The sequence below is a fragment of the Hoplias malabaricus genome, chromosome 1 (genome assembly GCF_029633855.1).
Source record: "Hoplias malabaricus isolate fHopMal1 chromosome 1, fHopMal1.hap1, whole genome shotgun sequence".
Classification (NCBI taxonomy): Eukaryota; Metazoa; Chordata; class Actinopteri; order Characiformes; family Erythrinidae; genus Hoplias; species Hoplias malabaricus.
Window position 1 is genome coordinate 20,623,224 of NC_089800.1, and position 108,718 is coordinate 20,731,941.

Consider the following 108,718-nt stretch of genomic DNA (forward strand, 5'->3'; position numbering starts at 1 on the left):
CTACACTCGAAAATAAAGCTGCTACAAAAGGTTCTCTGAGGGTTGCCATAGAAAAAAACACTGTTGGTTCTATAAAGAACTATTTTGCTGATGTGTTTAAACGGGTAAAGGACCTTTAGACCAAGTGATGGATTTTTAAACCTGTTAAACCTTCACACACACATTTCTTAAACAAACACGGTTCTTTATGGAACCAAAAGTGGTTCGCTCCAAGAACCCTTTGTAGGACTTTTTTTTAAAGAATGCAGATCAAATCAGTTCCGTTTTGTTTTCTTTATCTACTTGATTTAAACGACATAATGATTGTGTTTCTCGCAGTTGTACAACAAACTGCTGGTTATAATAGTAAAATAATGATTATTGATCCCCTTCAACATACACACACACACTCACACACACTGAAACGTTACGTGTTCTGTTAAGGATCTTGTATCAATCTGTGACTAAGTCGGTTAGACATAGTTGGAGTTTATTTTCCATTTATTTTGGTGGACATAATAAATTCCGTAAACTCATATTAGTCTGTTTCCTGCCCAGAATTGAAGCTCGAACAAACAAGACAGGAGTTTAAGACCTTTGGGCTGTAAAAGCTAAAAAGAATGTGCTGTAATTAACAAATTTACACAGAAAAGTGTTCTTTGTTTCACTAAAACATCTACCTACGCGAGAGAAAGTTAAAAAGTGAAAGAGCGGTCGCCATTTCCCTGCATTTACAGGCATTATCGCTAACTGTCCAAATCCACCTTAAATATTTCGACTAGACAATGGTGGTGTTACTTCTCGATTTTCCTTTCCACCATAAATGTCCTTTAGAAGGCATATCGTTACATACTCACAATTTTCGTAGTCAAACATTTGGTTCGACATTAAAAGTGTCCGTTTACGAGTCTTGTTGCCGTTATTCGCCGGCTTCTTGAATTCTCTATTCCACCTTAAGGACTGAAGCTAGCGCTAGTTTTGAACCTTTTTCAAACAACTGTTGTTACACTTTATCCGTTTAAAACATGTCTCTAAACATCTATCACTACCTACTTAAGTGAAAAATTTAATACGCCGCCGCCGTTTTCACTGCATTTACTGTCTCCACCTTAGCATTTCAGACAAGCCAAGGCCGGTGTTATTTTCCTTTCAAACATAAATGTCATTTTAGGAGGCAGATCCTTGCTTCCTGTTCATAATTTATGTATTCAAGAATTTAGCTGCACTTAAATTTGTCAGTTTGAGATTTTTTTGTGCGCCATTCTTTAGCGTCTTATTGAATACTCATTTCCACCTTAAATAGCTATGCGAAGCTAAAGCTAGTGCTAGGTTTTATAAACAAAGCTCGTTTTGAAACGTCCATGTCACTAAATCATCTACCTACTAGAGAAACACCTATACTTGCTGTGTACTACCAAGTTTGATTTCTCCGTTCCACCTTAAATAGGTGGATATGCGAGGCTTTTCAAAGTTATTATTCCTTAATTTATTTAAAAACACACGAATCTGCATCAATTTGTTTAAAACAAGCAATGGTATTTACACCTTTCAATCATGTTATTCATATTCTTGGTATAAAACACACAAAACACAGTCCTGACACCTTTTAAACCTCACTTTCTTCATATAAAACGCAACCTATGGCATTTACTCTTTTAATCTGTTGCTAGGTGTCTGTACTTCTGTATTTTTTTCAGAAATTATTTGCTGCTGCTGCTTGTTCAGGAGGAAATTAGCTCTGGCTCTGTTCTGTAGTGTTGCTGCCTATAAACTGCCTCCACTTCACATACAAGGCCAATATTCCTTTCATTTTTTACTTGTCCCTGGTCATGGAGATCTCTTAGAAGAGCAATGGTGCTTTTTGGGTCAGGTAAAATATAACATTATCTCAATTCACTTGGTATTTTCATGGTTACAATACACTATGTTTGTAGACTGTAATGTGATTGGACAGAGAGCGGGATCTGAGGCTGATGTTCCAGTAGAGCTCCGCTCCGGACTGGGCAGTTCTCAAAGAGAATATACTGCTCTAGCACTGCTCTCGGGGATGACAGTGCTTCAGTCTAGCATTCCGTAATCCATGAGCACACACCCTGGACATTTTATGACCAAGTACAGTAAACCTATTACAGATTGCTCCTTAAATAAGACTGAGCCGACCATGCAGTCAGACTGACAGTGCTGTGTGAGAGGTGTTCACAATAATAGAAGTAAATAAATTAAATCTGCATGCTGATTAACTGTCGTTCACACTTTGTGTCGCTCGCAGGATCATAGTCACACTCATCTTTCACTATCAACACTCACTGAGGTCGGAGGTAGAAAGGGAGTCAGAGAGTGTAAGATCCATATTTGCGTGTGACACAATCCGAAAAGAACGATACAGTGCCTTCACATAGCGGTGGGTGTTGATGTGAACACAGAATAGTGACTTGTCAGTGTCCTGTCTTGTGTTGTTCATTCTCCCTGAATCCATACATTTGTTGTGAAATTGTACACAAGGCAGTAAGGCGACAAATCTGAACTCTCCCACAGTCACATCTCCAGAATAATGTTTATTGCTTTTGAAGATATTATTCTCAGCTCTTTTTTCTTCCATCCTTTTCATTTCACATTTTAAAATTTTACATTAAAACAAACAAACAAACCCCCAAAAACCTTACTGCAAAGAAAATGCTATTCTTTGTTTTCGATGTGTACACACAAATACACAAAGTAAAGTCTATGTACACTGGTAGTTTCATATCATACACTGATGTGAAGTAGGAACTGAAGGTCGACAAGCACTTTTTTTCCCCAAATCATGGATTGATCACTGTGTCTACTTTTCAGATAAGCCGTGTGACCCAGTGGCCTTGCCAGACCCTGCTTCTGCTGATCAGTTTTGTGTCATTTTACCCAAATGTTCTGTTCTGTCTGTCGTGAGACTTAAAGGGGAATTCAAGTCAAACAGGATCATTGTGAAATTTCTACATTGATCTTAAAAATATATATTTTTTAAAATCCTGGTTTGATGTGAAACGCTTTGTTTTAGAGAAACCTACCAGCTCTGATTGGTCTGATTGGCCAACATGTCTTCTGAGTTTTAATGCGTATTAAAAGAACACTTAGATGGTATTTTTGCTCCTGGACTCCCCCTACAGCGGCAGAGTATAATTCACTATCACAACTTCGCTTTCCTACTCTCCTCCAAAAATGACATAGTGCAGTTTCTGCAGTGCTGAGCCACCCAATTACAGGTCATAGAAGCATCACAATGATTTTGAAGTAATTATAAGGTGAAACCTACTGTGGCTTTAAGTCCCAAAAATAGATAAGATTTTGTTTTTTCTTGAGGTGGTATTTTGCCATAACCGTAAACTACATGCACCTCTTCATCATTAAACATGTTTTAGGACATAAATGTGCTTTAAAGTAATCCTACAAAAGGTTCCAGGCCTCAGAGAACACATTACTTTGCAAGGAAAACATTTAGAGATTTAAACACGTTGGATATTTGGTTCCTATCCTCACTACTGTTCTCTAGAATGATGCATTTCACACCAAACTCCCATCTATTTATTTATTTATTGAAGATTTCATTGTACAGAAAGGTGTAGTAATGTGAAAACTGATCCCCGTTTGTTACGGTTGTGAATCTGTAATTTCACGAATTTACTGGGTGAAATGTATTTGCCATTTTTTTTAACCCCAGACCCCAGGGTGAATAAATGGTAACTGTTATTTGGTCACAACCTTGTCCACAGAAATACCTCAAGAAACAAGTGCTCTCCCTTTTCTTTTTCTATTTTTTTTTCTCATAACTCTGAGTCACTACAGCCGTCCATCATCTCACCAGTGTCTGTTTTCTTTTAAATACAGAATGAAATCACACCAATACATCAATCTCTTATAATAGCAATAATAGTAATCCAACATAATATACACAATAATAAAATATATACAATGAAATATAGATGCAAATGTAAGCACTTCCTCGCTCCGTCTCTCATTCTCTGTGTCTCAGTGAACATTAATATAGCTGCTTTAAATAAGACGTTTTTACACTGAATGAACTGAATTAGAACTGTACAAGAGGAACAGAGAAGTCAAAGCAGATAGATGCATTCTTTAGCCCAGCACTAGAAACACATTATGTATCTATGTGCGAGGGGGTGGGGGGGGGGGGGGGGGTGGTGACACGTTTGAGAAAGTTACATTCATACACAGTCATTCTAGCTGCAGGAGGCATGTCACCACTAGGTGGCAATGTTTGACAGTGTTTCCCACACTGCCGGCCATTAAACCCCAATGCGAGTAAGTGCTTTATTGCAACACAACTGAATTGCTATAAAAACAGCTTCACAATTTTGCTGTTATTGCAGCTGGCTTTGCATTAATATGCTGCTCTATCACAGAGCCTAACGTGTGAACACATGAGCTGTAACATTTGTGCAATATACCCCACTCAAACCACTGCTTCCAGTAGGAATGAAGTCAGATTTCCCTGTAGGAGACGTAGGTAGAGCTCAGTGAATTAGGAAAACAACTGCAGAAGTCGTAAATGAAACAAAAATATGTCACTTCTTATGGGAGACCCCTGTTTCATGTTGAGCCGGGGTGTTTTAATTGTGCTAGCAACACTGACTCTGACTACAACTGCTTTAATATAAAGGGGCCGTGATTGTGCTCAATCTATGGGAACACTTTTATTTTATTTTATTTTTTACAAAGTTGCAGACGTTAAAACTGTTCTTGTTACTGAAAGTCCACCCCAGCATTTTATAAATGTTTTTATTTTTAACAGAGTATCCTCCACATGTTTAATTATTACGCATACAAATACATTTTAAAGTTTGTTTGTTTGTGTAACATCATTGTAATTCTAGAAAAAGTAGATCTTAAAGAACACTGATTTATGCACCTTAGTTGTTTATTTATTTAGATGTAATGACAACTGGTATTTTTAATACTACACAACAGTTACCACAAAAGAGCATGAAAATGCCTGAATTTTGCAATATTTTATAAAATATGATTAATAATATTTATAATATTTTTTATTTAATAATAACACAAACATTTAAATTGTATTTTTACAGCTGCATTTACTTAAGTTATGCTAATAATTTCGTAAAACATTTTTGTGACTATTTTTTGCTTTTTTTTTTAAAGGCACTACAAATTGTTCTTAAAATACAGTCAGTGTGAAAGATCTGTAAGTGTTTGCAAAGTAGGGCTTATGTGACGGACAAGACACTCGTTCTGATGCTGTGTTTGTGAATGCAGACCCAAATTGTTAATTATAATAATTACAAATAATTCGGGGCATTTATCTGTAAATGCTGGAGTGGACATTTAGCCTAAGTTTGCACACAACTTCTGGGTTTTTTTTGCTTCTGGGGCTCCCCTTAGGAAACCAGTGTGGAGGGGGATGGAGGAGAGGTGCTTTCCTACCCGCCTCCAAAAGTTACATAGTGCAGTTTCTGCTGTGCTGAACCCAGAGTAGCAAAGACAGAGGCTCTTTTCTCTGTTACAATTAAGTAGAGCATCACAATCGTTTTTAAGGTAAAACTTTTACATGGTGTTCCTTTAATAAAACTAAAGCAGCAAAACTCTAATACAACGCAGAAATGAAAAAAGTGGAGGCAGATAAGGATCAGACAGAAGTTTGGAGAAAAGCAAAACTAGAATAAAGCCAGATTTTACAAGACGGAAATACAAGGACAAAGAGAAAGAGGCAGAGAGTGCTAGACTTAGCCGAATGGGAACCCAGTGTAGAGCAACTTTTAACTATGAGCAACTTTAAGAGAGTCTGTTTCTCTGTGCCGCTCCACCACAGTGAGGGACGGAGAGATGGAAGGAGGGAGGGAAGGAGGCGGAGGAGTGAGGGGCACCAGGCTTTTGAGAGGATGTGGGGACACAGGAGGAGGAAGAGAAGAGAGCGGAGGTAGGGTCCCAGCCAGGCCCCCAGTCTTGACCTCCAGCACGTGAGGCCGTCCACCCAGCCTGGGCTCTTTGGCCAGAGGGAAGTCCGGCTCGTTCTCGTTGTCGGAGCTGCAGTCACTCAGATCGGTGATCTCCAGCTCGGAGTCTGATTCCGGGTCCTGTTTTACGCCCCCGCGCCGCTCAGATGGGCTCTGACGGCCCCCTGCTCCGGCACCAAGGCCCAGTCCTCCAAGGCCGAGGCTCAATCCCAATCCCATCCCGATCCCTCCCCCTGCTCCCGGGACGATGCTGTTGTTGTTGGTCTCCCCCCTCTCTCTCTCGCCCACGCCCGGGCCCATGCTGCCGAGCTCGGTCCGGCCTTGCAGGAGGTTACCTGGGTAGGGTGGGATGCACAGTCGAGGGGCTTGACCCCCTGCTGAGCCATTGGTGCTTCCTCCAGTTTGACCCCGCTCTGCTGCGGTCGCGTCCCCAGGGGGCAGCAGCGAAGAGAAGGGATGGGGCAGCTGGGAAAGGCCAGACTGCAGTGGGTTGGGGTAGAAGTGAGAGGGGTACAGAGAGCCCGGGGGCAGTTTGGGGCAGTTGTTTAGTGAGAAAGCCCCAGGGAGATAAGGGTTGAAGCCCCAGGAGTAGTCGAATGCAGGGTTACGGGGGTAAGGACCCAACATGGATGGCGGTTTGGAGTAACAAGGGGTCCCTGTTGGGGAAAGCGGGGGAGTTAGAGGTTACAAAAGCTACAAACAATAATGTCCTGTATACAATCACATGCAAAAGTTTGGACATCTAAACACTGGGTAAAATCAGGCTCCCCCTAGAGGTGCAGAAGAGTTCCAACACTGTCATTAAAGTGGGGAGGGGTTTCCTACCCTCCTCCAAAAGTTACATAGTGCAGATTCTGCAGTGCTGAGTCCAGAATAGCAATGACAGAGACTGCATTCTCTTCTTACAGCTCAGTGAAGCACCACAGTGATTTTGAAGCTGTAATTTTAAGGTAAAAAATTACTTATTGTTTCTTTAAAAAGGTGCTTCACAGTCACATTTCATTTACAAAATAAAAATTATTGAAATGTATACTCAAAGGAAGCCAAGTCTTTCTTCTCTGACACTATTTGAGAAATGGCATAAAGCAATGTAACAAATATATCAAACTTCTTATGGGGGACCCCCCTTTAAAACCGAGCCCCCAAATCCTTTTGTAATCATTTTATTTTATGTGTATAGACTTCTTGGGGATAAATGGAAGGAGACAAAATGACTGAATTCAGTCATTAAATCAAAGCTTGGTTGCCATGTTGGGATAAATCCTTTTTCTTGTTTCTGCTTCGTTCCTCACACTCTTCTTGATTCCTTCTCTTTCTCTCACTCTCTTCCTCTCTCTCCTCTTTTCACATCCTTAACCCCCCCCCCCTCTCTCTCTCGCTCTCTCTGTTATTTGCGATGCAGGGCTAATTTGACAGTGCTCCAGTCTCTCTGTGTGTTGGGCCAGGAGTAGCTAGCAGACACATGAATATTGAATCAGTCAGGCAGGCCTCACTTGCTTATGAAAACACAGTAATGGGCGCCCACAGGCCACAAACTGAAGCCTGCACCCTCAATTAGGGCCTTCCTGCCTGGGAAGGGATTAGGACAGGGGGGACACATGGGAGCCAGATCAGGGTAAAGAGGGGAGGAGGGAGGAATAGGACCCGAGGACAAACAAAGTAAGGGGGGCATGTTGGGGGGGTGGGGAGGTATAGACACACACACACACACACACACAGAAAAACAAACACATATGTGCACACACATTTTATTCCACTGTAAAACAGAGGAAAGACAAAGGAGTGTGAGTCAAAGAGCTTTGCTGAACTTTATCCGTCAATATGCAAATGAGCAACTATTTCTGATGCAATATGCAAATGAAGACCAACTAATTCACAAATATAAAGTAATTGCAGTGGTCTGATCATCACATGTTACTAAATGAACGTAATGCTTTGCCTTTCATTGTACATATTTACTCCAAAATGAGTCATGTGCCAAAAGTATGGGTACATCTGGACCTGTGTAGCTACGTTTTTTAATGACAACAAACACACGTTCTGTACAGAGCTTTTAAAAACAAGGCAAACGAGGTCTGTTCAAAAGCGATGGCACATTTTATTATAGATTTTAATTCTGATGCTGGAAATTGTGCCCTAAAATGTGCAAACCATCAAATTAACAAGTGAAAAAATGTAATAAACCTTGATCTCTGTAAAAAATGTGATAAATTAGTTTAAATTTAAAAATCACTCAAAAAATGTCAATTGACTAAATGAGTTCAAACGTTTGCATTTTGAGATGCTAAATGTTTATTCCTCTGACCTGTGTCTCCAGACAGCACCCCACAGCCCAGTTACAACAAAGTAACCCACCGCCCCTGTCCCTTCCTTTTCAAACCTTTCAAAATAAAACAGTGCTCAGCTCTGAACCACCCTCCTGTCTTTTATTTTGTTCGACTCTCACCTGAACCGAGGAAAGGGAAAGTGTCCAGCCTCAGCTTATCCCCTTCTGGCCCCGGGGCCCCTGTGCTGCGGTCAAACAGAGACGTCCCTCGACCAGACTCTGGCAAACGGGGGAATAAAGACTGCAGGGCCTAAGAGGTTAAGAGTGTGCAAAAGGGAGAAGGAGGGATGAAAAGGAAGTGTGAAGGCAGGTGAAGAAAAGCAAGGAGAGGGAGAGAGAAAGCAAAGGGGAATATAGAGAGGAGTTCAGATATTGATGCGTGCAGTTCATGCACAGCTCTCAACACAATAACCAGTGTCTTTTTAAACTTAATGCGCAATCGGGCTGGACGACAACATTTATATCGTGATATATTTCTTAAATTTGGTCGATATAATTCCGACAACGATATGAACAATATAAAAGCCACAGAAAAAACTGCCAAGAACAAACAAGAAACATGACGTCACCCTCAAACAGAAGCCTGTGGTTTTTTCCATTAATATTTTTAAACTACATTTAAAACTGTGAAAGGAATGAATGAACTACTGATGTTTTATATTGGGATATATATCGATATTGAACTGTTGGGCAGTCCTAACGCTCAAACGTTCATCTTGAGGGGTTAGAAACAGTAGCTGGTCGAACGAAGAAACAGTTCAGAATAAATACATTTCAGTGGTTGGACAGAACGAGTGACTGGATCGAAATGAAAAACACAATGTTCAAAGCATAGTAGCTGTAATAACTGTTATATCAAATATCAGCAGACAATAAGACCCAACAGATGATAATATTTTGTGGCTGATACCAACAGGGTCTGATATGAATACGTATTTAAAAATTTGATTTTAATTTTACAGTCAGAACACTGCTTTGAAACTCCGAGTAGTTCTTACTGACTGATATGGCACTGTCACTCTTCAATACTCGCATACAATAAAATCACATATAAAAGCACCAGTGGGAGTGGAGCTGTGCTTCTGATTTCCGATTTTTATAAAGGTATTGTTTTTCCGTGACATTGTGACAGTTTTCTACAAAACTGCAGAAAATGATTTTTTAATATCTTTCTTAAACAAAATTGAATGCATGCCCTGCTCTATTTTTGCAAAATGATGTGTATATGGAGAAATAATAGTACACAAAAAATGAAAAATATATGTTTTATAGGTACTATGTTCTACAGCATTAGAAAGATTAACGAAGCAGGGCATGAGGTGAAACAATAATTTAAAAAAAACAACGCAAGTCTTTCCTGTGACACTCAGAAATTCCCCTTTTCTTTATTAACATCATCATACACTGATCGAGAATTTGTCACCTCTCGCTCTGAGTGACTAAGCCTCCAATCTCACCCTAATCTTGGTTCCTTAACGTCCTGTATTAATTATGGTGGGCCGAGCTGATATTCTCTTTCTCCTTTAATTTCTTTCATTTTCAATCGATGCCAGGAATGAATGCAGCAGCCAAGGTGAGGATGAGAGGGAGGGGATAATGTCTTCTTTTGTTTTAAGGCCCTTTAACACCTACTTTGACATTTCTCTCTTCTTTCTCCTTCACCTTGTCTTCTACCGAGCCCCAGCTCACCCCCTCCCTCTCCCTTCTCTCTCAGCAGCACTAACTTTCTCCCACTCTGACTACTTCAAGTTGTTCCAAAAGACTGGGAACAACCAAAAAAGGTGATTGGTGGATTACAAACTATGAATTGTATTATTTTATTTAATCTATAAAATTATAAAAAGCTGCAGATACACTGAAAAATTACTGGATTAGGAAGCCCTACCTTTTATCTGCACTCACTGTCTATTTTATCAGCTCCACTGACCACACAGGAGCACTTTGTTGTTCTATGATTACAGACTGTAGTCCATCTGTAGCTCTGCATACTTTATTATCCTTATCTCCCCTGTTCTTCAGCGCTCAGGACCCCCACAGAGCAGATGTGATGTGGTGGTGGATCATTCTCAGTGCTGCAGTGACACTGACGTGGTGGTGGTGTGTTAGTGTGTGTTGTGCTGGTGCGAGTGGATCAGACACAGCAGTGCTGCTGGAGTTTTTAAACCCTGTGTCCACTCACTGTCCACTCTGTGAGACACTCCTCCCTCGTTGGTCCACCTTGTAGACGTAAAGTCAGAGACAGTGTGTGTCGGTCGTCCTCTAGTCCTTCATCAGTGACACAGGACGCTGTCGGCTGGATGTTTTTGGTCGGTGGACTGTTCTCAGTCCAGACACTGAGGGGTTTAAAAACTCCAGCAGCACTGCTGTGTCTGATCCACTCGCACCAGCACAACACACACTAACACACCACCACCACATCACACCTGCTCTGTGGGGGTCCTGGGCATTAAAGAACATGACAGTGAATAGGGGATAGTTGCGGTCAGTGGACTGTAATTAATCCTCTATAATTACACAAGCATTCTCAAACTGTATTAAGGTTATAATAGAAATGGAAATATATTTGGCGGCACGGTGGCGCAGCAGGTAGTGTCGCAGTCACACAGCTCCAGGGGCCTGGAGGTTGTGGGTTCAATTCCCACTCCGGGTGACTGTCTGTGAGGAGTTGGTGTGTTCTCCCCGTGTCTGTGTGGGTTTCCTCCGGGTGCTCCGGTTTCCTCCCACAGTCCCAAAACACACGTTGCAGGTGGATTGGCGACTCGAAAGTGTCCGTAGGTGTGAGTGTGTGAGTGAATGTGTGTGTATCTGTGTTGCCCTGTGAAGGACTGGCGTCCCCTCCAGGGTGTATTCCCGCCTTGCGCCCAATGATTCCAGGTAGGCTCTGGACCCCCCGTGACCCTAAATTGGATAAGCGGTTGCAGATAATGGATGGATGGAAATATATTTGATTTCATATTGTGAAAACTAAGTATAGACGGTCAAATGTTTGTGGACACCTCCACATTCTCTTCATAAATGAAGGGTACAGTCGCAGTAACATCTTGTAACTCTTCTGACCACAGGCTATAGACAAGATGCTGGAACATTTGAGGACTGGGAGAGGCCTAACGTGAGGTCAGGTATTGATGGTGGACAGTGCCTGATGCATGGCATTGGGGCGTGATGATGTTAAGCTCATGTGCAGCTGCTCAAAAACAACTCAGTGACACTCTGTCGCTTGAGAGAGGTGTATTTTACCCACCCACTCATTCCCTCGTACCTCGGGTGTGACAGGGCTGCAGTCTGGGGTGGCTGCCCCTCCGTTGAAGTGGTTCTGGGCCAGCAGGAATGGAGAGCTGGCCATGTCCAATAGCGGGTAGTTGACAAGAACCACTTTACTGAAGTTAAATTTATAGGTGAATCGCTTTCCTTTAGTTTTGTGCAGAATGCGCTTGTTGTAATAGTACCTGGAGAAAAGTACACCAGTATAACAGAGGGCAAGGAGAGACAGAGAGAGAAGAAAGACAGAAAGGCAGTAAAAAAGGAGAGAAAAGGGGGAGAGGTTAGTAAGTTAGTGAAAGCAGATTTGATTTTTTTTTTGTTAAAAAGAGGCTGGTTAGTGAAAGCAGATCATTTGTTTACATCCCCTTTTATAAAGGACACTTAAAGCTGATTTTATTAAGGAAACTAAGCCAAAGTACATTTCCCCAGTATAATTTATGTAGTAAGTATACTAATGTCAGTGTACTAGTAGCATACTTGTGAGTGCACTACTTTAATATACCTTGGGACTACACTGGCCAACTTTGTTTATAAGTATATTACATGTGTTAGAGCAGTAAACCTTGACTACACAGCTACTTTACATCTAAGTTTTATTTCGTAATGTATCTATAGTTAAAATAAAACTCTATAGTATTATATAAATATAATACTATAGTTTTATATACTTATTATAGTATTACTTACTACTTACTATAGTATTACTTACTATAGTATTATATACTTATTATAATACTTATAATTGTAATGGATTGTTATATGATTAAAGCCTGTTACAATACTCTCAAACACAAACTGGTATCATGGTACATATTTTACTAAAAGGCCATTCCCAGTGTTTGTAAAGTGTGTATAAAATAGATGTGAATATCTGGCAACCCTGAGTGAGAAAGCAGATGAAAAAAAACCCTTTGCCTAAATCTAAGCCTAAACTTGAAAGAAAAATGCTTTTAATGAAAGAATATTTTTTAAAGGAAGGTGAGGTGAATTGGCTTCTCTCAAAACTGTCCTGGTGTGTGAGTGAATGAGTGTGTGTGTGTGAGCCCAGATAGGGATTGGCGCTCTGTCCTGGGTGAAACCCTAGTGCCTGATGCAGTTCTCCAGGTGGACGGTCGTTCCTGGTCGAGAGTATGCTGTGTGCGTTTGGCTGGCGCTTCTCATCAGTGTGTGTGTGTGTGTGTGTGGATTGAATGTTGAGTGTTGATTGTAAAGAGTCCGTGGGTTTCTAGAAAGGTGCTATATAAGTATAAAAAAAAGGACTCCACCCTGGAAGGGGATGTCTCCCTAGAGCTCCCTGAACATCTCTCTGCCTCTCAGAGTGATGGGGAGATAGGTGATAAATCCAGACTTATTTGATACTGTGCTTTCAGCTAGAGCCAAAAATCTTAAGGAGATCTGAGAAACCCACACTCTGGAAAATCAAAAACAGTTCACGCTTGGGTTCCGTTTGCTCAGCTCAGCAGCCTCCACGGCTTCACCTAACGCACCCTGCCACGCTGATGACCTGCATGCTTTTGTTTGCATGGCAATTGTGCACGGCCCCTTAATTGAGCAATTAAGAAAGGCTAATCAACGAGGCCAATTACGGCCTGCACCAATTCATAACAATTAGCAGAGAGCGACGGCATCTATTAAAGTTGGACGGGTGGGGGGTGGTTGGAGGGGAGTGATGAGGGGGAGGCTAAAAGATGGAATTGTTCAGGAAATTATTTGCATAAAGAAGAAGAAGAAGAAGATGATTGGTGAGAACGGTCATCAAGCTAAAGCCTTTTCCTCGGCCAGGGTCTGGAGAAAGTTTCATGTTCTACTTTAAGGATTTTCCAGAGCAGAGCTGATGTATGTTTGATGATGTAATGATCAATTGGAGACTTCATTTCAAGCACTCTATTGACTTTTTATATATATATATATATATATATATATATATATATATATATATATATATAAGCGTTACTCTGACATTCACTGATCTCACACTGAACTCTAGTATTGAGCAGATTTTAAAATGTCCACAAACAAATACATGTCTTAACTGTGAACAACAGGTACATATATATATATACATAAGGAAGGCTGTCCCAGTGGTGAGAAAAACACCATATATATAATATAAATTATACATACCCCATAAACACTCTCTATATTCAATAATACAGTAATAATGTTTAACTCAGTACATATGGAAGCATACCAGAATCAGAATCACTTTATTGGCCACTGTGCTGCACACAGAGGAATTGGTTCTCCACATTTAACCCAATCCCTGCAGTGAAACACACATTTACACACACACTAGTGAACACTAGGGGGCAGTGAGCACATGCCCAGAGGGGTGTTAGTAGAAAAATTAAAATAGAAACCTAGTATGCAAAATAGTAAGTTTGAATTTAAATTTTCTAACATTTTGTCTTTTACATTTACAATTAGGGTGACTCCTATTCATAATTCATTTACATAAATTATTATTTATTTATGATTTGCTTTATGAGTATCTTTATTTAAATGAAAATCTATTTCCCAATTTGAATTAACGAGTTTGATCATGCAACAACAATGTGTCAAAATGATTATTAAAACATTATTCATCTAAGAAGCATGTGCACTTTGAAATGTAATTTCACCACCGCACTCCAAAGATGACAAAACACCAATGTTCAAGGGGAAACAGCGCCTCTCAGGTTCAGTAACATTGATAAGAAAAATGCTTGTGAAAATGCAAACCAAAAAAAAGTCAGGAAACAAACCGTCAGCCAATCAGAGCGGGACCAGCAGCCTCAATATATTTCTATATTTTTCAGTGTGCTCTCACCTACATTACACTAGTGTTGTCTTCAGTGTTTCAGATGTGTGTCAGATTCATCTAAAAAACAAACCCATTCTGAAATAAACTGTGATTAATATTATATTTAGTGCATAATTCAAGCAATAGCCTATAATACCTGAAAGATTATTTATATGTTAGTGTTTATTAATTCCAAGTCAAACAGGTCGGAATAACCATGGTCTAAAATGGTTTAATTTTTCCTAGACTTTGGGCAGTGGAGTAGAGTTAGTGACTGAAATAAACGCTGAGGAATGCCATCATATGATGTGAACACATATGAACATGTTTGAACTGTGGACAATCACATAGTAAATAACACTGAAGCAGAAGAAATGGTTATTGTTCTTATGTTAAGATCCCAGTGGGATTTTGTTGTTGATGATTGTGTGATGATGGTTAATTTTAAAACTACTGCTCACTATAAATGGGCACCTGGTTGAGGGAGATGAGCGAGTGAGCCAATTATTGAAGAGAAAATCGATCACAATGTTCCATACGTGATATAACACCTCACACTTGTTCTATGGAGCCTTTGTCCTAGGTTCTTCCATGACACTAACTAGTGTTGGAGAAGAATTTTTAATTGATTTTCAAAAGTCAGTTTGAACAGTTTTGGGTTAACTAAATGTGAAGCAGAATAAACAATTATGACTTCAGTTTCTACACACACACACACACACACACACACACACACACACTAGCATTAAACCGGAGTGCTTAATAAGCTCACCTTAGCGCACGGCTGAGCTTGTCATAGTTCATGTGAGGCTTGCATTTCCGAATGCCCCACAGCCTCGCCACTTCATCCGGGTCTTTGATCACAAATTCGCCATAGTCTCCCTGCCAGGCAATCACCCCCTGGTACTCCTCCTTCTGCAGCAGCTCCAGGATGAAATGCCACAGCTGGATCTGCCTGGAGCCAGGGCTAGACTCCGGCTTATAGGCCCAGTCCGGGAAGGCGAAGCCTGAGGGGAAGAGAGTGAGGAAAGTTAGAGGACGTGTTTGAGACCTGTTGGTTTTTGAGCGCTCGCTGAGAGGCACGGCTGTGTAAACAGTCTGCTACACTGAGGGGCTGGGTGTGTTTAAGCCAAAACTGCACTGAAAGTGAGCCCTAATATTAACAGAGGGCAGAATAACACAGAAATCACATAGAAACTGATTAAAGGCTAAGCACCAGCGATATAAAAGTGTCAAACAAATAAATACAGTGGAATTTGAATTCCTAACTTGTGTTTATTGATAGTCAGAAAACATTTTATTTCTTACTAATTCAAGGAATAAGGTTTAAAAGACTGTTGGTGTCCCCCCAAACGGTGTTTGGAAACTCTAATAGGCGTCTTGCATGTGACGTAGATGGTGGACAACAACTCTAGAAGTTGAACTTAATTTAATGCAAAATGACGAAAAGGTGTGTTGTTTTTGCCTGCAATAATTCAATGTACAGTGGGACATCTGTGCACAAATGGCCCAAAGATCCCAAGACATCCAGAAAATTGACTAAATTTGTCAACTTTAAAGGGGCACTTTGGAAAGGACCATCCGCTCACTCCGTTATCTGTAGTGCTCATTTCACTGGCGCTTTTCCAACAATATGGGCATGTAAGGAAACCAACAAAAGGTGTTCAAGAGCCTCTGTAACATGGAGGTAAACAGGGTAAGGACACTTACTTCGCCTGTTTTAGTTGCTGTTAGTTAACGTTAGCTTGACTTGCTAAACTCGGTGGCTCAGATTATACTCGGCTACGTAGCTGCATTACGGAGGTTTATAGTGTCGGATGAATTCGAGTTCGACTTCGATCACATTTACAAGAATAACGGTACCTCTAAATTTGAGTTTAGCTTATTGCTAGGCTATTGTCATGAATAATGTTGGTTATTTAGCTAGATACTGTCATAACAGTCAGTCATAACGGTGTTTTACCGCGGCGTTGTTCAGCTGTTGTCCACCAGTGACGTCACGATTGCGCTCAAGAATTTCTCTGGCGAGCTCTGATTTTTCCATCAATTTAATGAAATTGTCAGGTTTAAAGCAAATTAAGCTGCTATTTTCATTTTAATTCATACTTATATATGTCAGTAACTAAAATAATGTGAAATATTCATGGAGGTCCATTAAGTGGTGCTTAGCCTTTAAAGTGGTGGCTGTTGTCTATAACCAAACCTTGGCCTTTATCTGCTCTCAGTAATAAATGTGCCGAGGATGGATCTTTGGAGCAATGTCACAGAAGTGTCACAAGAACTTTTCAATGGTTCTTTTCAAAAGTTTATAAATCATCTGTGAGTGTGAAGAACGTTTTAAAAGTTCTAATAGACAAAGGTAAAGGGTCTATAGCTCACTTCTAGAGTCCAACCGTTTGAGGAAGCCCAGTGAAGGAGTTTTGCAAGTCACCTTAGGGACGTGGCTTATAACTCATTCACGCACTCACTCACTCGTGTTTAGAAGGCTACAGATTGCCCAAAAGAGGGAGCTGTTAGCACTTACAGAACAGTTGATTCTTCACATCAAAATCAGAGGTGTTGTCTCAAGTCACATGACGTATGGCTCTTAGCTACTGCATGGAACCTACTCAGCTCTACTCACTTTTTGGTCCCTGGTACCTGGTTGGTTGGAAGCCGCTGGCTTCTGAAACCACAACAACTCCAGCAGTAACGTTAAACATTGTTTACGGATTATGTATTCGTGTGTTGTTTTTGTTGTCATTCCTTGTTGCATTGTCCATCTCTTGCTGCCACGGATCCAAGGAGATTTGAACCTCTTCAAAAGTCAGTGGCATAATGTTGCGAGTCACCGTTGTGAGTTGGATAAAAACCTATGTGATCTCTGCTGCAGCTGGAGATTTTATGAACGCATAGTTTGTGCTGGATTTCTGCATTTTATTGTGATTAACAAGTCTCTCTGGCTTTACACATCATGGTCTTGATTGGAACTTGGAGCGAGCAGGTACTAAGAAAAGTACCCACTTGCAGGTACCAGGTAGTACATTTGCCTAATGGAAAAGCAGTGGAAAAGCTCCGTTACACTGGAGTCAGACTAAATTGAGACTTGAGAATCAACTCAATAAAAGACTGATGACTCAACTTTGACTTAAGCCTTAATAAATGTGGAGGTTCTAACTGTGGTGGGACTGTGTGGAGTCTCTGGGAGTCTGAACTGAACTAAACTGTGCAGTATTTACATCCAGGTGCCTATGTATCTGCTGGCCTGTTTAAGGTGGAATGAAAACCTGGAATAAAAGGTCACCTTCAGCTTGGTATGTCGATACTGACTGAGGACCCAAGCCCTTTAACTTGAAGCTTGATTGCTGTGTGGATGAAGAATATGAATAACTCATAATTTATTTATAGACGATGTCTTTACTGCTTACCTGGTGTCCAGAGGGCTGGGACAGGTGGAGTGAGCAGCAGGTCACTAACACAGTTACAGTCCATGCTTCCACTGCACCTGTGTGCACACACACACACAAACACACACAAACATAATTCAGATATTAAAATGTTTTTTTAAACAGTCATGCTTCTTGTTTCTTTTAACTATAACAATGAAACATAAACATTTTTTGTTTTAACAATATAAATTTAATTTTATAAATATTATAATTATTGCAGCATGGTAGAACAGCAGGTAGTGTCTCTGTCACAGCTCCAGGGTCCTGGAGGTTGTGGGTTCGAGTCCCGCTCCAGGTGACTGTCTGTGAGGAGTGTGGTGTGTTGTCCCTGTGTCTGCGTGGGTTTCCTCCGGGTGACTGTCTGTGAGGAGTGTGGTGTGTTGTCCCTGTGTCTGCATGGGTTTCCTCCGGGTGACTGTCTGTGAGGAGTGTGGTGTGTTCTCCCTGTGTCTGCGTGGGTTTCCTCCGGGTGACTGTCTGTGAGGAGTGTGGTGTGTTCTCCCTGTGTCTGCGTGGGTTTCCTCCGCGTGACTGTCTGTGAGGAATGTGGTGTGTTCTCCCTGTGTCTGCGTGGGTTTCCTCCGGGTGACTGTCTGTGAGGAGTGTGGCGTGTTCTCCTTGTGTCTGCGTGGGTTTCCTCCGGGTGCTCCGGTTTCCTCCCACGCTCCAAAAACACACGTTGGTAGGTGGATTGGAGACTCAAAAGTGTCTGTAGGTGTGAGTGTGTGAGTGAGTGTGTCGCCCCTCCAGAGTGTATTCCTGCTTTAAAACCAAAGGTGCAAGGGACTTTATTTTAGAAAATATTTCAGCCATGTGTCGGTCGTGCTGCGGTCACTCTATGGTCACTCCACCTGAGGCTGTACGATATTTAAAACTGTATTGTAAATGTATAATTATATAAAAACCCCCTTAGAAACTGAATAGTAGAATAACACACAAATAAACATTGAGCACCAAATTCTATCCTGTAAAAAGCCCTGTATTTCCACAATAGTACATGAAAACAATATTCTCAGCAGTTTTGGACACTTAATATCAGTAGATTATCCTACGGTTTTGAAACAAACAGCACAGCTGGTATTTACCAAAAGAAAAAGAAAGAAAGAAGGTAAAAATGTAGTTTTGACGACGTGAAATTGAGCCAGTTTCACATGATCTCTTTATAAACATGCATTTTTCTGAGCTATCACACTAGAGTGTCAGTGCATACAGTTGAAAATCATGAAATGCCGTTCCAGTGGCCTCAGAAAAGCCGCTCCTCATTTGAAGGCTGACTTTAAATACGGTTGCCGAAGGCCGGCCCAATAGCCAAGTGTAAGATCACTGAGCATTTTTCACAAAGAGAAATAGTCCAAAGAGCCTCTCTCAGGTCCAGTGGCTATGAAGGAGCAGCGCTGCTCTGTGAGGATTTTCAGCCCATTATGCATGAGGTTTTCCAGAGGTATTTGTTTAATGTATATGCGCAGGTCATTCAGAGGAACACACTGAGTTTTCTGCAAAAACATTAAAAAAATGTTGAAGTTAAGTTTAAATGGAATCTGACTTTTAAAGTCATTCCTCACAACCACGAGTGAAAAAATTGGGAAAATAAACACAAATATTCATCCCACACTCACACTCCAGCTCCAGTGTCATTACGAGCAACACATTTCAAGGCAGGATATTAAAAATCATTAAAGGCATCAGGAGATGCAGGTAACTCAGTAAATATCCCTCTCTCTCTGCGCAACAATCCACAAAACTGGAGAAATCCAATCTTACTTTGTACATCACAATTTCATAAAGGTTGTTTTACAAAGCTTGGGTGGAAGAAAAAACCGTCAGTACACGGGTATCTTTAATGCTGCTCTCTCCCTCGCTCCCTCTCTCCTCACTCCCTCTCTCCTCCTCTCTTCTCCTACTCTATTTAATTATGCTCTGTGAATTTTGGATCTTCCCTCCAGCATTGAATTGGAACTTGAATTATTAAGGTGTGTTTGTATAAATTATTATTACTAACTCCAGGCACTTCTCTCTTTCACTCACTAACGTACACACACACCACACACACACACACACACACCATGTACTCTCTCTCTCTCTCTCTCTCTCTCTCGCCTTTAGTCTTTGGACTGTCCACTTACTCACTCCCTCTTTTCTCACTCTCTTTGTTTCTTGGAATTCATCTCCCATTCCCTCTTTATTTCTTTTGACACTGATTCTTTCCTTCTGCTGACAGCCAACCGAAGCTAATTAACTCCAGGTGAACCGAGAGAGGGTGGAGGGAGAAAAGTATTCAGAAAAGGTGCTGTCCACACTCACAGTTATCGCTGCGTATCACAACGTTTGAAGAAGGTGATACAGTTTATGGCGTGATGGACCATAAATACCTTTGCTTCCATTAGAAACTCAAAATTCTATTCTTGAAAAAATGATCAAATTTGTGAATGTATAAATAAGTTTGAAAGCAGTTTTTCTGTAAAGTTTAATTGTAACTCACAAATCAAACATTCTCTTGCTTTTTGTTTATTTTGTTCAACAAAAAAACTAGGAATGGAGTCTTTGGAAAACGACAGGAAGAATTTATTCATCACTGCGTTCATTATGAGCTCCATCAGGAAAAAGAGCTGCAGAGGACTGTGATGGGTTTGTTCTGTGTCCTAAAGTAAGTGTGAGCTGGGTTTAGACCATTTACAGATGGGGTTTTGATGGTACACTTTGTGAATGTAGACTATTAACACACAACAATTTTCTGAAATAAAATGACAATTGTCTTTTTTAATTCTAGGCAGATTTTACCCTACAACTGCAAAAGAGCAGGAGAATTACACCCACCCGTCTGACCATCTCTAACATTATTACATTTTTCATACAGTACAGAAGTCTGAGACCCCTAAGATAATGAACTATATTTAAACTAATGCCTTCTCAGTGAGTGTGGGGCTGGTATAAAGTTATATATAATCACAGTAAACACAAACAAATAATAATATAAAACACATGAGAAATATAAGATAATGTTTTTTTATAAAGTAGTAGGTGAGAGTGAGTTTGAAGAACAATGTTTTGTTCAGATTCTCCTTGATTCGGATGAATTTGTTAAATCCACAGCACACATTATTTAAAATCATTATTTATTCACCACTAAAACTAGGTACTGGATGATCACCTCAAATAATACAGACTCCACGAGGAGAGATTTGGACAAAGTTAAACAACACGTTCACACACAGAGGATCACACTGGAATAATGTGATTGGGTTTATTCTAATGAGGGGTGTTGCTTGTTGTTTGTTTTTTGCAAATAAATAGCTTTTTAAATCTTTTAATCTCCGGAGCCTAACACTTTTGCACAGCACTGTATTCATCTTTCAGCTCTTTCTCTGTTCCAAATTATTGCCACAGTCTCTTCACGGACGGCTTGCTACTTGTTCTCTTTGCTCTTAACTCTTGCCTCTCACTCTTCTGACCGACTTCACACTGCTACGGCCAAACCTCAGGACCCTGACCAAGGCCGGACGCCACAGGAGACGGACTGAAAGCAGGCTGAGACTGAGAGACCAATTGTAATTCATTTACCAACATCAAGACAAGGTCGAGGGACGTGAAAACGGTCCAGAAGCACCGGCACGGTTTGTAGTGTTTCACTCATCGGAATAGAAACAAATCACGAACCATTACTACTCTGAGAACCAGAAGTGGTTCTTCTGTGGGGTCCTTCCAGGAAACCCATGTGTGTGTTTATCTAAAGTGACTGAACTGTACGGGAAACACAGTGGAATAAATCAATCTGAGAACGCAGAGCTCCTGCAGTCCTTTACTTCTGATGACTGCTTTGTCTCCGAATCCCAGACAACACAGACACTAGGAGTGTTCCCAGGTGATGCACTGCTGGGTCTTTAAGTCAGACATTCACCATGAGAAATTAATAGTTTAAAGAAACACTAGGTAAAATTTGGTTTTGTTTTGGTTTTTTTTCCTGGTCTCCCCCAGTAGTTACAAAGTGTTATTCACTTTTACAGCACTCCCCTGAAATCAACAGGGAAGGTGAAGGAAGTGGAGTGGTTTCCTAGCCTCCTCCAAAAGTTACAAAGTGCAGTTTCTGCAGTGCTGAGCACAGGAGCAGCAACCAACAGAGGCTCTGTTCTCCCCGTTACAGCACAGTGGAGCATCACGATGATTCTGAGGCTGTAATTTAACGGCAAATATCTTACCTAGTGCTTTTTTAACTTTCACATTCATATCAACATTAAAGACATTCCATACCGCTGCGTCTCAGGGAAGTCTGGATTACGAAAGAGCACATATAAATAAATCTTCACATCTGGAGATGATTTTTTTATTGTGTGGTGAACTATCCGAGGTCATTCTGGAGTCATCTCTTCATTGTGGATGTTCTTTATCTGTTGGTGTTATTTTTCTCTTCTCCATCTAAAGGCCACGTTTGGGGTCTTCTGCAGCCTGTCCAGTTCTAACATCTTCAATGTGTTAATATCTTTATTGTGGTACTAATGTGGTCCAACTGAAAGACAACAGCAGCTGGTGGTGGTTGGAAAATCCACATTGCGGTGGTAACCTTCCTGACGTGGCACGCCAGAGAACATCGGAAAATGCACTACATTCATTGAAAAGGGAAATACTAAATAACTGTAAATTTACAGTTTTCATGTGTAAATCTGTTTCATGTGTCTGTTTCAGGGTTTTCATAATTCACTTTAATCAAATTTATTTGGGTTTTACATTAAAAAAATGACCTATAACTTTGATAACGGGTGGTATTTGGTCTAAAAACATTGGTCTAATCAAACCCAAATGGTGGCCTAGTTTTTTTTTAATCCACTATAATGAGGGCGTTAGGCATAAAATGGGTGATTCCTGTTATTGTAGTAGTTGTCTTATATTATTACAGATTTAGTTTCATTTCATATCATAAAAGTTGTCACTTTCTGACCGACTTCACTTTATCGCTCCAAATCATTGCAGTTTAATAGCTATATGTTATTCTTTCTTATAAATGTCCAAGACCTTATCCACACTGGGCTCCAGCTGAAGATCAAGATCCAAGCCGGATGTTTTTTACGGATCAAGACTCCCGCCTGTACACCTACATTCTCTCTCTCTCTCTCTCTCTCTCTCTCTCTCTCTCTCTCTTCTCTCTCTCTCCCACTCAGTAATTTTCCGTTTGATTTCGGAGGTAATGCATTTTTTACAAATCAAAGAGGAAGCCAGTCCACCCCCCCTCCTCCCCTCCCCTCCACCACCTCTCTCCTCTTGCCCGATCTCCCTCTCTCACCCCCCTCCACTTCCCCCCAGGCAGGTGAAGAGATAAAGGAGCCCCCATCATTTCCTTGTTAGTTTTGATTTGGGCAGCACGGGGCTTTCAAGTTCCTCCCATCACCCCCAGAAACATTATAACTAGCAGCCCAGGGAATACATCTCCTCACACACTCCTAGATATGGAGACACACACACTCACTCACACACTCACTGATGTAGGGAGTGTACACCGCATGCTCTCACACACACATCCAAACACACGCACACAGACGTGCACAGTAGTTATGATGGAGAAACCACATTAATATATACACTGCTCCGTAAGAGTGGAGGCCTAATTACACCTTGGGAGGATGAGGATGGGGCAGAGGCACAGCGCACAGAGAGAAACGAGAGGGCCACGGAGCGACTGGGATAGTGACAAAAGTAATAATATAAAAGACAAGACCTCACAGACATGCTATCTAAGTCTGCGCTTCTGGGGCATTAGGGAAGATTGAATCCTGGGAATCACAGGAGATGAATCGCAATAGATTTCTATGTGTCCTATTACTTTTACAGCCGACTGCGAACATCAGTTTAGAAACGAAGGAAAAACATGAGAAAAGACATCAGTGTGATACTGAAAACAACAAAGCTACATGTACTTTTTAATTATTGTTTGAAACATCCCTTTTTCACCAAAATAGAAGGTGCACACTTTGATGCTTTATATACGTCCACCTTTTCTAAATATATCTGTGACAAGGTTGTTTCTTCGATGCAGACTTTAAGACTTAAAGGAACACTAGGTAGTATTTTTTACAGCTTCAAAACGATCGTGCTGCTTCCCTGAGCAGTAACACACAGAGGAGAGACACTGCTGCTGCTACTCCAGGCTCAGCACTGCAGAAATGTATTTATCTATTTTTTAATTGTATGATAAAACAGTGGCATTGGCCAAAATGTGCAGTGTAACGGCTGCATGAAAAATGGCAGAGGCTATTAGAATTCAATATGAGAATTGACTGGGATGGCCCACTAATGTATTGAAGAGTTCTGACCATTAGTTCAGTTGTCACAGCTCCATTATGGTGAGTGATCCACAGCTGAAGTTTGGCCGTATGATTAACTGAAATGAATTGATTCATATCTGCACTGAAAAAAAGAAAGTGTTCACAGATTTTACAGTGAGTAACTGTAAAACAACGGTAAAAGACTGTAAAAAGTTTAAATGCAGGCTCGGGAACAGAGAATACAATATCAGGAAAAACATTTGTCTGGAAAATATTCCACAGTTAAAGACACTTGAAATGTGATTATAATGGAAATACGCTGTGATATTCATAGAACAGCCAACACTGTAATTATTGCTTTTACATATCGTCACTGTAATATACACAAACCATTATGACGAGTACAAGTGGCCAAGAGCGGGGGAGCTCCCAGCATGCCCAGGGGCTCTCCCTTTTGTTTGGGCTTTTTGACTGTGTTTGTGTTGCGTGATGAATTGTTGTATTTGTGTGAGTTTGTGTGATTCTTTGGGGTTGGTGTGTGATGAGACGTGACCATTTCCTTGCTACTTTTCACACTACGCCATTTTAAGGGCTGTATAAAAACTGCAAATTCACACTATCCCCATCCCTGCATTCATCACAGTAGTTATTTATTTATTTATTTTTTACGGCAAATAGTCTGTTTTTTTAAGGTTTATAGCTATTTTTTCCACAGTAATATACTGTAAATAAAACCGTTATGTTATTGAATATGAGATTTATGGTTCACAAAAATTGGTTTTCCATACTTCAGTATCTTACACATTGTGATTATTTTTTTTTTCTATAGATATTTTTTTACTTTTATTATTTTATTTATTTTTTTTATTTTTTACAGTGTGTGTGGTCTGCATCCTCTTTGAGTAAAAAACACAGAGGAGATAGATTTGTTGAAAACAGTGAAACAAAAATAATACAAAGAAAAGGAATGTGAAGGCGGTGGAGCAGCTGAAAAAAAAAGTGGAAAGCAGGAAGGAGACCGGGGGCAAAAGTGTGACACACGGGTGACACTTTGTCTCCAGCAGCGTGTTGAGATGGATGGGGAGCTGAGTTCTGAGTGAAAACATAAAAACTAGAAGAGTGTGATGACTCTGGCTCCTCTCACCCTCTCCTCCCAGCACATGAAACACACTCTCAATATCTGTCTCATCTTTATGTTTTTGGGCTGCCACTGAAAAGGGACCGAACACACTCTACACACTAGCCTTTCTATCCGCAATCCATCAAAAAACTCTCTCTCTCTCTCTCTCTCTCTCTCTCTCTCTCTCTCTCTCTCTCTGTATACCCCTTTCCCTCTCTTGTCTGTTCTGACACTCCTCTGCACAGCCCCAGGGTCAAAGAACAGAGGGACTGGCTGGTGTGCTGTTTGTGAGGAGGGGATGGAGGATGGAGGATGGAGGGAAGGAGCAGGAGGGAGCGAGGCTTTGTGGAGAAAAGGGTCGAGGACACGTCTGACAAACAAGTGAAATCAGAGCGCACACTTTGACAAAACAGAGCGCTGCATCAACACGAGGCTGAAGCTAAACAAAGGCTCTTAAATGGTTTGGTGGTTTTCACACTTAGCAGATTGGGCTCTGCATACGGCCGGAGTGAGCAGCAGCAGGCTCTGGTTTTACAGGCTGCTCCTCTAAAAAAAAAAAATAATAAAACAAATAAAAATAATCTAAATTGGAACTTTATAGAAATATTTCCAAAAATGACGCTTCCTCACGTCACAGCCTTAAAGATCCAAACACGACGTCCTGATGTGTAAAGCCTCGTATGGTACACTCTTAAAAATGAGGGTTCTACAAAGGTTCTTTAGTAAAGAAAATGGCGCTGTATAGAACCCTAAACACTCGAAGAATTAAAGAGTTCTTCGCATCATGAAGGGGTTATCCAGACTGATGGAGAATGCACTGTAGATGGTTCTAGATACAGCACCTTTTAGAAAAGCTGTTACAATGTCATCAGAAGAATCCCTTTAAGTGTTCAGGGTTCTATACAGAACCATTTCCTGTACTGAAGAACCCTTGTAGAACCCTGTTACATTGTGTTATTGTTAATGTAGAACACAGAGCTCGGGGCGAATGCTGAATGCTGTGTGTGTGGAGTGATCTATTACCTTCCTCAGATACAGATCATTCAGGATTCACACTGGAGCCCTTACAGATCTCTCTGGGGGCAGTGTGTGTTCTGTAAAGTACATAGTTTTCTCTTCTGTAAATAACTAATGCCTTTCAGATGGCAGTAACTAACAATATTCACTTCAGTGAGAAAAGATAGCACTTAAATTGATCCCAAAGAAACTGCACTTAAGAAAAAGTTACAGGAGCCTTATCACGTCTACAATTAAGTGCTTTTATTTATGAATTATTTTAAGTAACGTATAATTGTAACTCAAAATTAAAACATTTTCCCGCTCTATTTTCATCACACACTGAGTGCCGCGCAGTATTATAATGATAAGTGTCATTTCATCTTTGTAAAATAATACCCTAAAACAAAGTATTATTGTGCTACGTTCTCAGTGGTGAATATCGATAGCACCACGTTTAAAGGAACACTATGTAGTATTTGTTTACAGCTTCAGAATCACACTGATGCTCCACTGAGCTGTGACAGAGAGAACAGAGCCTCTGTCGCTGCTACTCTGGGCTCAGCACTGCAGAATCTGCACTATGTATATTTGTTTGGAGTAGAGTAGGAAAACACTCTCTTCACATCGATTTCAGTAGAGTGCAGTAAATATGATTTACACCAGGGGGAGCCCCAGAAGCAAAATAAAAAACAAATCTTGCCTAGTGTTTCTTTAGATCATTTACAGCTAAACGTGTGTGTGTGTGTGTGTGTGTGTGTGTGTTTGATGCATTCTATTATGTTCCTTATGCCAATCAGTAAGGGTTTTATTGGTGTGCTGCTCTGTGATTGGCCTGTGTATTGTAGACTAAAAGAACTCAAAAACCATCCAATAGAAACTTCTGCTGATAGATGCTGGATGCTCTGAGACATTCCACTGCAGTTTTAAAAGTTACATAGTTTTTTTTTCTATTTTTGGAGCTGCTCACCTTTTACTTTTCTCAAGTAGATTTTGGAAGATGTTTAGAGTTTTACCTGAATCTTGAATCAATATTTTGGCCAAAGTTACATGACTTCTGGTTGAGTATGGATTTGTGGGTAAAGCACCCGCGCCCTTATGAAAGACACTCTGAAACATTGTTACGGTGCTGAAATCATACGAATCCTTTAAGTTCTGTAGAGGTTCTTTAAACCAAGTTCCTCTCTTTAAAAGAGTTCTGTAGGAATGTGAAAAAGTTCTTCTCTAATGATATCATCCCAAACCTTTTCCAAAAACACACTGAACTCCGTCTCGTCCTTTGAACTAGAGCTGTTTGGACGAGTCAAACACGAGATGGAAAGTTTCTCCCGAGTGCAATAGTGGATATTAATAACCAGGGAAAACTGTATCAAAACTATAAGCTCATTCTCCCCGGGGCACAGCAACGCCTCCAGCGCAATCCACCCAAACACACCGATACAGTCGATGGACTGCACCTCATGCAACACATTTGTATGTGCTGCAAGCTGTTCTACACTATGGAGCCCGAAGTCTGACGGCACCTGCTCCTCCAGGTCTCCAGTGTCCGGTAGCAAGTGTGCCTCCTCCTCGCCTCAGCGACATTCTGTATTCCCCAGAGACGGCATTACGATGGGGGGTGAGGTTTAAGTTCTGGTTCAGCTTCAGTTCTGCTCAGCGCGCTTAAAGTGACAGTATTCAAATCTGAACTCACGCATGAATAGGGCTGGACAATACGGTCAACATTTATATCACGATATATTTCTTAATTCTGAACGATACGATATAACTCCGATATCAAAATGAACAGCGTAAAATCCACTGAAAAGCTTCCAAGAACAAACAAGAAACATGACATCGCCCTCAAACATAAACATCTTGGCTTTGTCAATATTAATATCTTTAAACTAACTTAAAAATCCAGTGCTGAACTAACGGCGGCGCCCCCTAATGACCGTCAGTCAGTGACAGACACTGTAAATAATTTATACTGGAACATTTTATATTGCGATTATATTGATATTGAATTATTGCCCAGCCCTGTGAGGCAACTTTATTTGTAGCATTTGATGGATAGTAATAAGGGAGTAATGACATGTTAATGAGCTGTATATACCCCTTAAATATATGGAAATATTTCAGTGTGGTAACCGAGTACTTACAGGGTTATTCAGGCTCTGTATTATTATTGTTGTTATCGCAAAAAAATGGAGACTTTATGCTGAAATAATGTGGGATTAATGCTGTAAAATACTCACTCACTGCTACAGGTCTCTGACCTGTGATGCCACTGATCTGTGCTTTACCCGAGCAGGGACTCGAACCCTGCTCATTATTTCTCACTGATCTGTGCTTTACCCGAGCAGGGACTCGAACCCTGCTCATTATTTCTCACTGATCTGTGCTTTACCCGAGCAGGGACTCGAACCCTGCTCATTATTTCTCACTGATCTGTGCTTTACCCGAACAGGGACTCAAACCCTGCTCATTATTTCTCAGAGATCTGTGCTTTACCCGAGCAGGGACTCGAACCCTGCTCATTATTTCTCACTGATCTGTGCTTTACCCGAGCAGGGACTCAAACCCTGCTCATTATTTCTCACTGATCTGTGCTTTACCCGAGCAGGGACTTGAACCCTGCTCATTATTTCTCACTGACCTGTGCTTTACCCGAGCAGGGACTCGAACCCTGCTCATTATTTCTCACTGACCTGTGCTTTACCCGAGCAGGGACTCGAACCCTGCTCATTATTTCTCACTGACCTGTGCTTTCCCCGAGCAGGGACTCAAACCCTGCTCATTATTTCTCACTGATCTGTGCTTTACCCGAGCAAGGGCTCGAACCCTGCTCATTATTTCTCACTGATCTGTGCTTTACCCAAGCAGAGACTCGAACCCTGCTCATTATTTCTCACTGATCTGTGCTTTACCCGAGCAGGGACTGGAACCCTGCTCATTATTTTTCACTGATCTGTGCTTTACCCGAGCAAGGGCTCGAACCCTGCTCATTATTTCTCACTGATCTGTGCTTTACCCGAGCAGGGACTCGAACCCTGCTCATTATTTCTCACTGATCTGTGCTTTACCCAAGCAGGGACTCGAACCCTGCTCATTATTTCTCACTGATCTGTGCTGTACCCAAACAGGGACTCGAACCCTGCTCATTATTTCTCACTGATCTGTGCTTTACCCGAGCAGGGACTCAAACCCTGCTCATTATTTTTCACTGATCTGTGCTTTACCCGAGCAGGGACTCGAACCCTGCTCATTATTTCTCACTGATGTGTGCTTTACCCGAGCAGGGACTCGAACCCTGGTCATAATTTTTCACTGATCTGTGCTTTACCCGAGCAGGGACTCGAACCCCGGTCATAATTTTTCACTGATCTGTGCTTTACCCGAGCAGGGACTCGAACCCCGGTCATTATTTTTCACTGATCTGTGCTTTACCCGAGCAGGGACTCGAACCCTGCTCATTATTTCTCACTGATCTGTGCTTTACCCGAGCAGGGACTTGAACCCTGCTCATTATTTCTCACTGATCTGTGCTTTACCCGAGCAAGGGCTCGAACCCTGCTCATTATTTCTCACTGATCTGTGCTTTTCCCAAGCAGGGACTCGAACCCTGCTCATTATTTCTCACTGATCTGTGCTTTACCCGAGCAGGGACTGGAACCCTGCTCATTATTTCTCACTGATCTGTGCTTTACCCAAGCAGGGACTCCAACCCTGCTCATTATTTCTCACTGATCTGTGCTTTACTCAAGCAGGGACTCGAACCCTGCTCATTATTTCTCACTGATCTGTGCTTTACCAGAGCAGGGACTCGAACCCTGTTCATTATTTCTCACTGATCTGTGCTTTACCCGAGCAGGGACTCGAACCCCGGTCATAATTTTTCACTGATCTGTGCTTTACCCGAGCAGGGACTCGAACCCCGGTCATAATTTTTCACTGATCTGTGCTTTACCCGAGCAGGGACTCGAACCCCGGTCATTATTTATCACTGATCTGTGCTTTACCCGAGCAGGGACTCGAACCCTGCTCATTATTTCTCACTGATCTGTGCTTTACCCGAGCAGGGACTTGAACCCTGCTCATTATTTCTCACTGATCTGTGCTTTACCCGAGCAAGGGCTCGAACCCTGCTCATTATTTCTCACTGATCTGTGCTTTACCCGAGCAGGGACTGGAACCCTGCTCATTATTTCTCAATGATCTGTGCTTTACCCGAGCAAGGGCTCGAACCCTGCTTATTATTTCTCACTGATCTGTGCTTTACCCAAGCAGGGACTCGAACCCTGCTCATTATTTCTCACAGATCTGTGCTTTACTCAAGCAGGGACTCGAACCCTGCTCATTATTTCTCACTGATCTGTGCTTTACCAGAGCAGGGACTCGAACCCTGTTCATTATTTCTCAGAGATCTGTGCTTTACCCGAGCAGGGACTCGAACCCTGGTCATAATTGTTCACTGATCTGTGCTTTACCCGAGCAGGGACTCGAACCCAGGTCATAATTTTTCACTGATCTGTGCTTTACCCGAGCAGGGACTCGAACCCCGGTCATTATTTTTCACTGATCTGTGCTTTACCCGAGCAGGGACTCGAACCCTGCTCATTATTTCTCACTGATCTGTGCTCTACCCGAGCAGCGACTGGAACCCTGCTCATTATTTCTCAATGATCTGTGCTTTACCCGAGCAAGGGCTCGAACCCTGCTCATTATTTCTCACTGATCTGTGCTTTACCCGAGCAAGGGCTCGAACCCTGCTCATTATTTCTCACTGATCTGTGCTTTACCCGAGCAGGGACTCCAACCCTGCTCATTATTTCTCACTGATCTGTGCTTTACTCAAGCAGGGACTCGAACCCTGCTCATTATTTCTCATTGATCTGTGCTTTACCAGGGCAGGGACTCGAACCCTGTTCATTATTTCTCACTGATCTGTGCTTTACCCGAGCAGGGACTCGAACCCCGGTCCTTATTTTTCACTGATCTGTGCTTTACCCGAGCAGGGACTTGAACCCTGCTCATTATTTCTTACTAATTATAATGTAATTACATGGCAGTAGATACATACATTAGTAGATCTACATTATGGCACTTGGGTAATAAAACCAAAGCTATTATATGTGATTACTGGGTAATGGTCTATCAACAGCTAGGGCACTCATTTGACTTAGGGGTGAATAGAGGTTGTTACCATTTAATTACATTGTTAGAACACACTTATTACTAATCCTTAAAGTGGAATGCAACCAGTCCAACCCCACCCTGTCCTCCAAGGGCTGCCCGCGCCTCAAATTTAAAGCAGTCGGACGGACCGCGAAGTTGTGGAGGTGAAGGCGGCTGATTAACGACGAGGCTGAGAGGGCGAGGGAGGGCGAAGTTTGCCGAGGAAACTTGGCGAAGAGCGGGAGCCGAGCTGGAGTTAAAGAGGCGGCGGTGGGAGCGGGAGAGCGCGCGGAATCAGTGGGCCATCTTACAGAACATCGGCCTTAAGATATAAGGAAAGAGAGGGAGGGAGGGAGGGAGAAAAAAGTATCAATCGATAGGGTTAAATTATTCATCGTCATTAATTATCGATCGCTCTCCGCTGCCGGCTCGTCCGCCTCGCGCCAGAGTTGAAAGCGGGGAAAGCGCGCTTTATTAAAACCGGCTCGAGCCTCATTGTTTCATGTCCCGCGGCAAAGAAAAAGCTCGAGCTTGGTTCTACTAGCAGCGCCGGAGAAAAACACACACGGGCGAGCGAGCGAACCGGCGAGGGTGCGCGCGCGCGCACACACACACACCCGCACACACACACACACACCACGACTAACCCAACACTCTCTCTCTCTCTCTCTCTCTCTCTCTCTTTGGGGAGCCTCGTTCGGCGTTGGCGGGGCGGCTGTGTGTCTCGCGCGGATCGATGTGGGATCAATGGCTCGCGCTGACTAATAGCCAGAGAGCGCCTTTGATCTCGCGACTGAGAGATCAAAACCCCGCGCAAGAGAGAGAGAGAGAGAGAGAGAGAGAGAGAGAGAGAGATGAGGAGCAGAAACAGAAAAGGAACGGACCTTAAACTTCACACTCTCTCTCTTTCTCTCTCTCTCACACACACACACACATACACACACACACATACACACACACACTCACACATGCACACGGTTTGACATTACAGTATTTGTGACGACCCCAGGTTGTTTGTTTGGGCCGATCCTCGCAGTGTTCAGGACGATTTAGGGACTTTTAATTTCTAATTTTGGTTCTTGCGTTCCATGAAATGAATCAGGCGGCGGTGCCAGTGGTCAGTGGCTACAGAGGAGGTGGATGGCTGATGAAGAAGAACCTCCTTTAATTTGTGTACTTTTCAGGTCTCTGAGAGAAACTTTGTGAAGATTAAAGGTGATGTTAATGACTGTAGTCAAAAACACTTTATAAAATTCAGAAGATGTTTCCTCACCATTCACCAGCTCTGCAGTCTGTGTGTGTGTGTGTGCACGCAAAACCAGTCTGATGTGTTTACAAAGTCTGTACAGGAATTAAAAACAAACAGGCTCGGTCTGGTATGCTAGTCTCTCTGACATTGAAAAGCACAAACCGAGTTGAGGATGTTGCTCAGATTTTTACTGTTTCGGATCACTTAAAGTGGAAATGTCTCCAAATTCAGGAGACGGCTAACTGCATTAGCGACAGTGCTACAAAACTAAACAACTCGAATTACACATGAGTTTCTGCAGGAAATCAAACAGTGAATAAACACTTACAGACAATTTAAATTTCAGACACCAACAAACAACAATCGTTTTTCTCCCTGAAATGCACCATTCCACCTTAAAATACATGGAGCTTAGAGCTGCGTTTTCCCACAATTGTAGATGCTCCCTTTAAAGAACACCCAGATGATGTATTGGGTCTATGTTATTCCTAAAACTAAATCCAAGCTAAGAACAATGAGGATATTTTTAAGGGTGCAACGACAGCTTAGTGAAGAAAACTGCCAAAAACCTACCACCGCCTCCGTGGTGGTCACCGTTCACTGCCTCTGTGATGCCTCTGTGACCCTCCATGGCGCGTCCTTTAATTCAGAAACATAATTGAACCTTATTTGGTTTTAGTTGTAAATTTGGTTCTAATTTGGTTCTAATAAAAGTTCTAATTTGGTTGTAGTTTTTTTAAAACAGTTATATAATGAAAACACACACAGATAACCAGCTTTCCTTGGACAAAGGAATGAAATTGAACTAAAAGGTCCACAGCAGGGTTTTAAAACCCATGAAGGGAGATTTAAGCTGACTGTACCTTCAGTGAACAACAGGATTTTTTTTCTGACAGTGTAGCACGGGTCAAACACAGCAGAATGAGGGATTATAGCCAAAAAGCACTAGAAAAAGACCTTGGGCAACACTCCTAATGCTGCTTTCGCCAGACAGCAGTGGTCGGGGGCCATTTTGACAAAAATAAAGCACTGTTTACTGGCAAACATGTGGCCAGCAAATTAACCCATGAGAGCCGAGACCCAGTTCATGATGAAGCCAAATTATTAGAAAAATAAAACAGGCCAAAGAAACAACATAGACTTTTTTTCACATTTCTTGCCGTATTTTGTAATTATTTTCGAGTTAAAATCCCAGTGTAACATAAATATCACAATAACTGTTTTTTAAACTTCTTAAACTTGTATTTCCACATTTTGTCCTTGAAAAAGCATCGGAGCGGAGGGATCAGAAGTATTTGAGCTGTTAAAAAGTCTCTAACACACCTTTTTAAAACAAAACTATGTTTTTAAAATAAACAAACAAAACATTGCAAAACAATACAAAAAAAAAATAATTATAACAAGTGTCCTCCATGTGTAAATCACTACATTTTAGTTGGTATGGTCTATGGGGAGAGTATTTATGTTTTAGATGTAGATATATACCAGGTTAGCTTGACTCAAACATCCAATAAATCTGGAAACTGCAAAACAATTAAGGTGGTTTCTGATTCTTTTTTTGTAGATTATTAGTGTTTTTTACCATACTCCACAATCAAAGCCTTAAAACTGGCTCTGTTCTGGAAAACAATTATTCACAACTTGTATTTTTCTCTCCAGTGAAGCTTCTTAAACTTTAGTTCACAGCATAGAGCGATGCAACCATAGAGAACACCTTAAACTAATAATATTTGCTACGGTGTCACTTTGTTTCCAGACCTTTTATTTAAATACACGTGAACATAAACATATCTGAATTACAATTACGGCTGCAGAAGGAGAGCAATGTAATGGCGTATTATTCTAAAGGACATCTGTGGCACCAGTTGCTCTTCATCCATTCCTCCTCTTTATCCCCCTTTCTCTTCATCCCTCCTCCCTCTGGCCAGTGAGTTACTCTCTCTATCGCTCTCACTTCCCGAATTAACCACTCAAGAAGTCACCACCGACTCAATCAATAACTCATACATAAACCCTGCTATAATCGCTCCACATGCCTGTCTGTCTGCCCTTTCCCCCGTCCCCCTCCGCCTCCTTCGTTACCCTGCACCCTCTCTCCCTCCGTCCTTAATCTTCCCTACACCAGCCACACGTCTGAAGTGCAAACTATTCATCCACATGCAGATTCCGCTTTAGCCTTTGTATTGTTTTTCCTTTTTCTTTTTTAGATCACAAGGTTCCTCTCTTCGCTGCTCACTTTTAAAATACAGCCTCAGTGAATAAATGCTTTTGGAGATACTCCCTAGGTTCCTTCAAGGACTTCTCAGCATTCGTAAACCAATAAAAGTCCTTACGTACACACTTAAAAAAAGAGGGTCCTTCCACTGCACTTAGATAAAAAAAGTGTACGTTTTGTGGTGAAAAACTAAAACTAAGACAGTAAAAGACTGTAAACTCTAAAAAGATTTAAAACAGTTTCTGTAGCAGTGAACTACTGTAAATATTTATATCAAAACACTCACTTTTACATCTCTTCACTGGAAAAAAAAAACATTATTTTAAAGTTAAATTCACATGCAATGAGCTGATAACGGAAATATTCTGTAATATTAATATAACAGACAACACTAATTTTTGCTTTTATTGTTTTGTAAAAAATACATTTTATCACGTTTAATACACATATTATTTTGGGCGGTACAGGTGGCCAAGGACTGGGAAGAGGTGAGACTCGTGGGAAGCTCCCAGAATGCCTAGCAGCTGCATATTCTCTGTGATATTTAGAGTTTCTTGGTTTTTCTATTTCTTTGAGGCTTTTTGATTTTGGTTGCATTGGGGTCATTATTTTGTGTGTGTGTGTGTGTGTGTGTGTGTGTGTGTGTGTCTGTGTGTGTGTGTGTGTGATCGGTGTTACATAGAACCATATTAACACCTTTTTCACCATTTCAGAATGGAAATAATTCCATAAAGAACACTATATATCAGCTTAACTATAGAACCCTAGAAGAATATTCTTTTCTAAGAGTGTAGAACTGCTGCTTATCCGAGAATTTAAGAGCAGATATGTTTGTAGTTGTAACACATTCCTCCAGAATACACACTCTCTGAAAGCTGACTGTGGTGGTACCCTTCGCTCTCACTGTGGTGGGACACTCAGTACTCTTTAAAAAAAAAGGGCCACAAAGGGTTCTCTGAGCGATGCCATGAAAGAACTACTTTTGTTTCCATAAAGGACTGTGATTGTTAGAGATGTCTGAAGAAGCTTTTAAATAAAAAAAAATAATCATTTGACTTCATGTAAAGATTCTTTACCAATTCAAAAATGGCATCACTCAAAAACCCCTAATAGCACCTCGAAAAGTGCACTGTACCTTTAATCAGGAGCATCATAAATGTCATTGTGCCCCACTAAAATCACAGCTGTAAAAGATCAATGTTATTCTGGACTGTTGGATTCTGGACATCCCACGCAAAGGCACTGCAGACACTACATTTCCCATAATGCCCCAGCATCTCTCCCAAAGCTTCAACTAAGGCTTTCAGTCAGAGGCAGTTTACTTCATATGTCACACTGCTCCAGGGTCCTGGAGGTTGTGGGTTCAAGTCCTGCTCCAGGTGACTGACTGTGAGGAGTGTGGTGTGTTCTCCCTGTGTCTGCATGGGTTTCCTCCGGGTGACTGTCTGTGAGGAGAGTGGTGTGTTCTCCCTGTGTCTGCGTGGGTTTCCTCCGGGTGACTGTCTGTGAGGAGTGTGGTGTGTTCTCCCTGTGTCTGCGTGGGTTTCCTCCGGGTGACTGTCTGTGAGGAGTGTGGTGTGTTCTCCCTGTGTCTGCGTGGGTTTCCTCCGGGTGACTGTCTGTGAGGAGTGTGGTGTGTTCTCCCTGTGTCTGTGTGGGTTTCCTCCGGGTGACTGTCTGTGAGGAGTGTGGTGTGTTCTCCCTGTGTCTGCGTGGGTTTCCCCCGGGTGACTGTCTGTGAGGAGTGTGGTGTGTTCTCCCTGTGTCTGCGTGGGTTTCCTCCGGGTGACTGTCTGTGAGGAGTGTGGTGTGTTCTCCCTGTGTCTGTGTGGGTTTCCCCCGGGTGACTGTCTGTGAGGAGTGTGGTGTGTTCTCCCTGTGTCTGTGTGGGTTTCCTCCAGGTGACTGACTGTGAGGAGTGTGGTGTGTTCTCCCTGTGTCTGCGTGGGTTTCCTCCGGGTGACTGTCTGTGAGGAGTGTGGTGTGTTCTCCCTGTGTCTGTGTGGGTTTCCTCCGGGTGACTGTCTGTGAGGAGTGTGGTGTGTTCTCCCTGTGTCTGCATGGGTTTCCTCTGGGTGACTGTCTGTGAGGAGTGTGGTGTGTTCTCCCTGTGTCTGCGTGGGTTTCCTCCGGGTGATCTGGTTTCCTCCCATGCTCCAAAAACACACGTTGGTAGGTGGATTGGTGACTCAAAAGTGTCTGTAGGTGTGAGTGTGTGAGTGAATGTGTGTGTGTGTGTGTGTGTGTGTCGCACTGTGAAGGACTGGCGCCCCCTACAGGGTGTGTCTTGTGTTGTGTCCAGTCACTGTATAACTAACCCTAACCCTAGCATTATATATCCTTGCTGAACTAGCTAGTGATTTTTTACTTTAAAGTAAAAATACTACATAGTGTTGCTTTAAAACCATTGTGAAGAAGTCCACTTGTGTGTGCTATAACACACTGGGTTAGTTACAAATGTGGACAGTGTCCAGTTACTTCCTGACTGTTTATGGCCTTTACATCATTAGGTTTGACTGCTGTTTGGTCCTTCTCACTAAAAAGTGTCCAGTGCATCATCAACACCAGACTTTGGATTTCTCATCTCCACCTCTCTCTCCCTCTCTCTGTTTCTCTCTCTCCCTGTCCCTCTGTTTCTCTGTCTTTCCCTCTCCCTTTGTTTCTCTGTCTCTCCCTCTCCTCTATTTCTGTCTATCTCTCTCCCTCTGTTTCTCTTTCTCTGCTTCTCTGTCTCTTCCTCTCCATCTCTTTCTCCCTCTCCTTCTATTTCTCTCTGTTTCTCTCTCCCTCTACCTCTCTCTGTGTTTCTCTCTCTCTCCCTCTCTCTCTGTTTCTCTCTTCCTCTCCCTATCTCTATGTTTCTCTCTCTCTCTCTCTCTCTCTCTCTCTCTCTCTCTCCCTTCTGCCACACCGTCGTCTGAAGCTTAGTGCCGGGAAATGTCGATTTTAGACGTTGCCACAGCCAGCCGTGGCTTTCTCCTTCCCAGCCATCCTCTGTTACATTCTATTTCGTCAACTCATGTGAAGGGGAAGCCGGGGTTCTTATTGGCGTTAGACTTTGTGCGCTGTCCGCGCACCCATCATTGCATTGCAGCAGAGCCGCTCATTAAACGTCCCTCTCTTACTTGCTCTCTACTCCCACCATCAACCCCCTCCCCAACCCCTCCTTCACCCTCTGCTCCTCTCTCTCTCTCTCTTTCTCTCTCCCTCCTTTTCTCCACGCTCCTCTCTCCCCTTGCCCATGGCTATATGATCGTGAAAAATGTGTTTACAAAACTCACTCTCGCTCAGATCAAACCGCTGCTCTGAATCAAAGAGTTTGAAAGAGAGACAGAGGGAGAGAGGGAGAGAAGGCCGGAGAGAAGAGAGTGCAAGGAAGGGTCTGTAATCTTCAAATTCTCTCTCTCTCTCTCTCTCTCTCTCTCTCTCTCTGCTGTGTGTGTATTCTGTGCATGTGTGTGTTACTGTATGTTTGCATATGGGAAAAGAAAACGAATGATACAATTTCATGATTATTCAAAAATCTGAATATAAATCCATGCCGGCACATCTCCCAGCGCCTGATGCACTCTCCTTTTAAAGAAGGACGCTCATGTTCTCGATGACCTCCCTCTAAAAAAATGAGGTCTGAACAGGAAAGCTGATGGCTGACATAGCACTGGGTCATCCTCTGTGGCTGGAATGCTTTTATTTTATGAACTGAAGTCCTCAGAGCCATGAATTAGATCAGACTTATCATCTACTGCTGAGTCACGGCTACAGCTAACGTTACAGAGCCAGGCACAGGCCAGAGAACAGTTTTTTATTTAATGTCCCAGCAATGTGGCAATTAACCACAATTTAAAAAAAATCTGTAAAATCTACAATTCCTTTACAATCACAGGAATATCACAGCACATGCCTGTCACACCCAGTTCATCACTGTAAAACTGACCCAGCTCAGAGTAGTATACTCCCAACACTTATATATACATTAAAGGAACAGTAGGTAGTATTTTCCCCTTAGAATTACAGCTTTAAAGTCACTGTGATGCTTCATTTCACCTGTGATAAGGAGAACAGCAACTCTTTGTTGCTACTCTGGGCTCAGCACTACATAAACCACACTATGTAACTTTTGGAGGAGGGTAGGACAGTGTTAATTTGTTAATGAAAACTATAATGAAAACTATTTGTTGATGCCCTATTTGTCACAAAGAAAATGACACCAGAACTAAATATAAATAATCAATAATAATTTGAAGAGATCTGCAATTAAATGTTTTGTCATTTTCAACATCAACGACTAAAAACTTACTGAACGTGAAACTATTTCTGATTTGAAAGCAGAAAATCTGAAAACGGGAAGCTGTAAACAGGAAGATGCTCTGTCCATTTGCTGTTGTCAGGAAAACGAGGGCAGCAGAAAGGAATCGACTCCCAAACAATCGTTTATTTGAGTTTAAATTCCTGGAGTCGACTCAGCCTCGGTTTACAGCGCACTCTAGACTTACAGTGTTAATGTTAAATAAGTGGAAAATGTATTTGAACAATAAAACTGACTGAATTCCTTCCCTAATTTTGGATGTTAACATGTTTTTAAATGTATTCATTCATTCATTCATTCATTCATTATCTGTAACCGCTTATCCAGTCCAGGGTCACGGTTTTTTTAAATGTAACAATTTTTTAACATGTGGTTTTTGAATGTTTTGAAAATTATACTTATAAAACAGACACAGTGGTTCACAGTGGGTCAGGAGCCTACCTGAAATCACTGGGTGCAAGACGGGAACACACCCTGGAGGGGGCGCCAGTCATTCACAGGGTGACACACACACACACACACACACACACACATTCACTCACACACTCACCTACGGACACTTTTGAGTCTCCAATCCACCTACCAGATTGTGTTTTTGGAGCGTGGGAGGACACCGGAGAATTTTTTTTAAATTTATAGTTATGTTTTAAATATATAGTGATGTTGAAACACACTGGTGCTAATAAACATGGCTGAAACAGATTTTTGTCTGTGTTTACTTTTGACTTCTTTATGTTCAGTGTCATCTTCGAGTCAAAACATAAACTAAGCAGACTGTTTGGTACGAGCTGCTGGAGTCGCTCAGTCCGCCTCTGTGTTTAGGTTCTCCTTCACATTGCTTCCAAGTGGCAGAATCACATGACTACATGCGTAGTAGTGTGATTTTAAAGAAACAGTACATGGACACAGTGGGAGACATATTAGCAGAGCTACCAATATAAAAGGATATCCAATCCTGGCTCTGGAGCAAAAATACCAACTCCTACCTAGTGTTCCTTTAAAGACAATGAGACTACCCTTCTTCAGAGCAACTAGGCACTCATCTGAACAGCAAAACTGTAACAGGGGTCAGAGCTGAGTCGAGATGGGGGATGTCTGGGGCCTGCTGCTGTTGTCTTTCAACATGAAGAGGGAGCGGAGAAAGTGTTTAGAGCCGAGCAGATTATACAGCGGGAGCAAATAAAGAGAACAGCGGCGGAGAACAGATTTGCTGCGAGCTGAAACTAATAAATGCGCACGCTCTGAATCTTCCCTCACTTTCTTCTCTCCACAGCAGCGTCCAGGCTCCTAATTCATTTAGGTTCGATTGGTGGAGCAGTAATGGGGGCTAACCCGCCGCCTCCATCGCCTCCTCTCTGCGGGACGCGCCCGACACAAGACCTTTTCCAGCGCCTCTGATAGTGAGAAGGAGACGATGAGCTCTAGGCCATTATCAAACACAGGCCCTGTTCTCTCCTCTCTCCTCACTTCTGTTACTCCCCCTCTCCTCTCTTCACCTGTCCTACATCTCCTTTCCTCTTCTACATCTCCTCTTCTCTCCTGTCCTCCTCACCTACATCTCCTCTCCTCTCCTCCTCTCTTACATCTCCTCTCCTCTCCTGTCCTACATCTCCTCTCCTCTCCTGTCCTACATCTCCTCTCCTCTCCTACATCTCCTCTCCTGTCCTACATCTCCTCTCCTGTCCTACACCCCCTTTCCTCTCCTACATCTCCTCTCCTCTCCTACATCTCCTCTCCTCTCCTACATCTCCTTTCCTCTCCTACATCTCCTCTCCTCTCCTACATCTCCTTTCCTCTCCTACATCTCCTCTCCTCTCCTACATCCCCTCTCCTACATCTCCTCTCCTACATCTTCTCTACTCTTCTGTCCTCCTCTCCTGTCCTACATCTCCTCTCCTCCCATGTCCTACACCTCCTCTCCTTTCCTACATCCCCTCTCCTACATCTCCTCTCCTCTCCTACATCCCCTCTCCTACATCTCCTCTCCTACATCTTCTCTCCTCTTCTGTCCTCCTCTCCTGTCCTACATCTCCTCTCCTCCCCTGTCCTACACCTCCTTTCCTCTCCTACATCTCTTCTCCTCTCCTGTCCTACATCTCCTCTCCTCTCCTACATGTCCTCTCCTACATCTCCTCTCCTACGTCTCCTCTCCTCTCCTACGTCTCTCCTCTCCTGTCCTACATCTCTCCTCTCCTGTCCTACATCTCCTCTCCTGTCCTCCTCTCCTACATCTCCTCTCCTCTCCTATATCTCTCCTCTCCTGTCCTACATCTCCTCTCCTCTCCTCTCCTACATCTCCTCTCCTCCTCTCCTCTTCATCCTCTGCAACAACCACAGGGAATCGGTTTTGTTAACGAACTTTACTACTGCTCTTCTACTATTAATACTAGCACTTGTAATATTACTACTTCTAATTCTACTACTAATACTATTGTTAATTCCATTACGATTCCTCCTGCTACTCCTTTCTACCACTACTACTGCTACTACTACTGCTGCTACTGTTACTACTACTGCTGCTACTGTTACTACTACTGCTGCTACTACTACTACTACTACTACTACTGCTGCTACTACTGTTACTAGTGCTGCTACTACTGTTACTACTACTGCTGTTACTACTACTGTTACACTGCTGATACTACTGTTACTACTACTGCTGTTACTACTACTGTTACACTGCTGATACTACTGTTACTACTATTGCTACTACTACTGTTGCTACTACTGTTACTACTGCTGCTACTACTGTTACTACTACTGCTGTTACTACTGTTACTACTACTGCTAATACTACTGCTGTTACTACTACTGCTAATAGTACTGCTGCTACTACTACTACTACTACTGCTAATACTACTGCTGCTGCTGCTACTACTACTACTACTACTGTTACTACTACCACCACTAATACTACTGCTAATACTGTTACTACTACTGCTGCTACTACTACTGATAATACTACTGCTACTGCTGCTACTACTACTACTACTGATAATACTACTCCTACTACGGCTGCTAATACTACTGCTGCTTCTTCTACTACTACTACTACTGCTAATACTACTACTTCTACTACTGCTACTACTACTACTACTGCTGCTACTACTACTGCTACTACTACTGCTACTACTGTGACTACTACTACTGCTACCGCTACTACTGCCAATACTACTACTACTACTGCTAATACTACCGCTACTACTGCCAATACTACTACTACTACTACTACTGTTACTACTGCTGCTACTACTACTACTATTGTTACTACTACTGCTACTACTGTTACTACTACTACTGCTAGTAGCTAATACTACTGCTACTACTGTTACTACTACTACTATTGCTGCTACTAATACTGCTACTACTACTACTACTGCTACTACTGTTGCTTCTACTGCTCCTACTACTACTGCTAATACAGCTAATACTACTGTTACTACTACTACTGCTCCTCCTACTACTGCTAATACTACTACTACTGTTACTTCTACTGCTACTACTACTACTGTTACTACTACTGCTACTTCTGTTACTTCTACTGCTACTACTGCTGTTGCTGCTACTACTCTGCCAATTCTACAGCTACTACTACTACTGGTGTTACTATTACTGCTGTTACTACTACTGCTACTACTACTGCTAATTCTAATGCTACTGCTATGTAGTGTACTACTGCTACTACTAATGTTACTACTACTACTAATGCTACTGCTGTTACTACTGCTGCTACTACTACTACTACTACTACTACTGTTACTACTACTGCTACTAATGCTACTTTTTATTATTAACTGTTATTACTACTTCTCATATTACTATCACATCTAACTCTAATACTACACCTACTGTTTCTACTACTAATACTACTAGTACTTAAACTACCTCCACTCCTAACAGAAAGTAGAAGAAGAAAAAGAAGAGGAAAAAGAAAATTAAAGAAGGTGAAGGAAGGGTGTGTTTGGGGGGAATGTAAATGGCTCTGTTTTGAAGCTGTGTGTGATGTGGTTGTGGTGCTGTCCTGAGGAGGGACAGTGGGACTTCGCTCCTACGACTCTGTTTTTCAGCCTTTGAGCCTCAGACTGTGGTGCAGCGATGGAGCTGCTCTTGTAAGGCGCATGGATTTTATGATAAAATAAGGCTAATAAATAAGTAAGTAAATAAATAAATAAATACACAAAGATCCCAAATTCCTGCTCTCGCAGACTCTCGCGGACCCCGGGCAGAAACAGCAGCGCATTCTTTTAATCTCCCGTTTACGCGCTCCTTTTAATTCCTTCTAACTCGCTGCTGCTCTCTGCTTTGGGAAGACGGATCGCTGGAAGCTGAGAGAGAGAGAGAGAGAGAGAGAGAGAGAGAGAGAGAGAGAGAGAGAGAGAGAGAGGGTGTTCTCTTTTTTCTTCTTCTTCTTTTCCATTCTATCCTCCTCTGTTGTCCGGGGAATTGTTCTCAACGTTCACAAACACATTGCAAATACCCGCCGGCCTCGCGCTATCGATTTCTAATTAGATGGGAGGATAATCGTTGGGGAGAGAGAGATGAAAAAGGAAAGAGGGATGGCCAGATGAGGTAAAGAAATAAATAAATTAACACAGTGGACCAGAGCAAACGAAAACAGAAACATAAGGGAAAAAAACACATGAGCAATAATAATAATAATGTAATTACAAACATAGTCAAAAAATAGTTACACTGAACGTCGTCAGTTAGCTTCAGGATTAGTGCAAATCAAGTAAAATACGTGCACTGTCCCACTGAACCCAGAACCGAAACCCTAACCCTGAAACTCAACCCTATCCATCACCCCAAACTTAACCATGACCCTGACTCTACACTGAACTCTAACTAACCCTAAAAATCGTCCTCAAAACCACACACTGTCCCCTAACAATTCACCTAACTCCAGCTCATTTCCTGGTGTTTAAAGTAACATTAGGTAAGATTGGTTTTTATTTATTTATTATTATTATATTTGTATTATTTTTATTATTATTATTTTGCTACTGGTTCTCCCCCCAGTTTAAGTCATTTTTACAGCAGTGTAAAACTAATGTGGAGTGGGAATGGGAATTCTTCCTGGTTTCCCACCTTCCTACCCTCCTCCAAAAGTTACACAGTGCGATTTCTGCAGTGCTGAGTCCGGAGTAGCCACGAGGTTCTGTTCTCCATAATTACATGACAGTGGAGCATCACAATTATTATGAAGCAGTAAAAAAAATATTACGTAGTGTTCCTTTAAAGACACTCTGACCCAACAATACAACAACATGAGCCCACCCCCTCCCGCATTTAAACAGGCTGCACGCGCCGTTTAACACAGGCTAAGCCGGCCGCCGTCTCCTGGCAGTGAAGCCTCAGAGCCACCCCCTCCGCCCCGCCCCCCGCCGCACTCAGATCGGTTCGATTAAAAACTCGTCACGGGATTGAATTATCCTCGCAGGGTCCGGGTTTTATTGAGACAGCGGCCTCGTTACTAACGCTAAGTACAAAGAGCACGCGCCAGACTCCCGGTAGTAACTCAGCACGTGTACAGTCTGTAAAATAAATTAAACTAATTTTAAATGCATGATTTAATGTGTGTGTGTGTGTGTGTGTGTGTGTGTGTGTGTGTGTAGCCTATAACTGCGTGATTATTTTTAGAAAAAAGAAATAAACAAAGGCAGAGAAGAGAAAATCCCCAACATTAAAATAAATACAGATATTATTAATATTATTATTTATGCACAACATATTAAACATCAAAGAAACACTTAACGCAAGTCAAGTTTATTTCTGAGTTATTGGGAAAGAAGTGGCTGCTGTGAAATGATCGTGATTTTACTCTCAAACTCTCACTGAACTGATCAATAGTTTCAAAGTGTTTCAAACTAAATGCTTCACACTTCAAAATCTGGAGAGGGTTCTTTTATTTGTTAAAGGCTTTAACGGTAAAACGGCTCTATCTAGAACCACACTTTTAAAGCTAAAGCTGCTACTAAAGGCTCTTTAAACGGTGCTATAAAAGAAGCAAGTTTGGTTCCATAGAGAACACGTTTAAAAGGATCCTTATCCCCTTTAAAAAAACACATGGTTCTTTACGGAACTCAGAGTGGTTCTAAGCCCTTTGTAGCACCACCCCCTACACACACACACACACACTCACACACACTTCCCCTCTCTGAGTCTTTGACAGTGGGTTCTAGGGTGAGTCCAGGCTTCAGCTAACTCATTTACTCTAATCAAGCCTTCATCAGGCAGTCAGTCAGAGCGACGCCCCTCACACACACACACACACACACACACCTCCCTGACATTCCTTAACCCATCCACTTCCCTGCGTTCATCTCTCTCTCTCTCTCTCTCTCTCTCTCCTCAAGCATACGCTAATAACTCTACAAATCTACATCCACTTAACCCTCCTCTGTCTCTCTCTCTCTCTCTCTCTCTCTCTCTCTGCCATAATGATGGTGATTAAGTGTGGAATTACTCCGCGAGGCTAAAACAGTGACTGCCCTGACCCAAACTCAGCGCGCGCTATCAATCTTGTGCCGCCGACTCTCCGCGCGCCGCTGCCTGTGTCGCCCCCTGTCTCGAGCGTTATCTCGCCTGATATCTCCGTCCATCGCCCTCATCCTCTCCATCCTCTAATCCCTCCACCCCCTCCCCCCACAGCCTTCACTCCCAGCACGCGCTGTTTTATCTCAAGCCACCTGTTCCACCGTTCTCTCTCTCTCTCCGTCTCTGTCTCTGTCTGTCTCTGTCTCTCTCTCTATTGGAGATCCATAAGGAGATCTTTCTCCGTGTGTTTGAAGTTCTCGGTGTGTTTCATTCCCGAACCCCTCCGCGCTCCCGATAACGGAAACGGCGGCTCTCCCTTCCCTTTTCCTCTCAATCAACACTTAACCGCGCTTTAGGATCCGCTTCCACCTTCCGTTTCCCCCTCTGTCTCCCGCTTCACCGAGTAATGATCATAACTCCTAATAACCGCTTTAACAGCGACTCCTTCCTCCGAGGGACGAGCCCGGACTCGTTTCTCCTTCTAGGTTTGAGCTCTGATTGGATTGTGTTGTGTATTGCACTTCTACTATGTCTTGTTCTTATCAGGTATCAGCACTGGCCCTTGTTCTGACTGCGTCTGAGCTCAGAGGGAGTCTGGACCCTAACCTGTTTGTACGAGCGAGGACACACACTCTGTCTGAACACTGAGCTACTGTGAGTCGCTCTGGAGAAGAGTGTCTGATAAACGCTGGAAATGTTAATGTAATAATAATAATAATAATAATAATAATAATAATTAAATCATGTATTCATTTGATTGCAATATAATTGTATTAACATATTATCATCATATTTTTATAAACTTATTTCAACTATAATTTAATAGCGTTATTACATTAAGAGTAAGATTTAAATCTTTATCACATCTATATTATATAATGATAGTTCAAAATGCATTGTGTAAAATGAACAAAAACCACCACTTGTTTTACAGGGAGAGCTGTATTAGTGTTAGTATATATGTATATACCTTTAATAAAACATTTATAAATACTGCAATAGCATCAGAAACAAAACTACTACTAATAATAATAACAGTGGAGGTATAGATTATAAGGATGTTTATATGATGGTTATTATTATTATTATTATATGGCACACTGCTGTACCCTGTGACACTGAGAGAAGGCCTGGTGTTATACTGAAAGTAACGGCACACACTGATTTTAATGTCGTAGTTAACAGCACTATGTACGAAGTTCATTTCCACGAGCTGCTCGCCGCTGAATCTTTCATTTCGCCGCGTGAAACAAATCTGTCCGTTTTTTCCGCTTCACCGTTTCTCCTCGCGAGCGTCTCGGTCTTCCTAAATTAATCAGCGCATCAATCATGACGCAACTCCAAGGAAACCTCCTCTAACACACACACACGCACGCGCGCGCGCATTCGTTTAAAACTTCCCGAGCGAGCGAGCCATTTCCTGCGTGTCGTTTCTGAGCTGGAAACAAAGCGCCCAGCGCCGGGGTTGATTCTGTGTTCTCGATTCGGATTAAGGCAGGTTTCTCGAGGTCCACACTATAAAGACTGACCGGAACAAGTCCGTGAACGAGCCTCTAAAACGAGCCTGTAATCACAGGGCGTCACGAGTCCTCTCTGTTCTGAGGGGAAAGGAAACACACACCGCCTCACGGCTGCAGACTCACTCACACCACGCTCTAATCAAACCCAAGCTGCACGCGGCCTAAAGCTAAACCGCGCCCGAGCTAAACCGCGAGGCTCTCGAGCTCTGCTGATGCCGCGTCCTCCTGCCGGACCGGTAGGAACCATTTAAAACACTTTGTAGCAGTAACCGGATTGAGAGTCTTGAGCACTGTAAACCCCCCAGATCCCGTTAGGAGCCCAGAGACCTGAGGGGTTCCATACAAATTACCACTGACAAAGCGAGGGAGGGAAAGGAAATAACCCTCACTAACTCCACATCCACTGCAAACTAACCCTTTAACAAGAGTCCGATATCCAGCAGAGGGCCCAAAGGAGAGTGTGTTCACACTGAAGAGAAAACTCCGCTTTTGTGTTCACACTCACTCTCAGGAGCCCGGGCCAGCACTCATTCAGCGTCATTTAGTCACGCAGTGACCCGTACTTTGTGAGGTCCAGTTATAAGGTGGTGTTATGGTACTATGCACCAAAAAAGCAGTCCTGGTTTATGCAAATTACCTATGTTCCGATTGGCCCTCTGAGACGGTGGGTTGTGTAAACAAGTCCAGCCTTAAACATCAGAATACCAAATTCAAACGGTGTTACCTTCTATGGCATATATTTACCAGCAGGGTTTGGACTATGGACTTCTCATAAGACATGAGCCCATATCATGTTTTAAATAAACAACCTATGTATTAATTGCGGTAGTAAGTGTGACTTGAGATTGACCGCACCCTCTCCCCATTGATTTCAGTACAGTGCTGTAAATATTAATTATACCATGGGAAGCCCCAGGAGCGTATCAAAAAATGTACCCAATGTTCCTTTAATATCCACCAAAAGGACCATCCTCACCGGGAGTGCCCAAACTTTTGCACATGACTGTATATCTGCCACTGAGTCCAGCGCTGCTCAACTCCAACCCTTCTTTTTTAAATATCTCTCTGTCTCCAGCCGAGCTCAGAACCTGATTTCCACTGGAGCACCCCTCGGCCCCTCCGACACGAGCCCACCCCTGCGCGTGTCAGATCGAATCTGCTGCCGCGCGCCTACTACACGCGCTGTGCCCGCGCATACGGCGCCGCGATGACGGATTACTGCATTAGACGAATAATGACACCTGACACTTCTGTTAGCGCTGCCCCGGCCACCGCGACCAGCGCCGGTAAATAAAGAGCAGAGACGGGGAAATATACAGAGACAGACCAGAGAGAGAGAGAGAGAGAGAGAGAGAGAGAGAGAGAGAGAGAGGAGGTTGGGGGCTGAATGAAGACAGAGAAGGGCTGCACGGGTGTAGAGAGATTGGGAGAAAGGAAATCCAAGACGTAGAGGGGGGGGGGAGAAGTGTGAGTCATGGAGTCAGGTTGATGCAAGGAGACGGTTCCCTCTGCTCTCTGTTGATTTTTCAAAATCTTGAAGAATGGCTTACCTCTGGCTTTCAAAACAATCCAGATGTTGGTCAAATCAAAGGGAATTTTAAAGGACTTTCAGTGAGCCATGAGCAGCTGACCACCTGTCACAATGATCTGATCACCTCTGCTACATCTGATTCAGTCATTCCGAGTGACTGTCTGTGAGGAGTGTGGTGTGTTCTCCCTGTGTCTGTGTGGGTTTCCTCCGGGTGACTGTCTGTGAGGAGTGTGGTGTGTTCTCCCTGTGTCTATGTGGGTTTCCTCCGGGTGACTGTCTGTGAGGAGTGTGGTGTGTTCTCCCTGTGTCTGCGTGGGTTTCCTCCGGGTGACTGTCTCTGAGGAGCGTGGTGTGTTCTCCCTGTGTCTGCATGGGTTTCCTCCGTGTGACTGTCTGTGAGGAGCGTGGTGTGTTCTCCCTGTGTCTGTTTGGGTTTCCTCCAGGTGACTGTCTGTGAGGAGTGTGGTGTGTTCTCCCTGTGTCTGTGTGGGTTTCCTCCAGGTGACTGTCTGTGAGGAGTGTGGTGTGTTCTCCCTGTGTCTGCGTGGGTTTCCTCCGGGTGACTGTCTGTGAGAAGTGTGGTGTGTTCTCCCTGTGTCTGCGTGGGTTTCCTCCGGGTGACTGTGAGGAGCGTGGTGTGTTCTCCCTGTGTCTGTATGGGTTTCCTCTGTTTGACTGTCTGTGAGGAGTGTGGTGTGTTCTCCCTGTGTCTGCGTGGGTTTCCTCCGGGTGACTGTCTGTGAGGAGTGTGGTGTGTTCTCCCTGTGTCTGTATGGATTTCCTCCGGGTGACTGTGTGTGAGGAGTGTGGTGTGTTCTCCCTGTGTCTGTGTGTGTTTCCTCCTGGTGACTGTCTGTGAGGAGTGTGGTGTGTTCTCCCTGTGTCTGTGTGGGTTTCCTCCGGGTGACTGTCTGTGAGGAGTGTGGTGTGTGTTCTCCCTGTGTCTGCGTGGGTTTCCTCCGGGTGACTGTCTGTGAGGAGTGTGGTGTGTGTTCTCCCTGTGTCTGCGTGGGTTTCCTCCGGGTGACTGTCTGTGAGGAGTGTGGTGTGTGTTCTCCCTGTGTCTGCGTGGGTTTCCTCCGGGTGACTGTCTGTGAGGAGTGTGGTGTGTGTTCTCCCTGTGTCTGCATGGGTTTCCTCCTGGTGACTGTCTGTGAGGAGTGTGGTGTGTGTTCTCCCTGTGTCTGTGTGGGTTTCCTCCGGGTGACTGTCTGTGAGGAGTGTGGTGTGTTCTCCTTGTGTCTGCGTGGGTTTCCTCCGGGTGCTCCGGTTTCCTCCCACGCTCCAAAAACACACATTGGTAGGTGGATTGGAGACTCAAAAGTGTCCATAGGTGTGAGTAAATGTGTGTTGCCTTGTGAAGGACTGGCGCCCCCTCCAGGGTGTATTCCCGCCTTGCGCCTACTGATTCTGGGTAGGCTCCAGACCCAACGCCGCCCTGAACTGGATAAGGGTTACAGACAATGGATGAATGAGTGAATGGATTTAGAGAAACTGAGGATCAACTCACCACAGCCAACTCCAAAAGAAAATTGAGAGTTTCTGTGGACGTATGTGAAGACCACAGAAGCTACATGTAGAAAAGAGTGCAGGTTATGTTGAATGTTATTTGTTTGCTTCATAAGTAATGACAACACCTATAGTTAACCTCAGGCAGGGCAGGGAGCTCCCTCTGGGGTAGGATTCTGGGTAGGCTCCGGACCCACCGCCGCCCTCAACTGGATAAGTGCTTACAGTCAATGAATGAATTCATTTTAACTATTTTTCTTTTTGTATTTGTAAGTTGTGAAAGGAACCTGGAGCACCCAGAGGAAACCCAACCAGACATGGGGAGAACAGACCAAAGTCCTCACAGGAAGCCATAAAATCCTAACAGAAATATGCTTCCAACTGGTGTAACCTGGTGTATAGCCTTCTTAGAAGAGTAGAAGCTGTAACTGCTGCAAAGGGGGATTAACTACCTATAAATAATCTCCTTTTTTGATAAGCAGATGTCCACAAACTCCTATTCCTAGAACAACCAACTGGAGGGTATCCAAGGCATTCACAGAATTCCATTATACACCACAGTAAGTGGTGAAGGGGTTTCGTGTTCTCACCACTAGTAAAGTTAATTTCTAATACTCATGTCGGCACGTACAGAGATACCAACATCTAAAGTTAAAAGACCTGAAAGATGTTCCTGATGATGTGACCCACACCCGTGGACGCATCAGCATTGTGTTCCAGTTCTTGAAAAGAACTGCACTCCCAGACTTCCACTCCAATCTGGTCCTTAAGGGAATCGTGAGGAGCTCTGAGGTTCTCAAAAAAGGTCAAGGGAAGTTTCTACCTGCAGCCCTCCAACCCTTGATATGACTTGAGGGAGTCTACAACACTTCACACTTCTGATAGTGCCACAATCCCAAGACGCATTTCAATTTTTCATCATAAGCCCACACTGATCTATCTTATCTCGCTCTAACATTTGTGGGGTTTTTGGTTGAGCAGAACATCAATAATGCATAGTGAGGTTTGTTAGTAAATCTAACAACTCAAGCCCAGCATGCCGAGAGAACACATTTCAGTACACAGCCGTCAACAGCTGTCTGTCTCAAAGGTTTAAATCCACATTTAAAGAGGTTTCTCTAATGAGTGATGGAGCGTAATTACTGTTAAAGAATGGTAATGTACAGAATTAGAACCTGGATCATTAATTTTGCTTAGTCTTCCTAAAGAAATGGTGTTTCAGCAGTCAAATTCAGTTCCACTTCTGAACAACCCAGTCAGAGTGGGCTTTAAACTTTTCTAGCTTATACTTGGCTTTGGGCATGGTGATTTTTAGCTAGGGTCATGTTATGCTCTACAGACTGTGTGTGCAGAATTAAACCCCTGTATCAACAACGGGTGCACATTAAGGCAACATAATAGGCCAATTGCAATGAATGTCTACAGACATTGGGACATACTGTACATAACCATAATGAATACAGATTGACAATTAAAGAGACACTAGGCAGTATTTTTGCATAAAATTTACAGCTTCAGAATCACTGTGACATTTCACTGACCTAACAGGGAAATCAGAACCTCTGTTCTTGCTGCTCTAGGCTCAGCACTGCAGAAAATGCACTATGTACCTTTTAGTGGAGGGTAAGGATAGCACCTGCCCTAGGACTGTGTGGTCAGAATGAATTAACCTCTTCAACTGTAGGGGGAGCCTAGGAGCAAAAATATAAAACCTTACTTAGTGTTCTTTATGTCTAGTTTATGTCCAGTGTCATGACAGAGCCTGTAGTTATCATTCCATCTCCACCCTAAAGCAAATCTTCTAATTTTTGGTCATATATCGTTTATGTTTAGTAAAATATAAATAAACAAACAGCCAGACTTTTATAATACACTTGTGTTGGAATTTTCAGAAGCTCTGTAGGTCCTTTCCAATCACATGCCCAGAGGTCGTCAAATCCAGGTTCCAGGCCAGGAGTTAAAATGGCCACCTGGTATGACCCTACAGCTACAACTGCTTATGCACCAAGGGTGTAGTGTCATACAGGCGGCTTTTGCAAAATCCAGGCCTGGAATCTGGATCAAACGTCCAGACTTGAATACCTCAGCCCTACACATTCAAACACATTATGTACAAAGGCAGCTGAAAGCATTCTGCATTGCTTTACCCTTGCCTTGCCGTTCACTGTAGTACACTTGTAATTCTTGCCACCACAGCCGCATGTGACTGGGAGTTCAGATGATGCAAGCACAGCCTGCCAACTAATACACTTTCCAAAAGTGCTTACTGTTACATCCTCCAAACCCAACAAAGAACACAATCCACGTTGCTGATACAGAAATAGAAGATCAGATTTTCAGATATGCTAAAAGCATTACAGGCTCTTGTTCATTTGTTGTTTTTAACATGAATGATTTGACAAGATGTCCTAAAATCATTAGTAATATACTAAAAGCTCTGGTTTGTGCAAATACTGAAACATCTGCAATCATTAAATCCTGTCGATAAATAATAACGCTCACCCACCCAAAGCAACTTTAAAGCTAGTTGAGATTCTACACAGGCAAGAAACTAGGATAAAAACGTATGTTCTCAGGATATCTTGGTTGTTGCTTATTGCTGCCGCACAATTCCATGGTCCTCTGAGTTTGTTGTGATCTCCCTGTGTCTGCATAGGTTTCCTCAGGGTGTTTCCTCCCACCGTCCAAAAATTGACATGTTTGAAGGTGGATTGGCTATTCAAAAGTGTCCATAGGTGCTTCAAAACAGTTCAGCAGATCTCAGAACTAACCTATGTTCCTCAAGCAAGGATGTGAGATGCTAGTAAGCTAGCTGTGAGATTAGCTTTATTTATTTAATTGAACCTCCCTCAGTATTGCAGCCACTTGTAGCCCAACTAAATGAACTGTTGATTTAAGTGCAGAACAGTTCCTGAAGTGGAGTGTTGAGGTATTCAAAGGTCCTAGAGAAAGAGCTTTTAGTGTGACAGCCCACATGTACCAGCAAACTAGCTTCAGTCCATAACACTCACCTCCATTTGACCTCCATCCTTTTTGCAGGAACACAATTTTTGTATCCTGATCACACCACCTGTGTAATAGACCTGTCATGAAATGTCTTAAACCAGTGTCTAGAGTCCTGGTCCTACAGAACCACTGCAGAGGGTAGTTGCAGGAAGAGTTTGACTAGAGTTAGAGATGTTGGAAAAGGATCTGAAAATTATGTGGTCTTTTTATTTTCAGATTTTCAAAACAGCAGCTTTCCAAAACAATTTAAGTTTCTGCACTAAGATCTCTCCCAGGTGATTTTAGATCATTTCCACTGGTCTGTTCATTGTATAATATCAATGCATTGCAAAGATAATGGCTCAGGAAAAATACACTATATGGACAAAAGTATTGGGACAGACCACCTGATCATTGAATTCAGGTGTTTCATTCAGTCCCATTGATGCAGGCATTAAATATCAAGCACCTATTCATGCAACCTCACTTAACAAACATTTTTAAAAGAATGGCTCTTTCGAAAGACGTTTTTTAAATGCACTACTGTAAGTCAGTTTGTGAATTCTATCCCTCCTGGCTATTACAAAATCTAATGAGGATCCAGACGTTAATGCCTCATATCACCTGCTTTAGTTTGGTTTTACCACTACTTTACTATAATTAGCAGTCCATATAAGAACCCACAAAACATGTAGATTCATAGGTCATTTTGGATAGTAAATAAAATGGGCATTATAAAACTGGGCTCATTTTGGACATTATAACACCTAGTTATGTATATCACTACTAATATAAGTCTCTCAAAATGATAATATATTGTATTCTTAGTCATATGAAACAGGGGTCATTACATCCAAATTGTAAGTGTGGACATTTAATGCACTCTCCAAACTGACCACTCTGAATGACAGTTTACATCTAAAATCATCTAACATCTAAAAAAGTATCAGTGGTGTTTCCTTTCAACTATGACACACAAGCATCATGCCTAGGACACCCTATCAAAGCCATGTAGACTCTGTTAGAAGCATTTCAACAGCATTTAGGAAAACAGACTCCATGCTCCTGAGCAGTAGAGATACGGTGTGGAAATCCTGATAAAGAAGAGCTGATAAAGAAGTAGTTTGGATGGCATCCTCACATATCACACTGGAGGGAGATTCGCAACTCCAGAAAAAGTTGTGGCAAGCGGTTTTACATCCAGCATTGGGCATGATGAGGTTAAGCACATGTGCAGCTGCTCCAGACAGAAGTTTATGGAACTTAACTGAGCACCTGTGGAGTACCTGAATTCACTGATAAAGAGGAGGACCTAAATATCTTGGCTATAGCGTACGTAAGGGGAAATAAAACCTATACGTTTAAGAGATAAGGATGTTTTGGCTGTGATTAAGAAAGAATTTTTTTGCTGCATTATTTTGGACGTATCGGGAAACTAACTTATCTCACACCTTGCTTTTCAGAATCCTAATTGTGTTTGTATTTAACTGAAACACTGCCGACGAAACACCAGGGACCTTTCCCCTCTCTTTAATCAAAGCCTTAATTGATTTGCTACAGTTTTAAGCGCTCTTCTTCTCTTCTTTTGTTATGATAGTTCCTGTTCTCTTACGTCATGTCACACAGAGGACGAGAACTGTAATTGAAAGATGGTTGTGTGATGAGATTTTAGATGAAAGAAAATAAAACGTTCTGCTGCATAATTCAATAAATCCCAATCACAACCATTTATTCGGAGGCAAATTGTATTAAATATTATTATAGTATTGGACAAAAATCATTATGTTGCAGCTGAGTTAATACTCTGTCTGTAATTGATAATCATTTGTAACCACACCAGCAGAAGATTTTCCAGACCAGACGTGAACACACTTTTTGTCTTGAGGGCCAAAGTATTAATACGATCTTTGTGTACGGGCTGAGGGCCACATGCGGACCAATCAGGAATCTTAACAACTGTGAAAAAAAAGATGCTGGAAGACCACAAAACTGGCCATGGCTAAAGCTTTCATCTTTAAGAGATGTGAGAACATCAGATTTGTCCAAAGGAATGACGTGGGTCTGAAAGGACGTGGAACAAAAACCTATTGCTGAGAAAAAAAGTGTGTATGTAAATATGTTCCATACAAACAGGATGTCTCAGATGGACATGACTTTTTAGAGTTTAAAGATGTTCACAATTTTAATTTTAATTAAAAGTCAATTATTATTTTTATAAAATTCAGAGAATATTTCCTCACCATTTGCTAGCTCTCCAGTCTTTTTGCTCGCTGGAAAAAGGTCCAGTGTTTATACACAGCCCTGACTCAGGATATGGTAAACAAACTAAGCGTCTCTGTCCAAACTGTGGAGACATTTGGACAATGGAGAAAACTCTGAAAAAGAGAGTGTTGAAAAGAACAAAAAGAGATGAGGATGTTGGGTAACACTGGCGTATATCTACTGTTACAGTTACGTTAGTTAAGGAGGAACTCACTCTAAATTTGGCAGTCTGTTAAATCCATGAAAGTGAAGACAGAATGAATGTGTCACAAAACTAACCAGCTCTAAATGAGTTTCTAGGGTAAATCATCAGTGGATAAAAAAAGACTAACTTTGACTACAGTCAACTTCTTACACACACCATTGCACCTCAAAAGATGAGGAGCTTCTGAATGAACACCAACAGTGGGGGAGTTTGTTTTGCTGTGAAAACAGTAGCTCTGCAGAATCATCTACATTGCCTTTAACCATTCTATACTATAATATCGATTATACGGATTTTGAATAGCAGGGACACCAAACTAATTCTAAGACTGGACTTTGGGGATGTTTAAAAGAAGTATAGGAAAATAACTGTAAGCTGTGTGCAATTTGCTGAAAAGAATGGGAGCTATGATAGAATTAATATAATGCTTAGTACTGGAAATATTTATATAATATTTATTTAAAATATGTTTGTCAAATTGTGCAGCACTGTATATATTTTAAAAATAAGTTTTTATTTCTCTCTTATTGATTTAAGACGTGGGGTTTAGGGAAACTCACAAGTAATACCTCAAGGGTCATGCCTTGCACCACTATTTTCCAAGCTGTAAAAAATCATTCTGATCATAGCCAATATGTACGAAACACCATTTGAATTCTGATGAACTGAATGGAAATTTTAAGGCAATCTTATCACCCAACAAGGATAGAAAAACAGGTTTGTGTGAGTGTGTGGGAGGGAGAGAGAGAGAGAGAGAGAGAGAGAGTCCCACAGCAGGAGACAGAAAGAAATATTGACTAACCCTAGATATACACATAAGTCATCCACTGTGGCCTGCCTGGCTCTCGTATTTTATAGCTACACTCTTCGCTGGCGGAACAAGGTGACAGCCACTTTCCTTCAACAGAAAATATGGCCCTTCTTGGGCTCTCTTCCTCTCCCCTGTCGCTCCTGTTTTCTGTCTATCCCTCCTTGCTATTCTCCTCTTTTTTTCCCCTCTCTGTACCCCGCTGTTTTTTTCTCTTTTCTTTTCCCTTTCATTGTTCTCTTCTGTTTTCTTGGCATGTCTCGTGTCTTCTGCTGTTTGTCTTTGTGTCGCTTGCCCTTAATCCCTCTTCGTTTTCTTTTCTGGATCTTCATCCCTCACTTTCCCCTCCTTAGCCTTCCATCCTTCTTTCTCTAAGCACGCCATTTCCCACATTTTGTCCTTAATCTGTCCCATGTTCTGTCTTTCTGTTCCTCGTTCATTTATCTCCTCACAGAGGCTTCATCTCCCTCCTTTTCTCTCTCTTTCCTAACATTTGTCCTTATTTTTCTCGCTCTGTATGTACGTGATAGCTTCTTTTGACCTCTCCGCCAACGTTTCACACAGGTTTCTTCCAGGTCTTCATTCCCCAAATGGATGATAAATATAAAACCCAGTATATTTTGTGGAGTTCTTAGAGGAAGTATTCATCATAAAATCAAATCTACACACTCACTCTGGGAGATTTTGGGTGTCCAGAGTTTAGTTTTGCAATGGACCTACACAGCTAATGTAGCTAACACATAATATACATCAATGGAACAAGTATTTCCATCAGACCAGGACAGCGCTTTCAACACTAAACAGGTAAAGCTCTACACCACACATGTCTTGTGATGCCAGTTTGAATGCCAAAGTTAAGTTGCCTCTTTTGTTGTTCTTCTAAATGGAAATGAATATCGGAACACACCCCTGTGTCCTTTCAATTTCTGTATAATTTTTACCAATATGTTCTACTCAGCAAATGAATAGAAACTGTGAACGATGAGTGGAAGAAAAACATATTTAGACTAAGTGTGTTAGCATGTCATAGTTGTATCCTTTAAAACGATCAACAGAACATTTGACTTCAAATCTCTCTACAGCCTCTTTTACACATGCACAGTACCCCAGGGATTTTCCAGACTTTACCCAAAGAAGTCTGTATACTATACTGAAAAAGCTTGTCTGCCTTCACACGCATATGAACTTGAGTGACATCCCATTCTTAATCCACAGTGTTTAATATGATGTCGGCCCACCCTTTGCAGCTGTAACAGCTTCGGCTCTTCTGGGGAGGCTTTCCACAAGGTTTAGGAGTGTGTTTATGGGACTGTTAGACCATTCTTCGAGAAGCACATTAGTGAGGTCAGACACATCCCAAAGGTGTTTTCTATCAGATTGAGGTCAACCTGAGTCAAGTTCTTCCACGCCAAACTTGCTCATCCAAGTCTCCTTGCTTTGTGCACTGGGGCACAGTCATGTTGGAACAGACATTAGTTGGTAGGGGGTTAATCGAAGACCTGAAGGGAAAAGAACCCAAATCTGTCTATTCAGTGGCATCCAAACAACATTTTTTCCACCAAAAAAAATCCATTGGCTTTCTGAGGAATGCTTCTTAAAAATAAAATATGATAAAATAGAAAAAAAGATGAATAATTATAAAGCTGAAAGTGAATGGCTACAGTGATGGCCTCCTGCTCGCAGGGATCTTTGCTCCTTTCTCATTTCTCGGCCGTTCTCTCTCGCGCTCATCTGCCTGGTCCTCCCCATTTCCCTCTCTATATTCCAGCCAGCCCTCCCGCCTCCTTCCGCAAGCCGAGCACAGAGCCCCGAGTGTCGGAATCAATTAAGAGTGAGCGTCGGCGTGCCTGTTCCTCCATGGAGGTAAATATTAAACTGCACGGAGCGAGAGAGAGAGAAAGAGAGAGAGAGAGGACCCTCCGTCCCTAATCCACCGCATCGATCAGCCGGGGATGAGGGTAATATATTATTTTGACAAGATACGATCCTCCGACGCGCACCACTGTCCCTGGCGATCGATTTCTTTTTTTCTCTCCCTTTTTTCCCTTTTTTTCCCCCCTCAGCAAGAGGGACACCGCGCGCGCACCTCGTTTGGCTGTTAGGAGCAGTGTGTATGTGTTTGTACCATGAATGCATCACGTTGTGAGGACTAAAACTTGTTTACACACTCATATTGTAGGGACTTCTCTTCATTCCCTGCATTTTGGGGACCACAAGGAGGCCCCCACAACATCAGTAAAGACATTTTAATGTAAAGACATGCATTAAGGTTAGTGTGAGGTTAGGCTTAGACTAAGTGTCAGGGTTAAGGGAGAATTACTTTCAGAAAAGCTAAAGGTAAGTATCCAACAAATGAATGGAAATGAATGGGAGTATACAAATAGAGTCCCCAGAATGCATGTAAACAAATGTGGTATGTGTGTGTGTGTGTATATATGTGTGGGTGTGTATATATGAGGCCATTCAGTTCAGTGCATTGAGATTTGACCCCATTCCTTATGTTTCTATAACAGATGTATGAGAAAATTATTCATGGATAAACACAAAGCGTTGTCTTGAATATATATGCAACATATATACATCTGGAACAAATGCTATGTTTTATCTAAGAGATATAGTGTGTATGTATTTAAATGTCAGATTCCTGAATCTTTTCATATTATTCATCCATGTTTTGTGCTGCTTTTGATATAATCTATAAATCATACTATTTACATAAGTCTAATTTCAGCAAAATAATTTAAAAGAAATTCATATCTGTACCAAAAATGCTTCTTACATGATGCCATAGGTGACTTTAATCCACACTTCAGACGCACAACTTTCATCAAGGAGCCTTTGTGCAACAGTATAGATAATTTATAGCAGGTCTTCTCCAAGCATCGTGTGTGGATGTATGGGCCAGTAACTGTATGAACCATCAGAGCTTGGAAAAATAGCATACATTTATCTATTTAAGCTCTATAAATAAAATATACTTTCATTGTTGAAAATACTACAGTATTCGTTTATTTTACAAGCGAATTAAACAATAAACAACATTGACCTTACATTTATATAAATGTAATTTCCATTAATACACTCATTGTGTAATATAGTATAGTACACTGTTTAGAACAGAATTGGGCCCAGTACTTAGACCTGTGGTACACCACTATATTATTCCTAACCACAGTGTCATTCTCCTCTAAGTATTGTGCGTGGACATATGGAAAAGTAATTTGAAATGTGAAAAATATTTTGAGCTCTATATATTATATTTGCACAGCTGTAAACCTACAGTTATTAAAATTTAGCATGTAGACAAAAAAAAAATACACAACAGTGTAATACAAATATAAATGTGATATCCATTACATGTTGTTGTTGTTTTTTTAGTGTAGTATAGTACAAAGTATATTGTTTAGAACAGAATAGGGACCAGAACATAGACCTGGGGTACACCACTATATCATTCCTTACTACAAAATCATTTTTCTCCAAGCATTGTGTATGGACATATGGACCAGTAAGCTGGAAAAATATACGTTTCCCTATGTAAGCTCTATAATATATACTAGCTTAGCTGTAAAACTCATTTATTTATTAAGAATTTGTTTATTTTGCATGTAGACCAAACAATACACAAAAGTGTAATAAGTATATAAATGTACATTCCATTACTACACTCATTTTCTAGTATAGAATAAAATATATTTTTTAAAACAGAATAGGGCCTAGAACTTAGACCTGTGGTACACCACTGTGTTATACCTAATCTTTAAGATTTCCCAGTGTTTTTTTACTTAAAAATGCTGTTCAAATTAATACTATAAACTAATAAAATAATTTGACAATCTAATATTATAGTCATGTTGTCACCATAGTAGCCTATAAAGCTAAGAGAGGCATCATTTTACCACAGAGATGGGTGATTTAGACAGGGCACAATTTCAAATTTCACACAGCTCGCCCATTTCATAATTCGTCTCTTCACAACTGAATGTTTCCATAAAGTAACAGTGTCCTTGCTAAAGAATCTCCACACTTTCATTCTCCATTCCCAAACTGCACACGGCAAAGGCAACAAAACTGAACTGTATTTTCAGAGCAAATAAAAAACGCACCCAAATCCAACTTCATGTCTTATTTTAGTGGCATATGTTCTCCATGTGTCCACACTCCCTTCTCCGTCTCACTCTTTCTTTCACCGTCCTCTTTTTATTCTGCCATTTTCTGCCACTTTGGTCACAGAGAGGGAAACAGTAATGCAGTCGCTCCCTCTATGCAGCCCCCTGCTGCGTGTGCGAGTGGCTTGGCCTGTGAGGCAGGACCAGGAGAGGGGGGAGACACGGGGTCAAGGTGAGCTCTAATACACTATTGATCCGCCCCAATTGAAAACCTGATGGAAATTGTACCCCCCTCACATCCACCCCACCAGCACACTAGTGTTTGCTGCCCCCTCCTTCACTCCTGGTCTGTGTCTTTGCCTTTTTCATATGTCTCTCTTATGTCTCCCCTGTGTGAAGTGTCCTCAGTGTATCCTTTTGTTTTTTGCAAATTTTATCCTACTTAGAGGCAGCCTTTGAGGTATCTCTCTTTCTCCTCTGTCTGTCTGTCCCTCTCTCTCTCTCCCTCTCTCTCTCCCTCTCTCTCCCTCTCTCTCTCTCTCTCTCTCTCTCTCTCTCTCTCTCCTAGCAGTCCTGCATTTTTCTTTCCTCATGTCTTTGCTTCCTTCTTCATTCCTGATGTTCTTTTCCACTCAGAGCCATTTCATATTGATCTAGGCGGATACAGCTCAAGAGCGTGAGTGTACTCGAGAGTCAGTGTGTGTAAGTGTGTGTTTGTGCACACACACACACACACATACACACACACACACACACAGTATGTGAAGCAGCCACTAGGGCAGTGTATTAAATGCCACTGTGGGTTTGGCCTCAGGACTGCACAGTTATCCCCCGGCAGGAGGAGCCAGTCAATAGCGCTTCATCCTGGTCAACAATAAGTAACACTACACTCAGTCTATGGCAACACTTATGTATTCCTTCACAGTCGGCTACACCGTCAGAAAAAAGGGTACTGTACAGATACATCTATGTCCCCCACAGTGCAAACCACTATAAATATATCCTCAAAGGTACAACATGGTCCTAAAAGTCAAACTGTGCACCTTAAAGGAATGTTAAACGAGTGTAACATGAACATTAATTCAGAATTAAAAAAAACTGCAATGAAATGTGATACCTTTATGTTCCCTAACTGAAGGAGTACAGAAGAAGGACCCCCACTAGTAAAACATACCACCACAATCACAGTTTAATGTCTCTATTGTTTACACTTCTTTACTCTCCAACTTCATCCACTTGCTAGGTCTCTCCAAACAATGCTACAAAGCTGGGAGTGTGAGGTCTAGTACATGCTTCTAGCACTGAACAGCTCAACACACTTTGAGGAGCTATGAAATGGTGGAATTGGCGACAATCGTTTTGAATAATGACGCTTCTCAAGAGTCTGCTAGTCCGTCAGTTAAAGGAGCAGTACGTAGTATTATTACATCATTCATAGGGCTGTAACACAGAGAATAGAGCCTCTGACGTTGCTGCTCCTGGCTCAGCACTGCAGAAACTGCACTACGTAACTTTTGTTGGAGAGTAGGAAACCACACCAATCCCTCCATTCCCCTCCCCCTTGATTTCAGGACAGTGCGGCATAAGATAGTTATACTCCGTAACTGTAGGGGGAGCTAAGGAGATATAATTAAGCAAAAGATGCTAATTTATATTATATATATATACATATATACTTAACTTAGCCTTCTTTAGATTTTAATTTGGCATGTTATTAGATATTATAAAAAATGATATTTAGTTTGGTGTTAAAAAAACATATACATATATATATATATAATTATATATATATAATTGCACCTTGTTCTATTATAATTGTGTTGGTTTTGTATGCCCCATTTTATGTAAAGGACATATGTTCTTTTATATTTCCCATTTCTATAATGTAATATTGTAATATTTTACACACACACACACACACACACACACACATATATATATATATATGAAATGACTCAGATGTCTGTGGTTTTGTGGAGTTGGTAAAGAAGAGCACAATTCTATTTAATTTGACTGTAACATAAATGCAAACATTTTTCTATCAATATATAAAATTATTGATGTAATTTTTGACTGATTCTGGGTTGGCTCTGGACCCACCGCAACCATGAACTGGAGAAGGGTTACAGACAATGAATGAATGAATGAATGCAAAATGACTGTAATCTGTGAATATTTCTACCAGTGTAAAGACTTAAAATGTTTTATATCTTTTACACTGGTGGAATTATTAACAGAAAAATCTCTTTATTCGTATTACACTGTAATTAAACCAAATTAGGAGAGGATTCATTGAACAGATTTATGGTCCTCTTCATTACCTCCACCACAAACTCGGTGTATAAAGACGAAGCACTGTGTGTGTGTGTGTGTGTTTTGTGTTGTGTTTGATTTATGTTTCTGTTGTGTACATGTCAATCAGCGCAGTTATCATTACCACAATCTCCCAGTAAACACTGAAGCAGTACACACTCAAAGGCCCCGGTGACGACCTGTGGCTTGAGATACACATCTAAAACACATACAACCAAACAGAAGAATAATGAGAGTGGAAGGTGGGAAGAGCAGAGAGAAAGAGACAGAGAGAGAGAGTGTGTAAATGTAGCACAGCAGATAAAAGAAAACACAAGGCTACATTTTATTTCTGTGTATTTCTCCTTTTCAGATTGAACTCATTTATATGACATCTAGCCTATCTAAAAATAAACATTAGTACATATTAAATATTCAAAATAAAAGCCTCTGTTTAATATTTCTATATTTCACTGATAGCCTTGTGTTACCACGGTCTATTTAATCATTTCTTTGGGCAACAATAATAATGTTGCTTTTCCTAAATGTGATATTGTCAGGTCTCCAATAAAAAACATGTTTGTGGGTGTGTAGTTTACACAGCAGCTGTCCTTCACACTGTGTGTAAATTTCATGATGAATGACCAATAAAAATGCTCCAAAATTACTCTGAATGCAATCTTTGTTCATTGACTTTCACTGAAAGTTAAGGTTTGTTCGTTCTCCTGTGAAGTTACTGCTTTAGAGTTTTTCTTTGTACAGCAACAATATGTAAACAAGGGCATAGATTCATTCTGAGAAACATGGAAGATAAAAGAATAAAATAACAACACATTTTTGTAGGAGGTTCGGGGCCATTACCCACGTCCACCTCTCTGTCTCACTTTCCTTCTCTCTCTCTCTCTCTCTCTCTCTCTCTCTCTCTCTCTCTCTATCTCTCTCTCTGTGTGTGTGTGTGTGTCTGTCTCTCTCTTCTCATGCCCACCTCTCTCTCTCTCTCTCTCTCTCTCTCTCTCGCTTCTTGTGCCCACCTCTCTCTCGCTCTCTCTCTCTCTCTCTTCTCATGCCCACCTCTTTCTCTCCGTCTCTCTCTCTCTCTCTCTCGCTTCTTGTGCCCACCTCTCTCTCTCTCTCTCTGTCTGTCTGTCTCTCTCTCTCTTCTCATGCCCACCTATCTCTATCTCTCTCTTTCTCTCTCTCGCTTCTCATGCCCACCTCTCTCTCTATCTCTCCCTCTCTCTCTGTGGGGAAAGGATCAGTCTTACCTTAATTGCTCTTAAATCGGATTAATGACTGACCGGGGACATGTTGACTTAATCTCTGATCTTGTAAAGATTCTCTACGTCCTGACTGCGCCATTTTCTTTCAAACTTGCCTCCATCTATCTTCTCCAAGCACTTACTCTTTCCCTCTCTCCCACGTTCTTTCCATCAATCTCTCCTTTCTTTCTCTATCACTCTCCTCTCTACCATTTCCTCCATTTTCCTCCTTATGTCACCCCTCTGGCCTCTCGCCTGTGTCTCACTCTCTCTGTCTGTCTGTCTTACCTCAGGCCCTGTCCAGCCTTTATTTTCTGACTTCACTGTGGTCTTACCACTTCTATGAAACTGCCTGTGTGTGTGTGTGTGTGTGTATGAGTGTGTGCTGCAGCAGTAATGCATGGGCAGCCGTGGAGTGTTGTATTAGCACACGTCGATGGGAGCCTGTCATTGCCTCCTAAGTGCTTTGGCAATACTAGGGACCTCCTGTCATGCCAGTGCAACTAATCTCAATCGAATTACATTGAGCTGGTGTTTAGACGAACAGACAAGACAAGAGCGTCAGTCTTCTTGCTCAGCCAAGCAACTTTCCTGGACTCTCTTTGTTTGTTTGTGTGTGTGTGTGTGTGTGTGTGTGTGTGTGTGTGTGTTATAACTAAAAATAAAAATTTCCAAATGGAAAAAAATATTTTTTTGTCCACTAACAAACCACTTAACTTTGTTGTGTGTAGAATGTTTATAGCATTATTTTCATGAACTTACACTTTAGCCATCTTGCGTTAGTCGACTTACACAAGGTCTCGTAATAGTGCCACATAGTTTACACACCCAAGCTGGGAATTGAACCCCAGTCTGCCAAAGCAACACCAACTATGTTTCTCATTACACCGCACCAACCATCTGGCACACAGTCAAAGGTTTTGAATTATTTTTACCCCTGAGATCCACTTGTACTACTAGGGTGGATTTATAGATCGTCACTGTCCAAAGAAAAACATCATGTATCTCCAAAATAGACACTTTAAATGAGAAAAATCTTTAAAAAGGAATTCTATTGGCCCATTCATCAAGCTGCGGTGTTCAAATGATAAACTAAAAACTGTGACAAAAACGGAGCTACACGTTTTTCTTGGACAGCAACAGTATGAAAAATATTAATCTTTACTCTGCTATTTTCAAACTCCCTCTTGCTTTAGATTTCCACATGCTGTCTCTGCTACTGTGCCTTTAAGACTAATATATGTAACTATGCTTTGTTCTAATTGGCTGCAATACACTGGCCTTCTGTTTGAAAAGTAACCGACACTGAAACTTTGCTTATAATTTCAAACATGGAGCTGGAGGATAGAAAATAAGTAAATAAGTAAATGCATGGTTCCTTTGTGACATCACAATAGGAATACATTAAACCTAGTTGCCTTTTAATCCATATCCAAACATAGACTGAGGAGTAACTGGAAAATATACAGGTTTTTTTAAGCTATATCTTAAATTCTTTATTTTTTAAACAGTTAACAAAACAATTATGAAGGGTCTTAGATGAATTTATATAAATAAATGAAAATACAATTCATATAATTTTTACATTTGGTTCTTTTTTGGATTGTACATTCAAGTTGAAATATTGAAGTAATTATTTTATGGAAGTATATATTCCAAAGTCCCTCCATTTCAAACTAACCCCGAAGCAAAACTATAAGAAGAAGCAAATATAACCAGTACATAACCACACTAATAAGTTCCCTTCATTTCATATACTGGCATAAATTATACTTCTTTCCTTAGGGCAGTGCACTCAAAACGGCCTCGACTGATAAAGCAGACTAATGAAGTACTGCTAGGAATGTTTTCATGATACAGTTTAAGAAACCTTCTAAATCTAAATCTAAATCTGTAAACTGAAGCAGTCCTGTTCTTACAGGTCATTTTCTGTTTCTCCCCAAATCTCCTTCTGCTCCCACGGCTGAAAATACCTGTCCTCCCCCCTGCGTCCTCTCCTTTTCCATTCCCTCTCCCTGCAGTTGCTGTTGGGATTAAACATTATATCAGCATTCCTCTTCCCTACACGATGATAAGAGTCACTGGGATTTGTCAAATTGGGCTGCATCGATTACCTGACCTTTACTACTCTCCACACTGCCGACGAGCCTGATCTAGAGATAGGTATATGTGTGTGTGCTGTTGTTGTGTACAGTGTTGTAGTTCCTAAGTGTGCGAAACAGAGGTTAGAGAGATAGAGGACAGGGTCGTGGAGAGTGAACGAGGGAAAGTGTGAAGGAGGGCGAGGAGTTGATAAGATGCTAAATAGATTTTATATTGTAGTCATTAATGTGTTTGACTTAGTTGGAGTTGAGTTCGGCCTGGGGCTGGACAATAATTCAATACCAACAAACATCGCAATATAAAATGTTTCAAAAACAATTATGTGATTTTTAAACACATTTTCAATATTTCAGTACACATTATTTACAGCGTCTGTCACTGACTGACCGTCATTAGAGGGCGCTGTCCAGTTCACTGCCCTCAATTTTAAAATTTATTTTAAAAAATTATTATTGACAAAGCCCAGAGGTTTATGTTTGAGGGTGATGTCATGTTTCTTGTTTGTTCTTTGCAATTTTTCAGTGGATTTTATACTGTTCAAATTGATATCGGAATGCTATCATATCGATCGAAATTAAGAAATATATCTTGATATAAATTTTGTCCATATCTTCCAGCCCTGGTTCAGCCCAGTTTCATTTATTATGTAGTCGTTTAAAAATAAATACAGAACTTCTCACTTACACTAAAAGATTATGCAGAAGAAACACTGAGAGGAACCAGGATCCAACATAAAGGAATTAGCTAGTACTGATTTACAAGTGAGATTAAAGAGAGGATCAAGAACATGAAAGATCCATTAGAGAAGCCAGTGTGAGATGTCTATAAGAACACTGTCAGAAGAAGAAAAAAAAACTGTTTAGTGGGCTGCCAAATCTTAGGTACAGAGTTGTATCTGAGTGGAAAACAAACCTACAACTTCCAAACGTCTGGGTAATTTAAAATGCAGACCTAAATTTCTAAGATATATATTTAAACATCCTATTTTCCCTCTGGACTGAAGACAGAGGGAATGGGAATCTATAGCTAATTGCCAGGTGAGTTCACTGTTTGTGCTGATGCTTGGCTGTGTTAAGAGTTACAAATGCAATATGAAAAAAAGAAAAGAAAAGAAACATATTTCGAAAAGAACAAGTAAAACATTTGAACTAAAAATCAAATCTGACCCAAATACTTGATTCAGACTGTTTTAATTCACATTAAACAACCTCAGCCTCAGTAACTGTGTGTGTACTTGATTTTACACTTCGGAGTTCGCATCTTGTGCTAGTTGTGTTGCATTTTAGTGTAAACGCTGAGGAAAGCGTGGTTAATAGACGACTCTCCCGAGACTCGTGAGAGGTGTTTGAAGAGAGTTAATCACTCACCCGGGTCCGGAGTGTGGTCGCAGGTCAGACGGAAACCGCGGGCCGAAGCCCGAACCGGAGCCTGAACTCTTCCTGAACCGCACCAAGGGTGGCTGAGTACCGCAGGATCCGATGGGAATGGCAAAAGAAGCTCTACCGCTCCACAACTTGAAGAGGTCTCTGTAAAGAAAAGACAACCGACACGTCAGTTTTTCCCGCCGAAAGTTTTGACCGTGAAAAATGACAGAAAAGCATACTAACAACTCTCTCTCTCTCTCTCTCTCTCTCTCTCTCTCTCTCTCTCACACACACACACACACACACACACACACACACACGGTGCCTGAGAGTCGGCACTGACAGACACACACTGACGTACACTCGATATTTTTATTATCTACATAGCAACCGAACCTAAGCTGTAAACACCAGAATGCTAATAAGCTAATGCGCTAATGTAGCTTTAAACAGGCTGTGCTCATGTGTAGTAACTGTTTTAACGTTTTTTCCTTATTTTCCACGAATTAAATTAATACACCGCTTCAAAACAAAACACTCATAAAATTATACCTTACTTTCGCCTTATATTACGTCATGGTATTAAAGGTTGTGTACGGAAAAAATAAAATAATTTTTAGAAATTATAAAAAAATTAAAAAATAGAAATAAACGGAGAAAATGTAATAAATAACAGGGTAAAGTTTGGAACACACGAACATCTAAAGAACGCCTAAATATGAATACAGCGCGGGAGACACGGACACGATCAGAGGAGGTTGCCAAAGATTGCACGTAAAATGTGTAAAACATAATCATCTGAAAATGTAAATATATTTAAATTCTAATTTATAGGGTACAATTGTAATCCACAACGTTTTATATAGTGCCAGAAAATATGTTTTTTTTTACGTTAATATAAATGATGATATTTTGTGCTATAGAGCCACGCAGATCTGAAAATAGAAGAGAATATTAACACGGTACACAGCAACCCAAGAGAGATGCATGCAATTTCACGGCCTTTAACGAACCCTTACCTTTCTAGTAAAGGACAATATTGGGTTTAATTTATTCGTAATTATGAGATCATATTTATTTGGGTATAAATACTTTTTTTAATACGTCATTCTTTACAACACCGTTTAACGCATTAAAATAAATTTCTGTAAACTACTATTGAATATAAACAAGTGGTGTTGGTGCGTATAAACACCCATGATTAAATAATAACGAATTACTATTATTATTATGATTATTATCATTATCATTATCATTAATAATAATAATAATAGTAATAATAATAATAATGTTGTTGTATGCTCTTCATATGTTCAGCACAGTAGGCAGTTGTGAGTGTGTGTGTGTGTGTGTGTGGCGATGGGTGGGAGTGTGAGAGGAGGGAGGGACGGAGGGAGGGGGGGGGGGCAAAGCTGAGGGACGGAGAGAGTAGAGATTTCCCCAAATGCCATTTAATGTCGGAAATATTTCCACCAAATATTGACAGAGTGAGACGCAGGAGGGAGCCGCGCTGCGCTACAACACAGAGGCTGTGGGTGAGAATTAAAGGACTTTAAGCCACAGTTCCCTGTGTCCACCGCCAGCGAGTGCCTCATCGCCCTCTGAATAACACTGTCACTATCGAACAGCGATGAAAATCTGTAGCGTGAGTCCAGCGAGGGCCAAAATATCTGAGAACACCAACACGCTGAAAATAAATTGAACAAAATTAAATCCCGCCGTATTTTTAACGCGAGTCTTAATTGTCAGTGCATTTTTATTGTGTTAACTGATGGCTGCCTGGAAAAATATCATTTTTAATTAGTAAACATTTTAGATTATTAAAAAATAATAAACATTAAATCCATATTTAATTTTGATTTCTTACATTCGGCATGTGTTAGGCCTGTTTCTCTGTGTGAAAGTAACTAATAATTACTAATGTATTATTATGATTATTATTAATAATAATCCGATAGGCTGATATGAAGATATGGGCTTGAAAATGTATTTAAAATATATTATAGTTATAGAAAATATAAATGGACAAAACAAAATATCAAGTGCTCATTGAGAAATCCATTTAAAAATTCAAATAAATCGGACTTTTAACGTAATAAAATCAAAATATAAAATAAAATAAATACATCGGAGCTGAACTTTGAGGCTTAGACTCGGAACAGATCGGATCTCCTCGAACAGGCTCCCACCTAGAAGTAAAAGTTTGTAGAGAATCCGAGGGAGGACAAAACCACGGAGCCACAGAAAAGCAGAAGTTGAGGGAGCGCGGGCTGTGGTGCGGCGCGGTGAATAATTTAACAAACGCAAACAACTTTCTGCTGCTTTCGATAGGTCTACATCTAGTGGAAGATCAGGACATCTGATGTGCTTAGACCTACATGTCTATATATCGATTTATAAACACCTGTTATCAAAAACAGAGCGGCGCAAATAATTGATGAGACGCTCCCTCCGCGCGCATGGATATGCATTCCGAACGGGCCAATCCGCGCTAAGTAAATAAATCTTTGATTTGACTTTTTTTTCGTTGCTTATCCCCTGGAGGCTGTACGTGGAAATTGGACAAACACACACACTTATGACCAAGTTTTCTGCGGCTTCAAACTCCCCCGGTGAAGCATAGACCTAACGCGTCGGCCCGTGCAAAAACAAAACGTGTGTGTGTGTGTGTGTTTACACCTTTCATAAAAATTCATCAGGATTCAACCGAGCTTACATCACGCGCCCAAGCTTGGTCCAATACTTGTCTATTTTTTTAAACTAAACATATATTGGGCAAGCCTAGCCTGACTCAGGTTAGTCTCTAAAATATAAACGTCGTTGGTCGTCTAGTCGTCTTTCCAACGTCTCTCAAATGGGCTGTGTTTTTTCTGTGACCATAATAATGTGTTTTCACTTGGAAACTTCCACGAAAGTTGTCATAGAATGTAATATATATATATATATATTTACGGGACGTCCCCAAAGTCCACTTCACGTTTAAACGTTTAAAAAGGTCTCTGTTCTATTTTATCCATTTGAATTTTATTTTAAACGCTATTGATATTTACAGGTAAAACGTCGTTTAAAATGTAATGTAAATATGGGAAACAGAAGCATGTGATCCAAGATAATACTCGCCCCTGTGTCCTGTCACCATTAGGAGGGTGAGTAAATGAACTGGATGCTAATGACTGGATAAAGGAAAGTGGAAGAGATGCGCAGAGCTCCGAAACGTCTCCGCGCTGAGTGAGGGACCTCTGTCTAATTGGCTGATTGATAGTGTTCTGATGGCTTAACACACACACACACACACACACCTCAGCCAACGTTTCTCCACTCTCAGTATCCATGTCTTTCAGCGTTTGAAGCGTAGAAATTTGTGCAAAATTTTGCGCTCCCTCTTCAAAAGAAACCTGGATTAAGACGCATTTATTCTTCATTTTGTTGAATGCAACGCATTGGCCTCGGTATAATTTTTGTTATTTTATTTTTATTACATTTGTACTGAAGTAAATAAATAGCAACTACACAATAAATACTTCCCTGTTGCCTTTGAATATTTTCACTTAGAAAATATGTAATTAACATCTAATTAATCAAAGGGGGGTGGGGGGTAAACAAACATTGGCACACGACTGTGTTATGGCTCACTAAACTCTGTTTAACCGTGGTAGCTTTGAAAAAAATAACTACAGACAACGTTGAAATCATAAAAAACCAAGAGACTCTAAAACAACTACAACAAACGCATCATAAAAAACATTTAAAAAATTATACAGCAGTCACCACACACACGGCAACAGTAAAAACCAAATCACCATCACCATCCTCCAAGACAACGGTAAAAATGTGAAACACGAAAGTGAAACCAAAGAGGAAACATTACAGCAGCAAATCCCAACAACAACAAACTGTAAAAAGAAGGGGAAAATCATCACCTAACAATAACCATCGCATATAAGAAAATGACGCATTCATTTTTGTTTATATATCTAAAAAGCCCAAAGCCGGTCTGATGATCAGCTACGACACACGCTCAGAAAACAAGTTCATGAAGTTTTATAGCAATACAAAAACCATATAAAATTACGGAAATACAGAAAAAAACCCATATAGATGATATAAACGCGCCGAATGCTGTCCGCGCGCACTGTGTAGGCTAGCTGCTCTCATACCTGCGCTCTCGCCGCTCCGTGCTCTCTCTCTCTCTCTTTCTCTCTCTCTCTCTCCGCGGGCCGCAAGTCGCGCGCGGCGCTCGAAGACCCGGACCGCGCGCGCGCACCTGAACAGCAGCGAGCACGAGCGCGCGCACTTCTACACTAGCGAGCACGAGCGCTGCGAGTGAGGGAGAGAGAGCATTAGTACTCTCTCTCTCTCTCTCTCTGCGTGTGTCTGTGAGTGAGTGAGTGTGTGTGTGAGTGTGTGTGTGTGTGAGTGTGTGTGTGTGTGTGTGTGTGTGTGTGTAAGTAGTTAATTAGTAAATCCCCATTCGCTGTGCCTCGGGTCGGTTTGTTTTCCCCGGTCGACAAGCCGAGAGGAAAGAGAATTTGAAGTAGGATTCGACCCGTTTCCGCTCCTCTGTCTCGTATATGAGGTTAGAGTCGCTCTCTCTCTCTCTCTCTCTCTCTCTCTCTCTCTCTCTCTCTCTCTATCCCCCCCCCTCTCTCTCTCTCTCTCTCTCTCTCTCTCTCTCTCAGTGTGTGTGTTTGTGTGTTGTGTCCTCCTCCCTCCCTCTCTTCCTCTTCCCTCTTTTTTCTCCCTCATTCTTTTCACCACTCTTTCCCTCGTTCCCAGTCTTTTCTCTTCATCTTCCTCCTGAGCAGCGGCAGAGATCTGTAAAGTGCTCTGTAGAAATCCTCAGACGGCTTTCTCTCACAGGTAAACACTGTGCGTCACGCTCACCGTAGGGAAGCAGTAAATAAGGAATATTTATCTACAGAGCTCAATCAACTAGCGCTGCCCAAAGTGCTTTACAATAGAGGAAGGTAATAAACACATAGACAGGGATCAGAGGGAAAACAAAGAGGATGAAAAGAACAGCATGGAATTAAAGTACAGCATATTAGAGCAGGCAGAGGACAGGGCAAAAGAGCAGCAGAAGAGGACCGACAGAATAAGACAGGACAATAAAATTAACCAGAGAATATTAAATAAAAAAATGAGGAGAACAATCCTCACAGACATTAAAGTGTCATGGAAGGCTCGAGGATAAAAGCAGGTTTAAAGCTGTATGGCTGGTGCAGGCCTAACGTGATAGAGTTAAAGCAGCAGTAGGCTACACTCTTTAAAATGATGATGCTTCAGCAAAGACAGTGGCTCTGTGAAGAATCAGGAAGCACACTCAAAGAAACATGAGCATGTTTACAGGACATTAACATCATGTAAAGGTTCTACAGATGAGGAGAAATGCTTCTAAATAGCACCAAAGGAATAAATGGCAACACAGAACCAGTCACAGTCGCTGTAAAAAATCCGTAAAATTTACGGTAAAAACGGCAGCTGTGGTGGCAATAATTTCACCGTGGAATTTCACGTAGGAAATGTATATGACATTACAGTATTATTGTATCTGGGAAACACAGGCTGATGGGTAACTTTCCTGACCAACACACACAAATACACAAAACAATCGACCCAACAACTCAAAATCAAAAAATCTCAAAGACAGAGAAAAACATAGAAACTCTCTCACAGAAAATGGAGCAGCAAGGCATGCTGGGAGCTCCCCAATGAGGCTCAGCTCCACCCAGTTATTGGACACTTGTACCGCCCCCTAATGGTTTGTGTGTTTAACAGTGAAATAATATATTTTTTACAGTAAAGGGATGTAAAAATGAGTGTTTTGGCTGATAAATGTATTAACAGTATTTCACTGTTACAGAAACTGTTTACAATCTTTTGAGAGTTTACAGTCATTTACTGTCATAGTTTTACAGTTTTTCACCATAAAATTGACACTTTTTTACAGTCTGGAACCTACCCGGTGAAAATGGCTCTATAGTGAGGTCCTTTTACTGGTGCACTCTCAGAAAACAGTTACAGCACAGGTACATTACTGTCACTACAAACAGTGTAGTGTATCTTTAAAGGTACAAACAGTGAAGTGTATCTTTAAAGGTACAAACAGTGTAGTGTATCTTTAAAGGTACAGCAATGGTGTTAGGGTCCAGTTGTGTTCCCTAAAGGTTCATTACATTCTCTTCTCCAGAAGGAGATACAACTTAAAAATCTGTAATTAAATTACAATATACTACAGTTATTTTCCCTAATTAAAGGTACAGTATATGTTTCCTGGAGGGTCTCACCACATTGACAGCTTTTCTGAGAAGTGTAGAACCATTTGTAACACGTTGTTTATCAGTTTGAAGAAGCTACAGATGGTTCTGAGTGTTTTATACTGTACCACTGAAGAACCTTTTAAGAACCCTTATACAGATCCGTTACATAAATGTGTTCTATGTAGAAAGTCACCACTTTGGACAATGATCCATTTTTTACTTTCAGCACTTTTCCACAGTTACACTTAAACATGATGGTTCTACAAGTGTTCTTTATTTAAAGGAATGGTTCTATATAGAACCCTGAACACGTGAAGGACCTTCTGCATGATTAATGGGTTCTTTGCATCGTGAAGGGGTTCTTCAGGTTGATGGAGGATGTGCTGTAGATGGTTCTATATGGCACCTTTTAGAAAAGGGTTCCTCTGCTGTAGCAAACTTGACATTGTACCCTTCTCTAAAAGGTACTGTACAGAACCATCTACAGCACATTCTCCATCAGTCTGAAGAGCCATTTAATCACTAATCAAAGGGCCTTTTACAAGCTCAGGTTTCTACACAGAACCATTCCATTTAATAAAGGACCTTTGTAGAACCATTGTTTTAGTCTGTGACACTGTCAGCAAAAAAAATGTTCTACAAGCGTTCTTTATTAAAGAATTGATTTAATATAGAACCCTGAACACTTAAAGAGCCCACTGACTAATGATTAAAGGGTTCTTCAGACTGATGGAGAATGTGCTGTAGATGGTTCTATACAGTACCTTTTAGGGAAGGGTTCTATATGACGCCAAAAAGGTTCCTCTACTGTTACGATGTCCAGTTTGCTACAGCAGAGGAACCCTTTTCTAAAATGTGCCATATAGAACCATCTACAGCACATTTTCCATCAACCTGAAGAACCCCTTCACAATGCACAAAACGTTCTTCAAGTGCTCAGGGTTCTGTAAAGAACAATTTCCTTTAATAAGAAACCCTTATAGAACCTTCAGTTTTGTGTTCAGGGTTCTACAGTAATAAAGAACCCTTGTAGCGCATCATTTTTAAGTGTGCAGTGTATAGTAAGGTACTTCGGCTCATGATAAGAGCAGGAACCGTGTGTGATGTTGAAGAAAACAATTTACAACAGTTTTCCATCAAAGGGAAGTGCCTCTTATGTGTCCTTAGAACCTGTGCTTGTGCTATAACCATCAAAGAACCATTTGGTAGTGTGTACTCTGGGGGTATCCCTCATTGTCATGAAGAATATGCAAAAAGACCGTACCACAGTGTTCTGGGATTAAAAGAAAAGCTGGAACACCTGCCTTGTGAACACTAGGAGGCCCGTGAGCAGAGCACCTCAGGGTCTGAATTCTTGATGATGGGTCCCCCCACCCCCACCCCCCAACGCCCCCCAGCCATTGACTCTGCCTAACAAACTTTAAGTACTTAATTGATCCTCAATCAGCTACTTAATAATCCATTAGGTAAACCTGTGGAAGTCGCTGGTGTGTGGAAAGGGGGGGGGGGGGGGGGTTGATGTGGAGGAGGGGAGACGTTGACAGACAGGAGGGAGATGGATCGTGGAAAAAGTGGAAGTGCTCAAAACCACTGGCAGGGAACTGAGAGGTGGAGCACAGGGAGCAGAACTGCACTAACACTCCCCTTTATCGCCCCCTAGTGTGCGTTTCTACCTCAAAGGACCCCTCACTTCAGCCACTCAGCTCTAACCAGCCCTTAAACCCAGGCTTAAAGTCTAGTCTCACCATGAGGGCCTCCTGTTTATCCTTAAATACAGCTGCACTGCCGCAGGGAACCCACTAAACCGCTGGACATTTAATAAGAACAACTTCCCACACAAACATCTGGATCTTCACAACAGCTGGATGTTTTGTTTTTTGTTTGTTTTTTTTTGACAAAGCCATTCCTTTGTTATTGCTTTAATAAATCATCTGATTGACGTTAATTAACTGGGATTGACAGCAAATCCTACATGTCGATACATAATCACGGGACAATTTCCCGTGCTGAACTCTAACGGAAAAATCAACAGGAATAGTTGATTGGGAACAACGGGAATAACTGATTGTGTTACGACAAGCAAGTAAACGAAGGGCAGAAATGACAGAGGCTCAAATCGCCAAAGGGATTGATGTGGAATTGATCGCCCAGGCTTTGTCATTATTTAAGCTGCAGGGATTTATCTGCATCAGTCAAAATGCTACATATTCCATGAGATTGTACAGTAGACTGAACGAAGCAGCATGTCATTAACAGCTGTAATCTCCCAGTAGACCCTGCAGAGTAATGACACAGTCTACTGTAACCTATTGCAATGTACTATATTCTGTTTTAGGGGCCGATGCAGGTAGTGTTTCTGTCACAGCTCCAGGGTCTTGGAGGTTGTGGGTTTGAGTCCCGCTCCGGGTGACTGTCTGTGAGGAGTGTGGTGTGTTCTCCCTGTGTCTGCGTGGGTTTCCTCCGGGTGGCTGTCTGTGAGGAGTGTGGTGTGTTCTCCCTGTGTCTGCGTGGGTTTCCTCTGGGTGCCTGTCTGTGAGGAGTGTGGTGTGTTCTCCCTGTGTCTGCGTGGGTTTCTTCCGGGTGGCTGTCTGTGAGGAGTGTGATGTGTTCTCTCTGTGTCTGTGGGTGCTCCAGGTTTCCTCCCACGCTCCAAAAACACACGTTGGTAGGTGGATTGAAGAAGGTGTTACAGATAATGAATGAATGAACTCTGTTATAGTCTAATGTTATGTATTGGATTCTATTCTACGGTATTATGTTCTATTGTTTTATATTCTAGTGTAGTCTAGTCTATTATAATCTATTCTGTTTTAATGTAGTCTATTATATTTTAACCTCGTCAAGTCTTTTCTATTTTAGCTTGGTATGTTCTATTATATTCTAATCTGGTCTAATTTACTTATAGTGTAGTGTATGGAACTGTACTGTATTGTATTCTACTCCTTTACAATTGTCTATTCTGTTCTAGTCTAGTGTATTTTAATCAAGTGTACTGTACATTATTGGAGTCTAGTCTAGTCTTTTACACCTCCCTGTACTCTGTTCTGAACCTCCATCCCAACCCCAGTTTTAGGAAAGTAATAAAGCACAGCGTCTACATCCTAATGATATCTATGGCCACTGACGAAGTCTCCATTAGGGAAGTTGATTTTTTCCATTATTATTGATTGATGTAATTAATATAAGTGAGTAGGGATTTTTTTAAAGCTTAATTCTTATGCCATGGATTTACTGTCTCTTTGAATAGTGTCTCTTTGTGGCCTTTTCACCGCAAACTGTTTTCACAACCAGAATAACGTACAAATGTGATACAGCGCTCAGTGACATCAAAGTTGGACTTGGGTTGTTCGTGTTTCTTCTTTAAATTAAACATACAAGTCCCGGGAAGGTGCTTTTCTGCATAGTCTTTGTTTTGATGATGAGAACGTGAGACGTGTGGCATCCAGAAGAAGCACGAGTAAGAAAATCTGAGGAGACAATGAGCACTGAAGAGGATCAGACTTCATCATTGGTAAAATAAATAAATACATAAATAAATGTGTCCTCAGCTTGGACGTGTGGTCCTAAAGGCTCCTTAAAAAGCTCCTTCCATTCACACGACTGAGCGTTTAAAGGACCAGGCCGTTTTAGGTTCTTTGAGAAACCAAAGGTGGATGCTCTATGGCACAGCTCCAAAGGACCCTCTCTGGTAGCTTCAGTGCAGAGGGCCCAGAAGAAAGACAGATAGCAAGGAGACAGAAAAGACAGAGAGAGAAGAGGAGAATGGATGTGTGTGTGGGTAAGTGAGGCAGAGAGAGAGAGAGAGAGAGAGAGAGAGGTACAAGCAGTGAGATAGCAAGAGAGCAAAGCGAGAAGTGGGAAATGGAGAGCAAAGGAGAGGTAAAGAGAGCGAGAAAGAGCTCCAGTCCCCAGTCTTAATCTGAGCAGGTCTGATCAATAGCCCATTTCCCATTGTTGCCAGAGCTCTTCGATCGCTACACCACCGAATTAACACACCCACTTTAATCTGAGGGGGAGACGGGCCCCATGGGGGGGGTGGGGCGCTGGCGAGGTCTGTGTGAGGGGTTGGGGGGCTAAAGGGGGGCAGGGGTAGCAGCTGTGTAGGCATCCTCAAATGAAATCAAATCTAATTGTTATCACTGTTGGGCCCAGTGTTATTACTACCACTGTTTACAATTATCTCTAACCCACTCGTCCTGGCCGCGCTGGTCTCTCACACCAGCAACCGAGCATAGCGCAGACTGGACACAAATAAGCAGACTGAATCCATTGGACTCGCCATTGTGATTACAACAGTATGGGCTGCTGGGTAGAGAGATGAAAGTAAGACAGTCTGGTCTTCAAAGAAGAGTCATCTATAGTGTGATCTCTGGCGTGGTCAGAAACAACTATACCAACCTTATATGGTTCCAGGACTCTTGTCAATACTAGAACCTTCAGCCTAGAAAAGATATTAACATTAGCTACCTAGCATGCGTTCTTAAATCGGAAAAGTCTGTTTTGTTTGTGATGTTTTAAAGGAACACTATATTCACACAGGTGCCCCTGAACTGGGTGAGCCTGCTGGTACCTGACTGACCACTATGTGTTTTACAGCAGTGGTTTGGACCACAGTAGCAGTTCTATGGACAAAAGTATTGGAACACCTACACATTACACCTACAGGAGCTTTTATTTTATCCAGAGGCATTTATATGGGGCTTAATCCCCATTTACAGCTACAACAGCAGGTTTGGATCCCAGTTATTAAGTCAGCAGAGCAATGTGGCCTTTATTTTGACACACTGTGTGCTTCAGCCCTTTAAATGGTGTGCTATTTTGTGGCCGATATGCCGTGGTTCCAAAATATTTCCTCTTTTCAGTATTACCACCCAGATTTCACAAACAGATTTCACAACGGTGGCATCCTACTACAGTACCACGCTCAAATTCTTAGAGGTCTTTGTAATGACCCATTCTTTCATAGATGTTTGCAAACACAGATTGCATTGCTATGTGCTTATAGACCGAATGGATAACCTGAATTCAATGATTAAGTGGTCTGCCCTAATACTTTTGTCCATAACGTGTAAAAGGTCACTGATTGGCTTATGTTCCCATTGTCCAGCAAAGGGTTTTGCAAACACAGCGGGAATCCATGCTTGCCTATCTATCCTAAACATGGCTCTGATAACTCCCAAAGGATCATAACGGTGAACTGCCTTGTTGACTTTACCACACTAATCCCTCACCTCTGTTCACTGATCCCTCTTGCCCATGACCCTAGTTCACAAGAATCAGCTTTTTCTACTTGCCCATGTCACTTTATTTCATATCAGAGTAATTTTCTCGTTAGCAGGGAGATTTAATTGTGGGTAATTAAGCATACTCCTCCAGTGGATGGAGCTGAGTGCAGTTAACTGTGGCTAAATTAGCTTCAGTTCAGCTGTGAAATACGAGGTTAAGTGAGGGTGGCATGAGAGTGTAGCGATTTGAATTAGCAACTAAGGAATGAAAATACAACACAGAAATTCATTTCGATGGTGTTAATGAATAATTTGTTGGGTGGGGGCCGTCTGACATCCATCTATTTTCTTATATTACATTTTGAAATGCTATCTCAGTTGCTAAACATGTACACTAAATAAATAAAAAATATCTGGACACTTACACATTACACCCACAGAAGCTGTGATGAGATCTCGTTCTAACTTCATAGGCATTAATGTGGAGATTGTTTCCCTGTTTGCAGCTACAACAGCAGGTTTGGAACTCAGTAGTCCGTGACCCCACTCTGTAACTTTGCATCTTTAAGTCTGCCACTTTTTAGATGAGTTTCTGTGGTTCCTAAATGCATCCACTTGTCAATCATACCACTCACAATTGATTGTGGAATATCTAGGAGGGAAGACGTATCATAACCTGACTTGTGCATCCTACTAACGTACCACACTCAAATTCACTGACCCATCCTTTCACAAACATTTGTAAAGGCAGACTGCATGGCTAGGTCTTTGAATTTATACACCTGTGGTAATGGGACTAAAAGGAAAACACCTGAATTCTATGATTAAGTGGTCTGTCCCAGTACTTTTGTCCCTATCACGTAGCCTACCCGTACGCAAAGTAGGCCACAGTCTATGCCTTAAAACTCCAACTAAATTCTCCAAATGCTATCATTAGATTAAATGACCCTTGTGTCCTTTTCTGCATTCACACATCTACTAAAACCGTCTGGAAGCCCATAAACCTGTCTGACAGTCTCTGAGAGAATATGGAATGATTTAGCTGTTGCCTGTAACATCCAGTTCCACTTGACAATGGACGTGGGAGAAGCCATAGTGTTTATGAGTGTTTGTTTGGTCCTCAGTGGAGCAAGGCATTTTACAGTAATGAGTCTGTTACAGTCACAATAAATACCGGCCCTAATAAAAACAGACATCTTTAGGTGCCCAGGTTAAACTAAAATATAGAAGTACAGCTGGCAGAATTGGAACTGATACAGAACACATAAAGGTCTGGTGTATAGTACATTTAACATGAGCAGACGCCTTATTATGAAGGTTGTTAAAGTTGCACCTTATTTACAAAGACGAACCTCACTGAACGGGAATTAAAGGGACGTTTCAGCACCTGAATGTGCAGAGACTCTAAGTGTGGACCCTATAAAGCACAGTTAAATACCCTCGATGTCCAAAGATAAACATGTATCCCCACTGTTGTGGATGTTTAGAAGACAACAGCATAAAAACACAGCTAGTGTTTACACTGTGTGATGAATGGACAAATAGAAATGCTCATGGAATAATACCTTTTTACTTCTTCTATTGAAATCGTATTAATTCTTCAAATGTATTTATTTATTTTTCAGAGGGTTTTTTCCCCTTTCTCCTTTAAAGTGGCTGTTCCTGAGACACATGCTTTTATTTGGACAGCAAAAATATGCAGCGCCCTCTTTAACCAATGCCTTATAGAGTTAAAGGTCGTTTGAGTTTAATTCACAAACCATTCACTGAGTTTGATGTGAATGGATGTCAGTGTATTTCAGTCTGTTTTCATCTTTCTCCATTAGAAACTAATAAAGCAGAGGCCTCAATGACACAGACAGCAGCACCCACTTTCCCTCTGCATCCAATCCACAGACAAACAAAGCTGCAGTTAAGTTCCCTGCAGAAAAAGAGCAGGAGAGATTCTATTAATACGCCCCTCAGACCGAGGTGAAGGAAAAGCACCGGATAGAACACTTTCTCCACCAAGAGTTAGCTCCAAACAAACGGAGCAATCAGGGCAAGTACTGCATTCCCTTTCCTCACGCCCCCTCCAGCTACGAGAAGACTATGGTAACACCGTGACACCTTCCTGCTTCCTCACAGCCCACAGAGACTGTGAAAGACTCTCTAATTAAAAAGAAAGCGAAGGGAACCTGACGCCTTTAAAAACGCATTTTAAACCAGAAGCAGCTGCGGGTCTGTTTCCACAAATGACCAATCAGAGAGGGCACTGTCACTGGACCTTTACAGTTCACTCTCAGAAAAGGTGCAGAGGTACAGAACTGTCACTGGTGTGTGTGTGTGTGTGTGTGTGTGTGTGATATTCATAAACACGTGTGAAAAGAACTTACTGTCAGCACCCTACTGTCTCCTCAGACCACTGCTGGACATTTGTGCTCACCTCGTGCATTGTGGCTCAAACGCGCGCGCGCAGCAAAAGAGTGGAGCGAGAGGAGGACTCACCTGCTGCTGCGTCCTCACATGGACTTCGTCCGCGCGCCTGAGATGTCCGCGCCGAGCATCAGCTCACACACACACACACACACGCGCGCACACACACACACACAAACACACACACACACGAGTTCCAGTTTCAGAAGGGTTTCTCGCCGCGCGCGCTCATCTGCAAGCTCCGTTTGCCACGCGCTACGACCCACAGACAGCAACGGCGAGGACACGAGAGAGCGCGAGCGCAGAAACTACAGCCTTTCAAGCAAAAACACCTCCACCTCCGCGCGCCCCTCTCCCGCCCGTGGAAAAGTTAGAGGACAGAACTCTCGCTCACCCTGCAGCTCCTCAACTGCCCCTGCCCCTGCCCCTGTCCCTGCCCCTGCCCCTGCGAGTCCGAGCGCTGTGAGTTACGGGACGGGGCGCCAGGAGGAGGAGGAGGAGGAGGAGGAGGAGGAGCCGGAGCGCGCGCAGGGAAAGCGCGGGGGTGGGGGGGTGGTGAAGGAGTGAAGAAGGAGAGAAGAAGTAAAAGTGGAGGAGTAGAGAAGAAGAGGGAGAGAGTAAAGCAATAAAGGAGTGAACGAATAAAGGGGAGGAAGAGCGGAGGAGTGAAGGAGGAGTAGACTAAGGGAGTGGAGGAAATGAGTGAAGGAATAAAGGAGTAGAAGAGTGTGTGTGTGTGGGTGGGTGTGTGTGTGTGGGGGGGGGGGGGTTGTAAGAGAAGCACGCGGGGGTCTCTCTCCACATCACACACCGTGTTTCCAATCTGTCCGGTGAAGGCGCGAAGCGCTCCGGCGTCCGAAAAAATTGACCGGCGACTGAGAGCGAAACAAAAAAGAAAAAAAAAAGGAGAAAAAAAGCGTGGGGAATCGGCCGCGGAAAATATATGTAGACGGCGGGGGCAGATTGCGGATCGATCGGGTTATAATTTTGTCCAAAGTCAGAGAAAATAAAGTTCACGGAGGAATGAAATCTGAAAACAGATGGAGAATCCCCCCTCACTCCAAATAAGATTCGATCCTCGGAGTGGAGGGGAGATCAGATTCGGCTCGACGTTTGATGGAAAATGACGGATTTTTCATTTTGGACAGGTGTGTGTGTGTGTGTGTGTGTGTGTGTGTGTGCAGGGCAGGAGGGGGAGGGGGAGGCACTGGGGTGGAGTGGGTAGGTGAGTCCTGAAGGAGGGGGATACAATGTGTCTAAGGATGAAAACTTGGACTTGTGTTTGTGTGTGTGTGTGTGTGTGTGTGTGTGTGTTTTTCCCCCTGCCGTCCCTACCCCTTACACCACCACCCCCTCTCCCTTTCTACCTCAAAGTGTCTAAATACCCCCCAACCACCATCTCCAGTGCTCCTCTAAACCGGGGATGGAGGGAGTGAGGGAGAAAGAGAGAAAACAAGAATACCAAATAAATGAGAAATTTTCGTACAGGCACCGCTTCCGTGCGTTCCATGCTAGCAATAACAATTAAATATCGACCGCTTTCCCCGGCCGGAGAGAACCTGAGATACTCAGAGACTGCCAAGTACCGAGACCCCCACTCACTCACCCCCCTCCTCCTCCTCCCTCTATTCCTCCATCTCCCACACACATCTGTGTTCCTTTCTTTCTCCATCTCTCTCTCTCTCTCTCTCTCTCTCTCTCTTTCTCTCTCTCTCTCTCTCACGTAAACCCAATCCATCTCTATCTTTATTCGCTCCCCCATTTGCCCCCCACCCCCTAATATATGCCCCTCTTGTTTTGATAAGGATTAGTAGATTATTTAATAACAGTAATAACCAGTCACTTTCAGCCTTCTACTAAGGCCCTTCCTCATCAGTTAAACACCTGGAAACCCACCTCTGTTCTTCCCAGTTACACCTTTGCAAGTCATTTCCAAATAAAAATGTTTTAAAGCAACAATAGGTTGTATTTTTACCTTACAGTTACAGCTTTAAAATCACTGACTCTTCCCTGAGCTGTCATAGGGAGAACAGAGCCTCTGTTGTTGCTACTCCAGGAGGGTAGGAACACTCTACCACCACTGATTTCAGGACTACACTCTAAAGGTGATCACACTCTGCAACTAAAGGCCCTTCTAGTGAACATTTATACACTATATGTGTGAAATTCAGGCAGAGCTTATGACATCACAAACCTCAGGGTCCGTTAGCGGTTTTGAGCTGGCAAGCGCCAAAGGAAGGAACACTAAGTAAGATCCCTCTACAATTGCAATGTGTAATTCACTTTTTCTTACCCTCCTCCAGGAGTTACATAGTGCAGTTTCTGCAGTGCTGAGCTTGGAGTGGTAATGATAGAGGCTCTGTTCTCCCTGTTACAGCTCAGTGGGGCATCACAGTGAATTTGGAGCTGCAACGTTAAGGTAAAAATATGACCTAGTGTCGCTTTAAGTCCATTCTGCTTTCTGCATGTTTTTGACGGAGGAGTCCGTTCCGTGCCCAGCCCCTGCTCCAGTCCGGTTTGCCTCCAGATGATAACTGAGTAATGGAAGGCTCTAATTGGATAAAATGGAGCTGATCAATTGAAACATTCATCTTAGCTCCAGTGGAAGGGCTGTAATAATTCCTCTGATTTATTCCCAAAAAACCCTCACTGACAGTGACCTGGTGATACACGCGTCACACCCTCGCTATAGGCTACGGCTTAATTGTTGACGGTGGTCTTTAACTGGGTCCAACAAACAGGCCCCGTGCTCAGTGACGGCCCCCTGGAGAGAGCCTCTCGTGACGGATAAGTGTGAGGTGATAGGCCCCGGCTGGAGGCGATGAGGGAGACTGAAGGCCTCACACATGAACCAAAAGAGAACTTTTCATAGAGCAGCACGGCGAAGCCCAAACTTTCTCCACCCCCGTCATCGCCTTTTCACTCTCCGCTTCTTCTTCTCCGCCCTCCCTCCCTCCCCCTCTCCCCCTCTCCCCGCCTCAGTCAGAACTTCTTTCTCGTCGCACCCAAACCATTCGATTTCTATTTACTTCCCCCCACCGTTCTGCCCCCCGTTCTCTCAGTCTCCTCATCCGATCTCCCAATTTTCACACCTCCCGCCCTCAACGCACGCTATTAAACCCCACTCTGCCCCCCCTCCTGCCCTGGTGGCCTCGCTGCTCTCCCCTTCTCCCTCCCTCCTACACCCCTCCCCTTACCCCTCCCTCCCTCCATCCATCCCGTTTACTCATCGTTTGCATTTAATTAGTTAATGCATTCATTATGTACGGCCCACTGCTCTACCTGCTCTATTAACACACCTTGTCCCCCCCAAACTGCCCCTCTGGACCCCCCTCCCCTTCACCACCAACCCCAGTCCCCCCCACACACACACACCACTACCAGCTTTTTCCCTTTTTACCCCATACCTCTTTTTCACTCTATTTCTCGGGCTTCCACTCTTTGCCCCCTACCTATTTCCCCCAGTCATCTCTCCCCGTCTCTCTCTCTCTCTCTCTCTCTCTCCTTTTCGTTCCTCGTAGTCGCCTCTCCCTCTAGCTCTGTCCGTGTGAGTGAGTCTCTCTCTCCTCTCTCTCTCTCTCTCTCTCTCTCTCTCTCTCTCTCTCTCTCTCTCTCTCTCTCTCTCTCTCCCTCTCCGGCGTTGGAATTATGAAAAATGCGCCCATCGACAGAGCGCCTCAGCTTCGATTAGCCGAGATGGGACATGACAGGCCGCGATCAATACTTATACCGTCCTATAACGTGTCAACTAATGAATCAATCTCGGCTAAATTTTCCATTTTTCAAAAGCCGACGCGAGAGACTGGAATATCCTCTTTTGTAAAGATATTATTATCGATTTCGTCGGCAATTTGACATCGGGGGTAGTTAATTCCACTCTAGAATAAAATTGAAAACACTTGAGATTGAAGTGAGAGAGGGAGAGAGGGAGAGAGGGAGGAGGAGGAGGAGGGAGGGAGGGAGGGAACTGGAGGGGAGGGGGAGAGACGGTTGTTGACTTGATAAAAGAGGATAGGAAGATAGAGGGAAGGAAAGAGAGCAGGGCCTGGTGGGGTGTGAAAGAAAGAAAATAGTGGGCTACCTGTCTGTCTTCCTTTCTGTCTGTCCCTCTATCTGTCTGTGTGTCTGGCCATCGTTCTTCCAGCAGTATTTACATCCATCCATCCATCCATCCATCCATCCATCCATCCATCCAGGGATCTATCTCTCTATTCCTCTCTCTGCCCATCTCTGTCTATCTCTCTGTCTCTCTATCCATCATTCTGTCTCTATATCCATCTGTTTATCTCTCTGTACATCCCTCTGTCTGTCTCTCTGTCTATCTTTCTGTTTCTTTATCTCTCTATCCATCTCTCTGTCTGTCTCTCTATTTCTATCTATCTCTCTGTCTGTCTCTATCTCTCTATCCATCTCTCTGTCTGTCTCTCTATTTCTATCTATCTCTCTGTCTGTCTCTATCTCTCTATCCATCTCTCTGTCTGTCTCTCTATCTCTATCCATCTCTCTATCTCTATGTCCATCTCTCTATCTCTCTATCCATCTCTCTGTCTGTCTCTCTATCTCTATCCATCTCTATCTCTATGTCCATCTCTCTATCTCTCTATCCATCTCTCTGTCTGTCTCTCTGTATCCATTTGTCTCTTTATCTCTCTATCGCTCTATCCATCTCTCTGTCTCTATTTTTGTCTCTCTCTCTCTGTCTATCTTTCTGTCTCTCTATCTCTCTATCCATCTCTCTGTCTCTTTATCTCTCTGTCTGTCTCTCTATCTATATCTGTCTCTATCTTTCTATCTCTCTCTTTCTGTGTCTATCTCTCTATCCATCTCTGTCTCTCTCTTTCTGTCTCTCTATCCATCTCTGTCTCTATCTCTCTATCCTTCTGTCTCTATCTCTCTCTGTCTATCTTTCTGTCTCTCTATCTCTCTATCCATCTGTCTCTATCTCTGTCTATCTTTCTGTCTCTCTATCCATCTGTCTCTCTATCGTTCTGTCTCTCTATCATCTCTGTCTCTATCTCTCTATCCATCTCTGTCTCTATCTTTTTTGTCTCTCTATCTTTCTGTCTATCTCTCTATCCATCTCTGTCTCTATCTTTCTGTCTCTCTATCTCACTATCTTTCTGTCTCTATCTCTGTCTCTCTATCTTTCTGTCTCTCTATCTCACTATCTTTCTGTCTCTCTACCTCTCTATCCATCTCTGTCTCTGTCCATCTATCCATCTCTGTCTCTCTCTCTCACTGTATCTCTCTCTCTCTCTGTATATCACTCCCTCTCCCTCTCTCTCTCTCTCTCTCTCTCTCTCTCTCTCTCTCTCTCTCTCTCTCTTTCTCTCAGTGTGAAAGGTAAAGACTGGAGGTTAAGTAAAGGCCACTCTTCCAGATGCAGATGATGTGGTGTATATCGCTGCAGTGAAACACTGTGAAACACCTGCTCTATGCTCACCTCACTGTGCACTGACCCTCTGTGTGTGGCGTCTGGAGCCCGGGCTCTGGGCGGAGACACGGCAGAGCAGTGGAAGTGTGGACGGAGAGAGGGAAAACTAGAGAGATAGAGGGATAGGAAGAGATAGACGGATTAAGAGAGAGAGAGAGGGAGAGAGAGGGAGTCAGCATGTGTGTCAGAGTGAAATATAGATGGAGGAGGCCGGTGTGTGTGGGGGGTCAGAGAGGTGCAGTGTAACTGTCGACAATCACTGCCTTATTTACCTGTCAAAAACACTATCATCCCACACAGCCACAGCCAAGCAATTTCTGCTGTCTCTCCCTCCCTCCTCTTTCTCTCTTTCTCTGCCTCCAATTACAACCTAGAGGGCTATTTCTCTCCTGGACAAAAACACTGCCCACTAGCCCTCCCTCTCTCTTCCGATTGCCCTCTTTTTCGCTCCCTCTCTTGCCCTCACTCCCTCGTCTAGCCTTAGCCAAGAGTTGCAGAGTGGAAATGAACAAGCTGTAAACACACACCACTTAGCTGCGTGTGTGTGTGTGCGTGCAGAAGGCTGTTGATGGTGAACTCAACACTTTTAGCATGGTACAGAACCTGAACACAGCTTCATCGACCAGTTTTAAGGCCCACACCTCTGCACTTTTCCAGAGAATTACAAAAGCACACAATGTGCCAGCTCTCAGACGTTTTATGGCATGTTCGAGACATGGCTGAACTTATTAACTCAGCGTATCAATTTATACTATGCAGCACGACCGAATATTATACCTTTAAAGCACAATAACTCACACAAAAAGCTTAACTCGCATTTTAGAAATGAGTTAAAGGCATCGATGAGTGCAATCAATAGCTCCAAAATGAGACGGGCATCTATTAATGCTGAAGTATCAATAGGCCAAATATTTCTCTCCCTATTTTCCCTCCTGTCATCATTTAAACCCCTAAAACTCATCTCTGTTCATCAGAATAAAAGTATACAAGTTACATTCGTGAAAAACAAAAGTCTCTAATGCTTTAGAAGCAGCTTTCCTTCAGTATTCGTGGATCTGTTTGGTGGCACCGGGGCTGGGTGGTGAGCACGTTCGCCTCTCAGCGCAGGGACCTTGGGCTCAAGTCCAATCTGGGTAGAGTTTCCGTGTTCTTCCTGTGTCTGCTTGGGTCTCCTCCGGGAGCTCTAGTTTCCTCCCACAGTCCACACACATGGAGGTTAGGTGAATTGGCTTCTGTGTGAGTAAATGAGTGTGTGTGTGTGTGAGTGAATGAGCGTGTATGGGAATGAATGTCTGTGAGTGAATGTGTGTGTGAGCCCAGATATGGATTGGCGCTCTGTCCTGGGTGAAGCCCTAGTGCCTGATGCAGTCCTTCAGGTGGACGGTAGTTCCAGGTTGAGAGTACGCTGTGCACGTTTGGCTGCTGCTTCTCACCAGTGTGTGTGTGTGTGTGTGTGTGTGGATTGAATGTTGTGTTGATTGTAAAGTTTCCTGGGGTATCCATGTAGAAAGGTGTTATATAAGTGTAACAATAAAATAAAAAATCTATTTATAAATATGCAAACAGTATCCACCTCTGTCTCCACCCACCTCTAAATCACTGGCCTGTAGCTCAAAAGCCCCATTGGTTCCTCAGGTTTATTACATCATGAACTCTGTCTGTCTGAATGCGGCCCTTTGTTTCTGAGACGTAGTAGAATCAAAGTGGAAACGCTCAGCCATGGTATAACTGAACTCATATGGACATTGTTGGGTATTTTTTGGGTTAAATCCAGTTCAGGGCGGTGGGTCCGGAGCCTACCCGGAATCACTGGGCGCAAGGTGGGAACACACCCCGAAGGGTGTCATTCCTTCACAGGACAACACACACACTCTCATTCACTCTCACACTCACACCTACGGACACTTTTTGAGCCACCAATCCACCTACCAACATGTATTGCACCTGGAGGAAACCCACACAGACATGGTGAGACCACACCACACTCCTCACAGACAGTCACCCAGAGGAAACGCACGCGGACACAGGGAGAACACACCACACTCCTCACAGACAGTCACCCGGAGGAAACCCACGCAGACACAGGGAGAACACACCACACTCCTCACAGACAGTCACCCGGAGCAAGACTTTAAAAAACCTCAGATAATTTAACATTTGTACTTTATTAAAAAGTACTGTATGCATATCATCTCTATCCAATTAAAAACGTGTCTCCGTGTTTGTGGATGTGTAGTTTACGACATCTTTTGAACACAGCAGAAGTCCTTCACACTGTGTGAACATTTGATGATGAATGGACCAATAGAAATGCTCCAAATTTTTTTTACATTGACTTTATTGAAAGTTAAGAAGGGTTCTTCCTGTTCCTGTAAAGTTATTATTTTGGAAGATACATGTTTTTAACCGGACAGCAGCAATGTATCGTGATAATGTCTCCCAGCCGTAATCATACGCACTTACCCCAACAGTTTATGACAAGGCTTTCCAGACCAGTTCACTGCTTCTTTAGAGTCGGGTTTTCTTTGAGGTCCGATTGTCAATTATCACGAGCTAAAAGGCCGAACAGATCTGGGAGCAGATTCCAGAAAGTAGCTGCAGCAGCTCTGAGTGACACAGTGACAGATAACAGAGGGATGGCCATTTCACTGCCTGACTGATACGTCGAGCAGAACATGTCTCTCCCTGAGCACTCAGTCACACACAAGTCACACAGACACACACTGATAACACAGGGTCCATGGGGGCTCGGTGTGTAAGTCCCTGTTAAAACGGTGTCATGTTAAGAGCAAGAAATGCCCCACTTTACGCTGAATTGCATTTAATTATTTAACTGGAACTGACTGAAATTAACACATAGACAAGACGTACGAGCTGAAAAAGTGTGACGTTTCTGATCGTTTGTTTGATGTAGTATTAATTATCGGCATGTGCACGGTTCAAAACAATAATGTCTGTAAAGTCAGCATGAAGTCACATTTCATACCTTGTTACTTGATGTACCCGGTCGTGTTAGGCAGAGTTTACGAAGCCACACTGTTTAAAAACCACATGTTAGAATCCGTCTCTAAGCTGAATGTTAAACAGAGACAGGCTTTGCCTTATACATGGGTAATGTCCAATTTAGAGGAGGAGGAGAACGTGTAAAAGAAGAATTGACCACAGAACCCATCCAAACTGAGCGGAGTGTGAGTGATTCTCTGGCTGAGATAATAACAATGTGTAAGAGATTATAACAGTAACTGATTTTACACGCATTCAAATAATGTTCAAAGATCATAGCTACATGGCGCTGAAAAGTGTGTGTGTGTGTGTCCTACCTTCCATTCAGCTTGTCAGCTTAGCTCTTATATATAAGATATATTTTAGAATATGTACAAGAACAAACACTACGCAGTGATGGACCTATTACTTAAACCCTACATTTAATAAAAAAAAAGAAAGATAATATTTCAAATGTTGAACCTGGGAAATTTCATTGTTTTTTATTAAAAATACTCATTTTAAATTTGATGCCAGCAATATGTTTAAAAAATTTGGAGATGGGAACAAAAGAGTGGTAAAAAATGCATTCATTCATTGTCTGTAACCCTTATCCAGTTCAGGGCGGCGGTGGGCCCGGACCCTACCAGGAAACACTGGGCGCAAGGCGAGAACACACACTGGGGGGGGCGCCAGTCCTTCACAGTGTGACACACACACACACACACCCGGAGGAAACTTGCACATGGGTGACATGCAAATCTGTGAAGGTACCGTTAATGTTGAACAATATCTACAGGCTGTGGAGCAACGTGGTGCCATCCAGACAATGTCTATTTCAGGGAAGGCTTTGTTTATTTCAGTGAGACGAGGCCAGTCCACATTCTGTGTCGATTACAGCAGCACAGCTCCTTAGTAAAAGAGTCCGGGAGCTAAACTCGTCCAGACCTGACACCCACTGAAGACAACTGGGGCTTTAGGAAACAAAAACACTGTAAACAGAGCTGTTGAGCAGATGAAATCTTAAACAGTTCACTTTCAGAACTAGTCTCCTCAGTTCTCAAACACTCACAGAGTGCAGTTAAATATAGAGATGCACCTCTCCCAATTTATTTGGAACATATTGTTCATAAAACAATAAACTATATTAATTTTAACATTTAAATGTAATCATTGTACTATTTTAAATTAAATATAAAGTTTAAATGATTTATACAGCATTGCATTCTGTATTTATTTACATTCTGCTCAGCATCCCAACCTTTCTGGAAAAGGGGTTGTATAGATATATAAAAGTTAAGCTGAGAACTACTTTTGAACACTATTTTGTGTAAATATTAAGATGAAATTCCTTCAAGAGAATCTCATAAATGTACAGTAAATCCCCCAAGAAAGCGCCTCACGACCACAATGCCAGCTCTTCCTAACAGCTTTTGTGACGAACCTGTCACATCATTTCACAGTTTGAACACAGAATGAGATTAATGAGAGCAGATGCCTACCTGACAAAAAGCATTATGGGAGAAAACAAATGGTGACATCAACAGCAGGAAAGAACAACGTAACACATGCCAAAAAAAAGCGACATACGAGCTCTTCTCTCTGGAAGATAATGTACTGATTTATGGTCTTTTCTGAAAGGTACAGATTTCCTCTTTAAGTCTGTTTTGTTTTTGTTTTATTCAGCATCTGTGTCTCTGCTTATGATGCGGTTAAATACGTCTCATTAGCCCTGATATGAGGTGAGGATTATGTGAGGATACTCCTTTAAAATTAAACCATCTTTTCTGCATTGCTTGAAGGTGCAGTTTCAGAAAAAGTGTTACGTACAACGCAAGGTTTATCTGTGTGGAGAGTTATTGTTAGGTTTTAAAAGGTGCAGATCACACTTATAGACTTGCTTCGATAAAAAAAAAAGCTCCAGTGTATGGCCCTGAAAGAAGATGGTTATTTTCAAGTAGAGATGTACATTCCAGCTTGAGTTATGATCCAGATGTGTGTGGTATGTTGGCTGTATTATTTGTTTTTAAATGAAGAAGCCAAAGGGTTTAGTATAAACTGCTCAAATGCCTTGCTCTAGGGCACCTCAGCTGTGAATGTTGAGGGAGGACGCAATGCGAGTTTCCCCCCGACTCTCAATTTTCCTGCCAGTAATAACAGCAAGTTACGTTTAGGTCATGGCTGCTTCAATTTGTAAATGCAGTGAGGAGTGGAGGGTGACTGTCTGTGAGGAGTGTGGTTTGTTCTCTCTGTGTCTGCGTGGGTTTCCTCCAGGTGACTGTCTGTGAGGAGTGTGGTGTGTTCTCCCTGTGTCTGCGTGGGTTTCCTCCAGGTGGCTGTCTATGAGGAGTGTGGTGTGTTCTCCCTGTGTCTGCGTGGCTTTCCTCCTGGTGACTGTCTGTGAGAAGTGTGGTGTGTTCTCCCTGTGTCTGCGTGGGTTTCCTCCTGGTGACTGTCTGTTAGGAGTGTGGTGTGTTCTCCCTGTTTCAGCGTGGGTTTCCTCTGGCTGATTGTCTGTGAGGAGTGTGGTGTGTTCTCTCTGTGTCTGCGTGGGTTTCCTCCGGGTGACTGTCTGTGAGGAGTGTGGTGTGTTCTCCCTGTGTCTGCGTGGGTTTCCTCCTGGTGACTGTCTGTGAGGAGCATGGTGTGTTCTCCCTGTGTCTGCGTGGGTTTCCTCTGGCTGATTGTCTGTGAGGAGTGTGGTGTGTTCTCTCTGTGTCTGCGTGGGTTTCCTCCGGGTGACTGTCTGTGAGGAGTGTGGTGTGTTCTCCCTGTGTCTGCTTGGGTTTCCTCTGGCTGATTGTCTGTGAGGAGTGTGGTGTGTTCTCTCTGTGTCTGCGTGGGTTTCCTCCGGGTGACTGTCTGTGGGGACTGTGGTGTGTTCTTCCTGTGTCTGTGTGGGTTTCCTTCAGCTGATTGTCTGTGAGGAGTGTGGTGTGTTCTCTCTGTGTATGTGTGGGTTTCCTCCGGGTGACTGTCTGTGAGGAGTGTGGTGTGTTCTCCCTGTGTCTGCATGGGTTTCCTCTGGGTGACTGTCTGTGAAGAGTGTGGTGTGTTCTCCCTGTGTCTGCATGGGTTTCCTCTGGGTGCTTTGGGTTCGTCCCACACTCCAAAAACACACGTTGGTAGGTGGACTGAAGACTCAAAAGTGTCCGTAGGTGTGAGTGTGTGTCGCCGTGTGAAGGACGCCTCCTCTGGGTAGGCTCTGGACCCACCACAACCCTCAACTGGATAAGGGTTACAGTCAATGAGTAGCGATGCAAAGCCATTTTCTGAAGTGACGAAGTTCCCTTTACTAGTGGGAAGCCTTCCCAGATAAATATAAGTATCAAAATGTGAAATTAACAGGGTTCTTCTGTTGAACCCTGGAGCATTTAGAAACTTTTAGGATTTTAAAACTGTTACGAGTCGCAAAGAACACAGAACAGGGGACTAGAGTTAGAGACAGTGGCTACAGAGCGGAAAAAGGAAGAAGCGAGATGGGTCCCTTTCAGAGAAAAGGAAAGGAGAGATAGTGGAAAAGTGTTTGGGAGTTGGGGAATGTTAGGGAAAAAAGGGAGTGAGAAAGAGAGATGTATAGAGAGCGAGTGAAAGAGTGATGGTGAATTGAGTGTGTGTGTGTGTGTGTGAGAGAGTGTTAATGCGCCGCGCTCTGGATTAGTGCAGGCGGCTGGGGCAGTTGAGCAGAACCAGCCAGCCCTCACAAACCAATCAGGCCTTCATTAGGCCAGGCGGGGGGATCGATGCTCAGCCCGCATCAATTAAACAGGGCCCATCTACCCAGCACCCGCATATATACCATCTCTCCCTAACACACACACTCACTCTCACACACACACCGTCTCCTGCTCACTATTTTATTCTGTAATACACACATGCAAACAAACATAAAGATGCAAGCACAAAGTTTGTATTACAGACGGTTCATAACCAGCACAGTCCTCACTCAGGGCCAAGACACCTCTTTATCAAACTTCCCCACAGTTCAGAACTCTGGCTTTACTCTACATTCATCCAGGGAATTCACTTCTCCTTCTCCATATAGCTCACCTTCTCTCTCTCTTTCTGCCTCTTTTATCTCTCTATCTTTGCCATTCTCTAAATTATTTTATCTTTCTCCTTTTCTCTCTCTATGTCTATTGTTTTATTTTCTTTCTCTCTTTCACTCTCTATTTTATTTAGTTCCTCCCTCTCTCTCTCTCCTCTTCTCTGCTTTTTGTCTTTCTATTTCTCTCTCTCTCTCTCTCTCTCTCTCTCTCTCTCTCTCTCTCTCTGTGTGTGTGTGTGTGTGTCTGTGTGTGTGTGTGTGTGAAAGTCCGATGTCCTTTGAGGCACGCGAACCCTCTCAGGCGCCGATTACGCGCGATCCCGCTCGCCCTCGCGCACACAGAGTCTCGGACGCGAGCGCAATTACGCGCGCTCCGGACACACATTTATTAACACTCAATTACACCCGCGCATAAATCAGCAGCGATGCGCGCGGCTCCGTGACCGCGGGAGCGCGCACGGATCGTTAGGCCCTGAAAGGCGCGTGCGTGTGTGCCTGTGTGTGTGTGTGTGAGAGAGAGAGAGAGAGAGAGAGAGAGAGAGAGAGAGAGAGAGAGAGAGAGAGAGAGGCCTATAATAGACATGTCTGTTTTTTGACGATGCGCGCCCCCGTCGCTTCACCTGTGCGCGCCTACATTGACACGTCAGTCTGCGGCCGCTAACGCGTTGTGACAGCGCTTAGATTATCATATCTGGCCCGCATTACTGACCATTAGCTGCGTAATGCGCGCCAGAGAGAGGAGGAGAGAGAAGACGAGGAAACTGATCAAGTGTTTTTAGGCGACACAGAGAAACCGCGGCGAGGGAAAGAGGGAAAATGGCGTCAGAGATTAGAGTAATAGCAGGAGCTCGGAGCGTTTAGAAACACCATAAACACCTCACACCCTCTCGACTCCAGGCCTGGACTGGACAGAGACGAAGACTCTCCGAAGTGTAGTCTATAGACTGCCTCACGGTGGGAACGGTGTTGGAAAACGACCAATAATTTGCTGTTTTCTAAATTCTCTGTTTTGTGGTCACTTGTACAAAACGTCTTATGAATGTTGGCACTTAATTATTGTATTCCTTTGTGAGATTAAAAACACAGGAAGTGTACTATTACATACGCAGTAAACACTGGTACTTCGAAAAAGGCCCCCTTCTTACTACTCCATTAACCACTGAATAGTGCACTTTTATGGAGCTGGCAACAACTGAACGTTTTCGTACACAACGACAGATTGCGTGGCCTAAACGTGACGACTGCATCTGACATGGCGTACTTCCACACTGAACAGTGCACAAAAGAGCGTGACTAGGACGTCCGAATACACAGTATTCATTGATTCGTGGAGCAGTGCGTGTAAAGGCCCCGGATGTCGTACTTCATCTGGAGAAACGTTGAAGTATGCACCCCCAGCACATTCCAGTCCCATCCCATGATTCCACTGGAGCTGCAGAGATGCAAGTGTATGATAGAACAATAACAACAAAAATATATATATTAAGATTATGGACAACATTAAGTAACATTATGATTAACTCTGCGGAAAACAACAAACTCATTTTGCTTTGTTGTTTAAAGTGGAATTAACCCAAATTTAACCCATGGTGTTCATTTTTAAAGTGAAGGCTAGTGATACTTACATTTCTCCCCGAGCTGCTGCACGATGCCGTCTCAGTGTGAGTTAGAATCCATGGGGAAAGAGCCACGGTTAGTTACAATAGAGTTGTACAGGCCTTTTAGCGACTAGTGGGACTTTTGTCGTTGGTGGTGTGACATCATAGGTCAAAGGACGTTGGTAAGATGGCGGATGTAGCGCGTCCGTGGCTGCGTGGATACCACACACTCGCGCACTGAAAGAGCGCTCTGCTTTAACAGTCATATGCACTGGATCCAGTTCAGTACGCACTGTTCAAGTATGTGAAGTGTCTATTAAGGCCATGTTCTGAGGGTTAGGGTTAGGTTAGAGTTGTGTCTGAAATGAATGCTTCCCCTGCCCCAATACTCATACATGTGCCCTCACAATTCTTTTAATTTCCTCAACAAGTGTGCTCACGAGCGCCCCCTATGATGTGCCTGTCACATTCCTCGCAGAAACCAATAACAAGGCTCCTAGGAAAAAGTTGAAACATTGACCCTTTAAGTTTCACTACAATTTTTCTCTTTATTAACACCTGTGTAGTTTAGTTTTGTTTAGAAAATGCTGTATTAACTGTAATGATGTAAACACAAATGTCACACAGTTCTGTTCATATTAAAAGTGTTAATTTAGCGTTTCTAAATGCAAATGTCTTTATATTTTATAAAACAGCATTAATAAATACTTGATAAAACAAATCAGGACATCGCTGGTAACAAGACATTCACAAATATTTACATTTCTGTGTAAAATTCTGATCAATAATGTCATGAAGGTCACAGACTCCTCAAGTGCCCTCCCCCCGCTTGGGGCCCTCGTAACTCTGTTCTACTTTTCACCCCACTACGATGACCCTGGTCACAGCCTCACCATACTGATATTTGTGATGTCTGTTAAAATCCTGTGGTCATGTGACTCCTTCGCACGAACAAACATTTTTGTCATTTTTTCATCCACTCTAACCGAAGGGCATTGGATGGAAAGCCCACTACTGAGTGGTCTCTGAAATGTTCACATTACTAGCCACAGTGACATTATTAACTGGAAACCCAACATTAGGTTGTGATTCTCAACAAATTGTGGGTGGAGTGAGGTTGAAAATGTTGGTGGCATGGAGTAAAGCCTGTCCGACCTTGTGATAGTTGCTAAAGCATGATGCGTCTGTGGGCGGGGCCTAGACAGGCCAATTAACAAAGACTTCCTTCTCATCCCCGAGTCAAACTGCAGGGAAAACACTAAACTACGGCAAGCAGTGGTCCTCCATGAGCAAGACTAATGAGAAGCTCTGATTTATGAGCTCGAAGTGGAGGAGGACCCGGCTGCATTCTTGCTAAAGAGGCCGATGATTAAGCTGTAGTGAAAGAGAGATTTTTAAAGGATGTGTCTAATTAGAATGACTCGGGGTGTAATCTGGTTAAGATGTATCTCGCCACAACAAATAATGAAGAGCAGAAAGAGCCCCCCCCCCCACCCAAACAATTCAGATGATTTAGTGTTTGTACACGGACACGCTCGGCTTGGTATTGCTTTTGCAAACTCCTCATTTATTTAGCTAAGAAAACACTTATATCTGCGCCTTGTTGTTTTAATTAGGGAAATTAATAAGTAAGAATAGATTAATATGGCCTCATCTACGCCCCTCCCCCCGCCTCGACAACTTCAATCCGCAGCCGAGGATATATTTGCGAAGCATAATTAACGCGTAATAAGTAAGTGATTAATTATGATTAGCACGGCCTCCCAATCAGCCCCGGTGTGTTTACTCGTTCGCGGGCCCCAATCCGTCTCTGTCTGCATGCGCCATCATCTCAGCCTCTGTCTGCATATCCGGCCGTGAGCGAGTGCCACGCGTTCTCCTCTCCATTTGCGTGTAAAGGCCTATTTGTTCTGCTCTTTGTGGATCTGTCTATCCATCACCGAGCCATTAGCGGCGCTGTGTTCAAACGCCTTGCTGCACACAGACGTCATGTGACTGGAAAATCCTTCAATTTTTCAGGATGTCTTTATTTCTAATGTGATTGTGTGTCAATCTAGGGGTTTGTTTTCATGCATTTGCAGGACCTATATATCCTAAATTTATAGAGAATGACTGGGTTTGTAAAGTGCTAAACCACATTCTTTTGATTACTGAGGAGAAGGTCTGAGCTCCAAATATTTTTATATACACATACGCAGATCCTTTTTTCTACACTCCACTGACCTTATAACTGCACCTCATTTATAGACTGTGGGCCCTACACAGCAGGTGTGATGTGGTGGTGGATCATTCTCAGCTCTGCAGTGACACTGACGTGGTGGTGGTGTGTTAGTGTGTGTTGTGCTGGTGCGAGTGGATCAGACACAGCGGTGCTGCTGGAGATTTTAAACCCCTGTGTCTGGACTAATAGTCCACCGACAAAAAACATCCAGCCGACAGCGTCCTGTGTCACTGATGAAGAACTAGAGGAAGACCGACACACACTCTGCAGCGACAGATGAGCTACTTTCTCTGACTTTACATCTACAAGGTGGACCAACGAGGGAGGAGTGTCTCACAGAGTGGACAGAGAGTGGACACAGGGTTTAAAAACTCCAGCAGCACTGCTGTGTCTGATCCCCTCGCACCAGCACAACACACACTAACACACCACCATCCAGTAAAATGGGGAAATGATGTGACCATGATACATGAAAAAAGTTGTTTGGATATTTACGACCCCTCCCCCACACACACACCCATGAGGATAATGAAACGTGGCTTTAAGGTGTTCATCATTGAAGGAAACATGACGTCAGTAATCAAAGCAGCTCATCCATAGAAACTTGCCGCCGTCTCCTACGTGTCCATTCTCAAATCACCATGGTGAAACGATGACATCACGGAGGCAGTGGTCATCTCCTCGGGCACGTATAGACTGTGATCAGGAACAAATTGGGAAGGAGATAGTCGGTCAGCCCTCTGAAACTCTCTACTTTGATCTATTCTGTTCTGGTAGAGTGGCCATTTGACTGGAATACCAGCAACACCTGAAGATGACAGTGGTTACTTTTGAGACACTTTCTACAAAGAGAGGTTTGGTGGTTCATTTTTCCCCCCCCTCTCACACTTTTGCTCCCTCTCTCACTCACACAATGTTCATTGCCCAGAAAAATAATTTCTTGGTCATTTCAACCCTTTTGTGAGTGGCAATCAATTTCTCTTCTTTTCACCATGCTTCGAGAGTGTGAGCACAGAAGTTTGACCTTCTCTAAAAGATCTATCAATTCATCCGTCCTGCAATCTGTCTATTTATGTTTTGATTGCTCTGCTTTTTTGAGCCCGCTGATGTGAGAGCATCTACGGCTTCATCTAGGCTCATCTGGTCATCAGTCTGTCATCTTGTGTGTTTTTGTGCAATTATCCAGCCACAATTTAAAAAGGCTTGGAGATGGAAAAGGGAAGAAGGACCGTGATTTGAGAAAACACACACAGCTGAAACAATGGTGGATGTGTTTAATGACAACGTAGGGCAGATATAGTGTTGGAGGGTAGGCTTTATATTTGCACCAAAGAGCAAATTCACCTGTCTGTTTCTCGCAGATGATCATAAACCCTGGTGTTTATTAATGACAAAAACATGCTTTCCCTCATAAAAACCCTTATGAAATAAAAGGCTCTGAGAATCAGTGTGAACCGGCTGAGTGCAAGTAACAGTTCTGTTATGATAGTCATGCTGTTGTTTTCATTCATTGTCTGTAAGCCTTATCCAGTTCAGGGCGGCGGTGGGTCCGGAGCCTACCCGGGATCACTAGGCGTAATGTGGGAACACACCCTGGAGGGTGCGCCAGTCCTTCACAGGGCGACACACATTCACACATTCACTCACACACTCACACCTACGGAAACTTTTAAGTCTCCAATCCACCTACCGACGTCTGTTTTTGGAGCGTGGGAGGAAACCGGAGCACCTGGAGGAAACCCACGCAGACACAGGGAGAACACACCACACTCCTCACAGACAGTCACCCGGAAGAAACCCAAGCAGACACAGGGAGAACACACCACACTCCTCACAGACAGTCACCCGGAAGAAACCCAAGCAGACACAGGGAGAGCACACCACACTCCTAACAGACAGTCCTTCGGAGGAAACCCACACAGACACAGAGAGAACACACCACAATCCTCACAGACAGTCACCCGGAAGAAACCCAAGCAGACACAGGGAAAGCACACAACACTCATCACAGACAGTCATCCGGAGGAAACCCACACAAACACAGAGAGAACACACCACACTCCTCACAGACAGTCACCCGGAGGAAACCCACGCAGACACAAGGAGAACACACCACACTCCTCACAAACAGTCACTCGGAAGAAACCCAAGCAGACACAGGGAGAGCACACCACACTCCTCACAGACAGTCATCCGGAGGAAACCCACACAGACACAGAGAAAACGCACCACACTCCTCACAGACAGTCACCTGGCAGAAACCCACACAGACACAGGGAAAACACACCACACTCCTCACAGTCACCCAGAGGAAACCCGCACAGACTTAGGGAGAACACACCACACTCCTCACAGACAGTCACCCGGAGGAAACCCACGCAGACACAGAGAGAACGCACCACACTCCTCACAGACAGTCACCCAGAGGAAACCCACACAAACACAGGGAAAACACACCACACTCCTCACAGACAGACACCCAGAGGAAACCCACACAGACACAGGGAGAACACACCACACTCCTCACAGACAGTCACCCGGAGGAAACCCACGCAGACACAGGGAGAACACACCACGCTCCTCACAGACAGTCACCCGGCGGAAACCCACACAGACACAGGGAAAACACACCACACTCCTCACAGTCACCCAGAGGAAACCCGCACAAACACAGGGAAAACACACCACACTCCTCACAGACAGTCACCCGGAAGAAACCCACGCAGACACAGGGAGAACACACCACACTCCTCACAGACAGTCACCCGGAGGAAACCCACGCAGACACAGGGAGAACACACCATGCTCCTCACAGACAGTCACCCAGAGGAAACCCACACAGACACAGGGAGAACACACCACACTCCTCACAGACAATCAGCCAGAGGAAACCCACGCAGACACAGGGAGAACACACCACAATCCTCACAAACAGTCACCCAGAGGAAACCCACACAAACACAGGGAGAACACACCATACTCCTCACAGACAGTCATCCGGAGGAAACCCACACAGAGAGAACACACCACACTCCTCACAGACACTCACCCGGAGGAAACCCACGCAGACACAGGGAGAACACACCACACTCCTCACAGACAGTCACCCGGAGGAAACCCACGCAGACACAGGGAGAACACACCACGCTCCTCACAGACAGTCACCCGGCAGAAACCCACACAGACACAGGGAAAACACACCACACTCCTCACAGACAGTCATCCGGAGGAAACCCACACAGAGAGAACACACCACACTCCTCACAGACAGTCACCCGGAGAAAAACCACGCAGACACAGAGAGAACACACCACACTCCTCACAAACAGTCACCCGGAAGAAACCCAAGCATACACAGGGAGAGCACACCACACTACTCACAGACAGTCACCCGGAGGAAACCCACGCAGACACAGGGAGAACACACCACAATCCTCACAGACTGTCACCCGGAGGAAACCCACACAGACACAGGGAGAACACACCACACTCCTCACAGACAGTCACCCAGAGGAAACCCACACAGACACAGGGAGAACACACCACACTCCTCACAGACAGTCACCCGGAGGAAACCCACACAGACACAGGGAGAACACACCATGCTCCTCACAGACAGTCACCCAGAGGAAACCCACACAGACACAGGGAGAACACACCACACTCCTCACAGACAATCAGCCAGAGGAAACCCACGCAGACACAGGGAGAACACACCACAATCCTCACAAACAGTCACCCAGAGGAAACCCACACAAACACAGGGAGAACACACCATACTCCTCACAGACAGTCATCCGGAGGAAACCCACACAGAGAGAACACACCACACTCCTCACAGACACTCACCCGGAGGAAACCCACGCAGACACAGGGAGAACACACCACACTCCTCACAGACGGTCACCCGGAGGAAACCCACGCAGACACAGGGAGAACACACCACGCTCCTCACAGACAGTCACCCGGCAGAAACCCACACAGACACAGGGAAAACACACCACACTCCTCACAGACAGTCATCCGGAGGAAACCCACACAGAGAGAACACACCACACTCCTCACAGACAGTCACCCGGAGAAAAACCACGCAGACACAGAGAGAACACACCACACTCCTCACAAACAGTCACCCGGAAGAAACCCAAGCATACACAGGGAGAGCACACCACACTACTCACAGACAGTCACCCGGAGGAAACCCACGCAGACACAGGGAGAACACACCACAATCCTCACAGACTGTCACCCGGAGGAAACCCACACAGACACAGGGAGAACACACCACACTCCTCACAGACAGTCACCCAGAGGAAACCCACACAGACACAGGGAGAACACACCACACTCCTCACAGACAGTCACCCGGAGGAAACCCACACAGACACAGGGAGAACACACCACGCTCCTTACAGACAGTCACCCGGCGGAAACCCACACAGACACAGGGAAAACACACCACACTCCTCACAGACAGTCACCCGGAGGAAACCCACGCAGACACAGGGAGAACACACCATGCTCCTCACAGACAGTCACCCAGAGGAAACCCACAAAGACACAGGGAGAACACACCACGCTCCTCACAGACAGTCACCCGGCGGAAACCCACGCAGACACAGGGAGAACAGACCACACTCCTCACAGACAGTCACCCGGAAGAAACCCAAGCAGACACAGGAAGAACACACCACACTACTCACAGACAGTCACCCGGAAGAAACCCAAGCAGACACAGGGAAAGCACACCACACTCCTCACAGACAGTCATCCGGAGGAAACCCACACAGACACAGAGAGAACACACCACACTCCTCACAGACAGTCACCCGGAGGAAAACCACGCAGACACAGAGAGAACACACCACACTCCTCACAAACAGTCACCCGGAAGAAACCCAAGCAGACACAGGGAGAACACACCACACTCCTCACAGACAGTCACCCGGAGGAAACCCTCGCAGACACAGGGAGAACACACCACAATCCTCACAGACTGTCACCCGGAGGAAACCCACACAGACACAGGGAGAACACACCACACTCCTCACAGACAGTCACCCAGAGGAAACCCACACAGACACAGGGAGAACACACCACACTCCTCACAGACAGTCACCCGGAGGAAACCCACACAGACACAGGGAGAACACACCACGCTCCTTACAGACAGTCACCCGGCGGAAACCCACACAGACACAGGGAAAACACACCACACTCCTCACAGACAGTCACCCGGAGGAAACCCACGCAGACACAGGGAGAACACACCATGCTCCTCACAGACAGTCACCCAGAGGAAACCCACACAGACACAGGGAGAACACACCACACTCCTCACAGACAATCAGCCAGAGGAAACCGACGCAGACACAGGGAGAACACACCACAATCCTCACAGACAGTCACCCAGAGGAAACCCACGCAGACACAGGGAGAACACACCACACTCCTCACAGAGAGTCACCCAGAGGAAACCCACAAAGACACAGGGAGAACACACCACACTCCTCACAGACAGTCACCCGGAGGAAACCCACGCAGACACAGGGAGAACACACCACACTCCTCACAGACAGTCACCCGGAAGAAACCCAAGCAGACACAGGAAGAACACACCACACTCCTCACAGACAGTCACCCGGAAGAAACCCAAGCAGACACAGGGAAAGCACACCACACTCCTCACAGACAGTCATCCGGAGGAAACCCACACAGACACAGAGAGAACACACCACACTCCTCACAGACAGTCACCCGGAAGAAACCCAAGCAGACACAGGGAGAGCACACCACACTCCTCACAAACAGTCACCCGGAAGAAACCCAAGCAGACACAGGGAGAGCACACCACACTCCTCACAGACAGTCACCCGGAGGAAACCCTCGCAGACACAGGGAGAACACACCACAATCCTCACAGACTGTCACCCGGAGGAAACCCACACAGACACAGGGAGAACACACCACACTCCTCACAGACAGTCACCCAGAGGAAACCCACACAGACACAGGGAGAACACACCACACTCCTCACAGACAGTCACCCGGAGGAAACCCACACAGACACAGGGAGAACACACCACGCTCCTTACAGACAGTCACCCGGCGGAAACCCACACAGACACAGGGAAAACACACCACACTCCTCACAGACAGTCACCCGGAGGAAACCCACGCAGACACAGGGAGAACACACCATGCTCCTCACAGACAGTCACCCAGAGGAAACCCACACAGACACAGGGAGAACACACCACACTCCTCACAGACAGTCACCCGGAGGAAACCCACGCAGACACAGGGAGAACACACCACACTCCTCACAGACAGTCACCCGGCGGAAACCCACACAGACACAGGGAAAACACACCACACTCCTCACAGACAGTCACCCGGAAGAAACCCAAGCAGACACAGGAAGAACACACCACACTCCTCACAGACAGTCACCCGGAAGAAACCCACACAGACACAGGGAAAACACACCACACTCCTCACAGACAGTCACCCGGAAGAAACCCAAGCAGACACAGGAAGAACACACCACACTCCTCACAGACAGTCACCCGGAAGAAACCCAAGCAGACACAGGGAAAGCACACCACACTCCTCACAGACAGTCATCCGGAGGAAACCCACACAGACACAGAGAGAACACACCACACTCCTCACAGACAGTCACCCGGAAGAAACCCAAGCAGACACAGGGAGAGCACACCACACTCCTCACAAACAGTCACCCGGAAGAAACCCAAGCAGACACAGGGAGAGCACACCACACTCCTCACAGACAGTCACCCGGAGGAAACCCTCGCAGACACAGGGAGAACACACCACAATCCTCACAGACTGTCACCCGGAGGAAACCCACACAGACACAGGGAGAACACACCACACTCCTCACAGACAGTCACCCAGAGGAAACCCACACAGACACAGGGAGAACACACCACACTCCTCACAGACAGTCACCCGGAGGAAACCCACACAGACACAGGGAGAACACACCACGCTCCTTACAGACAGTCACCCGGCGGAAACCCACACAGACACAGGGAAAACACACCACACTCCTCACAGACAGTCACCCGGAGGAAACCCACGCAGACACAGGGAGAACACACCATGCTCCTCACAGACAGTCACCCAGAGGAAACCCACACAGACACAGGGATAACACACCACACTCCTCACAGACAATCAGCCAGAGGAAACCGACGCAGACACAGGGAGAACACACCACAATCCTCACAGACAGTCACCCAGAGGAAACCCACGCAGACACAGGGAGAACACACCACACTCCTCACAGAGAGTCACCCAGAGGAAACCCACAAAGACACAGGGAGAACACACCACACTCCTCACAGACAGTCACCCGGAGGAAACCCACGCAGACACAGGGAGAACACACCACACTCCTCACAGACAGTCACCCGGCGGAAACCCACACAGACACAGGGAAAACACACCACACTCCTCACAGACAGTCACCCGGAAGAAACCCACGCAGACACAGGGAGAACACACCATGCTCCTCACAGACAGTCACCCAGAGGAAACCCACACAGACACATGGAGAACACACCACACTCCTCACAGACACTCACCCGGAGGAAACCCACGCAGACACAGGGAGAACACACCACAATCCTCACAGTCACCCGGAGGAAACCCACGCAGACACAAGGAGAACACACCACACTCCTCACAGAGTCCTCAATTCCTCCGGGTGCTCCGGTTTCTGGTCCAAAAACTCATGTTGGTGGGTGGATTGGTGACTCAAAAGTGTCGGTAAGTTAGAGTGAAGCGATGCATTTAATAACAGCCATTGTGAAGCACATTTTTAAAAGTGAGTGAGTGCGTGAGGTACAAGAAAGTGCCATGAGGTGCTTTTTAAAGTTCAATAATGACAGAATAAATCCAACATGGGTCAGGTAATTCTCTTTGGTTCTATGGTGTAATCTCAGTCCTAGTACGCTTCAGAAAAGAGGTACCCAATGAGATTTATTTATTTATTTTTAAGTTTGCCTCTAGGTAATCTTTCTAGTATAACTGTCCTCTCTCTCTCTCTCTCTCTCTCTCTCTCTCCTCCATGACATTGATCAGATTTTTCATTCTTCATTGTCTTTTTTTCCTGTCTTTCCTTCATCCAGGCCATGACAATACACACACCTAATTTCTCTCCAACCTTACTCCCACTCTTCCCTTTTCGCCCTTTCATTCCCTCTGTTACCTCCATCTCTCACTTTCATTCTAACTCCTCTCATCTTCCACCATCTGCCCCTTCATTCTCATCTCTCGTTCCTTTCCACCAGTTTTCTGTCTCTCTTATTCACCCCTCTGTGCACACACACACACACTGTCCCTTTCAATCTCTCTCTTGCCTTTGCTCCCCCTTTTCTTGCCTTGCAGGACAACATTATATATTCCAGTCCAATGCTTTGCATGATTTGGGGAGTAGATGAAGCCATATCCCGCTCTCCTCCTCTCCTTCTCCCCGCCCTCACTCTTCTCGCCTTGTTGTTTAATGTTTCAATTTGGAGGAAGCAAACATTCAATCAGACAGATTAACTGTTTAATGCATGTCATCAGTCAAACTGTCTACAAGAGGGGGCCCTTTCGCCTCACCCCCCCAACCCTCCACCTCTCTCTCTCTCTCTCTCTCTCATACACACACACACACACACACCAACACACACAGCTGGAGCTGCTGCCCTTCTCACTCTCAGGCTCTCTGTGGCAACACACACAGTTTTCTCTCTCTCACACACACACACACACACACACTTATCCTGCTTGGTGTCAGATGGCAAAACAACAACAGCCCACAATGTATATATATACACACACATACATACACACATTCACTGCCCTTATCCAGTTCAGGGCGGCGGTGGGTCCGGAGTCTACCCAGAATTACTGGGCACAATGTAGGAACACACCCTGGAGGGGGCGCCAGTCCTTCACAGGGCAACGCACACTCACACATCCACTCTAGGCACTAGGTTTTTTGACACTCAGACAAAATGGAGGAACCTAAAAGTAGTGCACTATATTGTGAATAGAGCGCAGTTTCGGACACGCCGTCAATCTTAAAATGCATGATTTATATTTCTAATACAGCATTTATATTTACTCATCTGTGGGAATGTAAAATCTAGTGATATCTGAACATACACACTGTGGCTTTTTGACTTACATCGTTCATTATACAAAGGAGCTATTTGAATTTCAGGGATGGACACGCTGTGTGACGTCAGCTCCGTTTTTCTCGTCCACATGAGAACAGTGACACCAGCACGTTTGGACAGGGTCTCAATTAATTTTCACAGTATTAAAAGGCTCTTATGAAGTGTGCAACTCCTGGTAGACCACGATAAACATCTCGTCTGAACACAGGAGTCCATAAAGACGCTGGGAGTCTGTTAACTTTGAATGAAGATACTGTTTGATGTAATATACTTAAAGAAGTCATGTACTGATTAAATGTTTAAGCTTCTCCTATTTGCTCCAACATACACAAATATGCATACAAGTTTTTACATGCAGGTTCAGTCATTAAGGTGAGAAAACTCTGTGTTCCCTCTCTCTCTGTCACACACACATACACAAACACACACAGGGAGCACATGCCAGTGGATAGGGAAATCAAAGTGACAGGGAGGTAGGGAGGAGAGGGAGTGAGAGATTAGAGGAAATGAAAAGAGTAAAAAGGAAAGGCAAAGAGAGGGAATGAGAGGCGGAGCGTGGAGGAGGTGGAGTGGACTATAAAGCAGGGCCGGACAGAGAAACCTTCTGCACTGAGTGCCAAAAAACACGCTTCAAAAGTCAATACAATATAGCTATGAAGTCAAGCAGGCAACACTGATTTCCATTAGGTTTACATTCGATAAGCCAGTCTTACAGAGTACAATGTGCCATCAAACAAGTGAATATGCTTAAACAATGTCGTTTATTCTGACATAAAGACAACAGAGATCACGCTGAAAACACGCTGAGAAGTGGACTTTGTGTTCTTATATATTTTTGTATATTACTTATTTCTAACATCTGCATTACATTTGATCACATTCTATTTATCATCACCGTTCATGTAGTCAGAGTTATACAGGCTACGGCAGGGGCAGGAACAGACGGACCACCTGTAACTGATAAACTATTAAGAGCTGTTAAATTTTGAACAGAGTGTGTTTGAAACGGTGTGGTTACGGTTCAGTTACGGTTCAGGTTTAGCGCTCCAGGAAACTCACAGACCAATCACATGTGTTTCTGCATATCACACGTGAGGCTCCTCAGCCAATCAGATCTGTGCATTATGATGAGCGCTGTGACTCCACTGAATGACAGCAACTGATAATGTCATTAGGGACTTTATTTCAATAAGTATTTTTTTTTAAATCATTATTTTACTTGTAAATTTGACTTAAAATGAGAAAACGACATTTGTTATTTATAATTATTGAATTATATTGAAATGTAATTGAAAGTGTAATTTAATCTGACATTAGATTGTTAACGACATAAAATATTTCTATAAATATACAAAGACTACTGCACTGTACAGGATGTGGCACTGATCATATGCAGGTTATATATTATGTTTCCGACCTTGGCTTGGGGAAATTGTCTTTAACTGGACCTTCATGAATTTTAATGAATTACCCCTGCACTAGGGGGTGGTTTCCCAGACAAGGATGGAGCCTAGTCCTGAACTATAACAATAACAATGAAACTAACAAAGCCCCAGTGTCGGTAAATGAATGAAAAAACAACCTAGCTCTCTCTCTCTCTCTCTCTGCTCATGGCAGAGGCATCTGGAGCATTTTTAAACAACAGAGAGACTCCAAATGTTGAAAATCTCGAACCGAAATGAGGATGTTGCTCTATTCCTGCTCCATAGGTGGTTAATATTGACTTATTTTTGCTGTTTCTGATCACTTAAGGTGGAAATTTCTCCAAACTCGGGAGACGGCTAACTACTTTAGCGACAGTGCTACAAAACTAAACAA

At 43.2% G+C, this 108,718-nt stretch overlaps 1 protein-coding gene across 1 annotated transcript; it reads right to left on the minus strand.

The window, feature by feature from the left end:
• Positions 1-5,223: 5,223 nt before the first annotated feature.
• Positions 5,224-67,676, minus strand: erfl1 (Ets2 repressor factor like 1). The gene is made up of 6 exons (XM_066673356.1): positions 67,524-67,676; positions 17,722-17,798; positions 15,087-15,321; positions 11,531-11,717; positions 8,392-8,521; positions 5,224-6,601 (listed from the first exon to the last, which is right to left on the minus strand). Exons 2-6 carry the CDS (start codon positions 17,783-17,785, stop codon positions 5,748-5,750), a joined length of 1,470 nt encoding a protein of 489 aa, XP_066529453.1. The 5' UTR covers positions 17,786-17,798; positions 67,524-67,676; the 3' UTR covers positions 5,224-5,747.
• Between the last annotated feature and the right edge of the window lie 41,042 nt (positions 67,677-108,718).

What these genes read in the sequence shown, in the direction of transcription:
- erfl1 (XM_066673356.1), bottom strand. Translation starts at nt 17,785, where the DNA reads ATGGACTGTAACTGTGTTAGTGACCTGCTGCTCACTCCACCTGTCCCA. An exon ending in CCCAGCCCTCTGGACACCAG is followed by an intron (nt 15,322 to 17,721) that starts GTAAGCAGTAAA and finishes TCTTCCCCTCAG; the next exon opens with GCTTCGCCTTCCCGGACTGG. An exon ending in AAGCTCAGCCGTGCGCTAAG is followed by an intron (nt 11,718 to 15,086) that starts GTGAGCTTATTA and finishes ACTTTTCTCCAG; the next exon opens with GTACTATTACAACAAGCGCA.